Source organism: Chionomys nivalis, chromosome 16 (genome assembly GCF_950005125.1).
Source record: "Chionomys nivalis chromosome 16, mChiNiv1.1, whole genome shotgun sequence".
Taxonomy (NCBI): Eukaryota; Metazoa; Chordata; class Mammalia; order Rodentia; family Cricetidae; genus Chionomys; species Chionomys nivalis.
Window position 1 is genome coordinate 28,582,628 of NC_080101.1, and position 142,793 is coordinate 28,725,420.

General features: G+C 45.4%; 4 protein-coding genes and 1 non-coding gene across 6 annotated transcripts; 1 reads left to right on the top strand and 4 right to left on the bottom strand.

Moving 5' to 3' along the window:
* Positions 1-2,297: 2,297 nt before the first annotated feature.
* On the bottom strand, positions 2,298-60,684 carry Nfx1 (nuclear transcription factor, X-box binding 1). Of its 2 annotated transcripts, XM_057790484.1 has the most exons (24): positions 60,593-60,684; positions 54,442-55,425; positions 48,002-48,160; positions 46,254-46,331; positions 43,567-43,672; positions 39,939-40,010; positions 38,895-39,034; positions 34,314-34,413; positions 33,999-34,216; positions 32,011-32,108; positions 28,836-28,866; positions 25,825-25,904; positions 23,182-23,290; positions 22,578-22,697; positions 19,855-19,934; positions 13,484-13,714; positions 12,821-12,894; positions 10,871-10,972; positions 10,345-10,386; positions 9,059-9,157; positions 8,611-8,677; positions 7,039-7,184; positions 6,302-6,406; positions 2,298-4,079 (listed from the first exon to the last, which is right to left on the bottom strand). In XM_057790484.1, the coding sequence occupies exons 1-24, from the start codon at positions 60,615-60,617 to the stop codon at positions 4,007-4,009; spliced, it is 3,339 nt and encodes a 1,112-aa protein (XP_057646467.1). In that variant the 5' UTR covers positions 60,618-60,684; the 3' UTR covers positions 2,298-4,006. The 2 variants fall into 2 exon arrangements, with proteins under 2 accessions (XP_057646467.1, XP_057646468.1); XM_057790485.1 differs by lacking the exons at positions 2,298-4,079; positions 6,302-6,406; positions 7,039-7,184; ... (4 more) ...; positions 12,821-12,894; positions 13,484-13,714 and adding an exon at positions 15,494-17,197.
* Positions 24,039-24,147, bottom strand: LOC130888318 (small Cajal body-specific RNA 4). Its single transcript, XR_009058450.1, has one exon. It is a non-coding gene; the product is annotated as a small Cajal body-specific RNA 4 (non-coding RNA).
* An 8,306-nt stretch (positions 60,685-68,990) lies between the features above and the next one.
* Chmp5 (charged multivesicular body protein 5) lies at positions 68,991-85,141 on the bottom strand. The gene is made up of 8 exons (XM_057790631.1): positions 84,977-85,141; positions 84,090-84,194; positions 83,080-83,126; positions 80,818-80,911; positions 80,151-80,222; positions 74,005-74,113; positions 73,209-73,321; positions 68,991-69,796 (listed from the first exon to the last, which is right to left on the bottom strand). Exons 1-8 carry the CDS (start codon positions 85,043-85,045, stop codon positions 69,746-69,748), a joined length of 660 nt encoding a protein of 219 aa, XP_057646614.1. The 5' UTR covers positions 85,046-85,141; the 3' UTR covers positions 68,991-69,745.
* A 240-nt stretch (positions 85,142-85,381) lies between these two features.
* Bag1 (BAG cochaperone 1) lies at positions 85,382-98,393 on the top strand. Its single transcript, XM_057790548.1, has 7 exons — positions 85,382-85,942; positions 87,132-87,260; positions 91,504-91,586; positions 92,600-92,713; positions 95,310-95,417; positions 97,100-97,162; positions 97,630-98,393. The coding sequence occupies exons 1-7, from the start codon at positions 85,657-85,659 to the stop codon at positions 97,717-97,719; spliced, it is 873 nt and encodes a 290-aa protein (XP_057646531.1). The 5' UTR covers positions 85,382-85,656; the 3' UTR covers positions 97,720-98,393.
* Positions 98,394-101,427: 3,034 nt separating this feature from the next.
* Positions 101,428-110,095, bottom strand: Spink4 (serine peptidase inhibitor Kazal type 4). Its single transcript, XM_057791084.1, has 4 exons — positions 110,028-110,095; positions 105,218-105,258; positions 103,484-103,596; positions 101,428-101,592 (listed from the first exon to the last, which is right to left on the bottom strand). Exons 1-4 carry the CDS (start codon positions 110,086-110,088, stop codon positions 101,547-101,549), a joined length of 261 nt encoding a protein of 86 aa, XP_057647067.1. The 5' UTR covers positions 110,089-110,095; the 3' UTR covers positions 101,428-101,546.
* Between the last annotated feature and the right edge of the window lie 32,698 nt (positions 110,096-142,793).

The window sequence follows — 142,793 nt, forward strand, 5'->3', positions numbered from 1 at the left end:
GAGGGGAAGAAAAAGTGAAAGTGTAACATAAAAGGAAAAAAACATGGCCAGGTGGTGGTGGCGCACGCCTTTAATCCTATCACGCAGAGGCAGAGGCAGAGGCAGAGGCAGAGGCAGAGGCAGAGGCAGAGGCAGAGGCAGAGGCAGAGGCAGAGGCAGAGGCAGAGGCAGAGGCAGAGGCAGAGGCAGGTGGAGCTCTGAGTTTGAGGCCAGCTTGATCTACAGAGAAAGTTGTGAGTTCCAGGACAGCTGGAGCTACAGAGAGAAACCCTGTCTCAAAACAAAACAAAAAAACCAAACCAACCCCCCCACCCCTCCCCGCAAGAAAAAGGCTTGTAACTTTGCAACTGTTACTAAAAGGTTTGAACTACAGCACCTACGCTCTGGTTTAGGGTTCTACACTGCACTCTAGTGGCCACTGTGGAAAAAGTCCTGTCTTCTGAGAGATTCAGTTTGTTTGGAGATGTGGTCTATCTCTCTGCCCACTTGATTGGACCTGTTGGGCCACCCTGCCACAGTCAGCCCCCAGGGACTCCAAAGAAGCTGCATCTGTTCTGTGGCAAGGACACAGGAGACCTAGTGAGAATCTCAGTTTATGAGTGATCTTGGGAAAGCGAGCTAACATACTCCCTGGGGCTTGGAGGAATAAGAGATGAATGTGGTGGCCGTGCTCAGTCTGGTGGTTAGCTGTTATCCACAGTTAGAAAAGGCTCCTGGGAAAGTGTGGCTAGCCAGGACACTGAATTCCTAGACTCATGTGCTGGGCACAGCGGAGAGGAAAGTGGGGTCACTGAAAGTTCCTGCCCTTGCCCAGGCCACTTCCTCCCCTCCCCCATACTACCTGCTGAGGGTGTCCAGGTCTGGGCTGGAGGCTTCCTTGTTCTGCTGCCCTCTGGCATGTGGAGATGCCCCATTTCCCTGGACCTGTCTACTACTGCCCTCACGATGGCTCGGAGCAGTACACGGCAAGGATTGTTGTCCCACTGGGAGGATACAGTATGCACAGCACATGCCCAGGGACCATCGCTCCACCCGAGGGATGCAGAACCGATGCCCACTATAGCAACTGTCTGGGTCAGAGCACGCTGAGGCAGGAACAGGGCTCCCTCGATGTTCGGTCAGGCTCTCGGCACCCACGTCTGTACACCAGAGAGCATGCTGGACCACTGGGAAGGATCTGGGAGTTCTCCACGTGGAAGCTGCTAGGGCCACGGCTCATTTTCTTGGGGAGTTAGCTCCTCCTGGCCTGTACACCAGGCCTCATGTGGCACACACTATGATCCCAGGGAGTCTGTTTCTTCCAGGCTTGGCCTTTGTTAGCTGAGGGGTCAGAGTGACTTCCACAATTCCTTTGGGGGAGCCCTGGGTTCTAAAATGCATGCTGAGGTGATGATGTGTGAGAAACAGAACTTCCTCGATGTGGGTGCAGTCAGGAAGGCTTTTCATCTCTAGTTATGCACACACCATAGGGATGGCCCTAAGGTTGAAAGAAGTCAGCCATGCTAGACATTATACAGAATTACTGAGATAAGAATTCAGTCTCTGGAAAGTGCTAGCCCATAAAGAACATTTGATAAAGGCGTGGAGGCTGGGAGTCAGGAGATGGCGGCTGTGCTGGTACCCACGGTTCCCTTCTGCCCGAGGTCAGGGAGACAAACCCAAGTCCACGACCAAATTCAGATTTTTTTCCTTTTGGTTTTCAAATGGCTTGGGAAGTCAGAACATTTTCTACTATGCAGAAGTCATGATTTGGGCCCAGGTGGTGGCGGTGCACGCCTTTAATCCCAGCACTTGGGAGCCAGAGGCAGGTGGATCTCTGAATTGGAGGCTAGCCTGGTCTACAAGAGCCAGTTCCAGGACAGCCAGGGCTACACAGAAAAACTGTCTAGAGAAACCAGAAAAGCAAAACAAAACAAAAAGTTCAAAAGTTTAATGTGAAGCCCCACAATGTCTGTTCCAAATGCCTATTCCAGCTGAGTTGCTCATTGAATTCTGCAGACTTTGGATCTGGACAACTTTGGTGTTATATTTTTATTTGCAAGTTCCTTTTCATAATAAATTTTATAATTTTTAAAAATATTTACTCTGGCCGGGCGATGGTGGCGCATGCCTTTAATCCCAGCACTCGGGAGGCAGAGGCAGGCGGATCTCTGTGAGTTCGAGACCAGCCTGGTCTACAGAGCTAGTTCCAGGACAGGCTCCAAAGCCACAGAGAAACCCTGTCTCGAAAAACCAAAACCAAAACCAAAACCAAAACAAAAAAAAAAAAAAAAAAAAAAATTTACTCTGGTCTCCATGGAAAACACCTGTGGGCTTCTGATACAGATCATAAACCCAGCCTTGCTACCCTCTTAGGGCTTGTCCATGGCTTCCATGACTCACAAACACATCCTGTCAGCCTCAAGCCCCAGCACCAGGCATTCGTGGGCAGGAGAGGCCCAACAGGCATCACTCGCTACGTGGTTAGCGATGTCACGTTCATGGACTCTGTATCCGATGCACCAGGCTGTGATCCCTTTAGTCCCCACAACCCAGTTCAAGCAGGAAGAGCCCCCGTCCACCCAGCGGCAGGCCTAGAATCTGGTCAGATTTGTCCCTCCTGCTTTGCTGAGACCATGCACTGTCCCCTGGACAACAGTGGCACTTCCTGTTGGGTGCGAGGGCACAGACAGGCTCCGCTGTTTCCCACCACCTCTCTCCGGTCACCTGTGCTTCCTGGTATTCCTCGCGCCTTCCAACCGAGCCTGGGGTTAGGACCAAAGAGCAGCAGGTTTTTCCTGTAAAATTAAGTAAGTGCCTTGGGGCTGGAGAGATGGCTCAGTGGTTAAGAGCACTGATTGCTCTTCTAGAGGACCTGGGTTCAATTCCCAGCACCCACATGGCAGCTTACTGTAACTCCAAGATCCAGGACCCTCACACAGATATACATATAGGCTAAAACACCAATAAAATAGATAATTAAAAAAAAAAGATTAAGTGTCTCTCAGCTGAACGGTAGAGGCCTATAATCCCAGCACTCAGAAGGCCAAGCAAGGAAGACTGAGAGTTTAAGACCTGAATGCTTATTTTAAAGTGAAAAGAACCCAGGCAGTGGTGGCACAGGCCTCTAATCCCAGCACTCGGGAGGCAGAGGCAAGTGTATCTCTGTGAGTTTGCGGCCAGCCTGCTCTACACAGAGTGAGTTCTAGGACAGTCAGGGCTACACAGAAAAACCCTGTCTTGAAAACCAAAAAAATAAAAAATAAAAAAAGAGTCCAGCCTGCGATGAGGAGGGGTCGCTAAAGAAAGAAACGGAAGAATGCCTACGGCGGCTGCTGGGCATAAGCTCTGGACTGCCCACGCACTTCTCTCAATAGTCAGACAGAGCTCAGACATAGGGAGAGTCAGTGTGGCTTCTGAAAGCCTAGGAAAAACCAACACAGGACAGCTGTCTGTGTGAGCATCTTTATCAATCAGAGAGGACTCAGGGCTACAGTGGGCAGGTAGTTCATCGGCCCACAGTGTGAACATGGCAGAAGAGCTTGCTCAGTTCTTACCATTGTGGGGGACAATTACTGCCCCTGGGTAGGCTTGGTGATGTGGTGGAAGATGCCAGGACTTAAGAAATGGAATTCTATAACCTGCCCAGTCTACGGAGACATATGATTCCAGAAATGGTTTACCAAGGTCAGTACTTCACGCGTCTTTCCACACCCACCAGGTGAACAAGGGGAACAACTAGAATTACGGCTAGGTGCCACAAAGTCAGCTTGGGAAAAAATTCTGGTTTATCCAAATCAAATATGATACTCCCCAACCCTCTTAGTAATCACAGTGATGGGGTGAGGAGCCTCTTCGGTGACTAAAAATCCAGCGGCCACACAGCCAGAGATCTGGCCACAGTGAGATAGTTGGGGCAGGAGTAGACAAGGGGGTTCTGCCACGCAGGAGGAATGAGCATGATTAATCTGCTGGCAAATGAGTCTCCACTACACAGAATCACTCTTTCATCTAAATGTGTGTCTTCTCAGTCCTGAACATCAAAGTAGTCGATCACTGGCTCCTTAGCTATCTTCTGTAAACTACTGCTCCCAGGATTCCTGCAAAGTAAGCAAAGAGCAGTCAGTCTCTTCCTAAGTCATCAGAAAGCCCCGGGTCAGCTGGGAAGACAGCAAGAACCCATGTATCAGTGTGTGCCGAAGTCGGCCAATAGCCTAGAGGTGTTCATTACATTATTTTTTTTCTGCTCTAAAAAACTTCCATAATAAAGTTTTATATAGAAAACAATCAATCAAAACAAACAAATAAACAAAAAATCCTGCAAGGGGGTAGAGAAAGATTCTATAATCTTTGTAGTACCCCAGCAGGCTAATGGCTCCCCATGGCTGTGTCTGAGTGGAAATGAATACAATTGTGGCTCCACGTTTTCCAAACAACTACCTACCTGTGAGCTCAGCACCTGGGAGGTGGAGGCAGGAGGATGAGGAACTCAAAGTTATCCTTGGCTATAGTGGGTTTGAGACCAATCAGGGCTATACAGGACCCTGTCTCAAAAAACCAAATCTAATCCAAACATCAAATGACCATTGTCTATCTGGAAGCACAGACCCTGCTGACTCAAATCTAGGCTGACTGGGGCCGAGGCTGTGCCTGTCCAGCCCACAGGAGCACCAAGGGTTGCGATCCCGACGATGACCTTGTAAACTGCCCTGGTTGCCTGTGTGAGCCTCTGTGCAGGAACCACAGCGGAGGCTCCCGCTTCCAGGGCACTGTGTGGAAGGCCGCAGTGGAAGAGGGACCTGTGGGCTCCAGGGTAACTTTCAGTCATCCCCCTCGGCTCCAGGGGCGAGGCTGGGCACACCTCTGGAGATGGGGAGAGGAAGAGGAGAAGATGGTTCTCCTCTGCTCAGCTGGCAAAAATGCTGGGCAGATTCCTGCCTTTTTCTTTACATCAAAATAGCATTTTTATCATAAAGATCATTCAAACCCTAGAGACGTAGGTAGAGCAAAATGTGAAAGCCATGGCTGGAGGGATGGCTCAGGGTTAAGAGCACTACTGGCTGGTCTTGCAAAGAACTCAGGTTCAACTCCCAGTACCCACAAGGCAACTCCCAGCCATCTGTAACTCCAGTTGCAGAAGATCCAACATGCTCTTCAGAACTCTGTGGGCACCAGACATGTATGTGGTGCACACATATATATGCAGGCAAACACATAGATTAAATAGAAATAAGTATTTTTCAGTTTATATATATATATATATATATATATTTTTTTTTTTTTTTTTTTTTGAGACAGGGTTTCTCTATGTAGACTGGCTGTCCTGGAACTCACTCTGTAGACCAGCCAGGCTGGTTTTGAACTCAGAGATCTGCCTGCCTCTGCCTCCTGAGCGCTGGGATTAAAGGCGTGTGCCACCACTGCCCAGCCTTTCAAATAATTTTATTTTCTCCCTTCAACAATAGAAAGTGACACTTATAGTAAATATATTATAGTAAAATGATGTCTTAACTGGTGGGGCTATAAACACAGGCTTACCCACCACCCTTACAAGCAAGGCAAATGCTATGTCCTGAATTGGTCCCGCCATGGACCATCTGGTTATCGATCCCAAGTCACGCCTGGCCTGGCTTTGCCTTTACTACGTTGTGTGGTTGCTTTACCCAATCTCATCGGGCACTTTAACTTTCTGCAGCGTTCATGTTTTTCACACAGGACGCATCTGAACTTTGCTGCTCTGTCGCTGCCTTTGGAGCCCTGAGCCTTCTTATCTGCACCGTCGCTCCCAAATGCTGCACCCCTTCCCCAGATTCACCCTTCTCCTTGGGCACTGCTGCTTAACCCTCCAAAACTAAATAAATCTCAAAGTGAACGTCTCTACTTGCCTCCGTCACTGCCAACTGTTACCCCCATACCACTTCCGTCTGCAGTTACTGCATCCAGTTTTTAATTACCTGGAGTGGCAGAGAAACCCTCTTACATGCCAACACACACTGCAGAAACTATTCAATGACTAGTCTATTTATTTCCTGTTATTAGTCTGTGAGTATGTGTGTGGAGGACAGAGGACATCTCTGCAGAGTTCACTGTCCCCTTCCACCTTTATGTGGGCCCCAGGATCCCAGTCAGGTTGTCAGACTTCTCTTAAGGCTTTGCTGGCTTGAACAAATGTGTTTGAGGCCCCAATCAAAACCTTTGTGGACATTCACACTCTAAACACAAGCCCAAGGAGGCCAGCGATGGCAGATGGAGCCCCAACAGGTACCCGTCCTAGCTCCTCTGCCCACACAAGTTCTGCTGGGGAGCAGCCGAAGAATCTTACTTGTCTGCCTGGTGTCGGTGATGAGCAATTGGCGGTGGAGGCCGCGTCTGAGTTTCCTTCTCAAGCACACTGGTCAGTGTGGTGGGAGGGCAAACGGACTTCCCTCTGAGAGGAGTAGAGAGCTCATGAGCAGAAACAGCCTTGACCGGGCGGCACTGCTGCTGGCAAGCACACCCAGACACCACCTGTCTCGGGGGTGGTCAACCTGCATTCAGTCTGTCCCTCCACCCACCCAGCAGGTCCCTGCCAGACCTGCTGCCCACCCCCTCCCATGCCACATCCACTTTCTATCACTGTGACGTTCTCTCAATAGCCCTAGGTTCAGATGGTGAGTCTAGGTCCGTCCTGTCTCACACTGCCACCTCCGTTTCCTCCGACGACAACACTGAGTCAGAGCCTAGCATTCTTTCTGTTTCTATGAAGCCAAGATTAGAGCTGGGGGGTCAGAGGGAGGAACAGCAGACACAGCGGTGGAGAAGCGAGGAGCAGGTCTTCTGATCACATCTTCACCTGCAGAAACGTTCCCTCTAGCGTCTGCAAAGGATCAGGGCAGCCCTGTGGAGTGAGGTGTGGGCTTTGCTCTCTGGCTCGGATCTTCAGGCAATGGTGAAAGACTGTTGTGGAGAAATGTACTTCCCTTCCACTCCTCCAGGAGGAGGAGAAAGTAACAAAGACTGCATGAGGGCGTCATGCCTACCCTGCTGAAGAGCTCCCCCGTGACAGCAAGGTCAACCCACCTGACTGCAGTAACCACGACATTGCGCTTTGGTTCACTGTCGTAGCTCACGCTCTCCAGGCCATAGACTTGGGCCAGGTCATGGATGATGCGGCGGTGGTCTCTGTTCATGGGGGGGAAGCAGTGGCTTTTCTTATTGCTCTTTCCCTGATTGGGAGAAGGAAACACTGATTAGCGCCATCCCCTAGAAACGGAAAACGCTCATGACTTACCCCTCCCACCACAAGAGCATAGGTGATCAAGGTCACGGAATTTTACTTTAGTTTTTCCCGTTTGAATCTTTATTACTGCCATTTTGGGGGGAGGTCAGATAATGACTTTAGGAGCTGGTTCTGTCCTTTCACTGTGGGTGCTGGGGATCAAATTTAGGTTGTCAGGTGTGTACGTGTGTCAAGTGCTTTTACCATGAAGTCATCTTGTCAGCTTGAGACTAAATTTTTAGAGGTTCAGATTGCCTACTACTGTGTGTGTGAGCATGGTGGATACCACACTCCTACAACGGGAAGGCAGACGAGCAGGGCCGAGCAGAGACAAGCGGCGCGGAGGCCGTGCTTCTCCGTGAGCGGCCCATAACCCAGGGGCGGCATTCCCAAGAAACGCAGAGACACACTGAGGACTTAAACAAGAAACCCAAACTCCCCACACAGTTTGTTTCCTCAAGCTGTTAAGTATGCAGATACAGGTGCACAAACACAGAAATATATTTGCTCAGGTTTCCTACACAGAAAAGGAACAGACTAAGTTTCCTCTTCAGGCTAGTATCCTGCTGGAAGGGGAACAGAGAGGAAGGAAATGGGAGTCCGGTGACAGAAGAGGAAACCGGAGCAGGACTGACTGCTTCTTGACACATTACTATTTTTTTTTCTTTTAGAGACAGGATCTTACAGTGTAGCCCTGGCTATCTTGCTACCTGCTATGTAGATCAGGCTGGCCCCGAACAGAGATCCACCTGTCTGTTTCCTAAGTGGTGGGATAAACGATGCCACCCCACACCGTTCACTAAATTACTTTTCATGCAGAGCACCACTTTGACATCCCTGGCGGACCAGGGCCCACTCTCCTAAGTCCACCCCCTCTTCATCTTTAGTCTCCCACAAGGGTTTCCGGTCGCCTTTGAGAAAACAGAATGTGCTCTCCTATCATAGGCAGCCTTTCAGTCATCTGAGGCCTGCATGCCTTCTAACCCAAGTATTACTGTTGAGCCTTCTTTTTTGTTTCTTTGAGACAGGGTTCCCCTGTATAGCCCTGGTTCTCCTGGAATTCACTCGGTAGACCAGGCTGGCCTCAAGCTCAGAGATCTGCTTGCCTCTGCCTCCAGAGTGTTGGTATTAAAGGCGTGCTCCACCGTATCTGGCCAAGGGTTATTTTTAATGTACACTTAACTAAAGCTCTCTTTCCTATAATGGTGAAAGTAACCCAGGTTTCTGTGAATGTTAGAATGGTTGGACATTAGGAATCCATAACCTTTTCCTACAACCCTCTAGGCTAACCATGCTTCTGGAACTTATTTATTAACATCTTTTTAAACTCAAGCAGGCCTCAGAGAAATGCCCAGCTGGACGAATCTACTCACCTTATCCACAGCCTCCACAAGTGCTTCCATTTCCTTCTCAACGTCACTGACAAACTTTAAGTCTTTCCTGAAGTGAGAAAGCAGCGGTTAGTTCCAGCTGTTCTTGCTCTTCTGGGAGCATCTCCACTCACCTTCTCCTCCAGGGAGAGCGAGGACAAGGCTGGCGGAAACGTGCAGAGGTGAGGACCCGCCAGGTAACAGAGAGCACGGCACACAGCAAAGAAAGAAGCAGGCGGAAAAGAGGAGAAACAGCCACCAGAGAGCCAGGAATGGAACCGCTACTGTCCCAGAGAAGGACCTCGTGACTGTGAGAGAGGGCTGAGAGGTGGCTCAGACACCTGTCTTGGAGCCTATGCGGCCCTTGGAAGGCCGAGACTCCTGCTATGGGGACCACCCCTCAAGCACGCTCACGAGCCACAGCTAGGGAAGTGGATAACCGGTTACATACCTGGCGTCATCTTTCAAACTGTCACTGAACTTGGATGCTGAAGAGCGAACATTGAAAGGATCAGAATCGTCACTGATGTCAAAAGCCTCTGCCAACCTCCTGAAAACGACCGAGAAAGAAGCCAATGTAAAGGAAAGAGGAGAGGGAAAATATACAGTATTTCTCCCCCCCTTTTTTTATTTACAGGTGATTTGTTTCAAGACTCCCTAGGGACGTTTGAATCCAAAACATTCTGGTTTGGTGGGGGGAAGGGGGCTGCCTGTGCACATGTGTGTATGTGGAGGTCAACCTTGGGCCTGGCCCTCAGATGCTGTCCACTTTGGTTTTGAGACCTGGGCCACATGTTTGCACGGACAGTGCTTTCTGATTGAGCTATCTTCCAAACACCCCACTTTTCGTTTTGTTTTATTAATTAATTTATTTTTGAAGCATGGTCTCAGGTAGGCCAGGCTGGCCTCAAAATACCTACGTAACCAAGGGTGACGGTGAGCCTGCCTACTGGAGACCACCACACAGGCTCATGGGGTGAGGGATCAAACCAGGGCCGCTTGCATGCTAGGCAAGCGTTCTACCAGCTGAGCTTTACCCCTTTGCTTGTTGTTTTCTATACATACAAACCTATAATAAAGTTTAATCTACAGTTTGGTGAAGTAAGAGATAGACATTAGCTTACCAAAGACCATAGTAAACTCAGCATATGTTCTTATGTAAGTCAAGAACTCTCACCCCTTTCTACTACAGAAATCATCCCTGATACACACTGTGTTTTGAGACAGGGTCTCGTATTCCAGGCTGCCCTCAAACTCATTACGAGCCAAGAATGTAGAATATGAGTTGTATGAGTGTTCTGCCTGCGTGTTTGCCTACGGGACAGAAGAGGGCACCAGATCTCTCTTCTGTCCTTGGGTCTCCGTTCGCCTCCCATGCTAGAGTCTCAGGTCTGTGTCATCATGCCAACTCTTACTTGGGTGTTAGGGATCAGAACTCAGGGCTTTGTGCTCGTGTGGCAAATGTTTTATAGACTGAGTTATCTTCCCAACTCCTTATATTTCTACATGTTTTAGAGCCTCTTATCTCTGCTGGGATCAGGAAGTTAGCCAGTCACAAAATAACCACACAGCTCATGTTTCTGAACACGCTGAAATTGCCTGAGTGGTTTAGTGTCTTAGACTATTCAACTGTGAAGAGCACACTCCTCTGCTGACAGAGTGGAGACTTGGCAAAGGTGATGAAGGGCCGTCTCCCCCATTAGCCGTACAGAAGCAACAAGCTTTGAATCCACTTACTTTCTCCTTTCCAGAGCAGAGCACTCCTCGTCACACTGCAACCTAGATAAACAAATGGGACAGACAGTCAGGGCCCAGGTCCGCAGCTCCCAGCCAGGAAGAGCCCAGGTAGACCACGTGAGAACACGGCAGCCTTTGCTTACGGCCTGCAGCAGTTAGTAGGCTAGCTAATTTTCAGGCTTCACTAACACCCCGAGATGGCTAAAGGGGAGATGAGCAGGCCTCACAGTGGAGTCAAGCAGCCCTTTGTGGGCTTTCCGATTGGTCCCCACTTCCCTTTCTAGATATGGTTCCCACTTTGGATCTTGGTTCTGCAGGCTGAACTAGGTAAATTTAGGTCTCTGCTGTTTTCTCTGTCAGCTAACTGACGTGAGGCCTGGAAAACCTAGTTTAGTCTTTGTTGGTCCCAACACCCCAGTCTGTGGAATACCAACTGTGTGTGAGACCCTGCCGCGGAGGACTGAGACAGATGAATTCCTGTAGAAACTGAGGAATTGGAGAAAGAAGGCAACCCTCCCAAAGTTACCTGGCTTGTTGGACTTCCTTCTTGGTAATGAACTTGCTGATCTCCACTGAATCTCCCAGCTGCATGTCCATTATTTTAGAGGCCATAGAAATAGCAGCTATTCTGAAATATAGGGAGAAAGAAGAGGCATTGCAGTGTCATAGAAGCCTCCCCATGCTAGGGACACAGAGCTTCCTCCAAAGGTCGTCAACTACAAAGTAAGCCCGTGTGACCCCGGGAGCTCATCTGTTATTACATGTTTACTGTAGCACTACATGTAAACTACTGACATGGTTACAGTACATGTCCTCAGTTCGGTTCTAAGCAGCTACACAGGAAGGGAAGAGCTAACACAACTTTCTATCTCCAGAACTTCCAGGCCAATACCCAATACTCTCTTCAAACAGCCAATCAAGCCAGACGTGGTGGCGCACACCTTTAATCCCGACCCTTGGGAGGCAGAGGCTGGTAGAGCCCTTCAAGTTTGAGGTCAGCCTGATCTACACAGTGAGTTCAGGTCAGCCAGGGCTACAAAGTAAAATCTAGTCTCAAAAAAGAAAAACCATCAAACAAAACCAACAAATAGCCAACTAGATATCTATGCAAGTCTGTAGTCAGATAGCACAGCACATCTTCACATCTAGTTAGGAGATACACACAGCCAACCATTCCTTGACACTCCACCGCTATACACAGATCTCTGTATCACCACAGAGGCCATAAGGATATCTACCATAACAATCTGAAACCCTAAGCTTGTAATGAGAGACAGAGTACCTTAGCTGCGGCGCCAACAACAGAAAAGTAGAACAGTAAAGCACCTCACCTAACTTCCAGACATCTTCCTTTCTATCTCACGGTATAATTAGATGAAAAAGAGGAAAGAGTGGGAGAGGAAGAAGCAGAGTATTGCTTTAACAAATTAAAGGCAAGAAAAGGCACTCAAATTTTTATTTTTATTTATTTTTTTTTTGAGACAGGGTTTCTTTCTGTAGTTCTGGCTATCTTAGAACTAGCTCTGTAGACCAGGCTGGCTTGGAACTCACAAAGATCCACCTGCCTCTGCTGGGATTAAAGGTATGAACCACTACTGCCTGGCAGCACTTAAATATTTTTTAAAAAATTTTATCATTGTATATACATGATGTGTGTGTGTGTGTGTGTGTGTGTGTGTTGGTGGGCACACATGCTATGATGTGGAACTCAGAGGACAATGGGTGGATTGTTCTCTTTTTCCTCCTTTAAGGCGTGTGCCTCCAGGGATGAAACTCAGGTTGCCAGGTTTGCATTAGCCTTCCCTGCTGGGCCAGCCTAGAAAAAGCACTTTAAAGCTCCTCAGGTACACCAAAATAAGCTTTTTTCTAAAGATTTTTTTTTATCTTATTTGTGTGTGTGTGTGTGTGTGCAGGCGCGCATGTGTGCCATGTGTTTGTGCGGGTGTCTGAAGAGCCCAGAGACAGCATTGGATTTCCTGAGCTGGAGTCGTAGGCAGTTTATGAGCTGCCTGATCAGAAGGCTGGGATCCAGACTAGGTTCTCTGGAAGTTGGCTGCTGTGCCACCTCTCCGGCCCTAGATGTAAAATTCTACTCTAAAAGCTTTCTGAGGTGCTGGCAAGATAGTTCAACAGGTAAATAGTGCTTGCAGCCAGGACTGACAATCTCATTTTGATCCCTGGAACCCACACAGCAGAGGGAGAGAACCAATTCCCCTAAGATGTCCTTTTACTTCCACGTATGCCTTGTGCCCTGTGTGTATACACACATGTACATGCACACAGATAATAAATGCAAAATTTTACAGAGAACAAGAACAGCTCACAAACAACGGCAAACACCACCACGTGCCTATGGCTGGAGCCATAGCTCAATGGCAGAGCATTTACCAATTTAGGCTGTGCAGGGCCCAGCACTGGAGAAGAAATGACTCCCCTTCAACCGGACCAGCAACTCCAGGACAGCTGCAGCACTCACCTGTGATAGGTGCCGGATGCTTCCGAACAGATCACCATTTCTTTTCTTCTCCCACATTCACACTGTAACTCTACCTGAAATATTAGTGAGTGTGACGTGACTCTTCCCACAAGAGAACGGTGGGAGACTCGGGCAGGCTTCACTGCTAAAGCCCTTCCCTAATGACGCCAGACGGCGACCAGTCGGGCCGGCTTCTCTAACCACCACACATGCGGACTGGCGGCATAGCAATGGACGTGCTAGGAGGCACATGTCCTGTCATAGCGCCCGTCTGCAAAGTACGTCTCTTATTCCCAGATGAAAGGGCAAACCTAGTGTGAAGCTTGTTAACACTGAATCCGGGGTACCCACTTGACAAAGGTCCAAAGAACCCCTGCTTTCTTCGGGGTGGCCCTTCCTGACCCCTCAACCAAACCAAATCTCCCACTTACCTTCCGTGCAGGTTTAATTACTCCTCTATGACACCAGAGTCCTAATCACCCAAGACATCACTTAGCTATTATCTGTCTGTCCTATCTTACTGTAAGGGACCACCTATCTCTCGTTTGCTGGGTATAGCGCCAGCACTTCAGTGTCATGCAGACTGCATGATTTCTCTGGGTGCACAGACAGGGGCCACTGCAGGTCAGGTCTGAACTCACTAGTGGCTGAGTCGACACTTACCTTGGCTTTACAAGCTGTCACAGGGCAGGGTGAACTGGTGTGGCAGGGTGCCATACATGGGTGGCCACAGTTAGCTCTGGGGGTGGTACAGGGCTGCTTGCAGGCCTCGTCCACAAGACATTCTCCTCTGTGACAGAGTCTTTGACATTTGTGCATCCCGCAGGGTAGCACGGCACTGCAGGGTAATCCGCAAGAGATATCAACCAGATGACAGGGGATGTTGCTTCGTAACTAGGAGAGAGAGAAGCAGCCAGGTTCTCATCTTTGTGTGCGCTCAGGGTGAAACTTTATTTCTAGAATACTTGCTTTTACTTTTTCTTTTTGGCAGCACTGAGGCTGAATTGGGAGACTCATGCACGCTCGGCAAACACTGACGCATGAGCTATGTTTACACTCTTCAGAAAGTGAGCTGTGGGTTTGTTTTGACATGTGTTAACTCAGTGTGTGTGCCACAGTATCCATGCAGAGGTCAAGGAACAGTTTGTAGGAGCTGGTTCTTCAGCTCCCAGCATGTGGGTCCCAGGGACTAAACTCAGGTCATCAGACTTGGTGGTAGGTGCCTTTACCTGCTGAACCATGTGGCTGGCCCTGTTTGGGAAATTTTTTTTTGGCCCTGTTTAGGAATTTTTCTTTTTGGTTTTTTGAGACAGGGTTTCTCTGTAGCTTTGGAGCCTGTCCTGGAACCTGTTTAGGAATTTTTGAGACAGGATCTCCAATACCCCAGGCTGGCCTCAAATTATGCAGTCACAGGTAACCTTGGATTCCGGATTATAGGATTCTATGTATGTGCCATAGTGCCTGGCTTAAATAAATATATTTTTGGAGACAGGGTCTTACTATGTAGACGAAGTTGGAGTCAAAGCAGAGATCCACCTGCCTCTTCTGAGTATTGGGTACCACCACACACAGTCATAAATATTAAAAACAAAAACCTAAAAAAATGTCGAACTGAAAACAGATTTTTGTTTGTTTTTGAGACAGAGTTTCTCTGTATTACAACTCTGGCTGTCCTGGAACTTGCTCTGTAGACCAGGCTGGCCTCGAACTCAGGGATCTGCTTGCCTCTGCCTCCAGTGTTGGGATTAAAGGTGTGCACCTCCACTGCCTGGCAACAAAGTCCAAGTGTTCAAGTGCGTAGGAAAGAAAAACAAAAGGAAACTTTAAGGATATGGTCGTGGCACTAGCCACCTGTGACCCAACAAACTTCTTAACAAATGGGTAATAAACAGAAAAGACCAGGTAACTAGGGAATCCTTTTGAAATGCTGTAACCATGATGGTGGTGCATGTGTACTGTCTTAGCACTCAAGAGGCTGAGGGAGGATGAGTCTGAAGTCAGCCTGAGAGCAAGACCCTGTCTTAACATCCCACCTTTCCCCTCCTCCCCCAGAATCCCTATGGCAGATGAGGATGAGATGAGACTGTCACCCAGTCTCGTAAGTCTGAGTGTTAGGACAGAGGTCGCCTTGGCACTGCTGCAGAGGGCTGTACTGTGGTTAAACAGCCAACTATTCCATCATATCTGCCAGCTGATGTCTCAGAACCAGGTAACCTTGTCATAAAGAATGACAAGCAAGGGCTGGTCAGTTGCTCAGTGGGTAAAAGCACATGCTGCCAAGACCAATGAACTGAATTCAATTCCCAGGACCCATATAGGAGCAAAGAACCAATTCCTGCAGCTGTAACCTGACCTCCATGCAAAACCGTGGCACACAGCTTTCTCCCATCCCCCCCCCTCTCTCTCTCTCACACACACACACACACACACACAAATATGATTTTTTAAAAATGAAGAGGCAACAGGAACTCTCAACTCATTTTATTTCTTGAGAACCTGCCTGCTTCTAGGCCTCCCATTGCTGGAGAGACAGGCTATAAACTTACTGCCAAGAGATCAAAGATTTTGGTTTTTTTTTTTAAGACAAGGTCTCTGTGTATCCCTAGCTGTCCTGGAACTCTCTGGAGACTAGGCTGACCTCAAACTCAGATCCGCCTGCCTGATGCCCGAGTGCCATTACTGCCTGGTTGAAACAGGGTCTATGTAGTACAGGCTGGCTTTGAACTCTTGGTTCTCTTGTTCCACTTCCCCAAGTGCCGGGACTATAGGTATGTGCTGCTATACTCAGCTTCAAGGTTACTTTTATGTATTCACTCAAATTCCTTCAAGAGTTGTTGAAATTTGGAAACAATTTTCATTCCATTAACACAGGACTTTTTATTTTGACACGGAGTCTTGCTGTGCAACCCAGGCTAGCCTCCAAGTCTGTCTTCCTTCCTTTCATTCAGCCTTTCTAATGGTGAGATCATAAGTGTTTGCTACAACATCTAGCTCCAACAACACCATTTGAAGAAGCCTCCAGATCTAGAACACACTTGCTCCCAAGTGCTTTGGAATTAGGGCTACATCCTGCGTATGTTCTGTGTTCTTGTCGCCCACTCCTCACTTGACTTGCTTGCATCTTACTGTCCTGATAGTGTCATTTCACCTTGAATGACTTTGGCAGATCTAAGCCCCTAGGACTCTGCATTCTTCACATTACGGAACTTAACAACTGTCTGTTTCTGTCTGCGGACTCACCCCTGAATAGTGGACCCACAGGGCAGGAGTGTGTTAGTCAATCACCCCATACCTAGTCTAGTACCCAGCACAGAGTAGGTGTTCAGCTATTATTTACTGAATAAAGATAACACACGAGCATTTTACAACAGAGAAGCTGACAGAGGAAGTAAGATCCAGACTGAACGCATGCCTGTAGGAGATAGAGTCAGGAGGATCAGGAGTCCGAGAGATTTGGCAAGGTGGCAAATTCGACGCCAATTTGAGCTATACAAAATCCTGCCTCAAAGCAACCACAAAAATGATATAAAGAGAAGGAACATGAAGGGCTATGACTTGAACCACCACAGGAAATAAGTACAGAAAAAATATGTCCTTTAAAGATGGAAAAATATTGAAAGCACGTTACAGATATCAAGAGTTATGTTATGAAGTAACAGAGCAGGCCACAAATTGTATCATCTTGGGAGTAGAAGCATGAATCACATATCCCTGGCTATACAACAAAATGTTAAAGAACAGTTCTTTCACTGGCTAGGGCTACAGCTCAGTCACAGGACTCTTGTCATTTCTGTTGCTGAGATAAAATAGCCTGACAAAAAGAAACATAGAGGAGGAAAGGGTTTATTTGTCTTACAATTCCAGGTTACAGTTCATTATTGCATTTAAGTCAAGGCAGGAACTCAAGCAGCTAGTCATGTCCACACAGGGAGGAGAGAAATGAATACATGCACATTGCTTGCTTGCTGCTCAGCTTGATCTCTCCATTCACATAGTTTAGGGTTTTCTGCCTAAGAAACAGTGCCTCTCACAGTGGGCTGTGTCTTCCCACACTAATTAACAATCAAGATAATCCCCACAGACACACCCACAGGCCGAATCTGATCTAAGTAACTTCTCATTAAGACCCTCTTCCTGGGTGATTCTAGGTTGGGTCAAATTAACAGTTAAACCAACACAATCCACCCCTTGTCAAGTTAGCACACAAACATATCACTTTGAACAGTAATTTTACATTTCTTGTCCCCAAATCTCATGGCAATATCTTAATATAAAATATAGTCCAACTCAAAAAAGCCCCCCAAAGTCTTCAAAAATTCCAAGACTTCAAAAGTCCAAAGTCTCTTTAAAAGTCCAAAGTTTCTTAAATGTGAGCTCCTGAAAGATAAAAAACAAGTTACACACTTAAACATTCTTATTCCAAAAGGGAAGAGCTAGGACATAAAAGCAGCTATACCAAAGCAAAACCCAAACCCTGTAGCTCAGTGTCCAACATGGGGGACTCCATCATAGACTCCGGAGGGCTCGGGCAGCCTTACTGCTTCAGTTCTGACATCCACAGGGCACACAGCTTCTCTCGTAGCCTGGATCCATCCACATCAACAGCGAACCTTGATGGACATTCTGAAGTTCTGGCATCTCCAATACTGTGGGGTCTCCATTGCAACCGAGGCTTCACCTTCACCAAGTGCCTTTCAGGGACTCTTTGTAGGGACCTGGACCCTGACACATGGTGTCTGGCTTCAGCTGCTCTCCACGACCCCTTTGTGCCTTCAAAACCAGTACCATTGGTAACTCCTACAATGCCAAGTTCTGCAGGCTTGAGATGTAGCCTGGCCCCTGGACAACAGCTAGGTCAGCTTCTTTGTGCTGACCCCAAGGGAATGATTGTCTCTAGGACGCACAGAAAGTTCTGCCCCACTGCTGCTGATCTCTTATCAATCATGACTTTTTTTCAGCCCCAGCCTGATCACCACATACAAACTATTAGCCAACAGTTCCTGAAAAGCCTAATTCCTGATAATGTCCTCGCTCCCCCTGAAACCCTAAGGATCAGCTCTCGAAGGGCACACACGCCTTCTAGGATGACCTATTTAGCTCTGTCAACAGGATTCAATAGCTTATGCAGCCCAATTCTAGAATATTCTATATTCTTCCCCCAAAAGCAACATGGCCAGGTTTACCAGAGCAACAACCTCATCACCAATTCTGGATCTAGCTTCATTTTATGTTGCTGTGACAGAACAGCCTGAAAAAGCCCTGGTAGGAAATGGTTTGCTTGCCTTACAATTTCAGGCTACAGTCCATTACTGAAGGGAAGTTAGGGCAGGAACTCAGCAGCTAGTCACAGCACATCCACCATCACAGAAGAGGGGGTGTGGCTTGTCTGCTGCCCAGCCTGATCTTTCCACTATTTCATGGTTCAGGTCCCCATGACTAGGGAACTGTGATTTCCACAGTGGACTGGGTTCATATCAATTATCAACTGATAATCCTCCAAAGACATACCCACAGGCTAACCTGGTCTAAATTCTCATTAAATCTCTCCTCTGGTCCATCTAGGTTGTATTAAGTTGTGTTATTTAAAACTAACCAATATACCCAACCAGTGCAAAACCCTTGGTTTAACCTGCAGCACAACAAAAAAGTGTTTTTGTACCAGAACGGTATTTTCTCAGCTATCTGTAATAAATGTGCATTAAAAAGTTCTAACTTGGAGCTGGAGAGATGGCTCAGAGCTTAGAACACTGGCTGATCTTTCAGAGGTCCCAGAAACCACATGGTGGCTCACAACCATCTATAATGGCAGAACATTGTACATAATAGATAAAGTAATTTTTAAAAAACATTGCAATGTTTGTGTGTGTGTGTGTGTCAATGTGTGTGATCACATATGTGCCAGCTGTTGTGTGGAGGTCAGAGGACAATTTGAGAAAGCTGGGTCTCTTCTACCATGTGACCCAGGATTAAACTCAGGTTGCCAGGCTTGACAAGCATCTTTATCCATTAAACCATCTTGTTGGCTCCTAAATATACACTGATATTTAAAATTTTATTTATTTGTGTAAGTGTTTTGCCTGCATGCATGTACGCATGCCTTATTCCCTCAGGTCAGAAGAGGACACAGGAGTCCTTAGGACTGGAGTGTCAGATGGTTGTGAGTTGTCATGTGGGTGCTGGGAACTAAACCCAAGTCCTCTGGAGATCAGCAAGTGTTCCTAACAGCTGAATCATCTCTCTAGCCTCATTTATTTATATATTTAAAATACACTGTTTAAGAATTTTACACAACCCAGTGGTAGTATTGCATACTTTTAGTGCCAGCACTTGGGAGGCAGAGGCAGATGAATCTCTGAGTTTGAGGCCAGCCTGGTCTACAGGGCAAGTTCGGGGCAGCCAGGGCAACACACAGCATGTGCTCTCACGGTCAACTCTGCTACATTTCAAGGTTATAATCAGATTTTAAAATGATAGATCCGAGTTAGAGAGATGGCTCAGCAGTTAAGAGCACTCAGGTTTGAGTCCCAGCAACTACATGGCAGTTTACAACCCCATCTGTGACTGTAGTTCCAGGGATCTTCTGGCCTCCACGGACACCAGGCACATACATAGTACACAGACATACATGCAGGCAAAACACTCATACACATGAAATAAATCAACTTCAAAAACTTATTTTACTGCATTATTCCTGTGTGTGTACATACAAATATGCTCTGGCATCCATGTGAAGGTCAGAGGTCAGCTTTATGCAGTTTTCTCCTTCCACCTTTTATGTAAGGTTAAAGGAATTAAACTCAGACTGTCGGCTGTGTTACGGTGTCTTTAAGATGAGCTATGTTGCCAACCCCTGATACATTTTACTGTATGGAATTTTTGACACAAAAGTGAGAAGGGTGATAACAGAAAGCTTCTGCTTCTTAGACTATGTTTATTTTGAGAAATGAGACTTGAGAAACATTTTGAGAAATGTTTAAGCAACTAAGCATACATTTCTGACTGGAACTACGGACACTAGGAGAAAGCAAACTTACCTCATGCTTGCCCATGCACCACTTCTGAGTTAAGAAGGTGCAGGGAGGACACTTCTCCTCACTATGACAAGAATGATACACTGCAGAAACAGAAACAGAACGTTAGAAATAATGTCTGAATAAGGTCACAAATACTATAAACATGCTATAAGTGTTTTAGATCCCGGAGTTAGGAATTATTCTAAATGATCATGAGGAAGTAGAAACATAACTGGTTTTATATTTGAGTACTGGAAAATGAGCATCTGGTGCTAGGAAGACGGCTTAGCAGTTAAAGTTTGTTACTCTTCCAGAAGACTCAAATTTGGGCCCCAGTACCCATGCCAATGGGTCACAACTGGCTGTAACTAGCTCTAGGGGACTGAATGTCCTCTTCTTGCCTATGCTGGCACCCATACATGCAGCAATTACTTACTTACTTACACACACACACACACACATCTTTAGAAAAGAAAAATGAGCGAGAATGAGAAAAAAAGCTAAGGGAGATAGCCACTTGGTCTGCCTGTGCTTCTGTGTGAACCGGTAACTAATGTCCAGACAGCTGTCATTTATTCTGTGTAAAATGCTCTGCTGTGGGCTGCACAGATGGCACAACTCCCAGCACCCACATGGTGGCTCACAACCATTGGAAGATCAGTTCCAGGGAATCGGATGCCTTCTTCTGGTCTCCAGTCACCAGACACGCGGGTAGGCAAAATACCCATCCATACAAAATAATTTTTTAATGATTTAAATGCTTCTATTGATTACTCTCAGTGCCACAGATTAAGTGAGTACCCTATCTAAGCTTCCTATACTCCCTCATGTTTTTAGGTCTCCAACACAAGGCTGCGAGCTGGCCCAACTGCATATATAGGCATTTGACCACTATTCTCTAACTCTCAGGAACATGAGACTCTAGTGATGGGAGATTTTTTTCATTCTCTGAAGTTCCCTCTGACTGACACCATGCTGGATATTCAAAAGACACTCAAGAAAATGAACGCTGAACAAAAGCAGGCACACCACAATGTGTAAGTTTTAAAGGTCTTACTAAGGATGCTACCCAGCAGGATCTGGACATCATCTCTAATTCCTGGAAGCTAGTAGAAAAGAGGGGTTGGGCAGGAACTGGCCTGGACACTTCATGATGGTATGATGACCAAGAAAGGAATTTACAAACCATGCTGGGAAGATCACTCTAAGTTTCCCCAAAAAAAGGTTTTCTACTTCATGATAAATTTGTTTAGTTCTGTTTTACTATATTAAATTAAAAAACTGAGAGCCAGCCATCTAATTTTAATTCAAATCACATGGCTAGACTTCATGTAGGTATCAGATCCGGGGCCCTGAGTTATTTTGTGGGGTTAGTAAGTAAAACAACGGACTGCTGCTTATCAGTTCCTCTGAGATCGGAACAGTCCACCATCCACAGAAGCTCCTGAAGCCAGAAGGCAAACTAACTCAGAATAGTTTCAGGAAGTTCCTGAAACTGACCAGATTCACTAGGTCCCTTGGTCTTTCCCTCCTTCTCGGAGTCAAAAAAGCCAGCAGAGGGTCGCTCTCAGACAAACCAAGCTGCAAAGACCCTGAGACCTGACCAGCTGCCTAGAAGAAGCTTAGATCAGCTGAGGCACCTGGAAAGGACACTCTCCAGTGTTGAGCCTCCCGCAGGTTTTGCGGAGGGCTCTAGGTTCCCAGCTTTTGTGAGCTGTCACCTGTGCTGGGGTACGCTATGCTGATTCAGCTGTTACTGAGTCATTTCTGCTCCTGCAGTAACCAATACAATAAAACTCACGGGCTCACCAAGATGGACTTTGGTGGTATCTGTACTTTGGTCTGTTGTGGGCTCCCTATCTGGAGGAATGGACTTATGTTTTGTGCATTCATGTACATACTCACAGACATACACATAATTAAAAATAAATATTTTTAAAAAGTGCTATATAGTAGGTGATTTAATATCAATCTTTTGACTTAAAGTTTTAAACTAGTTTATTTTTATGTGGTGCTTTGCCTGCATGAACGCCTGTACATGACGGCGCCAGACTCCCTGGAACTGGAGTTTTAGACAGTTGTGAACTGCCATATGGGTACTAGGCATTGAACCCAGGTCCTCTGGAAGAACAGCCAGTGCTCTTAACTGGTGAGACAACTCAAGCCCAAATTTTTTATAATTTAATTTTACTTAAGAAACATATTGCTTCTCTAACAAAAACCAAATTCAAGATTTTTTTAAAAATCATATTTACTTTTTTTTAAATTTTTTTTTTTTGCTGTGTGTGAATATGTGTGCATGTGCGTGTGTCATGGCACGTGCATGGAGATCAGAGAAAAAATTTCAGAAGTTAGTTTTCACCACAGGGACCAAGGAATCAAACTCAGGTCACCAGGCTTGGAAGTAAGCACCTTTACCTGCTGAGCTTTAACTAAATTATTTTTAATTCTGTAAAAAAAAAGTCCAATTTTGAAATATGTACAAAAAGTTGAGGCAACAAAGGAAGAGGAGTCTGAGAAACAAACGAGGTTCCTCCACACTCTGGGATGCGTCTGACAGCTGGAGGACTGTGAGCGTGTGGCCAAGCACTGGCGGTGGCTTAGATGACAGATACAAGATACACCTTCACAGAAGCAGGGGAGCAACGGCAGCTAGCCCAGATGGTTTGAGTCCTCTACACTGCCACACGCTAACCCACAGGCTGTGAGTAGGTCATGAGGGGTGGCAAGACGGTGGGACTCACCTGGATGGTCACATTCGTGGACTCTGGCACAGGTCTGAGTACACTCAGGAGGCCTAGTTCCACAGGGGACTGGTGGGTAGATCACAGAGGCGCCACAGTGGCAGGTTAATTCATCAAAACCTGAGGGCATACATGAAAGAAAACAAGCCTTCCTGAGTTTGGGATATAATAATATACACAGATGGGTATATTTAATTTTGTCATTTATTTAGCCCCCTGCCTAGTTCTGGGGGTTGAACTTGGGGTTTTGTACTTACACACCTGCTATCTTCTTGCCACTGCCCTGCTGTCTCCTGTACTTTCATTATGTGAATGTCTGGCTAACAATAACTACAACATGTTTGAAATAGTAAGGCTTACTTCAATAACTCTTACCAATCTAAGCAAACCACCTGCTCAAAATATGCCAGGAAACTTGTTTTGTTTTTGTGACAGGGTTTCACTATGTAGTTCTAGCTATATGCAGTCCCAGAACTCACTATGTGGACCAGGCTAGCCTCAAACTGACAGAGATGGGCTCACTCTGCCTCTAAGTGCTGAATAAAGACATAGGGCACTACGACCGGCTCCAGAAACTCTTTACGAATGCAGTGAAGGTACTCACTGGTTTGCCAGCAGGTCTGACAGTTCCCTCGATGACAAGGTTCTTCACACCGATGAAGGCCACAACGGAGCTTCCTCCCACAAATCAAAGGACACTTGTGCTCCTTGTCCTAAGAGGAGAGATTTCTATTTGTTCATGATTCTTCTCCATTTTATAAACAAAATAACAACAAGGCTGCACACATTATGAAGGGAAGGGGAAGACAGGCCTGACACGAGATTAGTCATGAGCAGACACCTATTGTAGCTGGATGCAGTGTGGATGGCTGCTGTGCTACCTCGCTGCTTCGCTTTGAACTTTCTGATAGAAAGTTCTTTAGATTTCCAAACACTGACTCACCCACCTTGGTACAGAACACAACAGCATCACTCTTTTCTCTGTCAAGACAAGGGTTTTTACATGCGTGTTAGGTGCACGTGTGTGGGAATGAGAGGAGGCCAGAGGCCAGCCTCAGGTCCCACTCACAGAACACTTTCATCTCCTTTGAGATAAGGTCTCTCATTAACTTGGAGTTCGTCAATGGGCTAGAACAGCTTGCCAGCAAGCTCCAGGGATTCTCCTGCCTATGTCTCTCCAGCACTGGGAATCAAGCATTTTCTTTTTTACAATGTTAAATAAGCACACCCACAGCCGGGCGATGGTGGCGCACGCCTTTAATCCCAGCACTCGGGAGGCAGAGGCAGGCAGATCTCTGTGAGTTCGAGACCAGCCTGGTCTATAAGAGCTAGTTCCAGGACAGGCTCCAAAACCACAGAGAAACCCTGTCTCGAAAAACCAAAAAAAAAAAAAAAAAAAAAAAAAAATAAGCACACCCACTTCTCTTCAATAGATGTTAAATTAATAGCAAAGACAGTGAAAAATGTTGGGTAGTACAGTCAGCCCTGTGGTTCTCTCCACCCCTTTGTCTAGGAGGAGTATATCCGCAAAGTCTTACTCCATCAGACTCAGCCTTCTTGGTCCTCCAGTGTGCCCAGCATTTTTTTTTTTTTTTTTTTTTTTTTTTGGTTTTTCAAGACAGGGTTTCTCTGTGGTTTTGGAGCCTGTCCTGGAACTAGCTCTGTAGACCAGGCTGGTCTCGAACTCACAGAGATCCGCCTGCCTCTGCCTCCCAAGTGCTGGGATTAAAGGCATGCGCCACCACCGCCCGGCTGTGCCCAGCATTTTTTTTTTTTTTTTAAAGATTTATTTATTATGTATACAACATTCTGCCTCGATGTATGCCCGCACGCCTGAGGAGGGCGCCAAATCTCAGCACAGATGGTTGTGAGCCACCATGTGGTCGCTGGGAATTGAACTCAGGACCTCTGGAAGAGCAGCCAGTACTCTTAACCTCTGAGCCATCTCTCCAGCCCTGTGCCCAGCATTTTTAAGGAGTGCTGGGATTCAAACGAAAGTCCTCATCCTTGTAAGTTACTAACTTAACTATCTCCATAGCTGCAAAATATGAATTTTTAAAGATTGTGTCAGGTGTTGTGATGCATGCCTTGAATAGCAGCACTTGGGAAGCAGAAGCAGAGGTAGGCAGATCTCTGTGAGTTAAAGGCCAGCCTTTGCCTACATAGTAAGTTCCAGGCCTGCTAGGCTACATAGTGAGACTGTCTCCAAAAAAGAAAAAAAGAAAAAAAAAAAAAAAAAAAAAAAAGGAACTCTGCAGTTTGCAAGCATATCTACATAACATATACACATATATAGTTACACTACCTTGTTATTGTTATTATTCTCCCTTGTTTGTATGTATATATATATGTTGCTGTACTTATATGTATCATACAGCATCTCATTACATATATATGTATATACATATAGATTAACAGAATACCAATGTCACGTAGAGGACCTACAATTAATTCTACTTAACAATTATTTTAAATAAATGAAACTTGTGCCTTTAAAAATCCTAAGTTCAAGGCCAACCTAGTCTATAAGGCAATGTCTAGGCCAGTTAGGGCAATATATGGAGAACCTGTATTTAAAAAGAAACAAAACCGGGCTGGAGAGATGGCTCAGTGGTTAAGAGCATTGCCTGCTCTTCCAAAGGTCCTGAGTTCAATTCCCAGCAACCACATGGTGGCTCACAGCCATCTGTAATGAGGTCTGGTGCCCTCTTCTGGCCTGCAGACATACACAGAAACAGAATATTGTATACATAATAAACAAACAAACAAACAAAACCCAGCATACTTATTTTGGCCTCTGACATGGCCCACTATGCTGGGACAACACAGTCCCATTCTAAAGTTGTCTTGGGAGCTGGAGAGATGGCGCAATAGGTAAGAGCTGACCTTTAGCTTCTGTAGGCATTTACACTCACATATACAAACCCCATACTGACCAAAACAGACACCGCCCCCCCTGCATCAAAACTTTAAAAAAAAATCAAAATAAATAAATAGAAGGAAATCTCAAAAAGCAAAAACTAAAGCTTCTTAGGATTGGGGTCGGAGGAGGCCTTCCACACATCCCTTTCTTGCCTGTGCAGCGGATGCTACTAAAAGCCTAAAAAGGTTGTCTGCTGAGCTCACGTGGGGAGTGGGAGAAACTCTACCGTTTAGGTCGATTTCCAAATCTGGGTCACATTCTAGAGGGTTGAGGCTTCCAGATGAATGGAATCCGACTACACCGACCAATGCTAAGTCTACTTACCACACAGCATATCTCGTTACATTTATGCCGGCCACACAATCGTTTCTTGTTACACCGCTTGTCACACATAAATGTAGCATCTGTTATAGCCAATTAAAGAAATAAAACATGCAAAAGATGTGAACATTCATACCTATGAGTGACTATAGGCTGAAGAAATACATAAGTAATAAAGTAAATAAATTACTGATGAAATGCTTTTCAAATTTTATTCTCACCTGTCAAAACCAAACAAACCAAAGCTGATTAATACATAGTATGGGTAAGGATGGAGAGAAAAGGTACACTCATTCTTCACAGATGGAGTACACACATATCTAACAAAAATTCAAATGGGCCTTAGAGATTCACTCGGTGGTAGGGTGCATATAGAGTCTGCTAAAGGCCCAAGTGGTCTCCAGCACCACATACAAAGAAGAAAAGATGGACTGTAATTCCATGTTTTATATATACTTTCAAAAGTAACTAGAGAATTAGGTTAGCTCAGTGTTACAGCACTTTTCTACCATGTATGGGAGGCCCTGGGTTCAATCCTCACCAAAAAGAACGGGAGGGGGGGAAGGGCCAGGATGCCTAAGGAGCATACAAAAGGCAAAAAATATAAATTGGACTCAACAATAACAAAAAACGTTTGTATATAAAATTAAAGGACACCATAAAGAAGCAGCAAAAACTCATACAATGGAAACGTATTTGCAAATCACACACCTCAAAAGCATCTATGATCCAGACACATATTACAAACTGACAACAACAGAAAGACCATCAACCTAATTTTTAAAAAGTACAAATGACTTGGAGCGATCTTTCCCCCCTTTTAAAAGACACACAAGGGCTGGAGAGATGGCTCACAGGTTAAGAACACTGGCTGCTCTTCCAGAGGTCCTGAGTTCAATTCCCAGCACCCACATGGTGGCTCACAACCATCTGTAATGAGATCTGGTGCCCTCTTCTGGAATGTGGGCATACATGGAGGCAGAATGTTGTATACATAATAAATAAATCTTTAAAAACAAACAAACAAACAAACACACACAAATGGCCATAAGAACATAAGGTGTGTAACATCATTAGCCATTAAGGAAATGAAAACCAAAACCCCACCCATTTTACAATGTTATGACAGCTGTAATGTTTTTGTCACTGCGTAGGCCTGGTAGGGCTAGAACTTGCACAAACCAAGTGTGGTGGTGCACAGCTGTAGTCCCAGGACTCAGAAGCTATAGGTAGGAGGGTCAGAAGTTAAAGGTTATCTTTAGTTGCACAGTGAGCCCCAGAATAGTCCTGGATATGGTCTCAAAAAACAAAAACCAGTATTGGGTGTTGTGGGTTTACATGTACAATTACAGCACTCAAACCAGAGGCTGAGACAAGAGGACCTGCATAAGTTTAAGGCCAGCCTGGGCTACAAATAATGAGTAGTAGGCTAGTCTAGGCCACAAAGTGAGACCCTGTCTCAAAAATAAGTAAAATGAGCCGGGCGATGGTGGTGCACGCCTTTAATCCCAGCACTCAGGAGGCAGAGGCAGGTGGATCTCTGTGAGTTCGAGACCAGCCTGGTCTACAGAACTAGTTCCAGGACAGGCTCCAAAGCCACAGAGAAAAGAAACCCTGTCTCGAAAAACCAAAAAAAAAAAAAAAAAAAAGAAAAAGTTTAAAAGTTATTTAGGAGTTAGAGAGATGGATCAGCAGTTAAGATCACTGACTGTCCTTCCAGAGGACCCGGGTTCAATTCCCAGAACCCGCATGTCAGCTCACAACTGTCTATAACTCTAGTTCCAAAAGATCTGAAACCCTCACACAGGCATGCAGGCAAAAACACTAATGTGCATAAAATAAAATTAATTAATTATTACGGGGCTGGAGATGGCTCAGAGGTTAAGAGCATTGACTACTCTTCCAGAGGTCCTGAGTTTAATTCCCAGCAACCACAAGGTGTCACACAACCATCTATAATGAGATGCGATATCCTCTTCTGGCATAAGCAATCATGCATACAAAACATTATATATAATAAATAAAATATACCTTTAAAAAGTTATTTAAACAAAAATTTGTTTGAAAACTGGGCATACAGACTGGTATGGTGACACATCCTAGCACTTGAGAGGCAGAAACAGGCTGATCCTTGACTTTGATGCCAGCCTGGTCTACAGAGCAAGTTCCAGAACAGCCAGGGCTACACAGACAAACCCCGCCTCAAAACAAACAAAACAAAACAAACAAACCAGGGCTGGAGAGATGGTTCAGTGGTTAGGAGCACAGTCTGCTCTTCCAGAGGACCTGGGTTCAATTCCCAGCACCCACATGGTAGCTCAGAGCTGTCTGGAATTCTAGTTTCCAGGGGATCTGACACCCTCACGCAGGTATACATGCTGGCAAAACACCAGTGCACAGAAAGTAAAAATAAATTATAATTAAAAAAATAACCAAAAAACTGGGCATAATGGTGCATGCCTATAATTCCAGCATTTGGAAGACAGCTGGGAAGATCAGAAAGTCAAGGGTATCCTTGATTACAGAGTGAGTTAGAGGCCAGCTGGAGCATGGAAATCCCGTCTAAAAAAGAAAAAAAAACCAAACTAATATTTAAGTTTTAAAATGGCATTATTCACGGTAGTCAAAAAGTAGAAATCACCTACATAGATATCAACTAATAATGGATAAATAAAATGCTGTATATATTAACAAAATGGAGTATTATTCAGCCATAAAAATGGCAAATTTAAAAAAGATGCTAAATGAAAGAAAACAAGAAAAGTTTATACATGTACCACACCTGGCTTCAATTAATTTTTAAAAAGTATTTCAAAGTAAGTTATAGACATGAATGTATTTAGTTCAGTCAGCTCCCCACCGCCCCGCAAGAAATCTACTAACTAGAATTCATTGCATGATTTCCCCCTTTACTGTAAATGTTAAAAATGTAATGGACAATCTTAAATGACATAAATCAACATTTCATGAATACACATTCCAGAAAGTCCTTTGGTGCCCCTTTATAGTCATACCTTCACTTTTAAGACTGGTACACGGAAGCTCCTACAGAAAAAGAAACAATAGCTACTTTAGAAGTAATAAAAGTGATCCTGCAGAAGAACACAAAATATAACTGCATTATTCGCCAACTCCGGCCTGGAGCCAGCTCACTTATGCCAGTGACCCTAGATTTCCTGACTTTTACGTAGTGTGATTCCAACAATCTTTGAAGTATGATCTTGAAACTTAAGAGCAGATTAGGAATTATTAAATCTGGAAAGAAAGGGGTAGCTAAAGGTATCAAAACAAAGGGAAACAATTACCTAACCAGGACACAAACAGTAAAATCCACGAAAAGCGGATGTAAGAATGAAGAATCTAAGATAAGTATGCTAGCCCTCACCCGTGATCCCAGCACTTGGAAGGTATGGTCAGGACAACCAATTCAAGGACAGCCAGACAACACAATAAGACATTATCTCAAAAAATAAACTCATTAAAAAATAATTTTTAAAAATTGAAATTAGAGTTGGGTGGTGGTGGTACACACCCTTAATCCCAGTACTCAGGGGGCTGTAGCAGGTGGGTATCTATGAACTTGAGGCCACTCTGGACTACAGAGCCAGTTCCAGAACAGCCAGGAATAAAGACAGAAACCCTGTCTCGAAAAACAAAACAAAAAATTGAAATAGGTGAGAATCTGCTGTCATTTAAGGTCAAGTATTTGGCTACATGAAAATACTGTAGCCAAAAATATACTGCAGACCTTTGAACTTTGAAACTATGACTGTGGTTTCAGCCATGCTAGAGGACCCCCAAAGGCTACCACATGCCCTCTGCGGCTGCACGGTCGAGTGGAACACGTGCGGTAAGGCCGGTGGACGGGGAACTCAGTCATGCGAGGAGGAAGGAGCTGGGCTGCCTAGAAGCTGCCCTGTATTTGGCTCATCTTGTAAAAATGGCTCTGATTTACAAAACTGGCCATTGGAGCTGCAAATAAATGTGGAGGTGTACAAAACTGCAGGGCATGCCTACAATCTCAGCACTCTGGAGGCTGAGGCAAGAAGACAGCCTTGAATTCAAGGCTAGCTTGGGCAGTACTGTGAGGTACTGTGTGGGCTATAGATTGAGACCCTGTCTCGAACAAAACACAAATCAATAAGAAAAAGAAAAGAAAGGCTGGAGAGATGGCTGCTCTTCCAGAGGACCTGGGTTCAATTCCCAGCACCCACATGGCAGCTCATAACTGTTCATAACTCCAGTTCCAAGGGATGTGGAACCCTCACACAAATATGCATGCACACACATGCGCACACACATGCGTGTACACACACACACACACACAAACAAAACAACATCCCCCCAAATTTGCTTTCACCCCATTACAAGAAACATTTGTGAAAAATCCACGTAGTCAGGCAATATGTGACTTTAATCCCAGTCCTTGGAAAGCAGAGGCAGGCAGATTCCTGAGTTTGAGGCCAGCCTGGTCTACAAAGAGAGTTCCAGGACAGCTAGGGCTACACAGAGACTCTATCTTGAAAAAAAGAAAAGAAAAATCCTACACGCTCAGCACACACTCCATCACTAAGCTACACCCAACTACTGCAGTCAGTGTGGCAATTACAAAGTGTAACGGGCTCCACAACTAATATTTACATACATCGTGATGTTGAGAAAAATATCTCATAAGCGCAACACAATTTCCATCATAATAATGTTTACTTTTCTTTTTTTTCTTTTATTCTTAATCTTATCCGTTAAGATAACTGTATCTTCAAACTTATTTGGGAATCAATGGTTGCCCAGCCCTTGGCTACTTTAATAAAAAGAATCAACTGCTGAGGTCTGTCTCCACCCCAGACTATGCTCTTCGGAGGAGGTCCTGATATGTGCAGAAATGACTTCCTGGAAGAGGAGCAGGACAGATCATTACTTAGAAGGCCCCGTCCCAAGACTTCATGCCTCTTCTGATTAGAGAAGAAATGGGTATTAAAGCCCAACTCCAAAATGGTCAAATGCCTTTTTATAACACAAAGCCCAAACAGACTCCCCAAGACTGAAATTAGAAACTGAATCTTGACTTCTGTACTTGACTCTCAAGAGATGCTGTTTAGTCGAATAACATTATTTGTTTATGGTTTGTGTCAACTGGATAGTCTAAGAAGCAGGATGGCCACACTGGACAGTCTTAAGGTTGAGGCTTTGGTCACACAAACTCTGGAAAGACAGACTGGCTTTGTAGGTAGTAAATCATACCAGTACAATAAACTTCTCAACCCACAGGCTTCGGTGAGCCTTCCTGGCTGGAATACTCTCTATATACTGTCAGATACTGGAAGGTAATGCTGTCCCAACTCCATGGGGAAGGACAAATGACAAACAAAAGCTTCACATGTGCTCCCTTCTCATATTCTTTCCTACATGTTTCCTCACTGACTAATTTTAGTTTGTGTCCCTTCCTAGTAATAAACCTGCACTGGTGGGGCCGGAGAGATGGCTGTTCTTCCAGAGGTACATACATACATATTTTATTTCCATAAAATAAATAAACAAATCTTAAAAAAAAAGAAAAAGAAAAAGAAAAACTGTAGCCGGGCGGTGGTGGCGCACGCCTTTAATCCCAGCACTTGGGAGGCAGAGGCAGGCGGATCTCTGGGAGTTCGAGACCAGCCTGGTCTACAAGAGCTAGTTCCAGGACAGGCTCCAAAGCCACAGAGAAACCCTGTCTCGAAAAACCAAAAAAAAAAAAAAAAAAAGAAAAAGAAAAAGAAAAACTGTAACAATGACTGTGATAGTTTTCAGTTTTTCAGTGAATTAGAAGAGTCTGCCAAATTACCAGGCTGTGTGAGGTCCTGGGGCCCCTGACCTTCAGCTCAGGAGAATTAAGTGAGCATGTTGGCTACTTCAGCAGCGGTCCAAACTCTCAGGGGAGGAGTTTTGAGGGCTGTGTCCAATTTTCATTTGGCTAAACGAGAGCAGTCTTTGTTCCTTCTTCACACCTGCAGTTGCTAACACTGCCTCACCCCGTGACTGATCTCTGAACTGTGAGTGCTATAACCCTCCAGTCTATCCTAAAAATGGGGCACGGTAGGTACGTCAGTGTACATAGGTGGGATCCAGTGAGTAAACTGGGTTATTTTGGGTCCTCCTCACTGACAATCACCATTTAAAAAGGAGACGATGACAGGGATTCTAACAGTTTACCTTTGTCCTGAAAGAGCATCTGCAGGAAATGACTGACGTACGAGAGCATGGTCCACAGTCTCCTTCATGGCAGAGCTTCTCACAGGTATGGATGAAATCTTCAATACAAAGGAAAGAGCGGGGAGTGAGAATCACAGCGACTTACTCTGATTCTTCCAATTCACTACCAACACCGTTTTTCCACCTCTACTCCTAATAACTCCAAAAGTGGAGCTGAGGGAGAAGAATGTGGTCAGTGCTTCTCCCTCAGCTTCCCTTCATCCAAGCTGGGCACGTTCAAAGACAGAGACTAGCATCAGTTGCTGGAATATGTTTTGGTATGCATGCTGCTTGCTGACACAAAGCATAGATTTTTCAGACCTTTGCTTTAGGTGCCAAGCAAAGTCTTTATATTAAATTCACATCTCCCTAGAATTTAATCATGTATGACTTCGATGAAGTGCTTCGGGCTCTACAAGCTACCCGGGAATCACAGATAATTCTGAAGTCACAATCCATAATTCCACCAACTGAGGCTGTTGTCTTTATAGACGTGGACAACCTACATTCACCTGAAAGCTAACCAGATTTAGGGTAAAATTTTCTGTTTTATCCTTTCTTGAGACAGGAGATGTAACTCAGTTAGTAGGGTGCTTGCCTAACTTGCAGAACGCCCTGGGTTTGATCCCCAGCACTGCATTAAAATTTCATAAGGAGTGCATGACTGATTACAGTGCTCAGGAGGATTGGGATTTCAAGGTCAATTTGATTATATAATGAATTTAAGGCCTGTTAGTCAGAGTCCTTGGGAGTTGGAGACAAGAGAATCACAAGTTCAAGGTTAGTCTCGGCTACATAGCAAGTGTGAGGTAATTCTGGGATACATAAAACCCTGCTTTAGGAAGAAATTCTGATGAAATTTTCTGATTTCTATATCCAAATGACCAGAAGTCACAAAAGAGGAAGCAAGGTATCATTAGTGATCAGAGGCAGCCACACTAAAAATATTAACTAGAAACATACAACAAAAAGCCTCAGAAAGCATATAAAACAATCCAAACTGCACACAGGAGTAGAGCAAATAGCCTGATAAACCCGAGGGGCTCCACAGAAAGATGTGTGCTCAATCACAGGGGGAAAGAATTATCTTCAGCGACTGGTTTCTTACAGATGATACAATCTGGGTATGGTGGCTCCTATCAGTCATCCAGCCCTGGAGAGACTGTGTTAGGAAGCTACCCACCAATCTGATGCTAGACTCAGCTACATACACAGTACCAGTCTTGCCAGAGCTGCATAGAAAGATTCCCATCTTAGAAAAGCATCCATCCAAAAATGATGCGCAAGGTGTTGCCCTCAGCTACCCAGGAGGCTTAGCTAGAAGGCACTGTTTAAGTGCTTTAATTGGCTGAGACTCTGTCATTTGGAATTTCAGACCTAAATTTGGCCCCCAGTTGTTTTAGCATGCTCCTATTACAAAAGATGGCATGCAAACATGTGTGGAATGCTGGATTTGTCCATATATATATGGTGTTTGTACTAGAGTAGGCGCTCAGAGAACCAACGACGTCAACAAAATTGGGAGAAATCACTTGGGAAATCTGTTACAAGAGTACTTTGAGTAAAAAGATAAAAAAGTACCTGTCCAAATTTGATAATTATGTTTATGAGAACCTCTTTAGAGTGGCATTTATTACTTGGTTAAAGCATCATTGCTGCTAAACATTTATATTCATTAAAAAAAGACTTTTCCATTTTTATTTTATGTGTATGGAGAGTTCACCTTCATGTATGCCTGTGCACCATGTGTGGGCTCTCTCTACATTCATGTAGGCCAGAAGAACGACATCAGATCCTCTAGAAATGCTATTACGGATAACCGGTTGTGAGCCACCATGTGGGTCTGAGAATGGAACTTGGGTCTCTGGATGAGCAGCCAGTCCTCTTAATCACTGTCTCTTCAGCCCCCAAATAAATTCTATAAAATGAATTTTATGTCAACTAGTTACCTGAGGAACCACAGGACAAGGGTTTGCCACACACTTTTCCACATGAAGGGACAGGATCCATGCATGTTTTCCGACCATTACTTCCAAGTTCCAGTAACTGGCTGAGAGGTGTTTGGCCACAAGGGCAACATCGCACCAGATGGGGGAGCCGTGGGCAAGGCTGACAAGGTTGAGGGTGGCACACTTGAGAACAGGTATGGGTCCCACATTTCAAGTCCCTTTTAATAGAAACAATAGACAATTATGTAACTGTTACATAAAATGACGTTTTAACTAAAAGCAACTTAAATTAAGTAAGAAAACGTAAAACCTTACTTGCCACATATCTTTAAACAGCTGAAGTCCCCAAATCCATCAGATTTCCCCACTTCTGTTCCACATAGCACATCTCGGGAGGTGCTGCCACAGTAGCACACTTGAGGACACAATTTAAAAGACAAATTAGCAACCTATCCATGCTTTAAAAATATTCCCAATAGTCTATAAATATTCATTAGCATAGATCAGACATGATGCTGAAATTACTATGGTTTATACAGTTCTCTGACACACCTAAGAGCTTTACATGGGAACAAATAAAAGCTCCTGTTCCTCCGCCAGTATCTCTTAGGGCCTCGCAACATATCCTTCAAACAGACTGCCTCAAACTAAAAGGACACAACTTAGTACCTAGGGCTAGGGGAGCTCCATGGGTTATGAGGTCTCTGGACATGGCAGAGGGCACTGCAGGCTTAACTGGTGGTATGGTAGGAGAGCAGCTGACATCTAGAGTCCCCATCTTCACTTCAACACAAGCAAAATGTATTCTTGATACTTTATATCAAATGCTTTCAAATAGGCCTCACTATTAAAAAACATTACCACAATATGAAATTCTTAATAATTTGGATACTACTACTATTAAATCTGAAGAGTTATTTTCATTAAATTACATAATTTTTTTCATAAGCATCACTTTACAATTTTTTCTTTCTTTTTCTGAGATAGGGTTTCTCTGTGTAGTCTTGGCTGTCCTGGAATCCACAGAGATCTACCTGCCTCTGAGTGCTGGGATTAAAGGCGTGTGCCACCACTGCCCCACAATCTTTTTTGGGGGGGCACTTTTTTCACAAAGGATATTTATCACAAAGTAATCTATGCATGTATACCTTGCTCACATGATAAATGGTGACCAAAAGAGTAGAAACAAAACTGAAATTCCATGTAACTAATTAATGGTAATTTTTTCCTAAGGCAACTTAGGCTATCTACTGGTACAGAAAATGAACAGCAGACTAAATGTAATTGAGTTCAAGGCCAGCCTGGTTTATTAACAAGTCCTAGGCAAGATAGGGCTACATAGTGAGAACTCATAAAAAAAAAAAAAAAAAAATCCTATCTATAAAATAGTGTATTAGACAGAACTATTGGCATATGGGAAGAGATAGCTTCAAGTCACCGAAACATAAACTTTTTACATTTTAAAAATAAACATTCTAGTGCTGGAGAGATGGCTCAGTGGTTAAGAGTACTAGTTGCTCTTATAGATCCAGGTTCAATTCCCCAGCACGCATGTGATGGCTCACAACTGCCTGTAAGTCCAGTTTCACGAATCCAATGTCTTCTTCTAGCCTCCTTGGGCACTAGGCATATATGCAGTACCAAACACACATGCATGCACCCACAGACACAGACACACACACTTGCATGGATGCACAGGTAAAACACCCATACACATTAAAAAAACAAAAGACATTCTGTCTTCTAATAAGAATATGTGCATCTTTATCCACCACTCTAAAACTCATTATCTCTTCAAGTATTTGTTGGATGAATCAATACAGACAAAGGGAACAGTTCATACTTTTGGATCAATGAACTGATGAGCAAAATCTAGCAACCAAAAGCTTCCTACAAGCAGCCTTTTCCTTTGGCATGTTTTGTTTCCTCTCTTTCTTTTCTTTTCTTCTGAGGCAGAGTCTGGCTTGGCAGGCTGGCCTGAACTTGTTATGATGGCTCAGGTGGGCCTCAAACTCTCACTCTTCCCGTCTCAGCCTCTAAAGGCAGGGGTTTCAGGTATCAGTCCCCATGCCAGGCTCTTTGCTGTATTTCTACCCAAACAGAGCAGTCTTTTTGTCAGAGGTAATGAACATACAGCAATAACTAAGAAAGAGTAAATTAACAGGCAGGACATTTAGCCTGGGGAGAATGCTCAATGGAGAAACACTTGCTAGGTGTAAGTGGTCTGAGGTGACCTGTGAAGATGGTTTGCTACCCTCCTGACCCAGAAAAACCTACAAAATCACGCAAAGAGGATCAAATTTTTGGGTTCACTTTAAGAACATCCATGAGGGCTGGAGAGATGGCTCAGTGGTTAAGAGCATTGCCTGCTCTTCCAAAGGTCCTGAGTTCAATTCCCAGCAACCACATGGTGGCTCACAACCATCTGTAAAGAGGTCTGGCGCCCTCTTCTGGCCTTCAGGCATAAAGACAGAATATTGTATACATAATAAATAAATAAATATTAAAAAAAAAAAAAAAAAAAGAACATCCATGAAACTGCCCAGGCCATCAAGGGTATGCATATCCGAAAAGCCACCAAAATACCTGGAAGATGTCACTTTAAAGGAACAATGGGTGCCATTCTGATGGTACAATGGTGGAGGCGGTAGGTGTGCCCAGGCCAAACACAGTGGGGCTGGACACAGGGTCAGTGGTCAAAAAAAAGTGCTGAGTTTCTGCTGCATGTGCTTAAAAACACAGAGCAGCCTGGATGGAAGGGTTTAGATGGATGGTCTACACATCGAACACACCAGTGAACAAAGCACCAAAGATGCGCTGACGAACTGACAGAGCACAGGATGAATCCGTACATGAGCTCCCCCTGCCACAATGGATGATCCTCACTGAAATGAACAAACTGTCCCAAAGCCACAAAAGGAGGGTGTACAGAAGAAAAAGATATCCCAGAAGAAACAAAAACTTATGGCACGGGAATAAATTCAGCATAAAATGAATGCAGATCAAAGTAAGGGTCTTCAGGTTGTCTATTTAAATTGTCTCAGATTGCCTGTTTGGTAAGTCCTGCTGGGAGGGGTGTGTTTAACATGGCGGAAGGTGTATAAAAGTGATCAAACACAGAAAAAAGAAAGAAAAGAAACACTTGCCAAACAAGAAAGGCGACCAGAGTTCTAACTAATTCCCAGAACCCTCATAAATGGCTGGCAGGTGTGGAAGGCCATCTATAATCCCAATATTCAGGAGACAAAATGGGAGATCCCTAGAGCAAGCTAGCTACCTAGACTAGCCAATCAAAGAGCTCTGGACTCAATAATAAAATGGAGAAGGAGGCTGGTGAGATGGCTCAGTAGGTAAAGATGCCTACTGCCAACCCGATAACCAGAACTTGATCCCTGGAACTCATGAGGCATAAAGAGAGAACTGATTCAATCTCCCATGTGTCCACATACATACTTTCATACACAATACATAAATGCCATAAATGTAAAAGAGTAAAGTAGAAAGTAATTAAGGAAGGCATTCAATGCCAATTTCAGGTATTCATATGCTCACACGTGACACCTGTTGGAACACACTTGTGCCCACACTTTAACATGCTTATTATACACACAAACACATACCACACAATCATATATACACATGGGGGGAGGGAGGAGGGTAGTGCAGAAAATCACAATAAAAGCAAAATGGAGTTCTCTAGTTGATTAGGAAATGATCATGAGTTCCATACCAAAAGGCTGTTGGTATGCTTAGCAAGAGAGACAGAACCATAAGAGTAGCAGCAGGGTCAAGGGTCACAGCTGCCTGAATAGTACTACGGAACCAGCCTTAAGCTGTATGTTTGGCATTTAATGAACACCCAGAAGCAATGTGCATTCAATTTCTAGAAAAGGCTGAAAAAGGTCCTAGAAGAATCAACACGTGACAAAATAAACTACATATGTGGCCAAAAGACTATTTAATGGTACACTCCTTAGTCCCAGCTTCTTGGGAAGGGAAGGCAGAACTCTAGGGATTTGAGAACATTCTGGCCATCATAATAAGGCCAGTCTCAAAAAAAGAAAGGTTAAAAATTTACTTATCTGTTCCTTCCTCCAGTTAAAGGACATCTAGGTTGTTTTCAGTTTGAGGTTCTTAGAAACACATATTCCTGTACAGTCCTTTCTCTGCATACTTGATACGCAAATATCAGAGCAGAATGGCTGGGTCATAACATATACATATGTTTAATTTTATAAGAAACTGACAAACAGGGCTGGAGAGATGGCTCAGAGGTTAAGAGCACTGACTGCTCTTCCAGAGGTCCTGAGTTCAATTCCCAGCAACCACATGGTGGCTTACAGCCATCTATAATGAGACCCGGCGCCCCCTTCTGGCTTTCAGGCACATGTGGAAGGAATGCTATATACATAATATAATAAATAAATATTTAAAAAAAAAAAAAAAAAGAAACTGACAAACAGTTGTCCAAAATGACTAGCATTTTGTACATCTGCCAACACTGAATGAAGATGCCAAATGCCTTTTTTTTTTTTTCATTTTAGAAACCCTGGTTAAGCCGGGAGGTGGTGGCGCACGCCTTTAATCCCAGCACTTGGGAGGCAGAAGCAGGCGGATCTCTGTGAGTTCGAGACCAGCCTGGTCTACAAGAGCTAGTTCCAGGACAGGCTCCAAAACCACAGAGAAACCCTGTCTCGAAAAACCAAAAAAAAAAAAAAGAAACCCTGGTTAAGTACATAGATAGATACCTCACTATGAGCTTGTTTTCGATGCCCATCCCCCAAACCTTCCCTCTAGTATAGGCTTCTGTGAAGCAGTTTTGCTGTAATATAATTGACATAACACACAATTCCAGAAAAATGCATTGAGCATTGCTAACACGTGCATTCCACTTACCCTGGTTTAATATGATCCGGCAAGGCTGGCACTGACCCCCATGGCACAGCTCAGTACAGTGGTGTTGACCACAGTTCAAAATATTCTCACATGCGTTAGAACAGTGGACTGAGACAGCCTGACCACAGCGAACTGTGTGCCTATAAAGATACAAATACATTACTCTGAAAGTCCCCACTATATAGACAAAATAACAGTAAAATCCAAACCCTTCCCTTAACACCCAGTAAACATTTCTCTTGATTTTGCTGCCCCTAACATGCTTTCTTCTAATTTTTAAAGTTTTATTTTTATTATTTAAAATTCTGTTCACATACATAAGAAACAGAGATGCAGGTGCCCACGGTGGCTACAGATATCATACCCCTCAGAGGTGGAGTAACCAGCAGCTGTGAGCTGCCCAACATGGTGCTGGAAACTATCTCGTCTTCTACAATGGTCATGCACTCTTAATCACCAAGCAATCCCTCCAGCCACCTCCTACCAATTTTTATTTCCTCAACTATTCTCTCCATCCTTTCCACTTCTTTCTCCTTTGTTCCTATGTTCTACCCTGCTTTTCCCGCTTTTCTCTTTTCTAATTAGTGGAGAAATGAAGGCTCGCTCTGAGAATCTGTCCTAGGTAATTAATCATCATTCATCTGTCTTATACTGAGCAGTATGCAGAAGGGGAAAGAACCCTGGAAGGATGGGCGAAGTCTGGGTTCTTCTCTCACTCTGCCCAGCTTCCTCTCAAACAGGGAAGAAAGGAACAGTGTGCCCAGATCTGAGACGCTCAGACTAGAAGCACAAGAGCAGTGTCCTGGGACCAGGCATGTTTGCACTGCATACAACCGGAACGCTTACAAGATGCTAGCAGAGCTTTGGTTCTAGCTTTGCCTTAACCCCAGAGGTCCTGGAACCAAGTCCCCAGGGACATCAGGGATGACTTTATTTATGCCAACCATTCACTTCTATCTGCTTACTAATCTTCTACATCAGACAATCACATGTGAATCGTGCATATGGAAACTGACTTCTTCCTCAGTCCAGTTCTAACTTTACCTGGTGCGTCCACATTCACATGCTTTAGTTGTAAAAGCAGGGCAGGGTGGGCAGGGTCCAGGATGGCAGAGACTGTAAGAGAAAAAGCTTTAATGAAGAAACCATTTATATGTACCAAAATCCAAACAACGCTGCTTCAGCTGTGTCCTGCTGTGAATACGGCAACCTGGACAACAGGGAAGAGGAAACCTCAGCCGAGGTACTGCCTTCATCAAACTCCCTGTGAACATGCTTGTAACACTGTCTTGACTGATGACTGACGGCACCACAGTGGGAGGTAGCACCTTGGAAGGTGGTCCTGGGTTATGAAGAGCAAGCAATGCGCCTCCTGACCTCTGCTTAAGCCTGGCCTCAGTTCCTGTCTCCAGGCTCCTGCTTAAGCTCGTTTGAGGCTTCCTTGATGGGTTCTGACTCAGAAGGTGTAATAAACCCTTTCCTTCCCATTGATCTTGGTCAGCTTCTGACCACAGAAACAAAAACAAACTAGGACAGGCCACAAATAAGCCTACTATGCAATGCCTTAGTACTTCTCGAAAGACACTTAATTAGGAAACAAACTGGCCGGGCATGATGGAGGCAGAGGCAGGCGGATGGATCTCTGTGACCTCGAAGCCAGTCTACAAAGTGAGTTTCAGGACCTCCAGGACTGTTACAACAAAGCAACTGTCTCGAAAAACTGGGGTGAAAAAAATTATATTTTTAAAACAGATGAGGTAGCAAATAGTTTCAGCACTGTGGAAGCACAGGCAGAAGGAGTATTGCAAATTTGAGGCCAGCCTGATCTTCATAATGAACTTTAAGCCAGCTAAGGTTACAAAATAAGACTGCTTCAAAAAGACAATAATAAATATTTTTATGTAGAAAAAGTTGACAGCATTATCATTTCAGAATAACAATCATTTTAGAAAAACAAGTAGCCGGGCAGTGGTGGCACACACCTTTAATTCCAGCACTCAGGAGGCAGGGGCAGGAAAGTCTCGTGAGTTCAAGGCCAGCCTGTTCTAGAGTTATGGGACAGCTAGAGGTGTTACACATGACAATAATAAATAAATCTCAACTCGCCGGGCGGTGGTGGCGCACGCCTTTAATCCCAGCACTCGGGAGGCAGAGGCAGGCGGATCTCTGGGAGTTCGAGACCAGCCTGGTCTACAAGAGCTAGTTCCAGGACAGGCTCCAAAACCACAGAGAAACCCTGTCTCGAAAAACAAAAAAAACAAAACAAAACAAAACAAAAAAAAAATCTCAACTCAACTCAAAATCCTGTTTTAGTTTGGGTCTGACAAAGATGACACTTTAAAATATACGGTCTTTGGTTCAATGTGTGGACAGGCAGTGATGGTGCATGCCTTTTCCTTAATTCCAGCACTCAGGAGGCAGAGGCAGGTGCATCTCTGAGTTCGAGGCCAGCCTGGTCTACAGAGTGAGTTCCAGGACAGCAAGGGCTAAACAGAGAAATCCTGTCTTGGGAAAAACAAAACAAAACCCACAAACCTTGCCACGTTTATTTTTTTGGCTTATTTATTATGTACACATTGTTCCTTCTTCGTGTATGCCTGCAGGCTAGAAGAGGGCACCAGATCTCATTAAGATGGTTTTAAGCCACCATGTGGTTGTTGGGAATTGAACTCAAGATCTCTGGAAGAACAACCAGTGCTCTTAATCGCTGAGCCATCTCTCCAGCCCCCCCCCCACCTTTTTTTACCCTTGCCTAGTATTGGAGACCCTGGATTGGATTCTCGGGAGAAGGAAGGACGGAAGGAAAGACGGAATGGAGCTACAGTGCCCACATGTGCTTACTCCACAAGGAGAACAGACATGTCCCATCAGCTGGTGATAGCAGTACCAATGCGAAGGTGGCTGACACGAGCACAGCATGCAGGTAGGAAACAGAATCCCAGCACAGGGCAGGAGGGCATGGGAAACTGAGCTTAGTGATGTGCTCTAGGCTAGAATCAGACATCTGAACACAATGTTGTAGAAGTCAGAAGAAGAAAAAAAGGAATTTAAATATGTTTTGATAAATACTGTCTTCATGTAGAACCAGTGTCAATCATACTGGGTAAGAAACTCCACTTATATTTTGTACGTGTTTGTGTGTACGTGGTCCACCATGCCATGTGCAGGTCTGAAGACAAGCTGTTGGAGTCAATCTTCTTCTTTACCATGTAGACCCCTGAGCTCAAACCCAGGTCTCAGTCTTTGCAGCAAGCACCTTGACCCAAGTCACCTTTCTTATTCCTATTTTGGGGATTTCTACAAATTGGGGAGAGGCCTTTTTAAAAATGAATATATATTATTCAAAATAGTGGTTTCTCTCCTGGGCACAGTGTTGGCTCACACTTGTAACCCTAGCACACGGAAAGGTGAGGCATGAGAATAACAGAGTGGCTGAGGGCAACTAGGGCTATAGCATCAGATCTTGTCTCAAAACACAAAACAAAGTAACAAAACAGCACAGTGGAGGTGCTTAGCAAGTAAAGGTGTTTGCTCTCTGAGCCTGTGACCTGCTGACTTTCATCCCCAGAAGCCATGTAAAGGAGGAACGACAGCACTAACAGCACAAAATGCTCCTCTCGCTTCCACGTGGGTCCTGGGGCCTGCACATACAGGCATGCACACACACAAATAATAAAGCCCATGATGTTCACCCTCCACCCCATTGTCTGTTCTTGTCCTCTCTTCCCACTCCAGCTAGTCCCCTTCTCCTTTCATGTTTTTTTTTTTTTTTTGGTTTTTCGAGACAGGGTTTCCCTGTAGTTTTGGAGCCTGTCCTGGAACTAGCTCTTGTAGACCAGGCTGGTCTCGAACTCACAGAGATCCACCTGCCTCTGCCTCCCAAGTGCTGGGATTAAAGGCGTGCGCCACCACCGCCCGGCTCATGTTTTTTTGTTTTTTTTTTTTTAAATAAACAAGCTGGATTTGGTGGAACACGCCTTTAATCCCAGCACTTGGGAGGCAGAGGCCAGCCTGGTCTACAAAGTTAGTTACAGGACAGCCAGGGCTGTTAAAGAACAACAAAATCCTAAAATCTATAGGCGTCTGAAGAGTTGGTGGGGTAGTTAAGAGTGCTTGCTGCTCTTCCAGAGGGCCTGGGTTCAATTCTTAGCACCATGTGATAACAAGGGTCTGCAATTTGTATTCTGGGGAGGGGCATTCTAAATGATGGCAAATGCAATCCTTCGGAAATTAAAAGCAATTACAGGAAAGTCTAATTAATCATATGGGTAACACAATTTTGTGAAAAAGAAAAACAAGCACCCCTCCCAACTTCAAAGTCCTACCATACAGGATGTTAAACAAGTGCTTTCCCTGGGTGCCCTATACACTCCTAGAGATATCCAAGGCTCTCTTCTTTTTAGGGCTAGTGGTACAAAACAGTAGAAGGATCGCTGGCTTTTCATACCCAGCCCTATCACTTCTTAGCACTGCAACATTGGGCACGAGGCTTAGTCTTCCTGAGTTTTGTCTATAAAGTAGACATGGCCGTGGAAAGGATTAATAACTTGTGCAGAGTGCTCACTACAGAGTCACTCTTTACCCCTCTTGTTCTGTGGTAATGGTATGTGTACTTAAAGGCACTAGCAAAGCACACCCACCGAGTTCCCAGAAATCCATCCCTCCAACTTACAGGTTACAGGAATGTGGACAGTCCTGGCCAGGCTGTTTCTTCCTACAAACCTCACCACAACTATGTGGAATTTCATTTCTGCTCCATTCAGGATTCTTTACTTTACCTACAACACATCAGATGAAAAAGTCAATGCTATAAATTTCAACCAGATTCTCAACTTTTCGAAACAGAGTACAGCCAGTGTAAAACTTAAGGGTGGTTTTCAGCAGTACAACTGTTATCTCACATTCTAAAGCAAAAAGCTGACTGTGATGCTACTTATTAAACGCTCTACTTAGCATGATAAATCTTAACATCAAGATTACCTAAAAAAGATAGTCATTTTTACCTATGAAAATGCCATTTTGACTACTGAACAAAATCTATTAACTAAGAAATCTTAAACAAATGGACAAAGAATCATCTGTGGTAATGATCAGAAGGAAATAAAGGGAGAGAACTGGAGTACAGCTCAGTGGCAGGACACTTCTTTAACATGTTCTGGCACGGTGGGCGAGGCTGAGGGGTGGGTAGAGAAAGGACAGAAAAGACATACAGCTAGCAGTAGAAATTAGCATCTGGATCAAAACAAAAACCAAAAAGGTGTAGCTATTGAAAAACAGGAAAAGGGAGCTGGAGAGTGTGGCACATGTCTTTAATCTCAGCACCAGGAAGACAAAGGCAGGTGGACCTCTGTGAGTTCAAGTCTAGCCTGGTCTACATAGTATGTTCCAGGACAGCTAGGGCTACACAGATCATCTCAAAACAACAACAACAAAAAAACAGGAAAAACTTGGTGTCACTTCAGTCCAGGTTGCTATTTTGAGGGCCATGTCAGGGTCTGTGGCCCCATAGTGGTCAGGCCTGGGTGGACATATATGGTTCCTGTTGCCACCAAGGGTCGGTGGACACCCAGTGTTGGGTCAGCCACCTGACTCCATGATGGTGTCCAAGGGTCATGCTGTAGCCAGGGCCATGCCGATCTGAGTGGCCTGCCTGTGCTGCTATCTGATGCCATTGTGACATTGGGGCCTGAGCTGCAGTTGAGGGCCATGCCTGGGTCTATGGCCCTACTGCAGCCAGGGTCTGTGTTGTCTGAGGCTCCTGTTACCATCAAACACAATGTGGACACCCAAGGTCTGGGGCCACGTTGGTGTCCAAGGGTCACACTACCTCTGGGGCTGTGCTGATCTGAATGGCATGTACTGCCATCTGAGGCAATGGTGACATCCAGACCCAGATGTTGCTGAGGACCCTTTCTGAGTCCATGGTCCTACTGAGACTGAGATCTGTGCTCATGTCCAAGTTCTGTATTGCCACCAAAGGTCATACTAAAGCCCAGGTTGGGGCTGCAACCTGAGGCCTTGGTGATGTCTGGGGACCATGCTGCCACCAGAGCCATCCCAATCTGAGTGGCCAGTGCTTCCACCTGGAGCCAAAATGTCACTTTGTCAGGAGCCAAGCTGCTGCCGAGGGCCACATCTGGGTTCATGGTCCAGCTGCAGCTGGGTTGTGTAGCTGTCTGTGGTCTGTGCCACCTCAGGGGCCATAGGAACCCTTCACTAGCTCTGGAAAACCTTGCCTCTTGCTGGACACTGCAGCAAGAGAGTTGACCCCTGCATTGGGAGAGATGGTCCCCACCCTTCACCACAGGTGAGGGAGAACCGTGATCCTGATGGCATGGGCATAGGGGAGCTGGCTCCATCCTCTCACCTGAGGCTAGTGGCTCCAGTGACCTGTAATGACCAGCTCAGTTACCCCTAGGCCCATACCTGGGTCTTGGGTTGGCCTACTCTAACATCTAACCCATCTAGGACCTGCTGGAACTCGTGAAGAGGCTGGTCCTGTGGAACAGTATCAGCAGGATCTTCATGACTTAGGGACCCTGTGGGCCACTTTAGGAGAGTTTAGGTGAGGATCCAATGATGATGGTGTACCAGAAACCAGAGCAGGGACTCATTACAAAGAACATCTGCTAGTAAAGCTGATTAGACAAAGTGTGTACTGTGTGACACACCACTCCCAGTGCCACCAGAATGAATGGAGAGGTGTTGCAGAGGCGGGAAAGATGGAAAAATGAAGAGGTTCTTTTTGGTTTGGTTTGTTCTTGTTTGTTTGCTTTGTTTTATTTATTTATTTATTTATTTTTGGGTTTTTTCGGGTTTTTTTTATTTTCTTTTTGGGGGAATTAGGGTACATGATCTAAAATTCCCAAAGAATCAATAAAAAAATCTTATTTAAATTAAAAAACAAACAGGCAAAACAAGGAAAAACTATTCTATAGAGAGAGAAGATTCAAGGTTAATTTGTACTGCCAATTTATAGAAAAATCTATCCACTATACAGACAAATGATTGATGTCTTAAATTAAACACTATCTTTTGTACATGGCTTAAATCTAAAATTAATAAAGGTAATAAAAGGTATTACAGCTAGCACTGAGGGGGAACACATATCAATATCTGCCTCTGCCAACTGATTGCTTAGAACCAGCATGAGCCTGGCTGGCATAATCAGAAGACCCACCTCCAGAAGAGCCTGCCAGGAGCACCACGGCCCAGGGCTCCACCTGGTGACGGAAGCATGAGTACAATACTAGAGCCTCTTCCTTTGAGGTCTATCAGTCACTTCTGAAGCAAGCCCTACAGATCACTGAGGTACAACGTAGGAATAAAAAGTACTCCAGTGTATGTAAATCAACTTACCACAGAAACAAGTATAAGTATTAGGAACATGTGCAGAAACATTCTGACAAGCAGGGCACCTCCAACCACTCTGGCCATCTGTTTAAAAAGAAAGAAAGGAAAGAATCTATCAATATGATGTCTTTCCACAGCACACGCTGAGTTAGGGATACAGCTCGGCAGCAGGGAATGTGCTTGGTCTATCCAGGTCTCTAGGGCTTGCCCCTCTGCACCCTCCTGAAAAAGCAGTACTGTAATTTTAAACTTCTGGCCAAGTATAGTGACATATCCCCTTAATCCCAGCACTTGGAAGGCAAGAGGCAGGATCTCTCTGAGTTCAAGGTCTAGTGAGACCCTGTTTCAAAAAGAAAAAAAAGTAAATCTATAGGAATTCACATCATTGAAGCAGTTAGAATTAAAATGCTGAATATTATCAGACATTTAAGAAACAGATCTAGGCTCTTAAGTAACTCTCACCCTGAGGTGCTCCCTCTAACTTTTAATTTATTAATTTCGTCCTATTGCTTTACTCCTGAATAAAGTTCTCAAAAAAAAGGCAAATAAATTACATTGTTGAATGCTTCATTAAATACTGTATTCAGGCTACAAAGACCTACTAACACATCTCTAATTTCAATATTAACTTTTTTTTTTTTGGTTTTTCGAGACAGGGTTTCTCTGTGGTTTTGGAGCCTGTCCTGGAACTAGCTCTTGTAGACCAGGCTGGTCTCGAACTCCCAGAGATCCGCCTGCCTCTGCCTCCCAAGTGCTGGGATTAAAGGCGTGCGCCACCACCGCCCGGCTTTTTTTTTTTTTTTTGTGACTTGAAGAGAAAAACTATTGGGTATACAGGAAAATCCTTATGTCCTGAATTAAAAAGCCACAGCACAGGGAGTACATTATCAGCAAGATCTGCATTACCTATAATACTACAGAAATTTGTGATATACAGAAATAACCTAGTATCTGAAAGATAAATTAAACAATTTATATAAATGTCTAAGCAAACTACACACACACACACACACGGGTTTTTTTGGGGAGCAGGGTCTTACTGTGTATCTCTGGCTAGCCTGAAACCTGCTATGTGGAGCAGGCTGGCTTCAAACTCACAGAAATACTTCCACCTTTGCTTTCCAACTTCTGGGATTAAAGTGTGAGCCACTACACCTGGTAATGAATGCTTTCTCAAATCATTTTGGTATTACATTTTCTTTTGTGTGTGTGCTCTAGAGAGCCATGACACACGTTGGGGATCAGAGGACAACTTTCAGGAGTTGGCTCTCTCCTATGAAATATATACTTGATACAAAATACCCTTCCACTTTATGCCATTTCATTAGTCCAAAATATACTTTTTATAGTTGCATTTCAATGAAACCTACCATTTCCAATTAAAAAATTATTGATTTCACGGCTACACCCTAAATATTTTCGTAGTTATGTTTAGCTGGTTTATTTAAGATCTACAACTTAAGACCCATCATAAAACAAGAGAATACAGTAACATTCTACCTATAGATAAATGTTTAAGAGGATTTTTTTTTCTTCGAGATAGGGTCTCTCTTATGTAGCTCTGGCTGTTCTGAAACTTGCTTTGTAGACCAGGCTGGCCTTGAACTCACAAAGACCCACCTGCCTCTGTCTCCCGAGTGCTGGGATTAAAGGAGTGCGCCACCACCTCCTGGCTAGCATTTTAAAGCCAGGTTTATAACCCAAATTTATTAAAGCAGTGCGCAGAAACAACTCAGGAAACATAAATGACTGACCTGCATGAGATGCTGGAGACCGGGCCCACTTCTTAATACAGTTCAAATGAAAGACGTGAAAACAGCTCTGACAGCTCCACACCGGGGCTGTAACTTGAACCAATTCACAGCACACCATACATTCGTATTTTTCTGTAGTTAGCTGCTCAATTAGGGAACCTGTTTAAAAAAACAAATAAACAAACTGAAACATAGAAAACCATTCCTCACTTTAGTCAACAGAGAAATAAGCCATTTGACAATATATTCTAACAGACTTACAGGGATACCTGATTCTGAATAAATGGTTATTTAGACTTAGAGGCTAAGAATGGGCACAAGTTGCTGAGACAGGACTGAGAAAGCAGACATTTAGGTAGGGACTCCTATAATGGAGTAAACATTCTCCCAAGTCCACCCAGATTATTCAGAGTTATAGCTCAGGCCTGTGGTCCTAGGGTTGAGGAGTTTCACTTGAGCACGAGATTTCAAGATCAGCCTGGGCTATATAATAAAACCTTGTTTTAATCATTTTGAGTGAGGTAACCCAGACCCAGAAAGACAATTATCACATGTACTCACTCATAAGTGGTTTTTAAACATAAAGCAAAGAAAGCCAGCCTACAAATCACAATCCCAGAGAACTTAGACAATAATGAGGACCCTGAGACAGAGTAAACTGAGAGCATGGGGACCTTGGGAGAGGGTTGGAGGGGAGGGGAGAGGAAAAGAGGGAAGCAGAGGAAAATGTACAGCTCAATAAAAAAAAAAAATCGGGCTGGAGAGATGGCTCAGAGGTTAAGAGCATTGCCTGCTCTTCCAAAGGTCCTGAGTTCAATTCCCAGCAGCCACATGGTAGCTCACAACCATCTGTAATGGGGTCTGGTGCTGCCTTCTGGCCTGCAGACATACACACAGATAGAATATTGTATACATAATAAATATTTTTAAAAAATCAATAAAATTAAAAAAAAACTTGTTTCAAAACCCCACAAATAATAAAGAATAGTAAGCACTGAATAAACCTAAGAGTAATCATCAGTTTACCTTGCACTTGTCATTTTATTGGCTTATTTATTTAGAGTTTGAGACAGGGTCTTATTTCAGCAATTTGCAGACTATGTCTAGAATCTAATATCTGTTTCTCCCACTCTGGTCTAAGGTGCTTTCTGTTTCCTTTAGATCCCAGCAATAAGAACAGCAAACTGTAAATTAAATTTGGCCCAGAGGCTGTAAGACAGCAATCCCAGCTACTAGGCAGGCTCGAGCAAGAGGATCACAAGTTTATGACCTTCCTGATACAGAATAATGGCAAACTAGCCTAGGCAACTTAGTGAGACACTGTCTCAAAATAAAAAGGAAAAGAAGGTAGGCATACAACTCAGTAGTAAGAGTGCGTGCTTAGCACCAAGAGGCCCTGGGTTCAATCCCCAGTTTTGGTACAGAGGTGGGTGCTCTTAGGTGTACTCTTCTGGTCAGAGCTTACCAGTTAAAACAAAACAAAAATTTTATATGTATGTGTGGGTGCCTGGTGTCCTCAGACGCCAGAAGTGTCAGATCCTCTGGAACTGGAGTTACAGACTGTTGTGAGTTGACATGTGTGTGTTAGAACTGAACCTGAGTCCCCTACAAAAGCAGCTAGTGCTCTTTTGAAATGCTAAACATCTCCCTAGCCCTTTTCAATAGTTCTTATTTGGTGACTGTAAAAGCCCAGATCCTCAGTGGCCTCACCTCCTCCTCCCAGTCCCACTGCTCATCTTCTTTCCTCACTGCCAGGTAGACTCCATCCCGTGCCCAGAAGACTTGCCCTAGATAGCTGTGTGGCTCAGCTCCTCATCCACTCCGGTATTTACTCAAAATGTGACTTCTCATTCAGTCCTCAGCACACTTAGAAAAGTTACAATTCACCCCCTGAACACAATCTATTTTTCTTGCACACTGAATTTTCCCTCAATATTTACAGCTACCTGACAATGTCAGGCATCATGGTATACTCCTGTAATCTCAGTACTCCAGGCTGAGATAGGAGGATAAAGACTCAGGGGCTCACCTAGGCCACAGTCAGACCCTGTCTCATGATAAACCACGTATTATACATATTGCTTATTATCTAACTATACACACAGAATATACTCTCCTTGGGAAACGATTTTTATTAGAGTGGTACCTTGGAAATACTGGGCACCCACAATAAAAAAACAATGAATGGCTCCGAGAGAGAAACATAAATCTCTCATTGGCAACAATACCTTCCTCTTAGGTTTTATCAAAGCATGTCTAATTTGTAAAATAAGGTAGTAGTTGAATTCTAGAGCTGCTCTGTGCTGGTGAACTATCAGGTCTCAGTGCCAAGACTTGTCCGTCTTAGCTGCAAATCCTGTCTGACCACAGCTCTTTTTCATTTCCCAGAAGCCCTTTTGCACCAGGGCCTCCCATCATTTCTGAGCCGTGACTGTGTCTGCTGTGATTCTAGTTGAACAGTGTGTCAGTGAAAGGACACAGCGCACTGGGTGCTAACGGACTGCAAACTTTTCAGATACACCAACAAACCCCCAACTCCCCACCAAGTCTCAGACCCTTACACTAAGGTCCACTCACCAAATAACTAATTCAAAAAACAAACAAGTCCCTGTTCTAAGCTTTCCCTCGTACTTCGGGCTTTGCTTGTTCTGTGGCTCAGCTCTGCTCTGCTGCTGACACAGGGCTGACCTCCACAGATTGACTCAGGGGCACCCTCCCCCACCCATTCTTTTCTCCATTCTTCTCTATAGGCAGCTGTTAAAATTTACAGCTTGCTTTCCTGGGGGTTTCTGTTTTAAACTTCAATAAAAATTGTCTTTGAGTTTAAAAAACAAAATCAGAAACAAATTATCTTAGCTTGCTTTTTACTGCTGTGATAAAAGACCATTATCATAAGCAACTTGGGGAGGAAAGGATTTATTTTAGCTGAAGCTTAGTCTATTGTGGAGGAAGCCAGGGCAGGCACACACGGCAGGAATGAAGCCATGGAGTACCACTGCTCACTAGCTTGTCTTCACACTCATCTTTAGTTAGCTCTCTTTTTAAATTTATTTTTATTTCATGTGCATTGGCATTTTTTGCCTTCATGTACGTCTGTATAGGGGTATAGGGGTGTTGGATCCCTTGGAACTGGAATTATAGACTGTTTTGAGTTGTCATATGGTTGCTGGGAAATGAACCGGGACCCACTGGAAGAGTAACCAGTGCTCCTAACTGCTGAGCCATCTCTCTAGACCTCAGCTATCTTTCTTATATCTCCCTGGACTACCTGCCCAGGGGTGGCATTGTCCACAATGGGGTGGGCCTCCCACATCAATTATTAATCAAGAAAATGCCTCGCCGGGCGATGGTGGCACACACCTTTAATCCCAGCACTCGGGAGGCAGAGGCAGGCGGATCTCTGTGAGTTCGAGACCAGCCTGGTCTACAGAGCTAGTTCCAGGACAGGCTCCAAAGCCACAGAGAAACCCTGTCTTGAAAAACCAAAAAAATAAAAATAAAAATAAAAATAAAAAAAAATAAAAAAATAAAAAAAATGCCCCTATGGACTTGCCTACAGTTCAATCTGATGGAGGCATTTTCTCAATTGAAATTTCCACTAGCCAGGCGATGATGCATGCCTTTAATCCCAACACTTGGGAGCTTCTGCCTCCAGTGCTGAGATTAAAGGTGTACAACTCCACCCCCAGCTCTTTTTTTGTTGTTTGTTTTGAGACAGGGTTTTTCTATAAAACAGCTATGGCTGGCCTGGTTCCTCCTCCTGAGTGCTGGGACTAAGGGTGTGTGGCCACTGTCCATCACCACCTGGCAAGACAGGTGGATCTGACTTCAAGGACAGCTTGGGCTACACAGAGAAACACTGTGGGAGTGAGGTGTGGGGAGCTCAGTGAAAAAACAGGCCCTGGGCAGGTGGTAGCATCATTGATTAGGTCAAAGGCTCACAATAAACCAAAAGGAGATCAATAAAGGTAAAAGTTCATGAGGAAGAGCTTACATACTGAAGTTATCCCCACCCCCAATACACAGAGAGTCTTGCTAAGTAGCAGTCTGTTCTCAAACTCAGTCTTCTACAGTGCTAGTATTTAAGGCATGCTCGCTGCCATACCTAGCTCTTTGCCTTGATGTAATAACACAGTCAGTGCAAAATGAGGAATGTCTTCAAATAGTGTAAAAGGTTTATTTGTAAAGAAGGGGGCAGGACGGTAATTGTGAAGAGAGAGAACACATGCTTCAGAACATCCTTACAGGAGGGTATTTAGTTCAACACAAGTTCTGTGGACCAGTCAGAACTGACTCTCAACTATGTTCTAAGAGCTGTGTGAGGCAAGAACACCACAAGGAAAAAGAAAGATACGGCATCTAGGCCAAGGACAGTGGCCCACGCCTGGAATCCCAGCACTAGGAAGCAGAGAAAGATTTTTGTTAGTTTAAGGTCAGCCTACATATAACAAGTTCCAGGCTAGGGCTACACAGGGGACACCTATATCTAAAAACAAAGAAACCAACATATATCTGTGAGGTAGTGATGGTGCATTCCTTTAATTCCAGCATCCAGAGGCCAGGGCTACTACATAGGGAGACTCAAAAAAAAAAAAAAAAAAAGGAAAGACTTTTTTTATAAATAGTGACTCCAAACACTGTCATGGAGATAAATTATGGTTTCTTTCATTTTGGGGGGGTGGGGGTAGGTTGAAACAGGATTTCTCTTGTGCAGTCCTAGATGTCCTGGAACTCACTGTAGGCCAGGCTAGCTTCAAACTAAGAGCTTCAAACTAAGAGATCTGTCTGCCTCTGCCTCCCAAGTGCTGAGATTAAGGGCTCAAATTATGGTTTTGAGTAATAAATTTGGAAATAGAAGTATGTATAGTAATAAAAAAGACAAGCTTGTAAAAGACTGGAAGAGACAATACTATAGGGCTAAGAAAAGGCTCCCTGGATATGTAACTAAACTAGCTTTTGAAACATCTACATTCACAAGTGGAACTGCAGCACAAACCTTCAATCCTAGTGCTTGGAAGGGCAGAGGGACTCTAGGAGTTTACATAGGGATGTCCAAGCCAGCCAGGGAAGCAGTGAGCTCCTGTCTAAAGGAGTTTACTGTGAAGAGATGGCTCAGTGGTGTGCCAATCTTGCTGAGGACCTGAGTTCAGTTCCCAGCACCCCTGCGGCAGCTCATGACCACCTGTAACTGAAGTTTCAGGGGATCTAATGCCCTTCTTCTGGCCTTGGAGGACTTCTTGGGACACACAGTGATGCATATAAATACATTCAGGTGCATACACAAAATAAATCTTTAATCCCAGCACTCAGGAGGCAGGCAGATTTCTGTGAGTTCAAGGCCAGCCTAGTTTACATAACAAGTTCCAGGCTAGCCAGGGTTAGGGGCTAGAGGGCTAGCTCAGTGCTTAAGAGCACAGGCTGCTTCTTCCAGAGGTCTTGGGTTTGATTCCCAGAATTGGTGGCTTACAATCAGCTGTAACTTCAGTTCTAGGGGGTCAGACAACCTCTTCTGGCCTTCATGGGCACCAGGCACACACACAGTACACAGATATACATACAGGTGAAACAGCCATACACATAAAAAAATGAAAAGTGAAAAAAAATGAACAAAAAGTATATCAAATGAACAACAAAAAAGTGTAGCAGTGAACTAAGGGGGTAGTGACTCTAGACAGAGGGAACTGCATCCAACAGCTTGGACAGACAGAGCAGGAAGGAATCTGGAGGGAAATGACAGGGTACGGCACAGAAGACAGAAGTCAGAACCTACAGTGATGGAACCCAAGATAGACGAGTGATGAGTTCAGGATGTGTTTTGGAAAAACTGTTCACTACTGAAGGAACGAAGATGAGCTGAAAACAATAGTTAAGACAGGAGACAGAACCAGTGCAGTGGAACCAACAAGATGAGGAGAGCTGCATCAGCTGTAATCAACAGGGGCAACAAAATGCTTCTGCTACCGTACTCAAAAAGAATCTGAAACCCAGAGAGCTGTATCATCGTTAGCTACATTTAAAGCCCTTACACAATAATTTATTGGAGGAAAATCAGTAAACCGAAAGAGTGCTGGGCCTGGTGGTCCAGGTTTGTAATACCAGCTATTCAGGAAGCTGAGGCAGGAAGAGCATTAGTTCAAGCCCTGCCTGGATTATTGAGTGAATTTAAGGACACCCAGGGTAATTTAAGACTGTTTCAAGTAATAAAGATTTGGGGTTATAACTCAGTGGTAGAGAACTTACAACCTACCTCAAACACAAACAAACAAAAGAGGTTACCAATGAGGGCAGCAATGGGTAGTGGCAGGATCCAAGCAGGTGCTGAATTAAGGTAGGCTTCACTACTACCGTGTTTTTTTTTTTATTTTATGGTTTCTAAATTATGAGTGTCGTGCTTGAAAATCACCCTCAAGCAATCTCCCCTCCCCTCCAGGCACACTGACCTGTATGTGTTTCTGCATTCTTCAGCACATGGCTCTGTTTGCCTCTGGGGAATGGAGAGAGCACTTGAGGGTCCTGTCTCCTTCCTGCATTCTTCTCTTGGTCAACCCTTCTGGAAGATTTGTTGACAACGGCCAAATTTCCGGTGTCACAGGCTGACTTTGTTGGTCTTTCTCTGAGATTATCCTTTGGAATGGGGGGCATGTTGTTTTTAGGCCCTGAATTTAAATGTCGCTGACTTTCCTGTTTGGGTGGGTTCCTCCCTGGTCGTGGTCTGGCACCCTCCACCTCCCACGGAGGCCTTTTCTGTGGGTATCTTCTCTGCTCGCTCCGTCTCGACACGCAGCCATCCACTACAGCCTTTCTACAGGACGCATCTGAAAAGTCAGCCTGGGAAGCCCCCACGGGTCTGGTGCTTTCGTCCTCAGACTTCGGGCTCATTCTACTACCCAGCTCGCATTTGGGCTTCCCTTTGGCCTTTGGCCCTCTGCCATAGTTGTATGTAAACTGTGCTGCCTTTTTGGGCTTTGCTCCCCTAGGATCTGCAATAACCACGTCTTTCTCACTCTCAGAAGGGCTATGCTCCCTAAGGTCTGCTCCACTCTCTGACCTGGTCACACTTTCTAAACTGGACGCATCTGACGTCTGGTCAGTGAGCCCTTGTGCTTTCTTGACTCTGCTTTGGTGTTTTTCATTCCTCAACTTCTGCCATGGCTGATTGTGAAGGCCATGGTTCTTGAGTGATTTATTAGACTGGAAAAACACCTGGTGACTCTTGGGTTTGCTTCCAGAGGCGTAACTGTGCTGATGAATAGCAGAGATGTCATCGTAAGGATTCTGCCTGGGAAGGTGACAGGGAGGTGAGAAACTGTAATTTCTTCTCCCAATCCTAGAGTCTAGTCTTCTTTGGGTCCCACAATTCAGACCAGAATTTCTTCTCTCCTGAGGAATGAACTCAGCAGCATCTGTACTGAATTTAAAAGTGCCTAGGGAACAAGAAATAGATATCCAGTAAGAAATTAATGCCACTTAGGAACCCCATGACTCGAAAAGGCACATCTAAAAAATATTTTAAGGATGTTATATAAAGCAGGCTTAATGAGATCAGTCTCTTGTGAAAGTGTCAGGCTCTCAGTCCTTAAAGATGACAATTAGTATCCCATGTCTAGTGGGCACACTGACGTCCACTGATGGCCTAGGCCATCTTGCACCACGAATACACTTTTATCTAAAAATCTTAGAAGAGCCAAAGCCAGGCATGGCAGTATATACTGGTAATCTCCTCTCAAGAAGACCACCTGTAACTACATGAGCCCCTACAACCAAAACTAAAACCTTGGAAGAGGGCAGAGCATGTGGGTACATGCCTCTAATCCCAGAATTGAAAAGGCCTAGGCAATAGGATCAAAAGTTTGAGACCAGCCCAGGTTCCACAGTGAGACTTTGTCTAAATAAAAAATTGAAGGTTGGGTTTAGGGATGAGATATTGTCAGGAAGTTCCATGTGGTCTTTCAAAACACTAAAGCAGCATTGCATCATAGCAAGCAAATAAGCTTTGAAATCAGCCTAAAATGGGATTAAAATCTGAATGAGCTTAGGGTTATCACCTGACCACCTTAGCCTCAGTTCCTACATCTATAATGAAGGATAACAATGTTTATTTCAAAGGCTATTATGGCACCTAAAAGTCCCACACAGATAATAATAGCATAGGGAGTGTGCTAGTCTCTATCTCTTGCCCCTTGGAATACAGTTTGGGATTTTACATGTAACTCCTACAGTATGTTCTAAAATTTCCAAGCCTTAAAATCTAACCTTACTTTAACTTCAGCCTACTCACTCACCCCACAAGGTGATTCCAAATACAGTCAGCTCAGTTCCTGAAGCCTAAAGAAATCATCTGCTAAGGCAGGGGCACGGTGGTGCACACTGTTAGTCCCGGCACTCAGGAGGCAGAGGTAGACAGATGTTTGTAAGCTTGAGGCTAGCCTAGTCTACATAAATGAGTTTCAGGTCAGCCACAGCTACATAGTAAGACCCTGTCTCAAAAAATAAAAAAAGAGAAACTATCTACTCAACGACATAAAACTAGTCAGTAACAAAGTCACAGTAGCAATCAACAGTCTGTAAGGCATAAATTTAAGTCCCTGCCTACCATTTATTATTTGTTTTAAATTATCTATTTTCTGTCATATGAGAAAAGGCTTCAATATGTAGCCCAGGCTGGCTTCAATTCACTATATAGCCCAGGCTGGCTTCAAACTTAAAATCTTCCTGCCTCAATATTCTAAGTGATATAATTACAGCAAGCACTATCATATCCCTGCTTTATCATGTTTTAATGCCCCAGATGTCTTATATGTAATGGAGAATATAATCCCTCATCAGAGCTGCTAGGGAAACTAACTTGGTAAAGTAAAGCAACAGCATGCCTACAGCGGTTAAAATGATACCTTATTATTGCTTTTAGAGCTACGATTATCTGACACAGACTCCAATGGGTATACTGCAAACCTTGTAGACTTAGTATGTGCACACACTCATCTAAGCATTTTTCATGTGTTAACTTCTTTTTTTTTTTTTTTTGGTTTTTCGAGACAGGGTTTCTCTGTAGCTTTTGGTGCCTGTCCCGGAACTAGCTCTTGTAGACCAGGCTGGTCTCGAACTCCCAGAGATCCACCTGCCTCTGCCTCCCGAGTGCTGGGATTAAAGGCGTGCACCACCACCGCCTGGCATGTGTTAACTTCTTAGAATAGTTTTAAATTTGTACGTGTAGGGATCTCTGTGAGTCTCAACCATGATGAGTGTGTGGGTGTCCTGAGGCAGAAGATAGCAGATCCCCTGGAGCTGGAGTTACAGGAAGTTCTGTGTGACCTGAGCAACCAGGTGCGTAGGTGCTAAGAACCAAACTTGGTCCTCTGGAGGAGCACCAAGTCCTCTTAACAGCTGAGCCATCTCTCTAGCCCTATTAACTCATTTAATCTTCACATTCCGGATGGATGAGAAAGCACAGTAACTTGCCCGAGGCCACAGACACTCCAAGGCAAGCTCAGAACTCTGACTTAGGACACGTAGCACTCATGACTTGTCCTCATTCGTACATTGCACACTGACAGGGTAAGGCAGCAGATAGCACAGAAACACAGTGAAGAACTGGTGAGATCATACTGGCCACAGAGAAACCTCTCATTCAATCCAGGACCTGTCCCAAACACTTCCACATAGGCAGTGTTGAGGGTGGGGTGGAAGGGCTCACAGAACGGCAAGAAGATCAGACAGACCCCCAGAGCAGAAGAGGTGTTCTGGAAACATGAGATAAACTTACTTCAGTTTATCAAGAAGTGCTATACATTTCTCTCCTGCTTGAAGAAGCAAGGATGGGGGAGAGGGGCTCGGAAAAAACGGTCAGTAAAGCTGCCCAATAGCCTGGTAAAGGATGCTCCACATTGAGTAGTAGACAGATCCAGACATGCTGTCTAGCCATACAGAGTCGTGTTTTCACTAGACCCAAGAAAAACCTCAGAACGACCCTTAAAAAGACACAAGGAAGGAAAAAGGGGCACATGAATCAGGAAACTGTACTATGGCACAGGCCAGACACTTGTTCTAGTATTTAAGTAGAAGTTTTTCTGTAGTGAGCTGTTTTCTCACCAAAGCATCACTATATTTATTACAAGAGGCATTGGCGACCCAACAAAGCATGCAGTGCTGTGCACAAAATTGGCATTAGAAAGCCTGTTCACAGGCTGGGCAGCACTTGGGAGGCAGAACCTGGTGGGATCACTGTGAATTCAAGGCCGTTCTGGTCTACAGAGTCCCAGGACAGCAGGGCGGTTACACAGAAAACCTCTGTTTCAGAGGTGGGTGAGGAAGAAGAAAATCTGATCACACAGGAAAAAAAGATTCCCCTGTTCTAGATTAGTCTGTCATTTAAAGACCTTAGTGCAACAGTTCTCAACTGTGGATCTCGATCCCTTTGAAGGTCGAACAACTCTTTCAGAAGGATCACCTAAGACCACCTAAAACACAGATATTTACATTATGATTTATAACAGTAGCAAAATTACAGTTATGAAGTAGCAGCAAAAATAATTTATTGGGAGCAGGGGTGAGAGAGATGGCTCAGTGGCTAAGAGTGCTGGATCCTCTAGAGGATCCACATTCAATTCCCAGCTCGCTCACAACTGTTCCAGGGGATCCGATGCCCTCATACAGACAGATCTGCAGCCAAAACACCAATGTACACAAAATAAAATAAATAATTAAGAAAACAATTTTATAGTTGGGGTCACAATGTGAGGAACTGGATTTAAGGGCTGAAGCATCAGGAAGGTTGAGAAGCACTGCTTTAGAAGAGTGTGTGTGAGCTAGTGATGATGGACAAAGGCTATAAAACAAGTATAGCTGGGTGTGGTGGGGATGCCTTAAGCCCAGCACCTGGGAGGCAGAGGCAAGTGGATCTCTGTGAGTTCGAGGCCAGCCTGGATACAGTGCAAAGATACATAGAGAAACTCTGTCTCGAAAAACCAAAAAATAAAATAAAGAAAAAAGAAACAAGGAAGTAGGGATTCCTTGGACAAGGGGACTCAGCAACCGCTCCAGGGAGTGGAAGCACAGTCCCAAAGGTTAAAGCTGTGAGTCACAATGACCTCACCCACCTCTGCTTCAGACACCTACCGGCATGGAAGGAAGTCAGAGGTGACGTAGAAGAAGCCCAAGGGATTCAGGGTAGAGGGCTAGTGGTGGCCTAGAGGGGAAGGAGAGCAATGTATCCGCCTAAAGTTCCCATTCCCAAGAAGGGTTAGCCAAATCTAGGGTGCGCCAGTGCGGTGTTCAGCTGGGACAGGAACGTACATCTCCCCTGTCGCTCGGTACAGACACACGCAGTCTGACTAGCTGTGACTAGCGTCCCATCAATCTGTCAGAAAGCACAACTATAATTCAGGCCAAAGAAACTACTGCTTCTCCCCCTCAACCCTCATCCCGCCCTTCGGAGACGGGGGGGGGGGGGGGGGGGGGGGGGGGGGGCTCACTATGTAACCCTGGCTGGCCTGGAACTGAACACGTGGAATGAACTCAAAGATCCTCCTGCTTCAGCCTCTCAAGTGCTGGGATTAAAGGCATGCACCACTATGCCCTACACCACTGAAACGTTTGGTTCACTTAAAAACCTTTTTTTTTTACTGTGTGTGTGTGTGTGTGTGTGTGTGTGTGTGTGTGTACAGAGAGGGAGACAGGATATATGCCACGTGTGTGCTGATAACCTCGGTGGTCAGAAGGGGGCGCCAGATCTTCTAGAGCTGGGGTTACAGGTGGTTGTGCAAACCGAACGCGGTTCTTCTGGAAGAGCTAGTAGTGTTCTCAAACACGGCACCAACTCTCCTGTTTCCTGGTTCATTTTTACGTTTTAGGTAGTGTGCACTAATATCCCAGTGCAAAAGGTTTCTTTTTGATCGCTGTCCACAAAATCTGAAACCCCGGATCTACCAATGCACCGGGAAGAAAATGGAAAGAACTTCTACTAACAGTCAAATGAGGGTGTCCCAACCACAGAGCAGCTCCGGGAAGGCAAGGGAGCCAACAATTAGGGACGGAACGTGTAGGGTCCGGAAATTAGCTTACTGAGTCCAAACTGACAGACGAGGAAACTGAGGCTGGATCACGCACGTCAGGGCAAAGTGGGATTTCAAAGCCCTCGAGGCTGGAGCTGCTGGCGCGCGCGCGGAACGCCGCGGCTCCGAGAGGTTGAGAACACTCCCCGAGCGCTGCGCGCAAACTCGCTGGACTCCAGGGCCCGCTACAGGGGACTCGCCGCCGCCGCCTCCTCCGCCCGCCCGCCGGACTCCGGCCGCGCTGCCTCGGCAAGGCCGGAAGAAGCCCCGCGGAGGGGTGGGATGCCCACGTCCCCCATGTCCCCTCGCTGGGCCCCGGGACCCGTCCGTTCTCCTCGGAAACCCAGGGGCCGAGCTTTACCACCCTGTGGAAGATGGTGGAGAGGTCCGTCCGCGCAGCGCGCGTGGCTTGGCCCTTGCGAGCCACAGTCCACGCGCAGCACGCGCCCCTCTCGCCACCTAAGGGCCCGAACCTTTCCGATCTCCTAGCTTGAATACACCGCCGCACCCTAGAGGTCCCGCACGGGGACACGGACAGTACCTGAGACCGGAGGTGCCTCCGCCATCCCGTGCTGTGCCGCAGCACCTCCAGCGAGCCCCGCCAGCGAGCGAGGGCTGTCACCTGGTCACGTGTCCCGGATTTCCGGCGCCGACAAGTCGCGCCTGCGCGCGTGTAGATGGCCACGAGGGGGTGGTGCCGCTCGAGTATACCGTGGAATGGCGCCTTTGGGACGTCGGACAAATGCAACCTGCCTGGCGGGAACGGGGGGACGGGTGGCTGAAGGGGGCCCGAATCTCGGGAGTTGGGCCACACTTGTGTTGATTTTCGCTTTGAGAGGTGTTGTGTTCTCCGGCTGCAGCGCCTTTTTGTCGTGTCCTGCCGTGAGCCCAGCTTTAAATGGCCTTCAGATACAATCTGCCTGGCTCACTCAGGCGGCGAGGAGGCGCGCGGGGGTGTGGGGGGGTGTACTATAGTAATCAAAAGGGGGTGTGATAGGGGCGGAGTGAATCTTTCATGTCTCAGCCTCCTTTATAGGCATGCATCAGCAAATACAAATGTTTTAGTTCTACTTTGGGTTTTATTTGTCAAGGCGAGTTGCGGTGACCCAAGCCTTTAATCCTAGCACTCTGCGGGGCACAGGCAGCGGTTCTCTGAGTTTGAGTCCATCTTGATCTACAAAGTGAGTTCCAGGCTAGCCAGAGTGGCGGAGTAAGACCCTGTCTCAAACATTCTCCACGATGTCTGTGACCACTTTGGTCTCAGGGCTTTGTACTTCCTTCTAACGCCCATAGATTAAGAAGCTCTTTCTACTGGGTTAATTTAGCCTTCCCTGATTAACTTAACCCAGCAAATCTGGGAATCCTTTAGGAAATATATTTGAAAAAAAAAATGACTCAGAAAGGTTAAGATGTATATCTAAGTGTTGCAGCTCTGAGGGTAAAGGTAGCTATCCTGATAGTGGGGAACCAAGGAATACCATAAAGTCAACCGTACAACAAACCTCACAATAGAGATTTATTGGGAAAGATACAGGAGGAAAAGTGGCTGCCTCTGCTCCAGTGAGAAGCAGGCTTTATATAGGGTTTCGGGGCGCGGGGGGGGGGGCAGGGTTCCAGGGTGGCCTGGGATTGGAGGGATTTTGTTAGTAACTCTAATCCTCGCCGATTTTGTAGCACTATGAGGCCAGCGAGTCTATGAGGCCCTGGAAGGTGAGAATGGTCTGAGCCACCCATTGGAGATGCTGGGTGAACCGATAGGAAAACCAATGACATAGCTAGGGAAACAGTCCTGCACTCCAGTAGCAATGCTAGTGGTCATACCCAGGACTGCTAGAGGCTATGACCTGAAGTGCCCCTTTGTCATGCCGTGCCACTGTAAACCTTATGATGGGAATGGGCAAGGGTTCTTCACCAGGTCCCACCCCTAGTTTTGGTGGCACAACTTCTGGACCACCAAGCAGGAAGGTAGTGGTAAACTTGAATGCTGAAGAGAATCGAAGCATTGTGAATGTTTGGGCATAGGGGACTGGTCTGGGTGGTAGTACTAAGGATCAAGGTATTATCACAATCTGCAGAATCCAGGGTACACAAAGTGTGTCCCCGGGGAGTTAAAGCAGACTGAGGTAGTGATGAGAGATAAGGGGTGGTAGTGCTATTTAGCTTATAGCAATTGAGGAGAGGCTGCAAGCTCCTTGAGGTGCTAATGGCTAGGCAGTATCCCCAAACTTCTCTAACAGTCAAAACAGCCATTCCCAGCTCCTTGAGTCTAGGCTTCTCTAATAGCCCTTTCCAGATCCAACCCTACTGGGAAAAAAAAAAAAAAAAAAAAAAAAAAAGCCCAAGATCTGGCCAAAAAATCCCACCAATCCTTGAGCTTGCCCCAAGATCAGGTCACCCTGGACAGCTCCACCCACCAAGAAACTGTATAAAGCTTGCCTCTCAGTTCTTTGCTGCTTCTCACCCAAGCAGAAACAGTCACCCTTCCTCCCGTGTCTTTCCCAATAAATTTCTCTTGTGAGGTTTACTGTTCAGCATGACTTTGTGATAGTCCTTGGCTCCTGACTGCCAGGATACCTTTCCCCTCGGAGCTGTGAGGCTTACAGTGGTGAGGTGAGAGACTCTAACAGGTCACAGATGGTGGTTAGGCTGATATGTGGAGGTCACAGTCTGAAACAAGACTGACAGGGAGGTGGGGTCAATATTGTCTAAGAGGGGTGATACTAGGGATGCAGGACCTTTGGGGAGCTTTGGACCACTTCTTTAACAGCGCCTGTACCTAGGGGTGGAGAGGGTGGGGTGTGTACCCTCTGTATTGTGATCGTGCCTGATGGGCAGCTGTGATAAATGTTGAAGTTTACCAAGGATCTACATCTCCCATCTGGGGTGCCACAGGTCCTTGATTAGCATGTAAAAGATGCCCCATTCTGCACAAACATGCTTCCCTGAATATGCATCATGTCTCCTGCAGGACCACTAAGGGTAGCCTCCATTAGCCTCTGGCCAACATCAACAGTAATTTCTTGTTTGAGCATAGAGAAAGCAAGCATAGGGGACAGGTGTTTTAGAAGTCTGTTTAGGTGCCATAGGGACAAGTGTCTCCTTTTGGCAACCTGCTGGTGAGCAGGCTCCAGCCCCCACCACTGGAGTGGTCTGGTTGAACCACTGAGAATAGTTTTCCTGAGCCTTTGAAATCTTAATATAACAATAGCACGGGGGTGGGGGAGTCTGAAACATTTTTTATTCTCTTATGTCACTTTCTCATTCCTTCAGAACTGTCATTTACATGCCTTAAAATACTTTCTGGGACCCTCAGAACTTTAGCTTTCTCATCCTCCATCTAACCGTTTACTAGAGACACACATGGTTGTCACTGAGCGCAGTCATTGCAAAGCAAGTTCCTTTAGATCCTTTGTTTTGCTCTTCTTCCTCTGTCACAGTCAGGTGGTCCACCTGACACAGGACACCTTAAACAAACGTGCTTGGGTCTAGAGGAGGAGGAACCATCACCAAACTCCAGAGCCAGCTTTCCCATAAAGTGCAACGACTTTAATATTATCCACACTCAAAAGATATTCGAGTCCCCGTTAAACTGAATTCAGTAACTAGAAAGCTCAGAGATAAATCCTGAGCCCTGGCCATCAAAACAGCCACGGCAAGCAGGACTAGCAGTGGTGGCTGGCAGCTGGTAGAGGCAGAGAAAGCAAAAACAAAACCAATAAACACAGAATACAGAAAGTTTACACACTTGAAGACCAGTCAGAAACAAAAGATGTGGTCACCAGTATTCATACATTCAGCTGAGCCTGACTCATTTCCATCTCGGCTCCCATGTTTGCCACAAGACTTATGGACACAACAGAAAACACAGACTCATCTGTGCATACACACAGACAGCAAAACTTTCCAAAGGACCAGATAGGCTGGCGACATCTGCTTTTGCCCTGGATGGGAACAAAAGGATTTTGTAGTTGCCTGATGAGAGGAGGATTGGGTTTGGCTATAGAAGGATTTTGGGTGTCCCATAATCAGGGATGCACTGGGAGGCTAGCAAGGGAAAAGGGATTTCCGACTGTGTGATTTGGAGGAGGAGGAGAAAAAGGGGAAGAGGTGGCAAGCCTGGTCAAGTGGATTGGGGGAGAGACAGAAATAGAGGCTCCCATTATGGCTAAGAGGTCCCTTCTCAGCAAGGGGATGGGATGAATTGGCACCACAGAAAGGAGTGGTTAAGGTGGATATCCTTAAAGATGTAACTAAGTGATGGGGTTTGGTGAGGTTGTCAAGGCTGTTCCCCTATCCCAACAACAGGGGAACAAGGAGAGGTGGGTTCCTAAAACTCTGTCAAGATTGAGTAGGTGGCCCTCATGTCCAAAAGGAAGAAGATGGGTCACCCTGATACTGTGATGACTACCCACCTACCTGATATCCCCACTATTGTACTTGACCAAAGCATTGACTTAAGACTTCCTCCATTCTGTAACTATAAAAGGTCCCATAACCTCTTTCTTCTACAGTAGAATGTCAGGACAACCCTAATCCTTGTTCTTACTCATGGTCACTCATAATTGGTCTTGAATATAGAATATCATTTACATAGGGCTGGAGAGATGGCTCCGGTGTTTAAGAACACTGCCTGCTCTTCCAAAGGTCCTGAATTCAACTCCCAGCAACCACATGGTGGCTCACGACCATCTGTAATGAGATCTGGTACCCTTTTCTGGCCTGCAGGCATGCATGCAGGCAGATAAATAAATTTTAAAGAATATCATTTATACATATAAGCAAGAGTTGTGTTTTGATTTAACAGACTGCAGACTAGAAGAAATCCTTCCCTACTTCCCTATTCATCCAAGGCTTTTCCGAAATGACTGACAGGGGAGCATTCACCTCCATCCACAACATAGACCTGATGGCTTAAAAAAAGAATCAGTAATCGACAGGATCTTACCAAGAGTGATGCCTGAAATTAGTTCAGGAAGTACTGCATCAATATCTGTCCAGTTCTTTGATACAGTCTCCATAGGTAGAAAGTCACAGTCCAGGCTGTGTATGCCCTTTTCTGTCATTCAGTATTCTAATCTTGGAGAAAATGCTCATGGCTCAACATATACAATTTTTGAAGAACAAATCACTTTCAGAGACAAGGCAGTTTGGAAAGCAAATACAAGGTAAAGAATCCAATTTTGTAGAACCCAGTTTTCTCTGACCTATACGACAACACTGCTTACTATATGTGATAAATGAAGAATCTGCATTTGTTAAATAATTCAGGCTTCTCCAGGAACGTGAAGTAGATCCATCCTGGAACTTTCTATGTAGACCAGACTGGCCTTGAACTCACAGATCTGTCTCTACCCACCAGGGCTGGGATTAAAGGTGTGTGCCACTGTGCCCAGTAGGCTTATCACCTTATCTTGGTTTTCTCTAAACTATTGAGCTTAAAGATTTAAAAAAACTCGTATCATCATAAAGTTAGGCCTTCAATCTCATGGTCTTTCTAGTGTCTCTCTACTGCTGTGAATATTGGTGTACAATACCATATCTAGTTTGAATTGGAACACTTCCTTTATAAAAATGTTCTAAAATTACATTTATTGGGGGATGGATGCATGTGTGTGTGTGTGTGTGTGTGTGCATATGCATATGTGTCATGACGTGTGTGGAGGTCAGAGGACAACTTGTGGGAACTGGTTCTTTCCTTTCCCTATATGAGTCTGGGTGAATCTAACACAGGTCATCAGCCTTGGCAGCAAGAAGATTCACCTTCTTGCTGAATCTTCTTGCCAATCCCCAAGCTTAAACATTTCTTGATGACCTCATGAACTTCCTCTTTTAAACTTATTCATAAATTATTCATGTTTTATTCATAGCTTATTCATATCTGTTGTCTATTTCTTTCTGTGGTATTGCCATGTTTTTCTTTAAAGGGTTTTCTTTTAAAAAAAATTTTGTGTTTGTGTTAAGTGTGCTCGTCTGAGTGTATGTATGTATGCGTACCACGTTCTGTCTAGGTATTCTTGGAGGCCCAAAGAAGGCATTGGATTCCTTAGGGCTTGAGCTACAGGCAGTTGTGATTTTAAGTCATATGTACTTTTTTTTCCAGAAAGATTAGTTGTACAAGACAAATGAATTCAAGGAAGCAAATTGTGCATGGAGAGGAAGCAGGTCATTCATTCTGAAAGATTATATGAGATATATCTAGGCCAGTGGAAACGGAGAAGGGAACTGGGCTTGAGGAACATTAGGCCAGTCAGTGGTGCCGCACACCTTTAAAACCAGCACTCGGGAGGCAGGGGATCACTGAGTTCAAAGCCAACCTGGTCTACAGAGTGAGTTCCAGGACAGCCAAAACTACACAGAGAAACCCTGTCTCAAAAAACTAAAAGAGAGAGAGATTTAGGAGTTAAAAGCAAGGACTGGGGTCAGTGAAGTAACTTAGTGGATAAAGGTTTTTCCTCAGGACCTACAGTGTGGGAGGGAACTGACTCCTGCAAGTTGTCCTCTGACCTCCACATACACACTGTGACACATGTGCCCCCATAATAAACAAGGTGATTTTTTTTTTAAAAGCAAAGTTTAATGTTTTATTGGCTATGTAGGAGGAAGTAAGACATAGGCAATTCTAGAACATTACGATTTCTCCATGTGATGCTTTCTTTCATGTTATGATGTAGCCAAAAAGCCCTACACAGAGAAACCCTGTATCCAAAAAAAACAAACAAAAAACAACAAAAAGAAAACCAGCCCACAACAAAATGGCAAGAAGTAATGGTGAATATCCAACTTGGTAACATAGCAAAATCACATTAAAAAAGGGAAAATGAAAGGAAGCATGTCTGCCGAGATAATCCCCGACAATGCTATCATTTGGTTATACTAGGTTCTGATAATGTCAGGGTATTGTCTAGTTTCATATTACGATGATAAAACATCCCGACACAAGAACAAGACAACTTAGGGGAGAAAGATGGTTATTTGAGTTCAATTCCAGGTCACAGTCCACCTTTGTGGGGAGGGCATGGGAGGATTTTCCAGAGGTAGCCATACTGTATCCAGTCAAGAGCAGAGAGAATATTGAATGCATACGTGCTTGCTTGCCTGCATCCTGACCAACTTCTCAACATTTCAGGATCCCTGCCTAGGAATGATATCACCCACAGGGGCTGGGTCTTCCCTTATCAACTACTCACGACAATGCCAACAGGCCTGCCCACAGACCAGCCCAATGTAGGCAATTCCTTATTGAAATTTTCTTCCCTTGGGATTCTAGGCTGTATCAAACTGAAAATTAAAGTTAACCATCACAGACATTAAAATGGAAACACTCAGAATTGAAAATAAGAATAGGAGAGTAAGGCAAGTATTTTGAATCATTAGTACGGGATTACTGAAGTTCTCAGGTATGAGATTGCTCAAGCGTATACATTGTTTCAGCTGGGAGATGGTGGCCACACCCTTAATTCCAGCACTCAGGAGGCAGAGGCAGGTGGATCTCTTTGAGTTCTAAAACAGCCTGGTCTACAGAGCAAATTTAGGACAGCCAGAGGTACACAGAGAAAACCTATGTAAAAAAAAACCCAAAAACCCAGCCCCCTAAAAAAAAAAAAAAAAAAAAAGAGTATACACTGTTTCAAGGCCAGCCTGGTCTACATAGTGGGTTCAAGGACAGCCAGAGCTACTTAGTGAGAGTCTGTCTAGAAAAAAAAAAAACAAAAATAAACAAACAACAAACAAACAAAACCCAAAAAGAATATACATTGTAACCATAATGGAAGAAACATTTCAGGGGCTGAGTGAGAAGAGTCCAGGACAGAGACCAAGTGACCAGACAAGTGGGAAAACTCAGACAAGGCAGGAAAATCAAGAAAGGCTTGAAGGAAGTTATGATGAGCATTGTATGTTTGCTCATGGAAGACTTTTTGAGAAAACGGGGTTTGTGGCCATGGGAAAGGGTTATCCCACTTGTAACCAGACGGAGCTTCTGGAGGGAGGGGCTCACTGCTCTTGGTAGTGCCTGGGCTTCTTACAGAATCAAAACGACTAGGATTCAGTATGTTTATTGGCTTCATCTGCAGAACTGTGAAAAGCTGGTGTATATGACAACATCAGCTGCCGAGCCAGGTTGGCGAGGGAGCAGACCGAGTATACGCTGGATGAGAAAAGAAGGGAAATATATTAGATACTTGCCTGGTTCCTGTGACGACAAAATATCTGACAAACCAACTGAAAACTGAGGGTTTATTTTGGCGGACAGTTTTAGGGTGCGCCCACCAAGGAGGGTCAGTCACTTGGGAGAAGCTTGAGGCAGCTCGTCACACTGCATCAGGACTCAGCAAGCAGAGTGGTGAGGCCCTCTGCTCAGTCATTTCCTTTCTACCAGTCCAGCACCCCATCCCATAATCATGCCACCAACTGGGTGGGCGTTCCACCTCAACCTAATCTAGACAGTCTCTCACAGGCACCAGCAGAGGCTTGTCTCCTACATGGGTCTAAATCCCACCAGGCTGACAAGACTAACCACCACACAGAGAGATAGTAAAGACCCAGAAGTCAGGAGCTGGAGAGACGGCTCAGTGTTAAGAGCACTGGCTGCTCTTACAGAGAACCGGGTTCAATTCCCAGCACCCACAAGGCAGTTCATAACTGTCTGTAATTCTGCGAGGCACTGCTAACATGTGGTGCACAGACACGCAAGCAGGCAAAACACTCATAAACAGAACATTTAAAAAATAATAAAACAGAGACCCTGAAACCAGGTAGCAGTCGGACTTACAATATGTATCAATAAGTTAGGTAGTTCACAAGAAAAGGATGAAGTTCCGGGTTTTCTTTCTTATTGTTAGTCCCTCATGGGAAAACAGCACATCAAAGGTAACTGAGTCCTGAGGCCTAGTTCCTCATTCACTTCTCGAGAGCCTGAGGCAAGTACGACTGTTCTAATAAGAAACGGTGGTTAATAAATGATATCCCCAAGCCTGCGCTGAGGCTGCTAAGCCAATGCCACTGGTTAGGCTTGGTTTCTGTAGTGGAGGTTTAGGCTAAAGTGATGCTACAATTATATCCTTTTGAAAAATATTTATTGAGTATAAATAAATGTCCTATACATTAAATATCAAGAAATATCCATTATTCATTACAAGTCAGGCTATAATACCGAGGGAACCATGGGATCAAAATAGCAACTCATGATCCAGTAGTGACAGTTCATTCCAATGTTAGACAGAGTAATGACTTGCTCACATGACACAGCAAAACCTATCAAAAACCCATCACTTAAACCCACCTATAACACCACAATAGACAATGGTTCTGAAGCATACTATTGACAGTCTCAATCTCATTAATAATCACTACCTTATCAATGTATCAAGTCACACTGAGACTGCACTTACACTACCATAAAGTTTAGTCTCACCCCCTTGTTTATTCCAAATTATTAATGATGAAAACAGGACATACAAAGTCAAAGACTTTTCAGTTAGTCTTTCCTAAGGAAAAAGAAAAAGAATTAAATCTTAGTAAAAGACAGCTTCCCCCAAGCAATGACTCTCTTAACGGAAAAAATTAAGATACAGGAGCAGTGTAATGAGCTTTTCCTTCAAAGAAAGGAAAGAAATCTAAATCTGTTTGGCAAGTTGGGAAATATCTCCTAGTCCCAGAATCCGTGTTTTTGTCTCATGTGCTGGAATGCTGCAGTCTAGGAGGCTGGAATCTGCGGTAGTCCGAACTCATCCACCAGCACGCCATCCTGTGAGAAGAAACTGAGGGTCAGTGCTGCTCTCCGACTTGGTAAAAATGATTATTACATTTAGTAAGCAGAAGTCATGTCCAAGCGTTTAATCAATCAGAACTAAAATCCCATTCAGAAGCTGACAATGAGCCTTTTCATCCAAGGCAAAGGGGCCTGATGAAACAGGCACAGAACTAAAAAGGGTGAAGAACAAAGAGGAGACCCGGAAAGAGGAGCGGTGAGTGTGAGGGCCAGCGGGGAGGGTGAAGTCCTTGCCTCCAGGTACATTATTTTCACTCCCATCTATCTTTTATAGACTGGCAAATCCTTGAAGGGAGGTCTCAGGTGGACAGTTGCTTCCTGTACCACACTCTGCCACTAATCAGCCAGGGTCGGCTAAGGGTCACTCTTCACGGTTATCCGTGTCCTGCACTGGGAAGAGCTGTGGAGGAACACTCGTCTAGCACCTGTGAGGCCCTGTATTAAAATACCACAGATGCTTCAGGGACTTGTTACTAGGAAACCGGATTACAGTGGTGATCACAAAAATAGCTTCAGCGTAATTACTAAAGAGTAGATAATTATGTAATTATTTAAAGCAATTGTGCACCTGGAAAGCCAGAGAGGTACTCTGAGCTCAAGGAAGGAGGCAGGGTACAAGGAGAAGCACGTTCACAGAGACCTACAAAAGGCCTACAAAACTACCTGCATGTTGGGCATTTTCTTAATTAGTGCTAGATGTGGGAGGGGCCATCCCTGGGCTGGTGGTCCTGGGTGAGCAAGCCACGGGGTGCGAGCCCGTAAGCAGCTGTCTGTGTCAGTTCTTCCCCCCAGGTTCCTGTCCTGACTTCCTTCAGTCATGGTCTACAGTGTGGAAGTGTGAGTCAGATAACACTTCCCTCCCAGCTTGCTTTCGGTCACAGTGTTTCACCATAGCAACAGTAACCCCAGCTAAGACAAGGAGAAGACACGAATTTCTAATTTGCTCAGAATTCTATGTGAATAAAGGCAGATTTAGGGCTGGACCTTACAGAAAAATTCAGTCAGCGGTACTGTGAGTACTCAGCATGTTTATGGGGAGATCAGATAAAACAGGGCTATAAATATCCATGACAAATAACACATTAGACTAGCAACATTAACTAAGAGGGAATGGAGTTTTATATGCAGTAAAGTGCTCTGTTTACGATGACAATTGTACAGTATGAGCTAGGGACTAAGTCCTTTACATCTAAGGCCTACACGGCTCTAAACAGCAATCACGCGAATACTTCACACATGCAAAGAATAGAAACAAACAGCTAAGTGATCTGCCACAGTGTCAGAAATCCTGATTCTCCTCCTTTGTTGAACTAGGATCTTTCTAATAGTAAGGTTTCCATCCCTGTATTTCCTGTATTTCCATATAGGGTTTCATTTATCTCAGGTTAGCTTCCAATTCACTCTGTAGTCAAGGGTAGCCTTGAACTCCTAATCTTCCTCTTCTACCTCCCCAGTACTGGGGTTTCAGGCCTGTGGCCACACACCTAGTCTATGTGATCTGGGGATTATATCCAGGGCTTGTCCATGCTAGGTGAGCACTCTGTCAATTGAGCTACATCCCAGTCTTACTAATTAAGTTTTATACTGAATTTTATACTTCATAGTTTAAATAATCCAATATAATTAGTATGTCCGGAGAGGGACTTTTTCCTTTGTCCCCTCCGCTCTCTCAATATTTATTTTATGTGCATGAGTTTTGCCTGCATGTCTTGTGTTTGTAAAGGTCAGAAGAGGGCACTGGATACCCTGGAACTGGAGTTACAGATGGTTGTGAGACAACATGTTGGTACTGGGTATTGAACCCAAGTCCTCTGAAAGAACAGCAAATGCTCAATTACTGAGCTAACTTGCCAGCTTAGGAGTGGGACTCTAATATGACCACTCAAAAGGTACATAGAGGGGCTGGAGAGATGGCTCAGCAGTTAAGAGCATTGTCTGCTCTTCCAAAGGTCCTGAGTTTAGTTCCCAGCAACCACATGGTGGCTCACAGCCATCAGTAATGGGGTCTGGTGCCCTCTTCTGGCCTTCAGGCATACATACAGACAGAATATTGTATACATAAAAAAATAAATAAATAATTTTTTTTTTTTTTTTTTTTTTTTTGGTTTTTTGAGACAGGGTTTCTCTGTGGTTTTGGAGTCTGTCCTGGAACTAGCTCTTGTAGACCAGGCTGGTCTCGAACTCACAGAGATCCGCCTGTCTCTGCCTCCCGAGTGCTGGGATTAAAGGCGTGCGCCACCACCGCCCGGCAATAAATATTTTTTTTAAAAAAAAAGGTAAATAGAGAAGTGGATTGCCTATATGTTCTGCTACTTGAGAGAGGCTAAGGCCAAAGGATTGCTTGGTTCAGGAGTGAAGGATACCTGAGACCCTGTCTCTAATTAATTTAAGAAAACAAAACAAACAAACAAACAAAAAAAACCAGACTGGAAATATAACTCAGTATAATGTGCTTGCCTAACACATGTGAGGCCCTAAGAATAAATTCCCAGCAAAACACACCACACATACACACACACCAACACATACTATCAGTACCAAGGCTCATGCATGTGTCATCAATGCTCTTCTATGGAATGGTAAAATGTGTAAATAGTGCCTAGTGCTAGTTTACAGGCTGATCACATATCAGCCACTGTATAACCGCCACTGTATAACTGCAGTTGGTCTAGCGGCAGAGGCCTGACAGCCTGAACCACCTGACGAGGCCCCGTCTCAAAAGAAGACACAGCTCCAGTGAAGAGCCTGCCCAGCAGGTGTAAGGCCCCAGTCCCCGGAGAACGGAAACAAAATAAAACATTGTTGAGTCTCAGTGGCTTTTTTGTTTTTTTTCGAAACAGGGTTTCTCTGTGTAGCTCTGGCTGTCCTAGAACTCACTCTGTAGACCAGGCTGGCCTCAAACTCAGAAATTTGCTTGCCTCTGCCTCCAGAGTGCTGGGATTAAAGGTGTGCTCCACCACTACCCGGTGTCTCATTGACACTTTTTATGCAGATGCTAGTTGCCCAATGCAGGAATACTGGACTTTCAAAAATTCTTAAAATAATGATCAGAGCTACTAAACTTAGGACTATATTTTAGATTTCCAGTGGTGGATATAAAACCTTTAATATGTTGTGTGGAAAGTCATAGTATACATACAGACATGCAGGCAAAACTCAGAAAATAAGTGGTGATGCACACCTTTAATCCCAGCACTTGGGAGGCAGAGACAGATCTCTGTGAGTTCAAGGACAGCCTGCTCTGCATAGTGAGTTCCAGGATAGGCTCCAAAGCTACAGAGAAACGCTGTCTCAAAAAACCTGTCCTGCTTGTGGCCACATTAGTTATCTGTAGGACTGTTTAGACTACAGGCAGTGACCTGAGCAGACTCCTTAGGGAAAACAGTACCTTGTTCTTTGTGTCAGTGGGAACACCTTCTGGAATTGCAGGCGCAGAGGCTGCTTCATCTAAGTAGGAACTATCTTCATCAGCCAGAAGCTCATCGCCCAGTGCATCCAACTCTGAAATTAAACAGGCTTCATCAGAGAAAACTGGCTTCTTTTCCCCAAAAGTTAGTCAAATGATTTGTTAATGAGAAAATATAATACAAAAGAAAAAGGGACTCATCTCTATTTCTTTCTTTTTTTTTTTTTTTTTTTTTTTTTTTGGATTTTTCGAGACAGGGTTTCTCCGTAGCTTTTTGGTTCTTGTCCTGGAACTAGCTCTTGTAGACCAGGCTGGCCTCGAACTCACAGAGATACACCTGCCTCTGCCTCCCGAGTGCTGGGATTAAAGGTGTGCGCCACCACCACCCGGCTCATCTCTATTTCTTAGCCTTTATTTTTTTCTATTTTAATTTAAAACTTTTCGTTTGGCAATGGTGGCGCACACCTTTAATCCCAGCACGTGGGAGGCAGAGGCAGGTAGATCAAACTCACAGAGATCTGCTTGCCTCTCCCTACCGAGAGCTGGGATTAAAGGCATACACCACCACCGCCTGGCTTGTCCTGGAACTCTTTATGTAGACCAGGCAGGCCTTGAACTCACAGAGATCGGCTTATCTCTGCCTCTGGGGTGCTGGGCTTAAAGGCATGCGCCACCATGTCTGGTGTCCTGAGAGGAATTTTAACCAGCATTTGGGTACCGGTCCCAGGCAGTGGCTCCTGAATGACTCTGAAGTTAATGCACACTGCGGAACACTCACCCGCTTCCAGGTCGTCCTCATCTAACTCTGGGGTGCCGTAGCTGCGACTCAAGGCTTCCTGGATTTCATTTGCATCCTCCATCATATCTTCCAGCTGGTCTTGTAAATCCTGTGGAAATATATGACAGGGTTTTCTTTCCTTCTTAGCCTCTTAAAATTAATTGGTTTAATTCGAGGTGACACAGAATCCAGAACACAACAAAGGAGGGATAGCAGGCTCCAGCAGGACTTCAGACTCAGTTTACCTGAAACTAACAGTTGAGTTTAAAGGTGGAAACAGCTGAATGAAAGCTAGACTGTATGATTTTTTTTACTAAAGTTTGTTATAATCTTCAGCAGGCTCCAGTATAACATTTCATTCTAGCTACAGGTGGCAAAAGATGTAACAGCAGGGAACCCGGGGTTTAAAGAGGAACGGAAAAGTGTCACCGTAATCTCAGGGACAAGGAAAAGCCTACTTTTTGCCAGATTTCTGAATTCCTCTTAGCCTTGGCCTCTACTTTCCGAGTTTCTTCTGGCCTTCTCTCTATTTCTGCCTGGAAGCCTTCCTATCCACCTCCTTGGCCTGATTTTTGGCTGTTTCAGGGCCTTTTCTTCCACTTTCTCGGCCTGACATGACACCTGTGGCCCCTTCTCCAGACTCTTTTCTGCTGATCCTCATTTTTTTCTTCAACTGTAAGGAAGCAGTTTTACTGAGAAGTAAACAATGGACCTCTGTAGCAGGTAAATAAGGGTCCCCAAAATGGGTTTACCGTGACAAGGTAAGGTTTCCACTTAGGAATGAGAACTAAAATTTAATTTTTAAACTGTATTTATTTATGCACATACATGCGTGCTTGTGTGAGTGCACGTATATGGGAACATGTGCCATCAGTGCACAAGTCAGGACAATTCTGGGAGTTTCCTCCTCTCACCTGTGGATCCCAAGGACTGAACTCAGGTCCACCAGGCTTGGTGACAAGCTCACCTGCTGGGCCAGATCACCGGCCCCAAATAAGAAATTATAAACTCCATAACTGTCAGTAGTCAGAAACAGGCTTCGTCAACCAAGCACAGATGCTCCAAAGGACTCCTGAGGATCTCCCCCCCCGAACCCTTTTTGAGACAGAATCTCATGTGGCCCAGTTTGAGCTCAAATGCACTTTGTAATTAAGGATGACCTTAAATCCCTCATTCTCCTGCCTCTACTTATCAAGTTCTGGGATTACAGGTGTATGCTACTAGGCCTGACTTCTGGCTTCCACTTTTCTTTTCTCTTAGTACTTAGAAATGAACTTCTTTGATGGTGGTGGTACTGGAACCAACTGGTACTGTGCATGCTAGGTAAGTGTTCTAACACTGAGTTTCCGTCCCAGTTCGAATATTGCACTAGTTAGTGAGAAGCACTATCAGCCTTCCTGGGCTGGAGAGACGGCTCAGCGGTTAACAGCACTACTGTCTTGCTCTTTTAAATGATCAGCATTTGTTTCCCAGCACCCACATGGGGACTTACAACAGTCTAGTCTGTGCCTCCCACCCCCCAATACTGGGGATGGAACCCTGGGTCTGGATCATGGTTGGCAAGTGCTCTACCCTCAGCCCTATTTTCCTCATTTAACAAAATGGGATGATTGGGCTAAGAGATGGCTCGTGGTTACGATCACATACTGTTCCTCTAAGGCCCTGAGCTCGAGGCAATAGCTTTAATATGGGACCTGATTCCCTCTTCTGGCCTCAAAGGACAATTGCACTTACATACACAAACCCCTCCTCAGACATATATGCATATACATAATTATGTTCTTAAAAAAACTGGAGAAATGTTTCAGCAGTTAAGAGCATTTTCTGCTCTTGTAGAGGACCTGGGTTGCATTTCCAGAACCCACATGACATTCACAACCATCTATAACTCCAGTTCCAGGGGATCCGATGCCTCTTCTGGCCTTCAAAGCTACCAGGCATGCACACAGTGCACATACAGATATGCAGACAAAACATCATAATGCATTAAATAAAAGTAAACATTTTTTAATTTCATGTGACTACCGTAAGATTTATTGCAATAACGTATATAAAATAGTACCTAGTTTAAGGCCAGCCTGGGTAACTTAGTGAGACCCCGTCTAAAAAACTAATAAATAAATTTTAGAAAGTCAAAAAAAGAGGTGAGATGCGCACAAGGCCCTATGTTCAATCTGTAATACCACCACCACCACCAAAATTTTAAAAATTAAAAAAAATAAAACCCAGGTTAAACATCAGTATATTCTTCATATATAGAGGGGATGTGGCCGCTGCTCACAGGGCAGCAGGTCTCACTCAGCACCACTGTTTCCTGGAGGAGGCGTGGGGTCTTTTTGCTCTCAGATAAGCGCTGGGGATACCAGAAGTGTTAAACACGCAGGGTTGTCTCTTCATAGGGAGAGATGGATAACATGTTTTTGGCCCAGAAGGCTGGGAGCAGAGGTGGTTATCGAGACAGGGTTTCTCTGTGGCTTTGGAGCCTGTCCTGGAACTAGCTCTTGTAGACCAGGCTGGTCTCGAACTCACAGAGATTCACCTGCCTCTGCCTCCCAAGTGTTCATGAGAGTTTTGATGCAGTCATGTCTTAAGCTTTGTTGTGCACACAGCACTGAGTTAATTAGTATCAGGAAACTTTTTCCAGATTGTGCTGTGCCTGAAACTAACTACCCGGTGTCAGACAGAGTTTGAACCAACTGTGGCTGAGTTGTGTTGAAGTAGACTTCCTTCTTGCCTCTCCTGCTGGCCATGGCGTTTTCAGAGACACCCCCCCAAACACACACACACTCACAATTTCCAGAGCAACAAGTCATTTGTGAATTCCTTCCTGGCAGCCTAGCTTGTTTTTCCATATGAAAGTGGAGAGACCAAGAGTAGAATGCCCTTCTGTACACCTGGATGTCAAACCCATGACGAGAAACATTGCTGAAACACTCACCAAGGAGAAAAGTCACAGAAGACGGAGTCAAATCAGGTTTATGGTGCTACATATGAAGAAGTCTCCCCAGCTAGGCATGGAGTTCTAACACTTTGAGGCTGAAGCAGGAGGACTGTTGTGAGTTCTAGACCAGTCCCACATACTTGGTAAGACCCTGTGTCCAAAATGTATGTGTGTGTGTGTTGTGTGTGTGTCTGTTGCTTCTCAATCATTTGATGAGTAAGATTTCTTTTTAATCTTATTTTTATGAACAAGGTCTTTCTTTGTGACCTAGGCTGGCCTTGAACTTATGATTCTTCTGCCTCTGCCTTCCTAGTCTTGAGATTACAGGCCTGCAACCACTACACAGCCTATGCATAGGGTTTCTATTTATAGAGTCTAGGTTAGTCACCATGCAAAGTATTAAGATTAATCTATCTTTAAATTCAATACTGCATAAACAAAAACAACTAAACAGAAGGACTACTCTAAAAACTGTATTTTCCCTAATGTCTGGGAAAAACAAGGACAAAAAGACTTAAAAAGGGAGTTGGGGTGGGTGGGAAAGACAGAGAGGGCTCAGTATTAGAAGTGTGTACTGCTCTTGCTCAGGACCTGAGTTCAGCTTCTAGAAGACAGCTCACAACCACCCCTGTGTCCAGCTCCTGGGATCTGCTGCACTCTTCCAGCCTCTATGGGCACTGCACTCATGTGCACAGACACCACAAACACACACACACGCACACATACACACACAATGAAAAATAAAAACACAACTTTTTTTGTTTGTTTTTTGAGGCAGAGAATCTCTACATAGCCCTGATTGTCCTGGAACTCCCTGTGTAGACCAGGCTGGCCTCAAACTCACAGAAATCCTCCTGCTTTTGCTTTCCAAGTGCTAGGACTAAAGGTATGCACCACCATGCTGGGCCTGAAGTCTTTTTTCTTTTTTAAAGGATAAAAACAATTATACACAGAAACAAAAAAATGTAAAAGTTAGAGCTATAAAAAAAACTAAAATGTTTTATAATTATATTAGAAAAATAAACCTGAAAAGATTCCAAAGTCTGCAGCTTAGCCAAAAGATATACACATGCTAACGGGGTCTGTCATGCTGCAGTCCAGTAGGGGCAGAGAAGGGTAATGGGAGAGATGGGGAGACATCCAAAAGCCAGAAGGAAGTTCAATGTGGTAGAATACATTGTAATGCTAGCACTGTGGAGGCTGAGGCAGGAGGACTGGGAGGACTGCCACAAGGACAAGGCTAGCCTAGGCGATATAGTAAGTTCTAGAAGAGCATGGGCTACAGAACGACATCCTGTCTCAGGCACAAAGCAAAGCCTGAACTGGAAAGAGGGTGTAGGGTCAAGAATATGTGCTGCTCTTCCGAGGCCCTGAGTTTAGCATCCGTATCAGAGTCGCTCACAGGTACCTGTAAATTTCACTTCAAGGGTTCCAACATCCTTTTCCGGTCTCAGAAGAGATTGCACTCACATGCAAAAACCCATACATAGACATACATATATACACACACACACACATACATACATATTTACAGACAAAATTAAAATCTTAAAAAAAAAAATCCCTGCCAACCAGGCAGGTGGTGGCACATGTCTTTAATCTCAGCACTCAGGAGGCAGAGGCAGGTGGATCTCTGAGTTTGAGGCCAGCCTGGTCTACACAGTGAGTTCCAGGACAGCCAGGGCTACACACAGAGAAACCCTGTCTCAGAAAATAATAACAATAATAATAATAAAACAAAACCCCAAACAACAACAAAACCCCAAAGAAAGGAAGTCAGAATAAGCAAAGATTCTCTTATGTTCATATTAAACAGCTCTCACTGAACCCACAGGAGAGGTGGCACAAGTCCATAATCCACACATTTGGAAGGTTGAGGCAGGAGAAGGCCAGCACACATAGTAAGATAGGCTAGCCTGAGCTGCAAAACAAGATCTTGTCTCAAATATAAAACAACACTACAAAGAGTCCTACCCAACTTTTAGGGACTAGTGCTGTAAATGGTATTATACAAATGAGCACACAGGATATTGTTCTCAGTGAATTTCCTGAAAGCTGTGACAATGCCTAATGCACGTAAACAGAGACTTGTGAATGACTGGGATCGCTCAAGGGCCATGTAAGGGGGCAGTGGAAAGGAGTAAGGCAGGGACCAATGCCCTCATTCCTACTGGAGACTGAGATAACCTGAGAATATCTTTGTGAAGCCAGGAAAATGCCTGGGACATAGCGACTGCTCACTCAACCAACACTGCTCGACTAGAACAGTATGGCATCACCTTTAACCTTTAAATACTTCCTGGGCCTCAAGTATGGTAATGTATCTTCAAAGCAATGGGGATAAAGACTGAAAGAACAAAATTAAACCCCTTCCTTCAAGGAAAGAGGGGTTCTAAACAGAGGGTAAACATTGTGCCTAGATGTAGGAAGGAGCCTTTCCCTTTGGCAGGCCATTATGCTCTCCCCACCAGCTCCGCCTGCCACATGAAATGCTCACTCCCGCCAGGCCAGCTCCACCTGCCACGTGGGATGCTCACTCCCACCTCCTCTGCCTGTCACATGAGATGCTCACTCCCACCTCCTCTGCCTGCCACGTGGGATGCTCACTCCCACCTCCTCTGCCTGCCACGTGGGATGCTCACTCCCACCTCCTCTGCCTGCCACATGGGATGCTCACCTGGGAGCTGACTGAGTAGCCAGGCTTACAGGCCTTACCTTCCTAATCAAATCCTCAGCCACAAAGGAAATGGTAACTTCAAGAAGCTAGTAATTAATTACCAAATGTAAAGAAAATTACTCAAAATACTAGAAAAGAAATTGTGTAAACCAATTACATACACATCCTCATTTAACGTCATGGTGTACGCTCTAATCTTAGCACTTAGAAGGCTGAGGCAAGGTTCAAAGCTAGTCTGGGCTTCTTTACAAGTTTTTTTTGGGTAGGGCACAACACTCGGAGACAGCTCACACATCCCACCTGTATAATAACTGTGTGTGGTTATTATGGAATCTCTGGGATCTCTGCATCAGCAGTGAGGAAACTGAGGCCTTTAGCATCCTTCCCTTTCCTGAAGTCACTACACTAGTAAACAGCAGGCCCCGGAGTTCATCCCTTTCCTCTGCATTTCTCGCCACAAATGTTTATTTATTCTCAACCTTGCAGTAACAAGTACACACATCTTGAAAAAACCAGCAGACAGCTCACCTCAATCTGTTCAATTTTGACTTGCTTGTATGCCTTCTTCATTTCCTTTACTCCCAGTTTCATGGCATCCACCTAAGGAAGGGTAGAAGAAAGCACAACATATTTGCTGTTTTATTTTGAAGTACCGAGGATTTGAACCAGGACCCTCATACACGCTAAAAACCATTCTGCCATTGTGTTACATCCCAGCCCTAAAAATACACTGTTTTGAGAAGTTATGTTTGTGCTGGAGAGGTGGCTCAGTCATGACAAGCATTTGTTGCTCTTGCAGAGGACCTGGGTTTGATCCCAGCATCCACATGCTCACCACCATCTCCAGCTCCAGATCCACGGGCTCTGATGCTCTCTTTTGACTTCTCTGACACTAGGCACACAAGGCACTCAACAAACATGCAGGCAAAGCATATAAACACATAGTCATGTTTACTAAGCATCTTTTAAAAACCATGGGAAAGTGTATGAGATTTAAAAATTAAAATACAGCCGAGAGGAGGTGGCACACGCCTTTAACCCCAGCACTTGGGAGGCAGAGCCAGGCGGATCTGAGTTTGAGGCCATCTTGGTCTACAAAGCGAGTTCCAGGACAGCCAAAGATACACAGAAAAACCCTGTCTCAAAAAACAAAACAAACAAACAAATTAAAATGGGAAAAGTGCTTTGGGCATACCGTGGTCCTGGTGTCCTTCAGAGACTGAATGGTGTAGTTAGCCTGCTCCATGTTAAAGGACTGCTGGGCAAGGTTGTCTCGCTGCTGCTCATACCTTTGTGGAGACAAGTGAGAATTAGAAATGGGGGACAGACAGAAATCCTGAGGAAGGAAGACGCCTCAAACTAAATACGGGAACTTTCTTCAAACAAACCAAAAACTAAAACCAAAACCATTTAAAAACTACCCACTCAAAAAAACAAAAACAAAAAAAAAACTACCCACTCTAACAAAACCCCTCCAAATCTTTTTCCTTTGAATGTATCTGAATTTTAACTATTCCCACTTAACAACATAGTATTTGTTTCTTTTTTCTATTTCTTGAAAAAGGGTCCTGTAATCCAGGTCAGCCTCAGACTTGTAGTGACGCTCCTGCTCAGCTCCCCAAGTCCTGGTAAAGCAGGTGTCTACCACTGCTCCTGTCTGCACTGTATCTTCTTACATCTCATTCATAGTTTTCTAATTATTTCCCAAGATGAATTCTCAGAAGTGGAACTCTTGGGGCAAAGGGGGAGATTGTTTTTTGAGGTTTTTCATACATATAGCTATGTTTTTCAGGTAGACTCGAAATGTACTTAAGGACACTTTAATAATCCTGTATTCATAATTAGTCTATACATCTGACTTAATATAAATTGGATGTCTGATACTAGAAATACTGATACTTTAAATGTCTGATACTCTTTAAAGTTTTTTATCCAATTATAATATTATGTCAAAGACTTATGTCACCATGATTTTTTTCTTCTTCAAGACAGGATTTCTCTGTGTAGCCCTGGCTGTCCTGGATTTCGCTCTTTAGAGAAGGCTGGCCTCAAACTCAAGAGATCTGCCTGCCTCTGCTTCCCAAGTGCTGGGATTAAAGGCATGCGCCACCACGCCCAGTGACATAATAAAAATGTCACCATGATTTTTACGCAACATTTGGAAACCATTTAACTAACAGAAGAAAAATAGGTAATTCATGATCCAGGCAAGCAGCAGATGACTCCATTAAGTTAGGCAGGGTGGCACATGGTTCTAATCCCAGTACTGGGAAGCTGAGTCAGGGGATTAGATCTGGAGGCCAGTCTTAGCACATAACAAGACCCTATCTCTAAAAATAGAAACAGGAAAAAAAAGTATGGTTTGAAGTGGAAAAGAATAGCTTATATAGAAGACACATTATAATTTCAGTTTCCTACGAATCTAGGTAAATTTTCTTTACATCTGTTTGTTTGATATATTTTCCAAGTTTCTGCAATAAATCTATATTACCCCCCCTTTTTTTTAAAAAAAAAAGGGGGGGTCTATCTTTTATTTTTTTGAAGCAGGAACTCATATAGCTCAGGATGGTCTAGAATTTACTAGCCAAGGGTAGCTCTGAACCTCTGATATTTTTGCCTTCACACCCAAGCACTAGGTTTACAGGTGCGTGCCACCATGCTCAGTTTATTTATTTACTTAATTTTAGATAGGGTTGTATGTAGCCAAGGCCAGCCTTGGTTTCTCTATGAAGCAAAGGTTCATAGGTTCCTGGTCCTTCTTCCCCTACCTCCTAAGTGCTAGGATTATAGGCCTATGCCATTGAAGCCAAACTGTATTTCTTCTATAAGAAAAACAAAATACTTTAAAACCAATTGCCACTAAAAAGGTAATAGTTGCAACACATCTTGGCCATTGTAGGCATTATTAGCTTTTTCCGATGTGTTTTAATATAAAAAAAATGAAAGACAGCATCCGATATGTTACAAAGTCATTTCAAAGTTGAAACAGATATGTCGACAATTTTTCTGGTTTTCTACAAGCTGAGTATGCTCTGCTTCTATAACTCCCCGGATGATCGCATAGGCTGAGCAGTCCTCGGGGGAGAACACCAGATATTAACTGGGTTTTGCACAAACACCGGGACACAGTAACTGAAAACCAATTGTGGGCCTGTACATTGTCCTGCTGCGAGAGAGCACATACTTAGCACCCTAACTTTACAAACAAAACCTAGAAGACCATACTAACTAAACAACGGGAAAGCCAAGCCATATGGACCTGGCCAGCCACAGTCATAGTCGCTAGCACCACATGGCTACCTAAGCTTAAGTTAGTAACATTAAACAATGGAAGATTATGGAAATTTGCAATGAAATCAAGAATACTTAGAAAATGATATGAAAGCAGCAAAGAATGAAGACCTTTGTGCTTTTGGCTTAAACTGTTCTTAGAAAAGAGATGGTGCATATGACTTACATCCGCTTTTGCTTCAAAACCCTCAGGGCTTTCTGTTTGACCATGTTCTGAGGAGAAAAACAGATTTAATAAAAAAGGGGAACACATATGGCAAAAGAAATCTCCCAATGCTCAAACTCGTGTGCCTATTTACTTTCTTCTTCAAAAGGGCAGACATAGAGGCTCCTTATCTACTCTTCCCCTAAGCACAGGTAACTCCAATGTCTAGTTCGTAAGCCTCAGCACCCTTTGCACCCCACACCTCAGTGTCCTGAACTACTCTCCCCTTTCCTGATGCACCCACTGCCAGCCCCAACTGTGCCCACTGTGTCTCTTCAGTCGCCTTCAATTTAAACACAACGTTCAACCTTTACCATGTCCTCATGTTAGAAACAGCTTATAACAACCTCAAAATCTCTCCCTTCTAGAAGCTGAGAACCTCTACACAAACTTTGTTTCCTCTTTCTGTTGGCTCTTCATGCAAATTTACCAAATACTACTATATTCTAGGCATAATGCCATGTAGGTGACTTGTTATTTAATCCTCACACTACAACAGACGTGTTATTTTCATTTCACAGATGAGAAAATTGAGGCTGAGTAATGCACTGGTTCACACTGTTAATAAGTTATGAAGCTGGAAAAAAAAAACAAGATAGCTATATCTCCATAGTCTATCAAACAGCGATAGTATTAGAACAGTGGTCCTACATGCTAATACTGTACTTTTTCCTGGCCTGTCATTGTATTATATCTATCCCAGTCTGACTAGCCTGACCACACCCAAATTCTGAGTACAACCAAGCCCTCGTCTCCAGAGACCTATTAGAACGTATCAATTCCCATTATCACTAAATAAAGATCAGCATCTTCTATCTACCACATTAAAACCAGCCTCCTCTTGTATCTGGCTGTACTCCCTTTCCCGAAGAGTATATATCCTTACGTGTATACACACCAAGCCGTATTTTTCTGCACCCTCCCACCATTGCCCCACACAGTACTTCCTACAGCAGTCAACATTAGCCTACCTTGGCAGGACCCTCTCTCATCTTCTTCATTTGGTCCTTATATTTCACTAGCTCAGCATCCAACCGGGAAATCTTTTTGTCAATGGATTCTGCCCTGCTATCCACCTTGGAGGAAAATGTCAAATGTAGTGGTAATTATTATAATATATTTACACTGGAAGGGGCAGGAGGAGAGCGAGGAATATGGATGAAGAAGAGAAAACAAAGGAAGGATATAGCAAAGAGTGGAAAACAGCGGTTTACTGAAGGATGGGGAATACCAGCCAGAATAATCGGAAGGCTTTCATCAACTCTCTCCCACCTCCCAGATTCTCCCGCGAGAAAATAATTTGGGAATCACTGGGTTGGTTGAGTTTTCCCAAGTGGGAGACTCGTCAGATTGGGGGCTCAGCATGAAGGTGTATGGAATGAGCCAGTGGACACAGGGTACGATGAGATCTAATGCCATTTCCGAAATCAGGTTTAATCTGGAGGGACCAAGGTTCAGAATTTTGTGCTACTCAGATCCATGACTAAGGTATAGATGGATATGTTAACCCTGACCGGGTCGAGGAAAGAGGAATGAGAAAAGGATTGGTAAGAGACCAGGTTGGATGAAGTGGGGTGTATGAACCAGGAAGGACAGGTTGGAAGGTGAGGACCAAAGCGAGAGAGAAGGGATGGGGCGCAGGGGGCATCAGAAAGGGCTTTAAGTGCAATAAGGGCGAGGCAGTGAAGTGTCAGAGTCTCTGGTTTGTGGGGTCAGGAATGACCTGGAAAACAGGAATGAAAGGGGTGGGGATGGAGAAGACTGAGGTTTAATGGGCCCGAACCAGGAATGGGGTGGAGTAGGAATTCGGTATGGGCCGGTCGGAGTTGAGTCTAGGTATACAAAGTCAAATGCTCACTGTCCCAATGCAGTCAGTCAGGCTAGGCGGAGGAGCCTTAGGTTTCGCTTTTCCGAAGAATCGGTTCATCTTGGCTGGCGGCGAAGAAACCCAAACACTGGAGGAAAACCAGAAACGGAAGCGTATTCGCTCCGGTTTCAGTTTCCGGCCGCCCCCCCAGCGCAAGCGCAGAGTGCTCGCTAGAGTTTCCCAATCCTTTTTCCGGGTTTTCAGCTCCTCCTGCCAGAGAAGGAGCGTTGAGCTCTGGGAGAGGCAGAAAGACTTCTGGGGGCGGGACTTGGGGGGGAGGGATGGGACGGTGCCTCGGCCAAGTGGGTGTGGCTTAGACGCAGCTGGGCGGATAGGGCGGGGCCCGGGAGCGGGGTCAGTTCCGAGGGCGGGGCGAGCAGATGGGGTGGGGCCGGTGAGTAGTAGGGCGGGGTTGCAAGGCTGTGCCGTCGACGGCCACCGCGGGGCGGTGAACAAACGCGGGCCTGGCGGATCGCAGCAGCCCTCGGAGACCGCGAGGGGACCGGGAGCCGCTGGGACCCCGGCTGCGCGCCCCTCGGCCCGGCCGGGAGTCGCGCCAGTCGGAGCCCCTGGCCGAGTGCGGCTCGCCTCCCTCTCAGCGTTCCTCTGTCCGCAGTGCAGCCAGCGGGTATGACCGATCCACCAGGGGCGCCGCCGCCGCCGGCGCTTACATGCCGCGGATGAAGAAGAAAGTCCGTCCCCGCTCTGCTCAAAGCGAGAAGGTGGCTCATTGCAGGGAGTTGATCAGGGGTAAGAAAGCGACCCGCAGCAAGAAAGGGACCGGGACCAAAGAGGTGACCCAGTTAGAGGAGGTGATCACGGTCGACGAGACGACCCAGACCGAAGAGGTGGCCGTGACCGAAGAGGTGACCCAGACCGAGGGCATGGCCCAGATTGAGGAGATGGTCCAGACCGAAGAAATGGAAACAACTGGGGTTAGCGTGACCGTCACCCACAGTGAGTACCAGGATAGGCACCGTAGGTAGGGTTGGGATCTGTGAATTTGACCACCTGTAGCCAAGCATGGGCTCATGGCTATGTCTGTGTGGATGGTTTGTTTTTGCCTGGGTCTGGTGTCAGGACATCTTTTCGTGTGGCCAGTTTGTTTTGTCCCTGGACATTTGTTAGATCCTCTATTTTGGAAGCGTAGTTGAGTGTGTGCCGTCAGTAATAAAGTGTCAGCCTTGTATTTGGCCATCTTGTGTGTGGAACTCTTGTGGTTCTGGACATCTACCTGTATAGTGAGTCTGAACTTACTTTTTCGGGCTGTTCATAACTTGCCGAGTACTTTCTGTATTGAATGTCACAGAACTGCAGGTTCAGTGTGTCCAAGAGTTACTCTCTGGACATCTGGTGAAATTAAAACAGAACCAATCACTGGAAAGTACACGAGAAAGCTGGATCCGTGAGATTTCCTTAGAACCAGACAGGAAAGAACCACATACTTTGCCATCTGGAAACCATGATTCTGTGTCCAGCAGCTTTGAGTGACCTTGAGATGGACGTCACTTTTTTAAAGGCCTCTGATTTCTGGTCTGTGAAGCACAGATGGGAACTAGGGCTCCTTCTGACCCTGGCTCAATTGGGAGAGTCGTCTAATAAGCTGGACCTGGACTCCACCTACTTAGGAAAGAATCGGCACCTGTGTTTTTTAAAAATGGATTTATTGGTTTGTCTTTACTAAGCACTAATTATGGTGTACTTAGGTGTGCCCAGTAAGAAAGACGTGGAGGACAACAGCCCCCTGCGGGTGAATAAGGGGAGACAATAGGGAGTCGGGCCACAGGATGCAGGCAGCTGTGATGGAAAGTGTGGACTTTGGAATCAACTAGATCTAAGGGCTGATTCTGCTCTGCCAGTTGAAGGTTTTCCCCAAGGAGGTCTATATTAGACTGATAGCTGCTGTATGGTGCTGTCCTGGGGTTTTAAGATAGGGCATGCAACAAGTCTTGTATAATTGTATATGTGTAATTGCATACAATTGCATGCAAATGTGACTCTAGCTGGGGCCATAGCTCAGTGGTAGAGCCCTTCCCAGCAAGCTCAAGGCACTGAATTCCATCCTCAGCGCCATAAGACAGCATCAGTTTACTTTTTGGTTTATGTGAAAGCATTGTCTTCATTGAATGCTTTTCTTTCCCTCCAGGCAATGAGAGGTATGACCTTCTTGTTACCCCACAGCAGGGTAATAGTGAACCATGTGTGCAAGACCTAGCTCAGCTTGTGGAAGAGGCCACAGGGGTTCCACTGCCTTTTCAGAAGCTCATATTTAAGGGTAGGTGCTTCTCATTTGTTTTTGAGTACTTATGGCTAAAGGACAGATTTCATTTTATTTATTTGTTTGTTTATTTTAGTTTTCTGAGATAAGGATTCTCTGTGTAGTCCTGGCTGTCCTGGACCTCACTCTGTAGACCTGGCTGGCCTCGAATTCAGAGATCCGCCTGCCTCTGCCTCCTGAGTGCTGGGATTAAAGGCATATGCCACCACCACCCTGTAAGGACAGATTTTAAGTTGCTTAGTCCTACCTACTGGTGACTTTCAGTTTTCTGTGTGTGAATGTGTGCATGTGTTTTGCCTGACATACATGTCTGTGTACCACATTTGTGCAGTGCCCACGAAGGCTAGGAGACGATGTCAGCTTCTCTGGAACTGGAGTTACAGATGGTTGTGAGCTGCCATGTGGGTGCTGGGACCTGAACCCTACTGTTCTGTAAGAGCAGCAAATGCTCTTAACCACTGAGCTATCTCTCTAACCCCCATCTTTCAGTTTTCAAAGCAGAACCTTTCTTTCTTTCTTTCTTTCTTTCTTTCTTTCTTTCTTTCTTTCTTTCTTTCTTTCTTTCTTTCACCAGGTATTTATTATTTATTAAGGACCTGCTCTACACTAGACATTGCAAACATCTGGATGAGTATCAGATTTGGGGTAACATGATGACAGATGTTAACCTTTTTTGAGGAAACATATGGACAGCCTTCCCCATTATATGTTCTGCATGATTGTATTGAAGTTACTACTAAGTAAAGTCACCTTAGTTACCTAATATCTGATTTGTTAGTATGACAGCAGAGATAGTGTTCTTGCCAGTACTTGACATAGTGCTGATTAGAGAGGCTTTGAATAAACTTAACAGGAGCCTGGATGGGCAAGGTGTGTTGATGATGCTGGTGCTGATTTCTGAGGCACTAGCTCCTCCCCACCCCTCCTATCCTCAGCCTTCCCACTCCCATAGAACCCGTTATTCTAGTACGTGATAGGGCCAGATTTATCTCATTAGGTTTCAGTCATTGTAAAGAATTTAATAATGAACATTATGGCAAGGGCGTAACTTTTGAGTATAGTAAATAGGAAGCATTTTATGTATATTTCATAGCATAGATCTTTGCCTTTTTCTTGGTGGGAAAGTGATAGTTTCCTAGAGCCCAAACCATCTCGGAACCGATTATGTATGACCATGCCCCATGTCTTTTCCTTTTTAAATAATTTAATTTTCTGAATTAGAAAGACAATAGAAACGTATCTTTCAAAGTTGAGTATGGTAGCACACACCTATAACCCTAGTACTCTGGAGATGCCAACTCCATGTCAACCTGGGTAATAAGTCAGACTCTGCCAGAGAGAAAGGGGAGGGGGGAGAGGAACAAAGAATGGCAAGAGATCAAGTTTCAAAACAGAAAACATAAAGAAGAAATGTTCTCGTGGATAAAGCTACTTGTTAATTTTTAAAACTGTTTTTATTGAGCTATGTATTTTTCTCTGCTCCCCTCCCTTCTTCCTCCTCCCTTTTCCCCTCTTCCTTCTTCCTCCCTTCCCTTCTACCATCTCCCATGATCCCCATGTTTCCAATTTACTCAGGAGATCTTGTCTTTTTCTACTTCCCATGTAGTTTAGATCCATGTCCTCTTTGTTGTCTAGGTTCTCTGGTATTGTGAATTGTAGGCTTTTTTGTTGTTTGTTTGTTTTGATTTATGTCTAAAAGTCACTTATGAGTGAGTACATATTATATTTGTCTTTCTGGGTCTTCTCAATTTTTTTTTTTTTTTTTTAACAGAACTTGCCTCAAGTTTATTTGTAAAAACAGCATAAGGTCCTGAACATCTGCAAATACTGTGTAGGTGTTCACACCAGTCCATCTGTTTTCACATTGGCAGACTGAGACCTTTTTTATGGGGCCTTCACAGGGGCCTGAGCACCTTTGGGAGCCTGAGCTGCAGCTGAGGCCTCTGCCTTGGCTTGAACCTTGGGCTTTGTTTTTTGGAGCCTACGACCCCTGGCCATGTAGCTTCTAATCCGCTTCCCAAGCTTGGGGTGAGCAATTAAAGCCAGGCGGGTGAGTTTGCGGGTGGGGCCCTTTGGCACCTTGGGCTTCACCACCTGGGGCTTCACCAGGGCCTTGATGGCCTCCGCACGTGCGCTCATGGCCTTTGCATTATTTGCCTGCATCTTCTTCAGGCCTTTCTTGTTGTGCTTCTTGGCAAAGTGCATGTTCCTCAGGAACTTGGGGTCAACCCCCTTGAGAGATTCGTATCTTTGTGACCGGGGTTTCTTGATGCCATTTCTGTGCCATTTCCGGGACTGATTGTGTGTGGTGTGGTTCTTGGACTTGGCCATGGCTGGACTGTAATCGGCGGCTCCCTAAGCCTCAATTTTTTTTTAAATGATAGTGGCTTAATCAAACATGCTAGGCAAGTACCAAATCACTAAGCCCTATCCTCAGCCCATGTATTTTACATTTTCTTTTTATAATATTGAGTTTACCTGCATTCATTGAAATATCCTGAGAAGAAAAGAACTTTTTTTAAAAGATTTATTTATAAATTATGTATACAACATCTGTCTACATGTATCCCTGCAGGCAAGAAGAGGGCACCAGATCTCATCACAGATGGTTGTGAGCCACCATGTGGTTTCTGGGACTTGAACTCAGGACCTCTGGAAGGACAGTCATTGTTCTTAACCCATGAGCCATCTTTCATCCCCGAAAAGAGCTTTCATGACTATAAAATCTTTTATTTTACAGAAGTGATCTCTTGGGGCTGGAGAGATGGAAACTGTAGCCATATGCACATACCAACATATGCATACAGATATACATTATTTAAAGATAAAATAAATCCTCAGAGGTGGTGGTGCACGCCTTTAATCCCAGCACTCGGGAGGCAGAGACAGAAGGATCTCTGTGAGTCTCAGGCCCGCCTGGTCTACAGAGCAAGTACTAGAATAGCCAAGGCAGTTACACAGAGAAACCTTATCTTGAAAAAAAGCAAATAAATAAAGATAAATCTTAAAACCTTTAGGGACTGGAGAGATGGCACTGTAGTTAAGAGCACTGGCTCCTCTTCTGAAGGACCCAGCTTCAATTCCTAGCATCCACATGGAGGCTCTAAACTGGTCAATAACTCCAGTTCCAGGGGATTCCAGTTCCATTGGCACCAGCCACATATAATGTACAAGCATACATTCAGAGGCAAAATACCTCTATACATAAAATAATAATAAAAAATTTTTAAAGAACTATATCTATTATATGAATTATATTAATACTTTGTCACCGAATATTATTTTTAATAGTTTTTATATAAATATATTTCCAGTTATTTGTTCAGGATAAATATCAAGAAATGACATTATCAGATAAAGACATTTAAAAAGAATTTCAATTTATCTTTTTATTGTTAGCAAACATGAAGCTTTTTGTTGGTTTGGTTCTTTTTTTTTTTTTTTTAATTTTTTTTTTTTTTTTTTTTTTTTTTTTTGGTTTTTTCGAGACAGGGTTTCTCTGTGGTTTTGGAGCCTGTCCTGGAACTAGCTCTTGTAGACCAGGCTGGTCTCGAACTCACAGAGATCCTCCTGCCTCTGCCTCCCAAGTGCTGGGATTAAAGGCGTGCGCCACCACCGCCCGGCTAAATAATTTTTTATTTAGTATGTATATAGTATTTTGTCTGTGTGTATGCCTGCAGGCCAGAAGAGGGCACCAGACCCCATTACAGATGGTTGTGAGCCACCATGTAGTTGAGACAGGGTTTCATTATGTAGTCTGTGCTGGCCTGGAACATGGTCTTGGTCTACAGCCCGTTCTAGGCTTGAGCTCACAGACATCTGCTTGCCTCTGCCTCCTGAGTGCTCTGAGTAGGTTTCCTGGGTCCTCTAGAAGAGCAACCACTGCTCTTAACCATTGCACCATCTCTCAGGCCCCCTTTTAAGTTAGATTTGTATTTCTGTTTTTAAATAACAATAGTTTTATGATAAATTCACACAATGTATTTGCTCATACTCACTTCCTTGCCCGCGTTTTGCCCCTTCCTCCATTTGAGTCCATACAGGGCTTGCCCTGGATGAGGCAGACCTATCAGGGGTCACACCTCAAAGAAAACTGACTCTTTCCCGCAGCTATTCAATGTCAGTAGCGCCACAGCTAGTGGTGGGGCTCCAGTCCCACCTCTTTCTCATGTACATTAGCCAAAGTCTAGTTTTAGTGTTGTACAGATGATACAATTTGGCATGCCTTTGCTTTTTTCAGGAAAATCTCTGAAAGAAATGGAGACACCATTGTCAGCACTTGGAATACAAAATGGTTGCCGAGTCATGCTAATTGGGGAAAAGGTAAATTGCTTTTCTCATCAAAATTTTAAATCGAATAACTAAAGAACCATACATGATTCTGTATAGAAGACCAAATTGGCCGGGTGGTGGTGGTGCTCACCTTTAACTCCAGTACTTGAGAGGAAGAGGAAGAGAACTTCTGCATTTGAGACCAGCCTGGTCTACATACCGAGTTCAGGATAGCCAGCAGCTCTGTCTTGAAAAACCAAAAAAAAAAAAAAAAAAAGAGAGACCAAATTGGTTACCCAGGTTCAGCACTGGTGACGTCCCCCAAGAGTGAGGTCTGGTGAGATAACCAGTTTGGTAGGTGCATTATCTGTGCTTTTCTACTCTGGCGATTAGGCTTCTGCCTTAGGAATTAGGAACCGCCGTGCTACCTCGATGTAGTTAAAATGTGCCAGGGGCAGGCTGTACTTAGAATTTTCAAGAGAGCTTTTGTTAGAGCTGTAGACACTATGTGGAAGAACTCTTGCTCGGGTCTTAGGAGCTGCCTTCCATTCTACAAGAAGAAAACGCTCTCTGAGTGGGAAGGTTCAGACTGAAGACCTGAGGGGCAAGAGAGCGTTGGTGACAGGTGAGGGCTGTGGCCCTGCCTTGCCGTGATGGGTGCTGTGCCCACCCTGCATTGTGACACAGTGGCACCTAGGGGACTGGGCTTGAGAAGAACGAACAGTGTAGGGGAGTGGAAGAAAGCAGGCAGCTGCTGGCTCTGGCTGCCAGCTGTGGGTGAGAGGAAGGAGAAGGGTCTAGGAGAACAGTGTGGGCAGCAGGGAGTACCCATGGTCAGTTTGAGGAAGCTGTAGTAGTTTCAGTTGGAGCTGGCTAAGATCTGGGAGCCACATCTGGATTCTAGTACATTCCACCTTTGGGCACTGGGATCTTAGGTCACTTCACTGCAGTGGTTGGTTCAGTCCTCCTCAGAGAGTGGCTTAGCCCAGTGGTGCTCAGATGTTCTTCTCACAGAGGCAGCTAGTCTTTATGATTACTGACCTCATTTTTATTCTTCACGTTAGAGCAATCCAGAGGAAGAAGTTGAGTTAAAGAAGTTGAAAGATCTGGAGGTATCTGTAGAGAAGACAGCTTACCACTTGGAAGATTTGAACAAAGAACTTTTTGGCATCCAACAGGTGACTTAGCCATTTCAATTCTAATGTAGTGGTATGATATTGTTACCTAGTAGGCTTTTAAAAAAACCATTTATTTAATTTTAAAATTATGTATGTATGTGTGATAGTATGTGCATGGAGTCCTGGTGGCAGGGAGGCCAGGGTCTCCAATTCTCCCAGAGCTGGAGCTACATGAAGTTGTGACCCACCATGTGGATGCTAGGAGCACAACTCAGGTCTTCTAGAAGAGCAACACATGTCTTAATTACTGAGCCATCTCCCTGATCCTGTTTTGTCCTTTGATTATAAAATTAATTTGTGCTGGGCAGTGACAACCAGGTCTTTAATCCCAGCACTCAAAAGACAAAGGCAAGCAGATCTGTGAGTTCATGGCCACACTGGTCTACAGAGTGTGTTCCAGGATGGCCAGAGCTACACAGAGAAATCCTGTCTCTAAAAACCAAATAATAAAATAATAATAATTATTTGTGGTACTTATACAAGAGTTTTAAATGTATGTACAAATAGATTCAGACCAAGGCCCATCACTCCCTAAACTCCGTGCCCTTACTGATCTTCTTCTGTGTAAGTATGTACCTGTGATCCAGAGATACTGTTGTTCTGAAAAATATTTTTTATCATTTTATCAAAAATCTCAATATGATGTACATTTGGTAAATTGTTCTTTTATTGATTAAAAAGTTAACATTTTCTGGTGTCATTGAAAATGGTCATATTTTATTGCATATCATGTTTTATCTAGGCTAGTTTCTATTCTTTGTTGTTTTACCTAATAATTTTTTTCTGTTACATATGATGCTTCTTTGAATACCCTTAGACATGAATTTTTTTTGAACAGTTGTGATTGTTTTGATAATGTAGGTGGAGGTTGCCTGTTTGTTTCCCAGCATCCCAGACCCCAAATAACCACACAGAAACTGTATTAATTAAAATACTGCTTGATGCCGGGCGGTGGTGACGCACGCCTTTAATCCCAGCACTTGGGAGGCAGAGGCAGGCGGATCTCTGTAAGTTCGAGATCAGCCTGGTCTACAAGAGCTAGTTCCAGGACAGGCTCCAAAACCACAGAAAAACCCTGTCTCAAAAAACCAAAAAAAAAAAAAAATACTGTTTGGTCTATTAGCTTATGCATGTTTCTAGCTAGCTTGTAATTTTTTTTTTTTTTGATTTTCGAGACAGTGTTTCTCCGTAGCTTTTGAACTCACAGAGATTCGCCTGCCTCTGCCTCCTGAGTGCCACCACCGCAGGGCTGCTAGCTCATAATCTTAAATTAACCCATCTCGATTAATCTGCACTTCACTACAAGGTCATGGCCTACGGGTAAGGTTCTGGCAGGCTCCCTGACTCCGCCTACTTTCTCCCAGCATTTAGTTTAGTTTTCCTGCCTACCTCTGTTCTCCCTGCCATAGGCCAAAGCAGCTTTATTCATTAACCAATAAAAGCAACACAGGTACAGAAGGAGTTCCCACTGAGTTTGGATTTCTGAGTAATTTTGAACTTCTTGCTGTGTGTTGTAAAATATGAATTTGTCACTGCTTTGATAGCCGTCCTCAGATATTCCTGCTCAGCCGTCAGTTAGCAGATCATTAGTCTTAGAGATGTGAATAAATAGCAAGGTGGTTTAATAAGGAGAGTGCTGCTTGAGCCAGGTGTGGTTTTGCACACCCGTAATCCCAGCTCTTCTGAGGTGGAGGAATCAGGAGCTCAAGGGCAGCATTGACTAAACAGTGAGTTAGAGACCACTTATACTACTTGAGACCCTGTCTCAAAACAGAACTAAAATAAATATAGTCATCCTCTGTTGTCATATGGACCTGTCTGTGTAGGCAGCAGGAAGAGAGAGGCACTGGGCCTGGCTTGAGTATTTGAACACCCAAAGCCCAGTGACATACTTCCTCCCACAAGGCTGTACTTACTCTAACAAGGCCACACCTCTTAGTCCTTGTCAAGTAGTGCCACTCCCTCAAGATTGAGCATCCAAAAATATGAGCTGAGGGTGCCCATTCCTGTTCAAACCACCAAACAGAGAGTGTTTGACAAAGACACCTCATGCTGACCTTCGATGTCCACATGTTGTGCCACAATGGCCAGCATTCAAGTCTGCTCTGATGTCTGCCTCTTTTTTTTTTTTTTTTTTTTTAAGATTTATTATATATACAGTGTTCTGTCTGTCTGTATGCTTGCTGGCCAGAAGAGGGCACCAGATCTCATTACAGATGGCTGTGAGCCACCATGTGGGCGCTGGGAATTGAACTCAGGACCTCTGGAAGAGCAGTCAGTGTTCTTAACCTCTAAGCCATCATGTCTGCCTCAAGTGCACGTGTACCCTTGTGACCAAAGGCTATACTCTAGTTAGGCCTTAGAGGCATTCAGAGCCCAGTGGACCACATGAGAAACAGTAGCCTGCAGCCTGCAGCCTGCTAGGATTCTTAGACTGGCCAAGGTCAGCATTTCTAATTGTCAAAAGGGATGAAGATCTGAGATTCAGCCTGACTTATTAGAGCAGAGGTAAACTCTGGGTCACTTCATCAGTATAGTGGTGTGGCTTTCCTCAAGTCTCAAGAAACACTTATGGTAATGCCCTTTTCCTTCACAGGGTTTTCTGGCTAAGGAATTGCAAGCAGAGGCTCTCTGCAAACTTGATAGGAAAGTAAAGGCCACAATTGAGCAGTTCATGAAGATCTTGGAAGAGATTGACACAATGGTAAGTAATACTCAGCTTAGAGATGCTATTTATTTATTTATTATGTACACAACATTCCTTCCATGTGTGCCTGCAGGCCAGAAGAGGACACCAGATTTCATTATAGATGGTTATGAGTCACCGTGTGGTTGCGGGAATTGAACTCAGGACCTCTGGAAGAGCAGCCAGTGCTCTTAACCGCTGAGCCATCTCTCCAACCCGAGATGCTAGCTCTTAATGACAGTATTTCCGTCCATTTCGCTCTGCCAGCATAGCACTTCTATTGTTACTCGGGGATGCGAGCATCTACTATCGTGTGCCAGATATTGTGTGTCCTAGTTAGCTTTAGCTGTCAGCACCACCTAGAGGTCCCTAAGAAGTGACTCTCAGTTGATGGTACCCAGATTAGGGTGGCCTATGGGCACGTGGAGGGGATGAGGTTGTTTTGGTAATTGAAATAGCCCATGATGGGTTAGCTGGTCCTGGACTGGATAAGAAAGCTAGCTTTGAGGTAGAGAGACGGCTCAGTGGTTGATACTACTGGTCATTCTTCTAGAGGACCTGGGTTTGATTCCCAGCACCTACATAGTGGCTCACAACCATCTTTAACTCTAATTCCAGGGGATCTATGTCATCTCTGGCCTCCTCAAGTATCAGGCATGCATATGGTGCACATAGACATGTAGACAAAATATCCATTAAAATTAAAATAAATAAACCTTAGAAAGAAAGCTAAGTGTGAGCCAGCAAGCAGCGTTCCTCCATGGTTTTTGCCCTGGCTTCATTGATAATGATTGTGTGACCTGGTAGCCTAAGCCAAACAGACTCTTTCCTCCCCCAGTTATCAGAGTGTTTTATCACACAACAGGGGGAACTAGGATAGCATGCCAGGTTCTGGGTGAACATATGGAATTTCTGTTCTGACCTGGGCGTTCACAGCCCACCAACACAGGGCTTTTGTAATATAGATGACAAACATGTGGGTGTGTGTGTGTGGTTGTGGACCTGGAACCCAAGAATTTTATAATCTTGTGGTTAAGGAAATGTGGGTCATTGTTTTTCTAAACCTCAGGTTGTGATGTCATTGAGCTTGTTTCTTCTACAGGCTTCAACCATAGCCAGATCTTGGGAGGCTGTTGAATTGCTGACCCAAGCTTTCTTTAACAAGCTAGGGTATCTCTAGCTTGATGTTGTATTCTTGAGAATGAATTCCTCTGGGCTTGGAGTTCTGTTGTGACAGAGGGGTTAAAAAGAACAAAATAGCCAGGCGACAGTGGTGCACACCTTCAATCCCAGTACTTGAGAGGCAGGCAGATCTCTGTGAGTTTGAGGCCAGCTTGGTCTACAGAGTGAGTTCCAGGACAGCCAGGGATATACAGAGAAACCTGGTTTCGAAAAACCAGCCAAACAAACAAGCAAATAAGCAAACCCAAAAACAACAGTACTTTTCCTGGCATAATAGTATCTGTATGTAGGAAACAGTGAAGAAACAAAATCTGTGTTTCAGATCAGGTTACAGCCCAGACATTGCAATCAAGGGAGGGACCATTCATAGGAACAAGAGCCATGAGAGGAGCCTCATAGGATGCAGAGTGGGAGAAATGATGCCTGCAAGTGCACATCTTACTTGTACTGAGGACCTGTGGGTGTTGTCTCTTGTCATTGCCATTACAGATGTCAGTTGTGAACTGTTTCTTCCATAGGTCCTACCAGAAAATTTTAAAGACAGCAGGCTAAAAAGGAAGAATTTGGTAAAAAAGGTTCAGGTGAGTTATATGGTAATACATGAGAGGCTGTAATATATTTAGTGTGTTGGTATGTGTGTTTATCTGCTCAAAACAGGGAAGTGTAGAACCGTGGTTAGGAGGCATGGTCTGGCCGGTTGGTGGTGGCACCTGCCTTTAATCCCAGCACTCATGAGGCAGAAGCAGGTGGATCTCTGTGAGTTCCAGGCCAGCCTGGTCTACAGAACTAGTTCCATGTCAACTAGGGCTGTTAAACAGAGAAACCCTGTCTCAAAAAAATGAACTAACTAAGAGGCATGATCTGTTGTTACTGTTTATTTATTAGCATGAACCCGAGATGGGGATTCTTGTCCCTGTGTATTTGATTTAATCAGTTTGGGCATCTGATCAACAGGCTCCTCAGATGACTGAATAAAGAGCCTCATATGGGCAGTGGTTGGCTTGTCCTCGGAATGCCTGGAATTTCACTGCCTGTGTCTGTCTCATAGGTGTTCCTAGCTGAGTGCGACACGGTGGAGCAATACATCTGCCAAGAGACAGAGAGGCTGCAGTCTACGAACTTGGCCCTCGCTGAATGAAGTGTGGGAGAGAGTGACTGTACTGGCCTGAAGAGCAGCTTCACGGCTCTGCCCTCTATGGAACAGAAGCCGCTTGTTTCTCCAGCACTGCCAGAGGCAACTGGCTAAATGTCAATTTCCCTACTCCTCTGTCGGTTCTCAATGAAGAAGTACTATCTCTGCAACTCTGAAGTAGAGCTCCTGTGTTCTCCTTCTGGCTCTGTGTGGTTGTGCTGTCCAGCAGTTCCCTTTGTAGGAGAGGGGCCTTCCTACCCAGTGGTTACTGGCTCTCGACATTCAGGAACTTTCTAGGCTGGGCAGAGCTCTAGTTCATCTGGAGCTAGTTCCAGGTTTGTAGGGCCCCCTAGTCTTCAGATTCGTGACCTTGTGATCTCAGTCCAGAATCACCAGGTAGTTGCTCCCAGGTAGAAGTGACGGATAGAAGTTTGGTATGTGGACAATCCCCAGAGTGCCCTACTGTCCTGTTGAGACTGATTTCAGAACATCCGACTGGGCTGTGGGTTTAAAGACCTTGTCCTTATCCTCCCCTACTCCTCCCCAGCCACAGTCATTATAATTATTATTATTTTATTAATATTTGAGACAGGAACTCACTGGGTAGTTCTGGCTATCCTGAAATTCACTATGTAAACCAGAGATCCGCCTGCTTCTGCCTCCCAAGTACTGGGGTTAAAGGCGTGCACCACTATGCCTGCATTCAAGGTGCTATTTTGGGATGGGACCTGTGGTTTTTTTTTTTTTTTTTTTGGTTTTTCGAGACAGGGTTTCTCTGTGGTTTTGGAGCCTGTCCTGGAACTAGCTCTTGTAGACCAGGCTGGTCTCGAACTCACAGAGATCCACCTGCCTCTGCCTCCCAAGTGCTGGGATTAAAGGCGTGCGCTACCACCGCCCGGCTGGGACCTGTGGTTAATATGTGGATGACCTTGCCCCCAAACAAGTCTCCAGACTGTTAAGAACCCAGTGCCAACTGAGTCTCTGCCTGAAATCAGTTCAGAACCATGGCTCAGGAAGGCAAAGATAGTGGTTTGAGTGTGAGAAGTAGGGGCGAAGCCAGCTGGCAGCTTCCGTTAGCCATATCCTCTGAGCTCCAGGTTTCCCTGAGACTGTTCCTGTTGAGTCCTGGACTTCCCCTTCCATTGTTTGTTTTTTAATATTTTTACATTATTTCTATCTTGTACAGTTGAGTGTTTTGCCTGCACGAATGCCTGTGTACTGTGTGCATGCAGTGCCCATGGAGCTCCAGGTTTCCCTGAGACTATTCCTTCTTCTGTGCTCATCACTGTTCATCACTGAAGGTTTGGTTTTACTATGTGGCCCAGACTGGTACCAAATTGTAATCCTTCTGTGTCAGCCTCCCAAGTGGGATTAGAGATGGCACCATCACTGCTGACCAACTCTCCTGAGAAGCCTTCCTCCATGTGGTGGTCAGGGCTCCTTTTTATTTGAAGGTATCAGGAACTTAATTCCGAAGAGATACAGTGAAAGAGAAAAATGAGCAGAACCCATAATTTTTTTTTATGGGCAAGAATATCTGCTTATAGACCCAACCCTTTGGAGACAGAGACAGGAGGATCCTGAGTTCAAAGCCAGCCTGGACTACTAATGAGACCCTTTCTCAGAAAATAAAAATATTAAGCCAGGCATTGGTGTACGCCTGTAATCACAGCACTGGGGAGGCAGAAGCAGGTGAATCTCTGTGAGTTCCAGGCTAGCCTGGTCTACAGAGTAAGTTCTAGGGCAGTCAGGGTTACACAGATAAACCCTGTCTTGAAAAGCCAAAAACTAACTAAATATAGAAATAGAACATACCAGCGAAGTTAGGCCATGCGGCTTTGGAAGGTCAAAAGTAGCTGGGCTGGAGGAGCTCCCACATGAGCCACAGCCCGGTCTTACCCCTTCTGTTGGTGCCCTCATCATTCTCCCAGCGTTGCTCTTCCTCAAGACAGGAAACCTGGCTGTGAGCCACCTTCATGCCCCACACAGTCTCAGAGGAACTTGTTTCTGTTTATTTCCAAGACCTGAAGAAGAATCTTTTGACCAGTCGGCAATGGTCAACAGGGCCGTGTGCTGTAGGGCTGAGTCTGGGAGGGGCTGGAGGTATAGTCAGTGGTGGTTGGCTGGGTAAGTGCAAGGTCATGGTTTCTGTCTTCAGGAACACCCTGCACCAACACTTTTTCCCTAAACACCCCCCACACACACACACACACTATATCGTCTTTAGAGCTCACACTTGCATTTCAGACCACAGATGTAAATGGGGAATTACGTACTTCTTCCAGTCGGGTATCAGGCACATTGTTGAAGTTTTAACCTTGTGATTCCTTGGAGCAAATAGAGTCCTGAGAAGGCCGATCGCTGAGGAGACGCTTGGCTGGTTTATGTGTGTTATGTGAGAGACTGGCCTCTAGAGACAGAAGCTTCCAGATGCCACCAGTATGCCTTTCCCCTCCTATACTTGCTCCTAATTTTTAGTTTAGCTGAGACTAGGATAGGTTTCCCAGTCTCCTTGCTCTTACTTAGCCAAGAGATGGTATTTTAGACATTGGGATATGAACGTACTACTCCTATGTTGCATGAAGCGTCTTTGGAGGTGGTTGGTGCCCTTTCCTTGTCTGGCCCCTGAAATATAGATGAGGGCTGCAGTCAGAACAGCTGCCTTATACTTAGAGGCAGAGGCTGAGGCGAAGGTGATGGAGGAACAATACAGAGGGAGCACAGAGCTGTCAGTCTGCATAGATCCCTGTGAGGAAAACTAAGTTCTACGTATTTAAGTCTACTATTTTGGTTTTGTGTTTTGCAACCAATACCTAATCCTATACTGTCACCTGTAGGTGGGAACAGCTGATCAATAGCAATGGAAAGGCCTGTTGGTAGATGACCTAAGCCCCTGCTACCTGTAAATCAGCATCCGCTGCTTGGTTTTCTCATCTCACTGGTCCAGGGGATGTTGGCTTTTTGCCTTTGTTGACCGACTTTCCTCTTCTGTGTCATTCCAGAGCATTTCTGTCCTTTTCGCACCCCTAGAGCAGGACTCTGAACCTGGGTAAAACTGTTACCACCTGGCCAGGTCCCGCCACACTTTGTTACCCTGCCATCGTATCAAGAGGCTTCTAGCTGAAGAGGTGGCCCAGTGGCTAGGAGCACTGACCGCTTTCCAGAGAGCTGGGTTTGATGTCTAGCCATCCACATGGCCGCTCACACTAACTCCAATTCTGGAGGGGGAGGATTCATTGCCCTCTTCTGGCTTCTTCATACGCAGACATGGGCAAGAAAACATCCATCCATAGATAATAATCAAATTTCGCTGAGTGTTGCAAGGTACACCTTTAATCCCGGCACTCAGGAGGCAGATGCAGGCAGATCTCTCTTGAGTTTGAGGCTAGCCTGATCTACATAGCAAATTCCAGGCCAGTCAAGGCTACATAGACTATTTCAAAACAAAAACAAAATAAACCAAATGCTTCTATAGGTTTTGGCCAATAGAGGTTATTCAATGTATACTATGGGCTGGAGCAGTGATTCTCAACCTATGGACTGTGACCCCTTTGGAGGCTGTATATCAGATATTTACATTATTATTCATAACAGTAACAAAATTAGGCATAAAGCAGCAATGAAAATGATTCTGTTAATAATAACTCTATTAATAGATTCAGCTGAGAGAGCTGTCAGGGCCGATCCCATCTCTTGCTGCCACCTCCTCCCCAGAGTTCCCAAAGACTGGTCCACTTCACCAGCTTGGACTGCATCTTTTATTTCACATCTTAGCCTCTGGAGCATTGCTGTTCTCTAGCTTGAAGTCTCGTGGCCGGAGTGCGTCTCTGGGCTCAGCACCTGCCGTCCTTTATGATCTGGATGTCCTCTTTTGTTTTTCTAGAACCGGAGAAGGTAAGGATGAGGCCATTAACTGTAGGAACTATAAGGGAAGAGGTCAGGCCCAACCCATCCTCCCTGCCTGAGCCCCTCCTGGAAATGTCCAGATACAGAGAGGTGTCAGGGATCTAAGCATACATACCTATATAAACTGACCCTCTTACACCTATCCTGAGAACTTTCAGCTTCCTGGTGTCTCAACTACCACTGCTTGCTGATGGCTGCCGTGTTGCAAAGTTCTGGCCACTTAGCCCCAAAATAATCACACAGAAACCATATTATTTAAATCACTGCTTGGCCCGTTAGCTCTAGCTTCTTATTGGCTAACTCATGTTAATTTAACTCATTTCTATTAATCTGTATATCACCACGAGGTCGTGGCCTACCAGCAAAGTTTCAGCACATCTATCTCCAGTGACTTCATGGCGTCTAACTCTGCCTTTGTTCTCTCAGCATTCAGTTCCATCTTCCCTGCCTAGCTCTGTTCTGCCCTTGCTATAGGTTCAAAGCAGTTCTTTATTCATTAACCAATAAAGGCAGCACACGGACAGAAGGACCTCCCACATTACTGCCAAACCTCTGTCCTACCTATATTTGCACCTATTGCATGGCCCCACGAAGATATACCAGGGACCAACTATCCACAGTCATCACTGCCTCCCAGAACTGCCCTTGTAGCCCCATCTTAGCCACCCGAGGCTGTAAGTGAATATGTTACTAGACCTGGAACTAGAGGTCTGGAATCCCTTACTCAAGAGGCTGGGCAAAGGATTCTGGCATTAGAGCTTCCCTGAACTTTATATAATGAGTTCAAGGCCTATGCAACTTAACAAGGCCCTGTTTAGAGGAAGAGCTGTAGCTCAGATGGTAGAGTGCTTGCCTAGAATCGGAAGTCATGTGTTCAGTTCCTAGTACTGAAACCAAACCAAACCATGGATTCCTTGAGTTCATGAATTCAAGGCCAATCTGGACAAAATAGCAAGACCCTGTTTGAGAAGAAGGAAAAGAAGGGAGGAAGGGCAATTGTTCTTACCCTCTTTGCTTCCCCTTCACATCCAATCCTGTACTGCGCCTGACAGTTCTGCCCGCAATGTCCCTCCTACCTATGAATCTTGACCATGACCTTTTCAAAGCCAGGATTGTGTCTTTTTACATTTCTTCCAATACAGACTTACACATCTGCCTAGACAGCTTTTCATTGCCAAAGATTTCTCCTTATGATCTCACTGGGCTCTCAGTTTGATTGATAATTTTACTGGTGAGAAAACTGAGACCAAATAGGTGATCTAATATACCAAGGTCGTGGTCTAGCCTGGACTCATTTATCACCTCTCCCCCATTTCATATTCTAGTATGCCCAACTTCCTGTACTTCCTTAAGTATAAACTAATGTTCCTTTATAGGCCTTTCCAAATCTCCTTTTTCTACTTGGAATTATCTTCTTTTTCTAGCCGATTTCTACTTACATTTTAGGGATGAGCTTGGGTTTTACCTCTAGTCTTCCCTGGCCCTGTTCCTTTCCTGTGTGCTCCAAGTCTTGAGCTGTGCTGCTGTTGGCTTGACTTCTCTCTCTTAGCCTGGTTCCAAGAAACTAGAGAGGCTCTGGGGACTAGCCATAGTAAGTGCTCAGTAAAATAATAGTTGGCTAGAGGCATGAAAGATCAGATGAGATTTTCTCGTCACTCGGGCAGAACAAGGACCATCACTCAGGGTTTCTGCCTCCTTTTGTCCTGGAAACCTGAGCTTCCTTTGAGTTACATTTAGTTCATTCAGTTAGACAAATGTTTGGGGATTCTTCTCTGGCGAAGGTGAGCTCAAGCCCTGTTCCTTTCAGACGTGCATGTACCAGAGAGGGGGCCTCCCAATTAGTTGGATGGAGGAGGGAACTTACATCCGGGTCACGCAGAGATGGCATTCATTTTCATATGTCACCCCATCCGTGCCACAGATCAGTTTAGGTGTCTTGGGGCACTTTGGAGAATCTCCCATGTGCTCACAGATGGGCTGTGGAAAGCAGAAGTAGTGGGGGGATTCAGAGGCAGTGGTCAGGGGCCCAGGGGCTCTGCTTGGAACGTGAAATCAACTATTCAGGACTCTATGGTGTGTTTGCTTGTGTGAGTGCATGTGGCTGGATATGTACATACATGGGAGCCTATGTCTGTTGAACCCTGGTCACGTGTGATATCCTGCCTAGTCTCGTGTGTGTGTGTGTGTGCTCATGCACGCGTGTAGGAAGTTTGTGCCCTCAAGCTCCTGGGGATTGGTTCACATATTAGTGAATGCATCTAGAAATTCTGCTGCTGGTCCGTTGTGAGCCCAGTAAACAGCCATCCATCATTCCTAGGGAATATCTTATACCCTATGGGATCTTTTACTTACCAATACCAATATGGTCTTTTTGTGTACCTGTATGTGGGGGGCTACATGTATGCAGAAGCCATTAAATATTGGATGTTGCTCCTTAGGAGCCACTCACCTGATTCATTTGGGACAGGTTCTCTCATGGCCTGGAACTCACCAAGGAGGCTAGGTCAACTGTCCAGCAAGCCCTAGGGATGCCCCTATCTCCACTTCACAAGTACTGGGACTATATGGGTGCTGGGGATCAGACTTGGGTCTTCACATTTGCAAGGCAAGCATTTACTGGCCGAGCTCTCCCAGCCCCATACATGGTCCTGTAGGCCCTTGTTGGAAGGCTGAAGGGATGGTACAGGGCTTATAGTTTAATTAGTCTCAGACTGAAAGGTTCCCGGGCTGAGAGAGAACACAGTCAAGAGTGGGGTTGGAGCCTGGGTGAAGGAGAAGGTGAGGGAGGCCTGGTGGCACACACCTGCCATCCCAGCAGTTGGAAGGTGGAGGCAGGAGGATCAGAAGCTCAAGCTTATCAACTCAACCAGTAGAAAACCAGCTGATGCCACACCAGGCAACTAAAGTCTACAGTCTGGAGACCCCGGTTCAACCACTGACTTGCTCTGTAAATTTAGGCGAGTTAGTTCATTCTCCAGGCCCCAGTCTACAGTCTGGAGACCCCGGTTCAACCACTGACTTGCTCTGTAAATTTAGGCGAGTTAGTTCATTCTCCGGGCCCCAGTTTTCTCCTCAGTGAAAAGGGTGGATAATGGTGTCCCTCTCAACGCAGGATTAGCTGGAGTCATGTATATAAAGTATTTGGCTCTTGGTACCAAATAAATGGGGTTGGGTTCTGAGGGACTAATGAATACCAGAGAACCTGCTTGGGAAGGTGGCTCTGAGGGCCCTGCAGATGCCCTGTCTCTGAGGGTTTGAGACCCAAGGCCGAGTCAGGGAGCGGACGAATGATGAGCTGTTCTTCAGAAAGGCTGGCAGGCTCCACAGGGCCATTTGCTGAGCTGGGGACACCTCTGGCCTGACACCAGTGGCTTCCCTTGTCCTGCTCTGCTGCAGGGGAGTACCCGCTGAGGAAAAGACCTTGGAGACCAGGTCTGGGCAGATCCTGAGGGCTGAGGTCAGGCTCAGAACTTGGCCAATCTGGAGGGGGTATTCTGAGGAGAGTGTGGGTTCGGGAGGTCACCTTGGCCCCCTTGGTACCATCGAAGGTGTCAGCGGAAGGAATGCATACTGGGCTCCTGTAGAGGGATGGCCTTACCATTCTCAAGAAAGCAATCCTTCCTGCTTCCACCTGCACCTCTGAAAGACAAAAAAGAGCAACAGGACACTGTCAGCTCTGGCTGCTGGGCTAGGGTCTGGGGACTCTGTCTCCTGTCCTGGTAGTGCCTGGGCCAGGTGCCCCAAAAGTCTAGACTTAGGGGGTGACGACCCGACCTGCTTCTAATTACTCAGATCCCGGTGGAATTTTTGTGTCCCATCAAATAATAATAATATTTAAAAAAAAAAAACAGCAGTTGGCTGTGTGCCAGACATGGAGAATACATGTTTTTTGGTGCTCTCCACGCTTCCCACCATTCTGTAACAGAAGGGAGAGTGGACATAGTAAATGCTGTGTCTGCTACCCAGAGTCCAGCACAGGACCAAGGCACCAGCCCCAGCTGCCAGGAGTGCTGACTTCACCACCAGCCCCTTCTTGGGAATCACCGTTGGGGGATGGAGCCACCTTACTCAGGCTTGCCTCCTGTGCCCAGGACATCCCCTAACTATGGTGTGGCTGCAAGATCTCAGCCCTTGTGTCTCTGGAACAGGTCGAGGTGCCACCCTGCTCCAGAGCTTCCCGCAGGGCCACCTGAAACTCGGGTTACACTCAGCCAACTTCCTTGCTCCCAGTAGGTAGCAACTCCCATAAATGCGTTCAGACTCAGGTCTGTCTGCTGGAACACCTGACTGACCTATGAAAGGCTCAGAGAGCTTGAGTGATACACTTGAATACGGCAGAGCTAGGATTAACACACAGGTTCGCTACCCCAAACCTGATTCCCTATCAAACAGTCGTAGCCCTCAAGGTTTGGCTGAGCTGCTTATAGGACATGAGGAAGGCAGTGGAACCATGGGCGTAGCAGGTGGGCAAGAGAATTTGAGCCATGTTTAAGGCGCAGATAGGAGGAAGAATGGCTCTGAGAGCTGGAGAAGGAATGGATGCTTCCAGATGCCTCAGAAGGGCTGTGCAGAGCCTGATGGAGAGATGGGCTCTTCCTACCCTCCTGTAGCAGAGCCCGTCAGTGGCAGAGGCTGCAGGAAACGATCTATGATTCTGGATGGAGCGGAATCCGTGTTATCATAAAGGAAGCTGTCTCCAGCAGTAGAGTTCCACAGCTACTGAAAGGTTAGCGGATTTGGCTTTTTCTTGGAGATTTCCCCAGACACAGAGGAAAAAAGGGACTGAAACTAAGTCACCTCTAGTGTGCTTTGCCAGTCTGGCAATAGAAGCTCAAACGTAAACCTAGCCTTGTCACCACGCTGCTCAAGAGTCTTCTGTGCCGTACCTGTCATAACCAAGAACAACCTAAATGCCCTCCCACAGGAGAACAGATAAAGAGTGAACTTGTCTATGGTGGAACACTGCTCAGCAAGAGGACAAACACACTTGAGGCAGCTCAGGAGGATTATCACAAGTCTGAGGCCACCCTGGACCATGGAGTGAGTTCCAGGTCATTCTGGCTGCGGAGTAAGACCCTATCTCAACAACACACAAACAAACAGCACAAAAGCAATTTGTGTAGCGTGTATATTAATTACTTCTTGTTGCGGTGATAAAGCATCATGGCCAAAAGCAACTTCTAAAAGAAAGACTTTATTTTGTCTTATGGCTCCAGGCGTATAAGAGTCCGTCACGGCGAGGAGGCCTGGCAGCCATCTGTAGGCATGGCGGCTGGAGCAGAAGCTGAGAGCTCACATCCTCAACCACAGGCACGAAGACTGTGAACATTCAGAGCTCACGTCTGGTGATGTACTTCATTCCCCAAGGCCCCAGAGCACAAAGGTTCTACAACCTTCCCAAACAGCACCCCAGCTTGGGGAGTAAGTGTTCTAATGCCTGAGCCTGCGGGGGATATTCCCGTTCAAGCCGCTGTAGTGAGAACAGCTGTAATCCCAGTAGTCAAAGAAACTTGAGGGCAGCCTAGACTACATAAAGAGACGCTGCCTGAAAACTCAGAAAGCAGGGCTGGAGAGGTGGCTCAGAGCACATACTACTCTGTGTGTGTGCTGAGTTCTGATCCCCGCACCCATGCTTGAACATCTCACAACTGCCTGTAACTCCAGCTCCAGGGTATTTTTTGGGCTTCCCAGGAGCCTACACTCATATATACATACCCCACAGAAACACACATGCAAATGCAGAAGTTTAAAAAGTAAAATCTGTTTGGAACAATAACAGCAACAATGAAGGCACCTGATAGACAAACTACAAAAATAATTTAGCTGAGCAGAGGAAACGGGCACAGAAGACCCCCTGGAGTGGAATGCCGTTGGTGCCACATCGACAACAGATCTGGTGGTGTGTGACACAGGTCAGGGTGACAAGGAGGTGTGTGTGATTGCCTCTGAGACAAGGAAGGACCAGGACGCAGGAGAGAAATTTCCCTATCTTGTTTATTTGGTTGTTGTTGAGACAAGGTTTTGCTGCGTAGCCTTGACTGGCCTGGGCCTCAAACTTGTATTCACCTGCTTCTGCCTCAAATCCTGGGATCACAGGAGTGCACCTCCTCGCCTAGCTGTGCTCTGTATCTTTTTTTTTTTTTTTTTTTTTTTTGGTTTTTCAAGACAGGGTTTCTCTGTGGCTTTGGAGCCTGTCTTGGAACTAGCTCTTGTAGACCAGGCTGGCCTCGAACTCACAGGGATCCGCCTGCCTCTGCCTCCCGAGTGCTGGGATTAAAGGCGTGCGCCACCACCGCCCAGCCTGCACTCTGTATCTTGATAGAGGTGTGGGAGACATAATGTGTGCATTGTCAGAGCTCATTCATCAACTTTCCTGAGTGAAAATGCTACGTGTTTCATGGCCTTGTATTAGGAGAAAAGCGTCTACAAAGACCGAGTGAGTGTGAGGGTGGAGGCCTAAAATCCCAGTATTGGGAGGTTGAGGCAGAAGGGTCAAAAATTCAAGGTCTACACAACAAAACCAAAATCTCAAACATTTAAAAGGTAGAACGACCTCCCCTGGTGGCTCCCAGCACTGTCCAGTCTCCCTCTGGACCAGTATTCCATGGTCACATGTTTGAACCGACCCCCAGTCTTGCTCCGTGGCCTTGCTATCTGATATATCTACATCCTCCAAGGCTGCAGGACCCAATGGTTCCTCTCTGCTCGCTGTCCCGGAACAAGGGCTTCTCTGCCTCATGCAGATCCTCTGTCTCAGCTGTCTCCACTCCCCTCTCCCACTCTCCCCATCCTTCAAGGCTCAGAAGCTTTCCTTCCCATTCCCACAGTTCACGGAGAAAACTGGATCTGAGCTGTGCTGCTAAGTCCATTGCTGTCACAGGGGTCACCCTGCCTCCCTATGAACCCAGGCTTCTGGGGCTCCTGTGCACTCCTCGGTGCCCCATCCAGAGATTATTCAGGAGTTGAGCACTGAAGGGTGTTGTGGGAAAGAGAGTACAGAACCCTACAGGGTCAGAATTTCTTCCTGGGGTTGTGAAGGGTTGTATTTAACCCAGGCATCCCTTGCCCTTCACCCAGGCGAATCCTTCATTTAACCAAGACCGGAATCTGAAATGTATACGAGGACCTTCAAAGCAGGCTGCTTAATGTTCCTAATGGAGGGGGTGCTGGGGAATGGAGAATGGGCAGGGGAGGGGTGGGGCGGGAGGGAGTAAGCGTCTGACCAGAGCCTGTAGGACTATCCTTATTGACCCAGCTTCCAGATGTGTGACTAACAGGAGGGAGTGGGCATGGAGTCCAGGGCCCCCAAGGTCCTGCCAGGCCCCGCTTTATAACATTATGACTCCTGTCTAGTGAGTCCCAGTGGGTCTCTGCTTCCCTGTTCTGCTTATTCTCAACATACAAACGAGAGCATTCTTTCCATGTCTGACTCCACTCCAGCTCTGGCTCCCACTCTCCGAGCAAAAGGTTCTCACATTAATTCCGAAGACTTTGCCTGACATAGTTCCCAGCTGCTTCCCTCCCCTCCCCTGCCCTCCTCCCCTCCCTTTTCATTCTGTACCATGCTCTTCACTCCCTCAATCCGCTCAGTACCTCAAACATTCCAGACATGCTTCTCCAGCGGGGCCCTTGTATTGGCTGCTCCCTCCATCGGACCGTTCTTGTCTAAAACATCTTCACTCCCTTACCTTCTTCAAGCTTTCCTCCAACCTAGACCTCCCTAAGAGACCTCCTCCGATTTAAAATTGCAGCTCCCTCCTAACCCCGTCGCCCAGCTTCATATTTCTTAGCCTTTGTCATGTTCTTATATACTATGTACTGTCAATTCTCCTCCTCAATCCTGCTAGGTTTAAGCCCTGTTGGGATGGTTCCTTTTCTTGTTTTGGTCCCTCGTGTGTTAAAGGGTAGAAAGGTATCTGGGACAGGAGCTGTGAGAAGGCTGAGGTGCTCCAGGCCTGAGGAAGCTCACCTCTGCTGTCTAGCCACCCAAGGGCCCCCTCCACATGATTAAATGGTTGTCCTGGGTCCCATACTACATCTTATCAAAGCAGATCAGGAACCTGAGGGGTCCAGGCCAAGTCTCTCTTAGCACTCACCACCCCACAGCAAACCTGAGGCCTGATCGCACCTTCTGTCTGCCCAGGTCATAATTTCTCAATGCAGCTTTGAACTGGAAGAGCATCCTACCTCACAGTGCCAAGGGACGAGGACTTGGCAGTTTTGGTTCAGGACTGAACTGGTTTCTTTTCTCTCAGTCCGTGTTTTGCCTACTGTAGCAGATGAATGCTGAAGGAAGAGTTACTCAGCAAGCCCAAGCACACAGGAAGCTCCAGATCTTGCCTCTGTCCCCACACCCAAGCTCACCTACTAAGACCAAGCTTTAGAGAAACCAGGTTCTGCCCACTCACCCCCGTCCATGGCAAGGAAGGCAGCCAAGGTCAGGGTGACCATCCACAGGTGCATAGCCATGCTGCTTGTGACCATGACCTCAGCCAACTACGGCCTGGGCCAAGAGCGAGGCTGGGGCCTATTTATTGCACTGTTCCCCACCCTTATCTTATCTGGGGCCAGTTGGCAGCCAGAGTGTCACCCCAAGTTAATCTCTTCATCCTGACACCTGGAAAGGCTTGTTCAAGGCATGACGCCGGCTTTGTAGTGACATGGTGCTGGGGCCAGGGCCAGGGCTAGAACTGGGCTGGTTTCCAGAGCGTGCAAAGGTTTGGACGGTTTGCAAAACTGACTCCGTTTATCGGTTAAAGCAAGGGGAAGGTGTGGAAGTAGAGAGAAACACAGAACGAGGCAGAGATGGGGGGGCGGTTGAGAAGTATGTGGGGGGTAGCAGGAGGCAAACACTAGGAAAGAGAGTCATGGTGGCTTTGCCAGTGCCGCCTCTGCCAAATCTGTGACGTCAGAAAAGCCACTTTGCTTACTTGGACCTCAGTTGCATGTTTATTTGTTTTTGGTGCTGAGGTTTGCCTCATGAGTGCTGGGCAAATGCTTTTCTGCTGATAAATCCCCAGCCCTCTTTTCCCTCTTTGAGACAGGGTTCCACTTAATTGCTTAGTCTGACCTCAGACTTGCTCTGTAGACCAGGCAAGCCTTGAACTTGAATTTTCTGCCTCATCTTTCCACGTAGTACTGCCAGGCCTGTCCAGCTGGGTCTCAGTTTACCCATGCACGAGACGGAGATGATAACTCTGGCTCTGTCTTCTTCCCAGGGCTGATTGAGGTCAGTGCTGGTGACAGCATTCAGGGATGCCAAGTACGGGCAAAGGGAAATGTAAGTAGAACTGATTTTAAAAACTTTTTAAAAGAGGTTTTTAAAAATGATGTATTTATATTTCATGTGTATGAGTGTTTGCCTATGTATATGTGTGTGCACCATGTGTATGTATGGGACCCTCAGAGATCAGAAAAGGCCTGGCAGTGAGGTAATACACACCTTTAGTCCCAGCACTCAGGAGGGAGAGACGGGCGGATCTCTGACTTGAGGGCAGCCTACTCTACAAGAGCTGGTTCCAGGACAGTTAGGGCTACGCAGAGAAAAAAAATCAAACCAAATCAAACCAAACCAAACCAAACCAAAACAACAACAAAAAGAGGATGTTGGATCCCCTGCAGTCGAGTTAAGGATGGTTGTCAAACACTGTGTGGGTGCAGGGAACCAAACCTGGGTTCTCTGCACGAGCTGCAAGTCCTCTTAACCTCTGACCCATTTCTCTAGCCCTGGAAACTTTTGTTTTCGAAAAAATATTTTTAATGTTTTTTTTTTCCTTTAGGTATGTGTATCTGTGTGTGTCAGTGTGTGTGTGTGTGTGTGTCTGCGTGTGTGTGTCAGTATGTGTGTATCTCTGTGTGTGTGTGTGTGTGTGTGTGTGTGCGCGCGCGAGTGCAGGTGTTTGTGGAGCTCAGAAGAGAGCATCAGATCCCCTAGTGTGAGTTACAGCTGACTGAGTCATTTGATGCAGGTGCCGGGACTGAACTTGCAAAAGCAGTATATGCTGTTAACTAATAAGCCTTCCACCTCTACCCTCTTTTTTGGTACCACAAAGTGGGTACAGCTAACACATATATATTAATTACGGCATACAGGAGCCGGAGAGATGGCTTAGTGGTTAAGAACACTGATTGCTCTTGCAGAGGACCTGGGCTCGATTCCCAGCACTCACAGGGTGGTTCACAAGCATCTGTAACTCTAGCGGCAGGGGATTGAAGCTCTTTTCTGACTTCCTAGAGCACCAGTTATGCTCATGGTACACATGCAGGCAAAACATTCACACACTTTTTGCCTAGCTATTGGCCAGACATCTCTTTACTAAACCAATCAGAAGAGACATTGGCAAAGACACATCTTCACAGCGTAAACACACATTCCACAGCATCTAGCCAAGCAGCAGAACTGAATGGTCACCATCTCAGCAGATCCTATAAAGGAGACTCCCTGGTGTCATATGAGAGAAATGAAGATGGGCCTATCTATGGGGATGGTTCAAGAGAGTCTCAGGAGGTAAGGGGTAACCTCCTGGAATGGTGCTGCGGACAGAGGACAATGTGAGAGACCAGAGGCAGGCCTGTTTTAAACAAAGACTAAAAAAGGCCTGGAGGTGGGTAAGCTGGGAATGTTTGTGGGATGAGCCTGGGACAGGCCCTGGGGTCAACCCCATCTTGATTTCCCTTGCCCACCCCATGCTCTAGTGACATCCGACAATGGGATCTCATAAACTAACCTTCACCCTTGTTTGCCTTACCACTGAGTGTGCGTGTCTGAGTCCTAAATATTTCTGGTTTGCTTTTAGATAGGGTTTCCTATAGCACAGGCTAGCCTCAGACACACTATATAGACAAAGCTGACCTTGAACTGCTGATCTTCCGTCCTCTGCCTCTCAGGTGCTCTGATGACAGGCATGAGCTGCCATGGCCAATGATCCTGACGCGCTGTCGAACCCACCCCTCCTCCTCCAAGCCCACCGGTGTAGCCCAGCCCACTATAAGTCTGCATCTCAGTCATTGCGGCAGGGCCTTCAGTACCTTGGCTCCCATCTGCCACTCCAAACTCCCCTGAGTAAAGCGACCTAGATAAACCACTAAAAAGGTGACTGGTTCGCCTTAGCCCAAAATGCTGCAGCGGTGCATTTGGCTCAGACATTCAAGGCCTTTCAAAATCTAACCCCATCCAGATTTCCTCACTGTTCACGAGACTGGAATTCCTTTAACCTGCATAACTTTAGCTCACCTGTGTCCCCTGTGGAATGTGTCCCCACCCTCTTCTGTGTGCACGCACGCAGGAGTGTCCTTGAACACAGTGTGAGTGTTCCCCATTGAGCCACCCCGCTAGCCCTACGCCACGTATGATCTTGGATGATGCTGCCCACTCTCCACCGCAATCCCAACCCTTCAGAGCAAGCCCTAGCAGCTCTTCTGAAACCTTCTGAGTACCCCTTGTCAACCTGGCACTGCGGTCACAGGCCGCCTCTAGTGCCCTGCTCCCATGGCTCCATCTCCCTCGTGCTCTGATGATGTTGGCATGTCTGCTTTGCTGACAGCTTTGAGATCCCTGAGATACAGGGTGATACTTCGTTTATCTAACCTAAGCCTGGCACACAGTAGGTGCTCAATTAACACCGAGCTCTCGACCTAAGAGAAAGCAGAAGGCAGAGAAACCATGGTAGATATGACACCAACTCCTCTGAAGTGGGGGCAAATGTTGTTCCTGCTGATACTCCAATACTCTGAGTGCCCCCAAACAGCCAGATACAGGGGTGTGACCTGGGTCAGTCTGTTTGCTGGGTCTTTAGCAAAGGATTAGGTTGCTTTCCAGGATCCTGGGTCAAGTTCTCCTACTCCTACCTCTCCTTTGGCTGCTCCTTTGCACAAAGGGACAAGCAGACAGTTTCTGGATCAGGAGTGAGGCAGACTGGATTTGTTCCCTTGTTCAACAAGCATTTACTAAGTGTCTCTCATAGTGTGCAGTTTTTGAATCATAGGCACCCAGTTAGGGGCTATAAGTGGGATAACAATTCCTGTTATAAGGCTCTTGGATCTACCGGAGTTAACAAGCCTTGCAGGGCCAAGGGAAGAACTTCCCAAGCAGAGGCATGTAAGTGCAAAGGCCCTATAGCGGGAGCAGATCTCAAAGAGAAAATACCAGGAAGTCCATTATAGCCAGGGTGAGATGAATAAGAAAACAACCTGCAGGAGAGGCAATCTAGACCATGCTCAAGTCCCAGCCAGGCACCAGCTCCTTGGGGGAACTTGAGTGCCTGCCCCCTCCTCTTCTTTGGTCCTACACATATTCACTCATCTAAGAAATGGGTTTGCTGGGGAGATGCTCAGTGGCGAAGGGCCGGTACTGCTCTTGCACAGGGGCTGTGACTCCAGCTCCAAGGCTTACAGCACCCTCTTCTGGCCTCTGAAAGCGCTGCACTCACATGCAAATCACAACACATATACATAATTGAAAATAAAATCTTCTAAAAAATAGATAGGTCTGGAAATACACACTACTAGCAGGCTAACTCCTAGAGGCTGTGAGGGTCCTGGAGAGAAGGATGTGAGATGAGGTAGGAGCGGCCATGATGACACTAGGGAAGGGAACCGAGCAGGGATGCCTGGAAGGAGCCTGGCCAAAGCCTATACAGGTGCTGGGATTGATACAATTAGAATGGAGATGCCTAAACCTGGGCACTATTTCTTCATCTGCCCGACTAGGGTAAAGACAAGGACATTTGTTTTGGCTAGGCCAACATTCCTGGCCTCACCAGGGGTCCTCATGCCATCTGCTCAGCCTGGGACAGGGCTAGCTCTCCTGGGGGTACTGTCCCTCATCAACGCCAGCAGCATCACATCCATAAGCTCTGAGTCATAAGTCCAGTTTATGGGTGGAGGGAGGAGCATCTTGTTTGGCTTGGGATGGATTAACTGTGCTCAAGCAGGCTTCGGGTCTGCCAGATGGCATGGTCAATATGGCCAGCTTGTCTTTAGACCACTTTCCCTGGCCTCTGGCCCATATCCTGCTCCACCCTTCCTGAAATCTAAAGGGCCGTCACCTGCCCATGTACTTGCTGCAGGGAGCCCAGGGGTCAGCACCCACTCCAACTAAAGAGGCCTGGTCTGAAACCAGGCAGTTCCACAGCTCTTAACCGCTGAGCCATCTCTCCAGTCCCACGGAGGAATTTTTAAAAAGGAGATTCCATTAAGTCTAGCTTGGAAATTTAATGAGTTAAAATTAATGTTATGTATAGGCGTCCACAAAGCTCCGTCCTCTCTCAGGGTTTGGAGCTCTGACATACGTCAGCACTTCTAACTGGGGCAGGGTGGAGTGGAGATTTGAATCATAGGGGTGAGTCTATGGCCCTCCTCCCCTTCTCCAACAGAGAGGGTTAGCAGTGTCATTCCCACAGACCTGGTTGCTGGGTAGTTCTGTTTACCATTTTGTCATCCAAAGAGGACTTGGCCTAGATTATGGTTGAAATCATCTCCCCATAGGCACATCCCATCCTGACACACAGTGGACAAAACGGGCATCTACTATGTGGCACATCAATCCTGTGTCAGTTCCTAGAACTCCAGAGACCAATAAGGCCAAGAACCCAGTCTTAAGGCACTGGCACTCTCGAGGGTGGGCACTTGGGATGGGGACAGTTAAGCTGTAGACAAAACAATAGCAGAATGTCGGGTGTTACAAACCCCAGCTCTCGGCACAAAGGCAGTTGTGGTTTTTGATGAGTCAAATGTAAGTGACTGTAGCCCCGAGCATGAACTCACATTAGCCTAAATCACGTGTTGCAATGTGGAGACAGGTTCATAGGTTGTTATGGTTACAGAACAAAAGAAAGTCATAAATCTAGGCACCTTTCAAATACCTAGGTGGGAGCGTCAGGTAGGCGGGTTACAGCAGAAAGGGGGAAGTCTCTGGCATGGTCTCAGATACAGTCTGAGGACGTTCTTAGCTTTGGGGTTGGTGAAAGCTAATGGTCTGTTAAAGAACATTCCAGAAGTTTTCAGAGATAGATACAAGAAAGTTGGGCCAGAAACAGGTGGGTGATAAATAGCTGCTTAGGGAACTGAAGATAGCCCAGAATAATTTGGCTCTGGGCACAAAACATCCCCCTCTACACAGTCACAGTTCTAATCAGCCAGCCTTGGAGAATCTTTAAACATAGTAACGCCACTCTTTAACCCTGGAAACTGCAGTTCACACAGGGAATATTTCTTCTTCCTCGGTATCCTATAGACTCCTTTACTCAGTGTGTCCAAAAGTCAGTTGAGCATCTACCCAGATTGCTCACACTTACAGATAGTCAGTATCCCATGTTCCGGGTACTCAGTGTTTTCCTGGCAGAGCTGGGTGGGCTTCACCCTGAGTGTCTTTCTCACCTTAAGCAACGAGGCCTCTCTTATACTCCCCACTTCCTCTACATTTCTTGTAGTTTGGCCTCTGGGACTTGTCACCTCCACTATTTAGGTTATTTCTCTACTCTTTGCTTCCAGAGCAGCAGTCCCCTGTTCTCTCTCCTCTTCCCCCTCTTCCCCCTCTTCCTCTCCTTCCTCTCCTTCCTCCCTGCCTCCTCTCCCTCTTACTTTGCAGGCTGTGGGTTGAGCCTTACACACACTGAGCATATATATACTTTACCATTCAGTTACACACTTATGTCCAGAGTGATCTCTCTAGAACTCAAAAGTGGCCATGCCATATCTGTGTTTAGTGTTGTTCCATTATAATTAACCAATCCAAAGAGAATTATTTAATCACCATTGGTTCCAAAAATGAGAACCAAATTCTTCAGTATGACCTGAAAGTTCCTCTGTAACTTCCTCTGTAAGTGGAGAGCTGATGAATCCTCAAACTTCAGCTCAGACTCTGAACACTTAAGCGGCAGACAGGCTGCCTTCAGGCTTCTGCGTGGATATCTCTTTCTTTGTGCTTCTCTATTACACTAGGAATCGCCTTGATTTTCTTTTTTTTTTTTAAAAAAATATTTATTTATTTATTTATTTATTATGTATACAACATTCCTTCCATGTATGCTTGCAGGCCAGAAGAGGACACCAGAACTCATTACAGATGGCTGTGAGCCACCATGTGGTTGCTGGGAATTGAACTCAGGACCTCTGGAAGAGCAGTCAGTGCTCTTAACCTCTGAGCCATCTCTCCAGCCCCGCCTTGATTTTCTTTTCAGCCCACCCCAGCCTGGATACCATCTGCCCAGATATCTATCTCTATACCACCTACACTGCTCCTGACTCTGTCTTGACTATGTGAATGTCATAATTCCTGAGAGAGAGGGACAAGGACATCCAGTCCACCTCACATCCCCAACGAGAATTCTGCATAAACTCTGGCATGTCATGCTCTTGTTAATTCCGTGAATATGTCTGGTATTGGACAAAATCTCGAGACAGCAAGGGACCTAGATCCTGAGTCTTTGCTGGTCCAATGGCTTCCAGGCCTTTAAGGGCCCAACACTGGTCATTTCTGCGTTGTGTGCATACAGGTCGGAAGGAGGTGGTGTTTTATTTCAAGGACCACACATTTTCTATTGTTCTTGGCCAGCTTGTCTGGGTGTCCACGAACCCAGCATCTTCCCCAAAACCTACATGTGGTTCTCCAAAAGCTACCCCAAGACCATCTTCTGGGTCACAGCCCGCAATTTCTGGGATCTCTCTTCTCTGCTGGTGCATGGAGGGAGTTCTGCCTCGATACCATAAAGGGGGAAGGGCTGTCGTCTAGGTCTTGCTTTCAGAATGGACCTGCATGAGAGACCTGGTGTTCTAAGTCATGCACCACCTGAACAATTCCACCCACAGGCCAGCTAGAGGACTGCCATCCACCGTCCAGCTAGAGGACCGAGTCCTCTGAGCGTACACAGAGGAGTTTAGAACAGAGTGCCGCAGGATCGCCTTCCTTTCCTTGCACAGTGTTGAAAACCTTTGTATTTATTTTTTTTTATTCTTTTTTTTCTTTGTATCTATTTTTAAAAGATTTGCTTGGTGACCAGAGAGATGGCTCAGCAGTTCAGTGCATACTGCTCTTGCACAGGACCCAAGTTCGACTCCCAGCACCCCTGTGTGTGGCTCACAATTGCCTGTAACCTCAGCTTCAGGAGCTCCAGCTCCTCTCTTGGCCTTCCCAAGCATTTCGTTCACCTACACAAACACACACATATGCATGTAACTAAAAACAAAAATAGGCCGGGCAGGGCTGGAGAGATGACCTAGTGGCTAAGAGTTTGAATCATTCTTGCAGAAGTCTTGGGCTCAGTTACTAGCATCATGCTGGATCGCTACACCTTACAACTCCAGTTTCAGGAGATCTGATACTCTTCTGGCTTCCGTGAGCATCAGGCATGCACATTGTATGTAGGCATACATATGTGTAGGCAAAACACTCATGCACATTGAAGAAAATAAATCTAAAACAATAAATAAATCTGGCTGGACATGGTGGTTTATATGTCTCAGTGCTGCAGAGGCAAAGGCAGGCAGATTTCTGTGACTTTGAGGCTAGTCTACATACTTAGTTCTAGGTCAGCCAAGGTTATACAAGAAGAACTTGTCTTCATAAATAAACAAATAAATAAATAAATATTGTAAAAAATGTTTATTATTTACGTGTGTGTGTACAAATGTATGTGGGGGAAGTGCAAACATGCTCACACCTATGCAAGAGAGGAGACCAGAAGAGGGTATCTCTCGGGGGCTATAACCATGCTCACCTGCTGTAGACAGGCTTACTTACTCCACACCACTGGGGGACAGACATGACTGCATGGTGCAATCCCAGGCCAGGCTGGGGCGATGACTTGGTGCAAGATTGCCTCACTAGCCAGTGTCAGGACAGCAAGGTCTGCATAGAGAGTTCCAGGACAGCCAAGGCCCTTAGAGAGACCCTGTCTCAAAAACCCAAGACCAAATCAAGTCCAGACAGGAAGTGCCAAAGCAAACAAGCAAGCAACAACACAGAAACCCTGTCTCGAAAAACAAAACAACAAAAAAACAACAAAAACAAAACCCCTCCAAACCCAAGTAAAGACTGAGATTGGGTTTTTCACAGCACATGCTCATCTCTCTGCTAATCAGCGCGGCCAGGGAACTAGCCTTCTATCATTGGCCAAGATGCTATGTACCACCTTGTTGCCAAGGGAACAGAGTGAAATAATTGACCATTATGTGGTCTAGCAGAAGTCCTGACCCAAGGGTCCTGAACGCTAATGCTTTCAGTGCTGGTCCTGGGAGCCCAGGAAATCCATCTCTTGTTCAAGGGACCCAGCCTGGTTCACTTCCTCTCAAGAAGCCACTCACTTCCAGGCGGACCTTTCACATCTGTGGGCATTGGTCCAGAGACAGGCGAGGCAGGGGTTTCTTCTGTTCCAGTGTCACTTGATAAATATTTACTATGCTGGAGAGTTGGCGGGTGAGGTGTCAGAACTGGTGAGCCCATCCCTGGTGATTGCCTCCTGCCCAGCCTGAAAGCCCAAGATCCTGCTGCCACTCTCTGCGGAGGGTGTGGGCAGGGTGTAGTCTCTGGCTCTCCGTGTCCTTTCTCACTGCCGGAAGGGGTCCCGGAACCCTGACCAGCACCCCTTCCTCTTATCTTGTCCGACAGCTGCAAGTTTTTCCTCCTGGATTTCCATTGAAGCCAGGCTGGGAACATGAAAGAGCAGGAACCTGTCTTTTGGTGTACGGCTGTGTCTTACTTGTCATGTGACCTTGAGAGTTGGTTTTCCTTTTTTCGAAGGGGGAGGGATAAGTGCCGCAGCCAAGCTTCTGACACATTGACAGGGTCTCTTCATCTCAGACCAGATTTGTGGACCTGATTGATAAGGACAGGTTCCTCTCTGACAGGCCCCAGAAGCACCACCGTCTCTCAGCAGCAATCAAGTGACTGTAGATAGCTCTTTGGACAGGCGTGGGACTTCATGCTCACCTCCCCTCTTCCATGCTGGGATTGTTGTCTGGCATGAGCCTGCACGGTCTTGGACACTTTGTCACAGTCTCCGCGACCACTTCTGGCTCTTACAGTTCTGGCCCTTCTCCTTCATAGGTCCTTGAGTCTGAGGGGAGGGCTGTGAGGCAGACATCTCGGGGCTGAACGTTCCAAAGTCTCTTATTCTTTCACAGATGGGGAAGTAGAGTGTTATAGAGAAATGAAGTGGGAGAAATGGAACACGGAGGATTAAATGTGCTGGGGGATGGGGAGGCAGGGTAGACTCACGGAGAGAGAAAACTAACACTCAAGGACGTTTGAAAAGTCATTTGAGAGCCTATTACCGTAGAGGCTTCCTAAATAGATGCATGTATAAAACATTTAAATGGAGTGGGAGGACAATACCCTAACTAGATACCTGGAATAAAGTCCTCATACAGGAAAGGGTTCCATCAACAACACATTCTTACAGGGTAGTCCTGGCCTCATTTATTGTGTAGACCGGGCTGGCTTCAGACTCACAGAGATCTGCCTCCCGAGCGCTGGGATTAAAGGCGTGAGCCACCATGCCCTGTGTGCCATACTTTTTGCTTAGAACATTGATTACAAAGGTGCATACACTTGTCAAAAAATCATCAAATTAATGCTGGGGTCATAGGTCAGCGGTAGAGCATTTACCTGCCACATGCAAGGCCCTTGGCTCCATCCCACGGACTGAGAAAAGATGAAGCAAATAAACAAGACCCTTTAAAGTTAAAGACGAGGGTTCAATAGTGGGCAGGCCACAGGCAATATAATCAGTCAGGATCTATAAGATTATAAGGAAGCCTGGTGGTGGGGGGGGGCTGCTTTAATCCAGTACTCAGGAGGCAGAGGCAGTTAGGATCTCTATGAGTTCAAGGTCAGCCTGGTCTACAGAGCAAGTTTCAGGATAGCAGGGTTGACACAGAGAAACCCTTTCTCTCAAAAAAAAAAAAATAAATAAATAAAAATAAAAAATGAAAGAAAGGAAGAAAGGAAGGAAGGAAGAAAGGAAGGAAGAAAGATCAGAAGCAAGCTGGAAAACTCTTAACATGCAGAGATGTCCTGGCCCTTGTAACAGCACAGTGCAATCTCACATGTTTGTGGGAATGCTGACTGACAAACCCATGCAGTGCCAATTGTATAGAAGTACGGCTTGGGCCCTGCAAGATGACTCCGTGGTCAAAGACTTGCTGCTTGACCTGGCAACCCGAGTTCAATCCTCAGGACCTACACGGTGGAAGGCGAGAACTGACTCCCGCCCATTGTCCTCTGACTTCTACGTGAGTGCTGTGGCATGTATACACACACACACTGGTTAAATATAATAAAACTACACCTCCTACAATTATATACAATATATGATGCCTGGCAATGTCAATAAATGAGCACGTGGCCCAGTTTGAAGTTGAATGCCTATAATCCCAGCAGGAGAGGGAAAACAAGAGAATTGTGAGTTATGGGCCATGCTTGGTTACATAGACTGATTCCATCTCAAAACAAATAAACACTATTAAAAAAAATAAATTACTATGTTATTTGTGTATGCTTTACCAAGATATGCTTTGTGTGTGTGTGTGGTTTTTTGAGACAGGGTTTCTCTGTGTAGCCTTGATTGTCTTAGAACTCACTTTGTAGACCAGGCTGACTTTTTAAAAATACATTTTTTACCCAGCACTTGGGAGGCAGAGGCAGGCGGATCTCTGTGAGTTCGAGACCAGCCTGGTCTACAAGAGCTAGTTCCAGGACAGGCTCCAAAACCACAGAGAAACCCTGTCTCGAAAAAGCAAAAAAAAAAAAAAATACATTTTTTATTGATATTTATTGAGCTCTACAATTTTCTATGCTCCCCTCCCTGCTTCTCCCCTCTCCCCTTCAATACTCCCCCAAGGTCCCCATGCTCCCAATTTACTCAGGAGATCTTGTCTTTTTCTACTTTCTACTTCCCATGTAGATTAGATTATATCTATGTAAGTCTCTCTTAGTGTCCGCATTGTTGTCTAAGTTCTCTGGGATTGTGGTTTGTAGGCTGGCTTTCGTTGCTTTATGTTTAAAAACCACCTATGAGTGAGTACATGTGATAATTGTCTTTCTGTGTCTGGGTTACCTCACTCAAAATAATGTTTTCTAGCTCCATCCATTTTCCTGAAAAATTCAAGCTGTCGTTATTTTTTCTGCTGTGTAGTACTCCATTGTGTAAATGTACCACATTTTTCTTATCCATTCTTCGATTGAGGAGCATTTAGGTTGTTTCCAGGTTCTGGCTATGACAAACAAAGCTGCTATGAACACAGTTGAGCACATGTCCTTGTAGTATGATTGAGCATCCTTTGGATATATACCCAAAAGTGGTATTACTGGGTCTTGAGGAAAGTTGCTTCCTAATTTTCTGAGAAACTGCTATATTGATATCCAAAGGGGTTGTACCAATTTGCATTCCCACCAGCAATGCAGAAGTGTCCTCTTTTCCCCACAACCTCTCCAGCATAAGTTGTCATCTGTGTTTTTGATCTTGGCCATTCTTACAGGTGTAAGATGGAATCTCAGAGTTGTTTTGATTTGCATTTCTCTGATGACTAAGGATGTTGAACATTTTCTGAAGTGTCTTTCAGCCATTTTAGATTTCTCTGTTTAGGTCTGTACTCCATTTTTTTTTAAAAATTGGATTATGTAATCTTTTGGTGTCCAATTTCTTGAGTTCTTTGTATATTTTGGTGATCAGACCTCTGTCTGATGTGGGGTTAGTGAAGATCTTTTCCCATTCTGTAGGCTGTCGTTTGTCTTGTTGGCTGTATCCTTTGCTTTACAGAAGCTTTTCAGTTTCAGGAGGTCCCATTTATTAATTGTTTCTCTCAGTGTCTGTGCTGCTGGGGTTCTTTATTTTATTTTATTTTATTTTATTTTATTTTATTTTTTTTTTGGTTTTTCGAGACAGGGTTTCTCTGTGGTTTTTGGAGCCTGTCCTGGAACTAGCTCTTGTAGACCAGGCTGGTCTCGAACTCACAGAGATCCGCCTGCCTCTGCCTCCCAAGTGCTGGGATTAAAGGCGTGCGCCACCACCGCCCGGCTGCTGGGGCTCTATTTAGGAAGTGGTTCCCTGTGCCAATGTGTTCAAGTGTACTTCCCACTTTCTCTTCTATGAAGTTCAGTGTGGCTGGCTTTATGTTGAGGTCTTTGATCTATTTGGACTTGAGTTTTGTGCATCGTGATAGATATGGATCTATTTTCATTCTTGTACATGTTGATATCCAGTCATGCCAGCATCACTTGTTAAATATGCTTTCTTTTCTCCATTTGATATTTTTTGCTTCTTTATCAAAGATCAAGTGTTCGAAGATGTGTGGGTTGATATACAGGTCTTCTATTTGGTTCCATTGGTCCTCCTGTCTGTTCTTATGGATCAGGCTGGCTTTGAACTCAGAGACCAACTTGCCTCTGTCTCCTGAGTGCTGGGATTAAAGGTGTGCGCCACCATGCCTGGCTCCATGATATGTTTTTTGTTTGATTAAAATAAACTGCTTCTAATTATGGAAAGCGGTGCACTGTGGTCACCTTGCCCATCTTTATTGCCTCTCTTGGTTGCCTTGGAGGACACAGCATGTGCTGATCTGTAAAAAAAAAAAAAAAACTATGACATTCACACAATAGCCTCCTGATGTCGTCTCAAAATGTACAACTGACCTGAACTATTGACTGTATATAAATTTTATTTGTTCTGTTTGATTGTTTGTTTTTAAAGGGTAAAGTGGCCTCTCCCAGATCTTAAAAGACAAAGGTAGCTGGTCAGTGGTGACGCACGCCTTTAATCCTAGCTCCTTGGGAGGCATAGGCAAGTAAATCTCTGAGTTTGAGGCCAGCCTGGTCTTCAGAGTGAGTTCCAGGACAGCCAGAGATATACTAAGAAACCATCCAGCTACGAAACAGCTTTTTTTTTCCTTTTAAATTGTTTTTAGTGCACTATACGTTTTTCTCCACTCCCCTCCCTTTTCCTTGGAGTTCTGGCTCAATTTGGAGTTACTACCACAAGGTGGCAGTGAGATCTAATTTTTAAAAGTTGGAATGTTGAATGATGATTTGTAACTCATTCTATTGTGAGAGGTTTTTGTTTTTGCATTTTGTTTCTGAGATATGCAGCCCTGATTGCCTTGAGCTCAATACGTAGTTGAAGCTGACCTTGAATTCCTGATCCTTCTGTCTCGACTTCCAAAGTGCTGGAACTACAGGCACACTGCGACTAGCTAGTGAGTCCTCTCCTCTCCTCTCCTCTCCTCTCCTCTCCTCTCCTCTCCTCTCCTCTCCTCTCCTCTCCTCTCCTCTCCTCTCCTCTCCTCTCCTCTCCTCTCCCCTCCCCTCCCCTCCCCTCCCCTCCCCTCTCTCCCCTCCCCTCCCCTCCCTCCCCTCCCCTCCCTCCCCTCCTCTCCTCTCCACTCCCCTCCTCTCCCCTCCTTCTCTCCTCCTTTCCTCCTCTCTCCTCCTTCTCTCCTCTCCTCTCCTCTCCTCTCCACTCCCCTCCCCTCCTCTCCACTCCCCTCCTCTCCCCTCCTTCTCTCCTCCTTTCCTCCTCTCTCCTTCTCTCCTCTCCTCTCCTCTCCTCTCTTCTCCTCTCCTCTCCCCCCTCCCCTCCTCTCCCCTCCCCTCCTCTCTCCTCCTTCTCTCCTCCTTTCCTCCTCTTCTCTTCTTTTCTTTTCTGTATATCCCTGTCTGGCCTGAAACTCACTATGTAGGCCTGGTTGGCTCCAAACTCAGATATCCTCCTGCCTCTGCCTCTGCCTCCTAAGAGCTGGATTAAAGGTGTGAATGGTTTTCTCGGAAGCTTGTTTTGTGGTCGTGTATTTTTTACCCTCATCATTAGTGTTGTGTTGGCAGTCTCTTTCTCTTTCTTATTCATCATTAATATTGTGTTGGCAGTCCCTTTTTCTTTCTTACTTTCTCCTCCACGTGGCACCTGCTTGAAGAACCATTTTTGTTGTAGGTGCATCTAGTTCATTGATTCTTACTGTGGTAGGAGAGTAGGAGGTTGGCAGAGATGGTGGCTTATACCTGTAATCGCAGGCTCCTGGGGGATGAGGCAGGAGGATTATGAGTTAGAGGCCAGCATGGGCTATCTTGTTTATAAAGAAAATCATGAGATAAACAGGCAACACATATCATGGGCTATCCCTGTTCCCTTTCTTGTGGATCCATCATTGCATCCAGATCTACTAAACTTAGGACTATATTTTAGATTTCCAGTGGTGGATATAAAACCTTTAATATGTTGTGAAAATCATGAGATAAACAGGCAACAAATATCACGTGCTATCCCTGTTCCCTTTCTTGTCGATCCATCATTGAATCCAGATCTCCAAGCACCTGCAAATGCCTTAGTGACAAAATGCTCTCCTGGGTGTCTTTTATTGGACCTGCATGCAAATTTCTCTGACTATATAGCCAGGAATGGGAGGCTTCTAATTCTCATTTTTTTTTTTCATTCACACACATTATCCCTTTTTTTTCCTTAATAAATCACCTACAAGTTTCTTTTGGTGCTAAGTACAGCTAAATTCAAGCAATGTCCTAAAGTTTTGTTATGTTCTCATGGACTTGTGTTTGTGTGTTGGGGGTATGCCTGTGTGCATGTGTGTGTGTGTGTGTGTATGTAGGGGGATATACCTCTGTGTGTGTGTAGGGAGATATACCTGTGTGTATACAGGTGTGTATGAGTGTGTGTAGGGGATATGTAGGGGGATATACCTGTGTGTATAGGTGTGTGTGTGTGTAGGGGGATATACCTGTGTATATAGGTGTGTGTATGTGTGTGTGTGTGTGTGTGTGTGTGTAGGGGGATATATACTTGTGTGTATAGGTGTGTGTGTGTGTGTGTAGGGGGATATACCTGTGTGTATAGGTGTGTGTGTAAGGGGATACACCTGTATGTGTATGTGTGTGTAGGTGTGTGTGTAGATATGTATGAGGTATGCCTATGTGTGTATAGGTGTAGTGATATTTTGTGTTTTAACAACTAAAGCTTACCTGAAGATCAGAGTGCAGAGCTAAACCACTAGCGGTCAGGAGGTGATGGTTCGCACCTTTAATCCCAGCACTAGGGAGGTGGAGACAGGAAGGGATATGGCTGGAGGGAGAGAGGAAAATAAGGTGGAAGGAGACAGGAACTCAGCTGCAGTCTGAGGTGTGGTGGAGACAGTGGCAGTCTGAGGTGCAGTCTGAGGATGAGGTGGAGGTAAAAGGTCTAGTGGCTGGCTTCCCTGCTTCTCTAATCTCTCAGCTTTCACCCCTTAATATCCGACTCTAGGTTTTTTATCATTAAGAACAATTAGAATTCGTATGGGTGTGTGTGTTTGTGTGTGTAGGTGTGTGTGTGTGTATAGATGTGATTGTGTGTATGTGTGTTTGTGTGTAGGGGTGTGTAGGGGTGCATAAGGAGGTCAGAAGTCAACATTGGGTGTCTTCTATTGTTTGCTACTGCCTTTTTAAACTTAAATTTTTATTAATTAAACATTTTTAAGATTTTTTTAATTTCATGGGTTTTTGTTTGTTTGTTTGTTTGTTTTTTGGTGTGTGTGTGTTTTTTTTGCCTGCACATACATATGTGCTCCAGGGGTTTGACTGGTGCCTGTAGAGGTCAGAAGAGGACACCGAATCCCCTGAAACTGGCGTTACTTGTGGTTGTGAGCCAAATGTGGGTGTTAGGAATCAAACCTGGGTCCTCTGAAAGAGCAACAAGCGCTCTTAACTGCTGAACCATCTCTCCAGCACTTGAGGCCTTCTTTCTGAGACAGGGATTCTTCGTGGGGCCAGAAGCTTGCCGATTAGACTAGACCACACTGCTTGGTGAATGCTAGCGTGCAACTGTTCCCGTATCCGTCTCAGGCCTCACCCACCAGATTGCTCCAGAAGCACTCCGTGGTCAAGAGCAGGCTCATCTGTGCACTGGACCTCTCTCTCAGACACCGGCCACAACCAGTAGCTCATTAGTTCTTTAGGTATTCAATTTCTGTCCAGTAGTTCACAGTTTAAGTGATTCTAAAATTTTCACCCCTTTCCCCCAAACAATTCTCAGAATTAAGGTCTTGATTAGCAGTTTAGTAAATGCTGCCTTAGATATTAACCATCCATACCTTTTGTGAATTGCCTTCAAGAGCTATCCATCAGCAAGCTGTTGAGCATCTACCATGGCAAGGATTCGGCGATAATGAGTCCTTATTCCAAGGGCCCAAATACTAGCGGGGAACATGGTAAGACTCAGGAGGGCCCAACCACGGCCAGGGCTATGACAAGACACAGTAAAGGTGGGAGCAGGTGCTTAAGAACAGTGTCCTGGGGCGACTGGTTCCGACCCCAGGGGCTCTGATAATCTTCCCTGAGACACAGAACTCACATCTGGGTCCCTGGTGCCATGGCAGTGTCAGGCACTTGATAGAAATACAGAATCTCAGGCTCCACCCTAGAGCTGCTATGCGGGCACCTGAGCATTAAGGAGATCTGAGGTGGTCTAGGCCTAGGCTGATTTAGCAGTTTCTAAGGGAGACCAGGCAGGGAGAGCAGGAAGGAAGTACAGAAGTAGAAAAGCAGAGGCTATGAGCATCTCTCTCCTGGCTCGAACCTAACAATGACTGATTCTGCAAGCTAGGGCACAGAGAGCTAAGCAGCCATGCGAGAAGCAAGGGCAGGAAACAGAGCCAAGCCTGAGGTCCTTCCTGCCAAGCTGCCTGTAACGGCAGGGGAAGGGATAAGGAGGGCTCAGGTGGAAAAGGTTGTCCCCGTCACTCCTGCATGCTCATTGCAGTGAGAGAAGCCTGAGAAAAGCTCCCTGGGGAAGGAGAAGTTTATTTCGGATTATAGGTTCAGCACAGGCCATTCAGCTGTTGTGGTGGGGAAAGAACACGGCAGCTGCTGGAGCTCAGCCTGTGCTGTTGGGAGCTTTGCAGCACAGTTGTTCATATTCTGGAAGATCAGGAAGTTGAGAATTGGGGCTGGAACCAGAAGTAAACACCACCTTCAAGGCCTGCTCTCAGCGGCATGCTTCCCCATGTCCCCAAGATTCTTTATCCTTCTAAAACATCCCCGCTCACCCGGCCAGGTGTTTAAACACACGAACCTGTAGAGAATGGTTTACGGTAGATCCATAATGCCTTCTCAGAGAGATACTTTCTTGGTTAGAAGCAGGCCTGTGGCCAGGCACAGGGCTGCAGAGCCCAAAGCTGAAGAAGTTGTTTTTTTTTTCCCCACATTTTCTTGATCTTTAGGACTGCGCATGAGAGAAGTTGAGGAAGGATTTGGGGCAGCCTGGCCCATCAGAACACAGGAACATTCAGGGTGTGTACACTGGAAGCTGAGCAAGCTCTTCTTTCCTGGCCCTGAACACAGCTAGGGCAAGCACTGAGGTTTATAACAAGACTGTGGCTGGGTCGGGAGGTTCCAGGGCAAGAGCAAGGCTTTTGCCACACCCTCGAGCCTGTGCTGGGTGAAGGCTGCTGTCTTAGTTACTTTTCTGTTACCATGAAGGGGCAACATGGCCAAGGCAGTTCACAGAAGAAGGTGTTTCCAGTTTCAGAGGGCGAATCTATGGCTGTCAGGGTAGGGAGTTCGGGTGGGCAGGCGGGCAGGCAGGCAGGCAGGCAGGCGGGCAGGCGTGGTGCTGAGCAGTAACTGAGAGCTCACATCGAATCCAGGGAGGTGGAGGCAGGGAGAGCTGGCTGGGAATGGCTGGGATATCAAAGCCCATCCTTAGGGAGACACCTCCTCCAACAAAGTCACACCTCCTCCCAATCCTTCACAAACAGTTCCACTGCTGGGACCAAAACAGCCAGACATTCGAGCCTATGGGAGCCATTTTCATTCAAATGCCATAGCTGCCTAACCCAGGAGGAAAGTACTTATCAGAAAGGGAAACAGAAAACGGGGACATGGATAAGCTCAACAAAATAAAACATACAGACACACCAACACTCTACAGCGCTTCACCTGCCTCTGTCCCCACCCTGCCCCAGCCCTGCCCCTACCTCTACCCCTTCCCTGCCCTTAGGGAGAGGTCTAGTTTTTCCCAGCAGGGGAACCTGTCTACCGTCTCCATAGAACGAGAAGAGATGTAGGTTCTCCAATGTTCAGTAGCCATAGATAAGTCGACCTCTTAATTCCACGAACAACTCAGAAGAGAGGCAGGTAGGAACGGAATAAACAGAGGGGATGGGGAGACCACGTCTCGAGCAGATGGCCCTGAGACATGGCTGTATTTATGTGGAAAGGACAAGGGTACTAATTTACATCTCTACCCATTCTAACTAAGCTAGGCTACTCTTTCTTTGTTTCTTTCTCTCCCCTCACTTCCTTCCTCCCTCTCATCTTTCCATTACCTTCTTTCCCCCCCACACCTTCTCTTCCTTCCTTTCTTTGGACAACTTCTGACTAAATAACCCAGATTACTCTTGAACTCCCAGCCCCTCAGAGTGCCATGACTACCGGCACGCACACCTCACCAGGCTCTCCCTAACCCCTTTCTGGAGAAAGAGGTCACCCCGACAGTTTGCTAAGACTGCCACCCCTAGCCAAGCCCCGCCATGCCAGAAGAGGCTGATTCCTCTTCCGGGAGTTGCCAATGTCAGGCTGTTCCTGGCGAAGGAAGCAGAGCAGGGCTAGTGTCCTTTTCCGAAATAAAGCTCTGCCTAAAAAGGAAGAGTCCTGGGACACTGGGATGACTCCATGGGTAAAGGAGATTGCTGCCAGGCCTGAAGACCCAAGTTCAATCCCCAGGATGCACGTGAGAGCAGAGGACTAACTCCCCCAAGTTGTCCTCTGGCTTCCACTGTAATACTCAAGCACCCACCTCAGACACACATACACACATAATATATATATCATATATATATATGATATATATATATATGTATTCTTTTAAAAAGAGGAAATAGTTTTGCTCCTAAACTCACTCCCTAATGGCAATCACTATACATTTTGGTGAAAAAAAATATTTTTACAAGTTTTTTTTGCCTCGTGTGTATTTGTTCAGGTTTAACGTAACTGAGATGATAAGAGCCATGCATTGCACTCCCTGCTTTTCTGCCTAGTGTACTATGAACTCTTCGTTGTTAGAATTTCTGTAATCATAATTAGCACGCTATCTTATGGTTCTCTAAGTTAATTAGCCATGTCCCTGTAGTGGGGACAGATGGCCATCACACGGTGACTGCGGCTGTGTTGAGAAACTGGGAGGACTGCTAAGGGCTTTTCCTTTCCCCTCCTTTAAAACTTTTTAAAAATTATGTTATTCACTGTGGTCGAAATGCAAAATGATATTAAAATAATAAATTTAAAAAATTGTGTGTGTGTGTGTGTGTGTGTGTGAGAGAGAGAGAGAGAGAGAGAGGGAGGGAGAGAGAGAGGGAGGGAGACTGCACGGTGCTTGTGTAGAGGTCCGAAGGTCAGAGGACCACTTGCATGAGTTGATTCTCACCTTCCGAGGCAGCAGAACAGGAAGTCAGAAAGGGAGATGAAGGTTCTAGAGGCCGATGTGCAGAAGGCAAAGGTGGCAGGAAACAAAAGACCAGTAGCCCAGAGCCAAGGTCAGCTAATGAACTTGGAGGAGGCGGGTGTTACTCTTACGTTAATGAGCCATAAAAGGGGACTTCAGTCCTCTGTTCCTTCCCTCTTTTCTTGCCCTCTGGGAGTCAGGCCCCTGGGGAGGCCTGGTACACCTCTAGGCTACTCTGTGCCTCTTCCTTAACAGACTTTCCCTTTTCTTGTAACTTTCCACAGCCTCTGTACGATTCATAAGAGGCATGGCTCTGGGGCGATGGCTCTCTAGTTAAAGAACTGGCTGTTCTTCCAGGGGATTCGAGTTCGATTCCAGCACCCATAGGGCTGCTCACAATGACCTGTGGCGCAAGTTCCAGGGGATCCATCACCCTCTTCTGGTTTCTGTGGGTACTTGGCACGCAGACAGACAGACATGGAGACAAAACACCCACACACATAAACTTCAAACTAATGAATAATAAAGGAAGGGATGTGGCACCAGAGCCTGGAAATTTCAGCGTCTGCCCCCTAGATTCTATCCATGCCCATTAACACTTCCACTGTGTGGATCCTGGGAACCCAAACTTAGGTTAAGGGTTTGGCAGCAAGCACTCCTCGCTGCTGAGCCAACGCGCCAGCTCTGAGATTTCTAGACTCTTCATTCTAACTGATGAAGTTTCTCTCACAGTCTCCTTCTCCCCACAACAGTTAACAAGGAAAGTTAACCAAACACCTAACAGCAGAAGCATATGAAATGATAATTTAAACACCTGCCTCTAAAGGCTTTTGTTTTTGTTTGTTTGTTTTTGAGACAGGGTTTCACTACATAGCTCTGGCTGTCATCCTGGGGCTCACTGTGTAGACCAGGCTGGCCTCAAACTCACAGAGCTCACCTGTGGACCTCACACCCCCTTCCAGCACCGCTGAGCAGCAGACCTGAACTGGAAGGCAGACGGCTGAGTATTCTCCAGTCAACCTCCCAGTGAGCAAGGAAGAGCGGAAAACAGCGGAGGTTGATCTGAAGGGGCAAACGGACAATACCCAGCTCTACGGTTTAAAAGACAAAATTATGAGCTGGAGGTGATGCAGTTCAGTGGCAGAGCCTTGCCTGACATCGCCAAGCCCTGGACTGGGTCTTCTAGCGCTGGGGGTGGGGTAGGGAGCCATGTCAAAGCCCATAGCTTGTTTAGTTACAGATCTGATTGGCTTGATTTGTGATTCATGAATTGAGACAGCTTCCAATTTACAAAATAAGATTGTGAGAGGTCATGGGGCAGGGTTTAGAGGCTGCTCCATGCATCCCAAACCTGGAGATTTTTAACACTTTTTTTGTTTGTTTGTTTGTTTTTGTTTTCCAAGACAGGGTTTCTCTGTAGCTTTGGAGCCTGTCCTGGAACTAGCTCTTGTAGACCAGGCTGGCCTCGAACTCACAGAGATCCACCTGCCTCTGCCTCCTGAGTGCTGGGATTAAAGACGTGAGCCACCACTGCCTGGTTCTTGAACAGTTTTAAGCACAGGGATGAGAAGTAAGGAGGAAGGGAGGGACAGAGGGAGAGACAGAGGGATGGAGAGAGGGAGACTGACTTAGGGAACCAATAGTACAACCCAAATGTGAGTTTGAGTTCCTAAAGAATCACACTGAGACATCTTTTCTTTTTTTTAAGTAAGGAAAAATCACAAGTATTATATATATATTTTATTATAAATATAATATATTTATTTATATTAACTAGTTTTATATATATTACATATTTTTATTATATATACTTCCAGCTGTTTTTTATTTTTACTTTTTTTTCTTTTTTTCCCCCACCTCCAACCCGTGTTTTTTATTTTTAAATATTTATTTATTTATATTTTATATGTATATGTGCGTCTGAGTGTGTATTCATGCACTACTTCCATGCAATGCTTGCAGAGACCAGAAGAGGACATCAGATCCCCTGGAACTGGAATTACAGACTTTGTGAGCTGCCCTGTGGGTTCTGGGAACTAAACATTCCATCCTCTGCAAGAGCAGCCAGTGCTCTTAACTACTGAGCCACCTCTCCAGCTCTTTACAGTGGTCATGGATATGATTTTGGTGGCTATTGAAGTTACACCTCAGTTTCACCCTTTTTTCTTTTCTTTTTCATAGGCGATTTCTGAGGTGCCTTGCATGGGTTCATAGGCGATTTCTGAGGTGCCTTGCATGGGTTCATAGGCGATTTCTGAGGTGCCTTGCATGGGTTCATAGGCGATTTCTGAGGTGCCTTGCATGGGTTCATAGGTGATTTCTGAAGTACCTTGCATGGGTAGGGTTACAATCTGATGAAATAAAACCATGGGTCACAAGAGGCTGCACAAGGGGGTTTTGACATCTCTTTTACTGTGTAAATGGAGCTTGTGAGATTCCTAGACAATTGCAGAATTTCAGCTGGAGAAAGGTCATTCTTGGGCAATATACCCTTAAGGCTAGAGGGTGGCTCATTTTGCTATTTGAACATTCTTCTTTTTTGATTCATTTATTTATATGTGTGTGTTTCTCCTATGTGTATGTACCACAAGCACACCTGGTGCCCATGGAGATCAGAGGCAGCCTTGGGATCCCTTGGGACCGGATCCCAAGTGGTTGTGCGGCACCATGTAGATGCTTGGAAGGAAACCAGATCTTCTGCAAGTGCAGCAAGCGTTCTTAAGAGCTGAGCCATCTCTTCAGACTCTATTCGAACAGTCTTATTTGAAATACTCTGCATAAGAGGAACACGGCCTATATGCAGGCAAGCTTTACTGGAAATTCTGTTAATTATGCTGCACTTCTTAAATCTCAGGAGGAAAGAAATTTCGACCTGATTTTGGAGTGCAGAGTCCTTTCCTTCCCATGTTGCCTTAATTTCCCCATCTTTCTAGTCTGTTTCAGGACACAAGCTCCCATTGGACAGCGCTTACTATGCTGACTCCAACCAGAAACTTCTCTCTCTCTCTCTCTCTCTCTCTCTCTCTCTCTGTTTCTGTGCTGCAATCAAGTCTATGGTCACTCACATGTAGGCAAGTATGGACCTGCTTTAAGAAAAACTGGTGTTTGGAGATTGCTGTGGTCTTAATGAGAATGGCCCTCATAGGTTCATATATTTGAATGCTTGATCCCAAGTTGGTAGAACTGTCATGGGAAGGATTGGGAGGCGTGGCCTTGTTGGAGGAGGTGTGTCACTGGGAGTGGGCTTTGAGATTTTAAAAGCCCATGACAGGCCCAGTTCCCCACCCCCACTGCCTTGCACTTGTGGATCAGATGTAAGCTCTCAGGTACTGCTCCAGCACCATCCCTTCTTGTCTGTAGGGAGGCCGCTAGTGTGTTCCCAGGCACCCTCCTCTTGTTTGTTTCTCAGCAGCCCAGAATCCCAAAATAACCACACAGAAACTGTATTAATTAAATCACTGCTTGGCCAATTACTTAAGCATATTGCTAGCTAGTTCTTACATCAAGAATTAACCCATCTCCATTATTTTATATTTTATCATGAGGCTTGTGGCCTACCAGCAAGATTTTAACATGTCTGTCTCTGGCTGTGGCTCCATGGCTTCTCTCTGACTCTGCCTCCTTTCTCCCAGCATTCAGTTTAGTTTTCCCTGCCTAGCTCTGTTCTACCCTATCAGGTCAAGCCAGTTTCTTTATTAACCAATGGTATTCCCAATTTACAGAGGGAACTCCCACATCATGGTGCCATGCTCCCTGTAGTAATGAACATGGACTCACCCTCTGAAACTGAAGGCAAGCCCCCAATTAATTTTTTATATGTTTTATTAGCTGCCTTGTTCATGGTGACTCTTCACAATAGAAAAGTAAAGATAGGGACCTCTTTGCTTGATCCAAGTTTTAGTTTGAATATTTGTCATTTAGTGTGACTGATTTTTTTTTCTCCTGCTGGGATCTAGGACAGAAGCTCCGACCAGTAGAATGGCTTCCATAACTTGGGTTTTGTTTTGTTTAATACAGATTCTTTTTGGCTACACTAGATGGCTTAGTACCTTATATACCCTAAGCTGACCTTGTATGAAAAAAAATAAAAACAGTAACAACAACAGCAAATACGGGCCCCGCTAGTGGTTCAATAGGTAAAGGGGTTTCCACCAAGCCTGAAGACCTTTGTTTGATCCCCAGACCCTACATGACGGAAGAAAGCTGACCCCAGGAAGCTGTGCTCTGAGAGTGCCAAATGTCCATGGTGGGACACACACCCCACATACATATACACAGTGGAACACACGCCCCACACACATACACACGGTGGAACACATGCCCCCCCCACATACACATGGTGGAACACATGCCCACACACATACACACTTGTCTCTCTCTCTCTCACACACACACTAAATAAATACGTATTTTAAAATAAAAAAGAAAGATGAGTAATTTTTAAAACAATATTTTATTTTTTTAATTCATTTTGCATATGAACCACAGTTCCTTGACCTCCCTTCCCTCCTCTCCTGACCTCCCTTCAATCCACCCCCATCTCCTCCTCAGAAAGGGTAAGGGGAGTCAACAAAATCTCATTTGCTTTAGCCAGGATCAAGCCATCCTCCCCCCACCTCGGCATCAAAGTTGAGCGAGGCATCCCACCAACATGGAATGGACTTCAAGAACCTGCTCATGCACTAGGGACAGATCCTGGTCCCACTGCCAGTGGTCTTACAAACAGACCAGGCTACAAAACTGTTGCCCACATACGAGGGCCTGGTTTGGTCCCATGCAGGATTCCCAACTCTCTAGAGTCTGTGAATTCCCACAAGTTTGGGTCAGCTCTCTCTGTGGGTCGTCCCCCCCCAAGTCATGATCTCGATTCCCCTTGCTCACATAATCCCTCCTCTCTCTCTTCGACTGGACTCCCGTAGCTCTGCCTGGTGCTTGCATGTGGACTTCTGCATCTGCTTCCATCAGTTACTGGATGAAGGTTCTATGATGACAATTAGGGTAGTCACCAATCTGATCACAGGGGAGAGCCAGTTCAGACACCCTCTCCACTATTGCCAGGAGTCTTAGCTGGGGTCAGTTTCCCTGGCACCAGGTTCTTCCCTAGCTCCATAATGGCTTCCTCTATTGAGATGTCCCTTTCCTTGCCCTCCCATCCCATTCCTCCCCCAACTCGACCATCCCCCATTCCCTCATGTTCTCCTCCCCTGACCTTTACTGCCTCCCCACCCCAGTTACCCAGGAGACCAAGATGAGGAATTTCTTAAAGACTATAACATTCCCATTCTTTATTATTAGATTTAGTGGTCTATCATTTTGATTTCTATAAATATTATCTCAAAGATACAATTCTAAAGTTTTAATATTCGGATTGAGTAGAGACTGTGGAGAGACAATATCTCTCAGAGTCAATATATTAATCTTTTTTTTTGTTGTTTAAAAACTACAGAAATATACCAAAACTAGCCTAAGTTTGGGGATAGGATACATTAATTATTAAATTATTAGATTACCATAGAGTTTCATCATCTTTTTTTGTTGCTTTTTTTAAGATTTTTTTTTTCATTTTTGTATGTGCTGAATATGTGTCTGCTTGTATATACATGCACCAATAGAGCCAGATGTTGAAGGGGTCAGAAGAGGGGTTCAGATCCTCAGAAATTAGAATTAGAAAAGATTTTTGCATTTTGTGGTGTAGGTGCTGGGAAACAAACCTAGGTCCTCTGCAAAAGTAGCAAGTGCTCTTAAGTGCTAAGCAGTTTCTCCAGTCTCTGCTGTTACTGTTACATTTTGTTTTGCTCTTTGCTTTTTTGTAAACCAGTATAGCACAATTAATAAAAACCCAGAGAGAGATATTGGGGTTCAACCTGAGGTTCGCAAAGCAAAACAGTCAGCCACTGGCTCTTACCTCTACCTTAGTCTGAAATGGCGATCCTGCCTCCAGGAATCTCAGAATGAGACTGTGAGTGAAAGTTGTTTCCTCCCATCTTATAGTCCTCTCTAGTGCTGCGATTAAAGGGGTGCACTACTATTGCCCAGTTTCTATGGCAAACTAGTTTGGCTACTGGGATTAAAGATGTGTGTCACTACTGCCTGGTTTGTAAGGCTGGTCAGTGAGACTGTTTTACTCTCTGAACTTCAGGCAAGTTTTATTTATTAAAATATAAATGAAATATCACTACATGCCAGGTTGACCTAAGCTTACTATGTAACCTAGACTAGTCTCGACCTCTTCCTGCCTCTACCTCCTGAGTGCTAGGATTATAGGCATGCACCATTGTGCCCAACTCAGAACCTGTTTTATTCTTCTCTTGTGCTCCACAGACCAGCTCCTTCTCCACTTTTCAGTATACATGACTGAAAGGTAATTACACTGTCAATTTTAATCATCCAGATAGAAAGACTAAATTGTATAGCTTAGATCCTCTACAAGTTAGGTTCCAACCAGAAGAGAGAAGCCATATAGTGATTAGAATAGGAAAGGTTTAACCTAAATCCAAGACAGAAACTCCAATAAGATCTGGGTCCCAGCTATGGGACTTCTGTCTTGGATGCTCTATCCCAGCCCTAGGGATGACAGTGGCTCCTTACAAAGCTCTTGCTATACCCTGAGGAGTTCTCATCCTTAATTGTCAATCCCTCCTTAGTCTGATCGTTAGCATGGTTAAGATCTAGATCTTGTGGCGATAGTGTGCCTTGCTGCACTGGATGGTAGTCACTGTGCTTCCACGGGAGTTGAGCCTACTTGAAATCCGTCTTCTAGGTACTTGGGAGGTGCCTTCCAGACTTACTCTCTATTAAGCCATGTAGGGATGGTATTAGGGGAAGCTACTGGCCTTTAGATGCTATTGGTCACCGTGTGCTCTAGTAAGCGTGTTTTGGAGAAGCCATCTGTGTTGACAAACCCAATGCTGACATCATGGAGGGGCTGGATGCTGGAGAAGTTGTCTGTGCTGTGGGAGCCAGATGCAGCAAGCTACAGGAGTAGACCATAGCAGAAGAAGCGGGGTGGGGGAGTTCCTTCTTCCCACAGTATCTCTTTAAAGCAGTGGCTCTCAGCCTTCCTAGTGCTGTGACCCTTTAACACAGTTCCTCATGCTGTGGTAATCCCCCCCCACCACAAAATTATTTAGTTGCTACTTCTTAACTGTAATTTTGCAACTTTTATGAGTCATAATGTAGATATCTGATATGCAGGATTGCAGGGGCCCTATAAAAGGACTGTTCAACCTCCAAAGCGGCCACGATCCACGAACCGCTACTCTGGAGCAAGCCATGTACACTGAATTTGGAGCGGAGAGGCAATATCTTGAAACTTAGCACAATCCCAAAGCCATGTGCCCAGAGAAGGAATCATAGCTGGCTTAGTAGCTCCCATCCTGGATTACCTTCTCACCTGTGCGAAGAACAAAACTGAGTTAATAAAAAGAGAACTGGTGAGCATGGGACAGAGGGTGTGGAAAAGGAAGCTGGCCACTTGTGTCTCGTTTGGGGAAAAACACTGAGGTAAGCACCAGTTCCTAACTCTATTGCTCAGGGACATTTCAGCAGGCTTCGCCATGGTCTGCAAAATCCAGCAAGGCTCTCTGCATTCCTTTTTATTCACACGTGGTGCTCACCAAGAAACCCTCGGGTTTTTCACTCCCCCCTTCCGATACCATCTCAACAGCAGGCTTGGGCCCAGTAGCTGTACAATGCTGTTTAGAAAGGTATGCCACCCATATTGAACTAAGAAATGGGCTAAATTATTATTCCCTAAAGACCACCCTTAACTAGAAAAGCTGTTTCTGACGCTGAGAGGCCAAGAACTGGGCGTTGGTCTCAGGGACGCAATCAAGATATTTCCTTGCAAGCTCTGGAGCCTGCACCCTAGACAGTGCTGCTAATAAATTTCCCAGGAAAGAAGCCTGCAGGACACGTAATTGGGCATGGCTGCAGCTTGTTTTCTGCTAATGCGTGCTTCTCGTTGATGAGCTTTTGGGCTGTTTCCAGCCCTCACCTTTGCCCAGAACCGTAATCGCATTTTTGTGATTAGCACTGAGCTGGCGACTCGTGCTTGTCTCTGCTGCCTTTTGTTTATGGATTTCAAGTAATTTTCTTAGGATAGATCAAAATTAGAAACAAAGTGATGGCAAATACCAGCCCCCCTCCCATTCTCCCCCCTCCCATTCCCCCCCTCTCCCATCCCCCCCCTCCGCTCCAGAATCTTACGCGTCCCAGACTAGTCTCAAACTCATGATATAGCTAGGGATGACATTGAACTCCTGATCCATGTGCCTCCACCTCTAAAATTTGGGGATTACTGACACGTTCCACATCCCATCTTTATAGAGTACCAGGTATGAACCCCAGGGCTTTGTACATGCTATGCAAGGACGCCCAGCCTGCTCTTTTCTTGGGAAAAATTAAGACATTTTATAGACCTTTAACACTTAGTAATCTGATGTGGGATTCCCCTCTGTATGCTGTGAATAAGTTTTATTACCATCAGTTAATAAAGAAGCTGCTTTGGTTTATGGCAGGGCAGAAGATAGCTAGGTGGGAAAACTAAACTGAATGCAGGGAGAAAGAAGGCGGAGTCAGGCAGATGCCATGTAGCCTCGCAAGAAGCAAGATGTGAGATAGCAAACCATGAGCCTCGTGGTAAAATATAAAATAATAGAAATGGGCTAATTTAAATGTAAGAGTTAGTTAATAAGAAGCCTGAGCTAATAGGCCAAAGAGTATGTAATTCTTATTAAGCTTTAGAATGGTTATTTTATGAGTGGCTTCGGGAACAGGCGGGTGGAGAAAACCCAGTCCAGGGGAAGCAGAGGGACAGAGACTATTTGTAGCTATAGTATCCAATGATTCCAGAAGAACTGTGCCAATTTCATCCTGCTGGGCAAATTTAAACCATCCCAGGACACCATGACACGCACAAAGAAAGTGTGTGTATGTGGGCATTCAAGTGTGTGTGTGTGTGTGTATGTGTGTGTGTTATACATTGCAAACGTAGACATGTGAAATCTCTGTGCATTTCTATAGCTGATACTGGAGTCTCAAGACCAGGTGGCAGACAGGGAGTGTACATCCACTTCACCCTCACTCCTGACTTCTGTTCTACCTATCCCAGGTCAGGCTTCCCTGGATTCCCTTCTAGGACCTGCCTTCCTGATGGCCTCCCTCCTGACTTTCCCTTTTTCTTCCCCTCCCTTTCTTTGTGGGTGAGACAGCCTAGCTGCTGGGCCAGCTTGACTCTCCCTTCACCTGCAGGCCCATTGATGTCTTCTCTGCCTGGGCATGCCTGGTTTGCAGCTTTGAAGCTTCCAGGGGCCACCAGGATGCTGGGGTTCTCTCAGGGAACCTTGCCAGGACAGCTGGTAGCTGTTTGATATGGAGCTTTGTGGTTTGAACATAATTGGCCCCGTAAGCTCATAGGGAGTGGCACTGTTAGGAGATGTGGCCTTGCTGAAGTCGGTACGGCCTTGTTGGAGGAAGTGTGTCATGGTGGGGGTGGGCTTTGAGACCCCCGATGCTCAAGATGTGCCCAGTGTCTCAGTTCACTTCCTGTTGCCCTCGGATCAAGATGTAAGAACCCTCAGCTCCTTCTCCAGCACCATGTATGCCTGCACGTTGCCTTGCTTCCTGCCTTGATGATAATGGACTGAACCTCTAAACTGTAAGTGAGCCCCAGTTGAATGTTTTTCTTTATAAGGGTTGCCGTGATCTTGGTGTCTCTTCAGAGAAATAGAGACCCTAACTAAGACAGACTTCCAGGGCTTCAGAAATGCAGTTCTTTCTTTGGAGACTTTCAGCTCAAGGTTAAAGTGACATCAGAGGCCAGATTTCTCTGGATCCAGACTTGTCCACTTAATCTCTCTCTCTCTCTCTCTCTCTCTCTCTCTCTCTCTCTCTCTCTCTCTCACACACACACACACACACAAAACATTTTTTTTAAGAGAGAGGAAAAGGAGGCCATCAGAGAACCACATTCATTGGTATTTGATTTAACTCCACCTGACTCAGCTCTTGTCTACCTGTCCATGACCCGACCCTGAGCTTTGTTTTAAAGATGGGCAGTTCCTGGTGGCACACACCTTTGATCCTAGCACTCAGGAGGCAGAGGCAAATGGATCTGTGTGAGACCAGCCTGATCTACACATTGAATTCCAGGCTAGCTAGAGGGACAGTGAGACCTTGTCAAAAACAAAACAAAACAAACAAACAAACAAACAAAAAACCCAAAACACACACACACAAAACAAAAATAAAAATAAAAACAAACCCCAAAAACCAAAGAATGAGATTTGGATTTTGATGGGGTTCCTGGTATTGGGAGATGGGGGCAGGTAGTGATAACATGTAGACATGTCCACAGCTTTGAGTTTATTTATTTTTAATTTAGTGGTCTTTGCTGGCACTAAGCATGCACCATCGCTGAGTACAGTCCTCAACCAGAGCCTTCCTTTCTGTGGTTTAGTCCTCTATGGAACCTGCCATATTCCAGAGAATTGAGATCTCATGGAGGAACAGCTGAGGTGAGAGTAAACCTTGCTTCAAGCTCTCTGACCTGCGACCTCATTCTCCCTAGGTGACTAAGACCCTGAGGGGCTAGCCACTAAAACCTGACAATTTGGTCCGGTGAGTGGCAAATGCCAGGCTGCAGTGTTCCCGCCAGAGGCCAGCCACTCAGCGCAGGTCCTCCTCGTCAGGCTCACTCCATGGTTCTGCTCCTGCAATTGTGGTGTAAATCTGAGCCGTTGCTGTCTCCAGGTGCCCGCAGGTGAGCGGCTTTGATCTAATTTTGCACTGCGAGGAGCTGGGATGGGTTCCCAGCACAAGACGGCTTTGACTGGAGCAGCGGTTTTACCACAGTCAGACAGACAGATGTCAGTGGGGAGAAAAGCAGAGACTGAGCAGGAAAACAGGCTCCATGAATAACAACGCAGGCAGCTGAGTTTCCAGGTTAAGAGAGAAACCGGGACACATGGTGTGGGCTTGCCTCCTCTCCAGAGGCCAAGCTGTGGTCGGCCTTGACGTTAGTACCACACATGTGTGAGGCTGCTGAGTGCATTGGTTCCAGATCTGGGACCTTGCTCCAGCTGAGAGCAGAGGTGGGAGGGAGGGGGCAGAGGAGACCACCTAGATGGCGCTGGTGTCCTGAGACGGGGTTGAAGGTAGATGGTTGGGGATACTGACAGCCCGAGTTAGATTCCCAGAGGAGAGAACAGACTCTATGTGAGTGTCATCTCCCTCCCTCAACACACACACACACACACACACACACACACACACACACACACACACACACACTCCTGGGTGGAAAAAGTCGCAGTCGATCTGGCTGAGCTTGAATCTCGCTCCGGCCTGCACTCTTTCAGAGATGTTTCCTATTCCCGTTCGCCCACGCTCCTTGTTTCTGAATCAGCATTGACGCACGGGGCAGGGAAGGCCAAGGTCACCAGATGCGCAACAGTGGATGGTGTTGAATTCTAGATCACCCTCGCCCTGGTTATGTTACTGGACGCAGAAAAACGTCAGGAAAAGACTCCTTAAGTGACGGGGTCTGCAAGACGCCCAGTAATGACAGCTGACATTTGGAAGGCCTCTCACCAGACATTTACACATCGGATAGAGGCTAAATTCACGTGGGCACGGTCCACGAGAAATACTGACTTTTGAATAGCTGGCCGTCTCTCACTGTAAGTTCTCTTGAGTGATAACGTGCTCCCCTGCAATGTATCCCTCATGTGCCAGGCCCAATCTTCCTGTGCTCTGTTAGTGGGATGACTTCTTCCTATATTTTCTGGCGTATAAACCAAGCTCTCATAGTCCGGTCTTTGTCCCAGTTTACAGTGAGAAACTCTGAAACCTCTTCTTTATCTATAGACCAACTAACAGGCAAATTGGCCCTGCGGAATGATAATAGGAGGAACTTCCACAGAGTAGAATTGTAGGTGTCTGGCCTTGTTATATCAAGAGATCAATAGCACCTATGTCTCCTTCATTGCCACCTCCCTGTCTGATTCAAAATAGCAATGAATATTTTGTACACTTTTGATGTACTAGGCTGTTTTTGTTTAGGTCCTGAGATTCAGGCAATAAAAAAGGCTGTTTTATGTTTGTTTGTTTGTTTTGTTTTTTGACTAACCATACCCAGATATTATGAATCACACTTAAGAAATGTAAATGAATGCACTATTCTTTGCCTTTTCCTTAGATCTCTCAATGGTTTAGCTTCTCCCTTTTGTAACCGGTGGTTGCCCCTTTAAGAGACGGTCCCCACAGCTGCAGTTGAGGTTAGCTAGAAACTAGCTGATTAAGTTTTGCTATGTCTCATTTTGTTTTTGTTTTTTTTTTGAAGACAGTGTTTCTCTGTAGCTTTGGAGCCTGTCCTGGAACTAGCTCTTGTAGACCAGGCTGGCCTTGAACTCACAGAGATCCTCCTGCCTCTGCTATGGCAGGGCTTTGCTATGTATCTTTAAAGAATGCCTGTGTCCCTGAGGATTTTCCTTGTAGTTTTTTTTATTACTAACAAGTTGTTAAGGAGTGGGGATTTGTAACAGCACAAGAATAAAGAGCCCAGGAGTGGGAAGTTATTATAGAGATCCCTCTCCATCCCCTTTCCTCCTGAGAAGCATTTCACCTCTGGGACCCTGGGTAGGGGCTGGAACCGCTCTCTTAGCCCTTACACTGAAGCAGGCAGCCTTTATTGTCTTCTTTGGGGTTGGTTTGAATGCATGTGCTAGAAGATTGATGGAAAATGCGGTGGCACTGAGC

Excerpts from the sequence above, each read along its gene's own strand:
- Nfx1 (XM_057790484.1), bottom strand. The coding sequence starts at position 60,617 with ATGGCGGAGGCACCTCCGGTCTCAG. Across the intron at positions 10,387-10,870 it reads AAGGAAGTCCAACAAGCCAG|GTTGCAGTGTGACGAGGAGT; the intron begins GTAACTTTGGGA and ends TTGTTTATCTAG. Across the intron at positions 6,407-7,038 it reads GTCGTGGTTACTGCAGTCAG|AGGGAAGTCCGTTTGCCCTC; the intron begins GTGGGTTGACCT and ends TACTCCTCTCAG.
- Bag1 (XM_057790548.1), top strand. The coding sequence starts at position 85,657 with ATGCCGCGGATGAAGAAGAAAGTCCGTCCCCGCTCTGCTCAAAGCGAG. Across the intron at positions 85,943-87,131 it reads TAGCGTGACCGTCACCCACA|GCAATGAGAGGTATGACCTT; the intron begins GTGAGTACCAGG and ends CTTTCCCTCCAG. Across the intron at positions 95,418-97,099 it reads TGGAAGAGATTGACACAATG|GTCCTACCAGAAAATTTTAA; the intron begins GTAAGTAATACT and ends TTTCTTCCATAG.
- Chmp5 (XM_057790631.1), bottom strand. The coding sequence starts at position 85,045 with ATGAACCGATTCTTCGGAAAAGCGAAACCTAAGGCTCCTCCGCCTAGC. Across the intron at positions 83,127-84,089 it reads TGAGAGAGGGTCCTGCCAAG|AACATGGTCAAACAGAAAGC; the intron begins GTAGGCTAATGT and ends TTTTCTCCTCAG. Across the intron at positions 73,322-74,004 it reads TGAGGACGACCTGGAAGCGG|AGTTGGATGCACTGGGCGAT; the intron begins GTGAGTGTTCCG and ends GTTTAATTTCAG.
- Spink4 (XM_057791084.1), bottom strand. The coding sequence starts at position 110,088 with ATGGCTATGCACCTGTGGATGGTCACCCTGACCTTGGCTGCCTTCCTT. Across the intron at positions 103,597-105,217 it reads GGATTGCTTTCTTGAGAATG|CCCATCTGTGAGCACATGGG; the intron begins GTAAGGCCATCC and ends TGCTTTCCACAG. Across the intron at positions 101,593-103,483 it reads CATCTCTGCGTGACCCGGAT|AAAAACAAAAGAGGACATCC; the intron begins GTAAGTTCCCTC and ends CTCCGGTTCTAG.